The 144,179-nt window shown below is 42.2% G+C and overlaps 3 protein-coding genes across 3 annotated transcripts; 1 reads left to right on the forward strand and 2 right to left on the reverse strand.

The window, feature by feature from the left end:
- Positions 1 to 28,370: 28,370 nt before the first annotated feature.
- On the reverse strand, positions 28,371 to 40,729 carry UTP11 (UTP11 small subunit processome component). Its single transcript, XM_075850528.1, has 8 exons — positions 40,547 to 40,729; positions 40,379 to 40,440; positions 38,262 to 38,364; positions 37,067 to 37,180; positions 32,885 to 32,978; positions 30,628 to 30,758; positions 29,289 to 29,399; positions 28,371 to 28,536 (listed from the first exon to the last, which is right to left on the reverse strand). The coding sequence occupies exons 1-8, from the start codon at positions 40,607 to 40,609 to the stop codon at positions 28,453 to 28,455; spliced, it is 762 nt and encodes a 253-aa protein (XP_075706643.1). The 5' UTR covers positions 40,610 to 40,729; the 3' UTR covers positions 28,371 to 28,452.
- Positions 40,730 to 57,189: 16,460 nt separating this feature from the next.
- Positions 57,190 to 93,416, forward strand: MANEAL (mannosidase endo-alpha like). The gene is made up of 5 exons (XM_075850529.1): positions 57,190 to 57,583; positions 80,849 to 81,407; positions 81,544 to 81,653; positions 85,682 to 85,758; positions 91,548 to 93,416. The coding sequence occupies exons 2-5, from the start codon at positions 80,933 to 80,935 to the stop codon at positions 92,182 to 92,184; spliced, it is 1,299 nt and encodes a 432-aa protein (XP_075706644.1). The 5' UTR covers positions 57,190 to 57,583; positions 80,849 to 80,932; the 3' UTR covers positions 92,185 to 93,416.
- A 6,265-nt stretch (positions 93,417 to 99,681) lies between these two features.
- On the reverse strand, positions 99,682 to 116,224 carry YRDC (yrdC N6-threonylcarbamoyltransferase domain containing). The gene is made up of 6 exons (XM_075853241.1): positions 115,950 to 116,224; positions 114,033 to 114,228; positions 111,553 to 111,667; positions 110,861 to 110,980; positions 110,432 to 110,574; positions 99,682 to 100,296 (listed from the first exon to the last, which is right to left on the reverse strand). Exons 1-6 carry the CDS (start codon positions 116,086 to 116,088, stop codon positions 100,236 to 100,238), a joined length of 774 nt encoding a protein of 257 aa, XP_075709356.1. The 5' UTR covers positions 116,089 to 116,224; the 3' UTR covers positions 99,682 to 100,235.
- Between the last annotated feature and the right edge of the window lie 27,955 nt (positions 116,225 to 144,179).

A 144,179-nucleotide genomic window follows, 5' to 3' on the forward strand; every position in this document is an offset into this window, starting at 1 on the left:
AAATTTTCTTGAAAATGTGAGAAATCGCTGCTAAAGTTCTAAGCCTTGTGATGTCATAGAAAAATAAAAGGATGTTCAAAAAACGATGCCAATCTAAAGTAGACATATGGGTGATGTTAATTAGCAACAATTTTGTGGGGTATAGCTATCTGTCTTACAAGCAGATACATATAAATTTAGAAAAATGCTATTTTTTGCAATTTTTCGCTAAATTTTGGTGTTTTTCACAATTAAATACTTCATGTATCGAGCAAATTTTGGCAGTAACATAAAGTCCAATGTGTCACGAGAAAACAATCTCAGAATCGCTTGTTTAGGTAAAAGCATTCCGACGTTATTACCACATAAAGTGAAACATGTCAGATTTGAAAAAATTGGCTGTGTCCTGAAGGCCAAAACAGGCTGTGTCTTGAAGGGGTTAAGAGGGACTCTAAATAAACTCCCTGTCCAGAATGTTTACCTAGATTGCCATACTATGTATATAATTACATAAGCCTACATACCTACCTACCCACACGTTATATTAACCTCTTCACGCACTGCGCCGCAACTGTACGTTCTGCAGAGGGCTTGCTTCCCGCATCAGGATGAACAGTGGCGGAGTAGTTCCCGACGCACACTGTCTTAACGGACAGTGTCCGGGAACCGGGAGGTCAGCTGTGGCCGACAGCTGACACTCCAGTCTTGCCGGTCAGCGGACCATCGCCGCTGATTTCGGCAGTTAACCCCATAAATGCGGCGACTGATTGCGATCGCCGCATTTAGGTGGTTTGAAGCACATCGGCAGCCCCCACTAAGTGATTGTGGGGGCTGCTGATGCTTGTTGTGGCAATCGGAGGCCGGTCCTCCGAGGCTTACTGTCAGTGTGACTGTCACGTTACAATGACAGTTAGAACACATTACACTACATAGGTAGTGTGATGTACTCTAGCAGCAATCCCTAGTTGGAAAAGTAAAAAAAAGTTTAAAAAAAGTAATAAAAATGTTTTAAAAAAAGTATAAAAATAAAAGTTATATAAACAAAAAATGAATTTTTTTCTATAATAAGACTTTCATTATAGGAAAAAAATGAATACGTTAAAAAAAAGTACACATATCTGGTATCACCGCGTTCGTAAGGACCACAACTACAAAACTATAATGTTATTTTTCCTGCACGATGAACACCCCAAAAAAATCAATAAATAACGACACCAGAATCGCTATTTTTTGGTCACCACCCCTCGCAAAATAGACAATAAAAAGTTATCAAAAAGTCGCATGTACCTGAAAATGGTACCGATAAAAACTACAACCCGTCCCGCACAAAAGAAGCCCTTACACAGCTTTTTTGAGTCAAAAATAAAAAAAGTTATGGCTCTCAGAATATAGCGACACAGAAAATAAATTATTTTATAAAAAAGTGATTTTATTGCGCAAACGCTGCAAAACATAAAGAAACCTATATACATATGCTATCACCGTAATCGTATCGACCCACAAATAAAGTAAAATTGTAATTTATAGCGTATGGTGAACGCCGCAAAAAAAATAAACTAAAAAACATTGTCAGAACTGCTTGTTTTTGGTAACCCGGCTTGCAAAAAAATGGAATAAAAAGTGATTAAAAAATCGCATATACCCCAAAATGGTACAAATGAAAACTGCAGATTGTCCCGCAAAAAAAAATAAGCCCTCACACAGCTCCGGTGGAGAAAAAATAAAAAAGTTCTGGCTCTCAGAATATGGCGATGCAAAATGTGCAGAGTGCTGCAAAAGCGGATAAGATTTGGCACCATTTATCAGTGCGACACCGGCTACATATCTATGAATTATTATTTATTTACCGCATTATTATACCCTGATGTACTCCGCACAGATTACATATGCCCCCACATTATAAACTGAAATACCAGCAATACCCCAAACAAAACTACTACCAAGCAAAATCTGCGCTCCAAGAGCAAATGGCGTCCCTCCCTTCTGAGCCCTGCAGCGTGCCCAAACAGCAGTTTGTGCCCACATATATGACATCGCCACACCCGAGAGAACCCGCTTAAAGTTTTATGAGGTATTCGTCTTCAATGGCACAAATTGGGCATAACATATAGTGCACTAAAATGGCATACCAGTGGAAAATTGCAATATTCACTTTGAACCATCCGCTGTGCATTAACCCCTTTGCGCACTATGACTTAATTGCACGTCATGGTGCGGGGGTTGATGTATGGAGCAGGCTCAAGTGCTGAGCCCGATCCATACGCTGCAGGCGTCAGCTGTGTATTACAGCTGACACCCGGGACTAACGGACAGGAACAGCGATCATGCGGTTACAGAAGCCTGTAAAAATAACAATATACTGCAATATATTAGTATCGCAGTATATTGTACCAGCGATCCAATGATCGCTGGTTCAAGTCCCCTAAGGGGATTAATAAAATGTGTAGAAGAATTTTAAGTTTTTAGGAGAGAGAAGAAAAAAAATTAAAGTTAAAAAAAAAAACCTTTTCCCATTTTTCTTCTAAAGTAATGTAAAAAAATAAACATAATTGGTATCGCTACATCCGTAAAAGGACGAACTATTACAATATTCCATTATTTAACTCACACGGTGACCACCGTATAAAACTTAAATAATTTAAACCGCCAAAATCGCAGGTTTTTTTGTCACCTTAGCTCTCAAAAAAAAAATGTAATACAACATTTTGATCACTTTTTATGTGCCAAAAAACAGTACCAATAAAAACTACAGCTCGTCCCGCAAAAAATAAGACCTCCCACCGCTCAATCAACCAAAAAATAAAAAAGTTACGGTTCTCGGAATGTGGTAAAACAAAACAATTTTTATTTTAACAAATAGATTTTTCTTTGTAAAAGCAGTGTAAATATAAAAAAACTATATAATTTTGGTATCACCGTAATTGTATTGAGGCGCAGAATAAAGTAAAGTTTTCGTTTTTACCGCACGTCGAAAGCTGTAAAAACGAAACCCCCAAAAAATGGAATCACTTCCAATTTCAGCCCGCAAAGATTTTTTTTTCAGTTTCCCAGTACATTTTATGGTACTTTAAATAGTGTCAATAGAAACTACAACTCTTCCCGCAAGAAATAAGACCTCACACCGCTCCACTGACGGAAAAAGAAAAAAGTTATGGCTCTTGGAAGGCGGAGAGTGAAAAATTAAAATAAGAAAGCAAAAAATGGATCAGTCCTGAAAGGGTTAATTAATTTTGTAATGAAAAAATGTATGACCACATGTGGGGTATTTCCGTACTCGGGAAAAATTGCTTTACAAAAATTTGTTGTTTTTTTTTTCTCCTTTATCCCTTGTGAAAATGAGAAAATGCAACATTTTAGTGGAAAAAATTGTGATATTCATTTTCGCAGCTTAATTCTAATAAATTCTGCAAAAAACCTGTGGGATCTAAATGATAACTATACCCCTAGAAAAATTCCTTGAGGGGTGTAGTTTCCAAAATGGGGTCACTTTTGGGATGTTTCCACTGTTTTGGTCCCTCCAGGGCGTTGCAAATGCGACATGGCACCGAAAACCAATCCAGCAAAATCCGTGCTCCAAAATCCAAATGGCGCTCCTTGCCTTCTGAGCGCTGCCATGGGTCCAATCAGCGGTTTATTAACACATATGGGGTATTGCCGTAATCAGGAGAAAATGCTTTACAAATGTTGTGGTTCTTTTTTTCCTTTATTCCTTGTAAAAATTAAAAATGTGTATGTTTTTTCAGAAAAAAAGTTGATTTTCATTTTCACGGTCTAATTTCACTAAATTCTTTAAAAAAAATCTGTGTGGTCACAATGCTAACTAAACCCCTAGATAAATTCCTTGAGTGGTGTAGTTTCCAAAATGGGGTCACATTTGGGGTGTTTCCACTGTTTTGGTAACTCCTGGGCGTTGCAAACGCGACATTGCACCGAAAACCATTCCAGCAAAATCTGTGCTCCATAATCCAAATGGCGCTCCTTCTCTTCTGAGTCCTGCTGTGGGTCCAATCAGCAGTTTATTAACACATGTGGGATATTGCTGTAGTCGGGAGACATTGCTTTACAAATGTTGGGGTGCATTTTCTTCGTTATTCCTTGTAAATATTAAAGATTTTCATTTTTACAGACTAATTCCAATATATTTAGCGAAAAATCTGTATGGTCAAAGTGCTAACTATACCCTTAGATAAATTCCTTGAGAGGTGTCGTTTCCAAAATGGGGTGACTTTTGGGATGTTTCCACTATTTTGGCACCACAAGACCTCTTCAAACCTGACAAGGGGCCTAAAATACATTCTAAAAAAAAGGAGGTCCAAAATCCACTGGGTGCTCCTTTGCTTCGGAGGCCGGTGTTTCAGTCCATTAGCGCACTAGGACATGTGGGATATTTAAAAAAAACTGCAGAATCTGGGCCATAAATATTGAGTTGCATTTCTTTGGTAAAACCTTCAGTGTTACCCAAATTTTTTTTATTAGAAATGAATTTCGCCAAAATAAATAAAATTTGTAAATTTCACCTCTACTTTGCTTTAATTCCTGTGAAACGCCTAAAGGGTTAAAACACTTTGTGAATGCTGATTCGAATACCTTGAGGGGTGCAGTTTTCAAAATGGGGTGATTTATAGGGATTTTCTAATATATAAGGCCCTCAAAGCCACCTCAGAACTGAAATGGTCCCTGAAAAAATGGCCTTTTGAAATTTTCTTTAAAATATGAGACATTGCTGCTAAAGTTCTAAGCCTTGTAACGTCCTAGAAAATAAAAGGATGTTCAAAAAACGATGCAAACATAAAGTAGACATATGGGGGATGTTAATTAGTAACTATTGTGTGTGGTATTACTATCTGTTTTACAAGCAGATACGTTTAAATTTAGAAAAATGCAAATTTTTGCACATTTTCTCAAACTTTTGGTGTTTTTCAGAAATAAATACCAAATTTATCGACCAAATTTTTTAACTAACATAAAGTACAACATGTCACGAGAAAACAATTCCAGAATCGCTTGGATAGGTAAAAGCATTCCGGAGTTATTACTACATAAAGTAGCACATGTCAGCTTTGAAAAAATCGGCTGTGTCCTGAAGGCCAAAACAGGCTGGGTCCTGAAGGGGTTAAACTCACCTATTACTTATAGACCTATATGCGCATATTTAATATACTAAGTGTGCTCAGCCTATTTAGTTAGGCTGTGCACTGTGGGAAGGGTGGAGGACCAAGCGACATGCACAGTAAGCCGCGACAGATCTCCTGCTTAATCCACAGATACAGTGCCAGAACCAAGTTCAGTACACATATACAGCACCAGAACCAAGCTCAGTACATATATACAGCACCAGAACAAAGAAATGTACATGTATGGAGCACCAGAACCAAGCTCAGTACATATATACAGCACCTGAATTTGTGCTCGTGCTATCCCCCTAAATATAATAGCACCATACACTGTGCCCCTGAATATAATAGCACCATACACTGTGCCCCTGAATATAATAGTACTATACACTGTGGCCATTAATAAAATTGACAAACACTGTAAAGTAAAGCACCACACACACACACACATAGTGCCATTCACAATGCCTGCCGTACATAGTGTCCCGTATAGAGCCCTGTAGATCTTGTCCCTCATAGAGCCCTCTGTAGATAGTGCCCCCATACATACTGCCCCATGTAGATAGTGCCCTCATAGAGCCACGAGCCTCCTGTAGATAGTGCCCCTGTAGATAGTGAACTTAACACTGAAAAAAAAAAAAACATTACATGTTCAACTGTCTCCATTACCGCGCCGTCCTCCAGCGACGCAGGTCTGATCAGAGACCAGGCCTCATCCAGCGGAAAGACAGCCAAATGGAAAGACAAGGTGCTAATAGTTCCTGTGTCTCGCCAGGCAGCACTACACTAATCAGTTGTTTCTACGTCCTAGGGACGAGGATACAATTTAATGCAGGGGACCGGTACTGTGTAATTTTAACAACCAATTCGGGAGAATCGGGGCGTACCCACCACTGATATGGAGTTTTAAAAAAACTTATATTTACATTCTGCGGTGGTTAAAAACTCAGCCTGCATTCATTGTTTGCCGTGGATTTAACTATTTACAATGGCACTTGTGAACTTAGCCTTTAAATGGAGTGTGTAGTATAAAAACCTAAAACTTCTCTAGATTTTAAAGATGACCTGTCTTGTCCCCAAGAAAAATCAAGCTTTGTTTTATTTTGTTAAAATTCTGTCCATGGTCATGTGATGAACACACAGGAGCTGGGATCACTACAAGACACAGCTCTGATAGATGTACTGTAAATCTGATGAGCCGTGCACCTGTGTGACCATCACATGATCATGGACAGAATTTTATCCACTGGAAGTAAACATGAATGTTCCTACTGAATAACAACAAGCAGAGATCTTTATTACCCCCTTTAGGACGCAGCCTGTTTTGGCCTTGTGGCACAGCCAATTTTTTCAAATCTGACATGTGTCACTTTATGTGGTAATAACTCTGGAATGCTTTTACCTATCCAAGCGATTCTGAGATAGTTTTCTCGTGACATATTATACTTTATGATAGTGGAAAAATTTGGTCGATAAATTCAATATTTATTCATGAAAAACACCAGAATTTAGAGAAAATTTGCAAAAATTTGCATTTTTCTACATTTAAATGTATCTGCTTGTAAAACCGATAGTAATACCACACAAAATAGTCACTAGCTACCATTTCCCATATGTGTACTTTATATTTGCATCGTTTTTTTAACATCCTTTTATTTTTCTAGGACGTTACAAGGCTTAGAACTTTAGCAGCAATTTCTCACATTTTCAAGAAAATTACAAAAGGCGATTTTTACAGGGGCCAGTTCAGTTCTGAAGTGGTTTTGAGAGCCTTATATATTAGAATACCCCAATAAATTACCCCATTTTAAAAACTGCACCCCTCAAAGTATTCAAAACAGCATTCAGAAAGTATTTTAACCCTTTAGGCGTTTCACAGGAAATAAAGCAAAGTAGAGGGGAAATTTACAAATTTCTCCTTTTTTTGCCAAAATTCATTTGTAATAAAAAAAATTATGTAACACAGAAGGTTTTACCAGAGAAATACAACTAAATATTTATTGCCGAGGTCCTGCAGTTTGTAGGAATATCCCACATGTGGCCCTAGTGCGGTAATGGACTGAAACACCGGCCTCAGAAGCAAAGGAGCACCTAGTGGATTTTGGGGCCTGCTTATTTTTAGATTATATTTTAGGCACCATGTCGGGTTTGAAGAGGTCTTGTGGTGCCAAAACAGTGGAAACTCCCCAAAAAAGACCCCATTTTGGAAACTAGACCCCTCAAGGAATTTATCTAGGGGTATAGTTAGCACTTTGACCCCACAGGTATTTTGCTATATTTATTGGAGTTAGTCTGTGAAAATGAAAATCTACTTTTTTTCTGAAATAACATAGACATTTTTAATATTTACAAGGAATAAAGAAGAAAATTCACCCCAACATTTGTAAAGCATCTTCTCCCAATTACGGAAATACCCCATAAGTGGTAATAAACTGCGCTCAGAAGGGAGGGAAAGCCATTTAAATTTTGGAGCGCAGATTTTGCTGGATTGGTTTTTAGTGCCATGTCGCGATTGCAACCCCCTGGAGGGAGCAAAATAGTGGAAACCCCCCAAAAGTGACCCCATTTTGGAAACAACACCCCTCAAGGAATTTTTCTAGGGGTATAGTAAGCATTTATACCACATAGGTCTTTTGCAGAATTTAGTAGAATTAGGCCGTGAAAATTAATATAAACATTTTTGTCCACTAAAATGTTGCATTATTTCATTTTCACAAGGGATAAAGGAGAAAAAGTCGCCCCAAATTTGTAGCGCAATCTCTCCAGAGTATGACAATATCCCACATGTGGTAATAATTTAGTTTTTTAATAGAAATTAATTAACCTTTGCAGGACTGATCCTTTTTTGCTTTTCCATTTTAGTTTTTCACTCCCCGCCTTCCAGACGCCATAACTTTTTTATTTTTGCATGAATTGAGCGGTGTGAGGGCTTATTTTTGGCAGGACGAGCTGTAGTTTTTATTGGTACAATTTTTTGGTAGATGCAAATTTTTGATCACTTTTTATTACATTTTATTTAGAGCTTTGGTGGCCAAAAACAGTGATTTTGGCGTTTTAAATTCTTTATTTCTTACGGCGTTCATAATGCGCTATAAATGACAATTGTACTTTATTAGTCGGGTCGGTACGATTACGGCGATACCATATGTATATAGGTTTTTTTATGTTTTGCAGCGTTTGCACAATAAAATCACTTCTTTATAAAAATAATAAATTTTTTGTGTCACCATATTCTGCGAGCCATAACTTTTTTATTTTTCAGTCAAAAAAGCGGTGTAAGGGCTTGTTCTTTGTGGGACAGGTTGTAGTTTTTATTGGTACTATTTTCGGGTACATGCAACTTTTTGGTCACTTTTTATTCTATATTTTGGGAGGGGTGGTGACCAAAAAATAGTGATTCTGGCATTGTTTTTAGTTTGGTTTTTTTGCGGCGTTCACCATGCGGTAAAAATAGCATTATAGTGTTATAGATTGGGTCGTTACGAACGCGGTGATACCAAATATGTGTACTGTTTTTTAACGGTTTCATTTTTTCCCTATAATAAGAGACTTATTATAGGGAAAAAAAATCTTTTATTTTTACACTTTTGTAAAACATTTTTATTAACTTTTTTTTTATTTTTTCCTTACTTTTTACACTTTCTTTTTTTACCTGCAGCTCTGATCGCTGCTAGAATACATTACACTACCTAGGTAGTCACTCTGACCGTTAATCTACGAGGACCAGCAGAGGCTGATCCTCATAGGCTTGCATACATGGCAGACCCGGGGACCGTTGTCTGGCCCCCGGGTGCCATCACAAGCATCAGCAGCCCCCACAATTGCATGGGGGCTTCTGCTGTGCTACAAACCCTGTACATGCGGGGATCGCAATCGAGCCCCGCATGTAACGGGTTAATTGCCGAAATCAGCGGCAATGAGCCGCTGATCGGCAACTAGTGGAGTGTCAGCTGTCGGGGACAGCTGACCTCCCGGTTCCCGATGCACACTGTCGCCGACACTGTCACAGACACTGTCATCGACAGTGTAAATCACGAACGGCAGTGACGTCCTGTCACTCTGACAGGAAATTTATCAGGAGGCTGATCCTGATAGGCTTCCGTACATGGCAGACACGGAGGCCATTACTTGGCCTCCGATCGCCATGCTAGCCATCTGCAAACCTCACGATTTCATTACAATCAATCACCGCAATCAAGGGGTTAATTGCCGATATCAGCGGAAATAAGCCGCTGATCGGCGCACAGTGGAGTGTCAGCTGTCAGGGACAGCTGGCCTCCCGGTCCCCGGTGCACACTGTCGCCCACAGTGTGCACCGGGAACCACGCAGTAACTGTACGTCCCTGTGCCTTAAGGCACTGGCCGCATGGACGTACAGTTGCGTCCTCGTGCGCCTAGGGGTTAAGTTACAATGTTGCTCTTTCTGTATTTTGCAAAGGCTGTAAATTATTTGATTCAACAAAGGCCTCATGCACAAGACTGTAGTTTGGATCCATGTTGTACGGATTTTTTTAATACAGCACCCATAGAGATCTATAGGTGAATGACATACCAACATATGCCTCCCATTTCATAAGGAGGCATGTTGGGATACTGTATTGCAGAGGCCACCTCTGGAGGCACAGAGAGCTGATAAATGGATGTTTTTTAGAGGTAAATTCAGGTGTAAAATTATTGCTTATCAAGTCCTAAAACCATCTAAATAAATAAATTCCAGCGGCAGAAGTTCAGGCAATTGCCTTGAAAAATTCACCGGCACCAGCAGGTGTCATTGTTTGATCTTTATCTGTCCATGAACACAAGAGTTGAGGTACATACACATACTGTATATTGTCAGTAGTGCGGCACCACTGCTATAGATTATCCATGTTTGTTTTCCATTGTGATAGTTTGATGTGGTTAAAAAAAAAAACTACAGCAAGCCCTGAAAATTCAGCGGTTTTCAGCGACATTGTGTGAACGAGACTTTTAAAAATCCTTCTGAATTCATTGCCACATAAATTTCTGTGGAGACCAAAATTCCCAACAAAAACGTACATCTAAAGTACCTTTAGTCTGTTCAATCATTTTTATGATACATGACATTAGAGTATGGCACATATACTGTATGTTAATACCATGTACTTTTGGCCAATTACTATTTCAAGGGGTTTTATGATCCCCTAAAAAGAACTCAAATTTGTTCCAAACATCGCTTTTTGATCACTGGCTACAACAGTGTTGTCACTATTGAGAAATAGGTAAGTATATCAGAAAATTCTCTAGATAGATAGATAGATAGATAGATAGATAGATAGATAGATAGATAGATAGATAGATAGATAGATAGATAGATAGATAGATAGATAGATAGATAGATAGATAGATAGATAGATAGATAGATAGATAGATAGATAGATAGATAGATAGATAGATACACAAAAAATGTCAACCGCACAGTCCAGGTCTCATAAAAATGAGGGTGCAAGCCCGCCAGGGATACGGTCACAGTCTCCCAAGGTATATATTTTTCAAAAAACAGGCAGCACTCAAAAAGTTGTAGCAAAATTAGAAAAGGTGCTTTATTCCATCAATCCAATACAGCAACGTTTCAGCTCTTCAATAGAGCCTTTTTCAAGCTAGTGAATGCACACTCAAACAGCATATATATATATATATATAGGGGAAATACAATCAAGTGGGAAGTGCTTGCATCACATGGCAAAATCAAGTGGGAAGTGCTTGCATCACATGGCAATCCACCATGTGACCACACATGCAGTGAATAATGAATGAGCAATCATAAAAAGAGTTAACAACAACACATGCAATGTAACAGTACACTCCTGACATACTTTACTTCCCGGACATGTGCAATGTAACAGTACACTCCTGACATACTTTACTTCCCGGACATGTGCAATGTAACAGTACACTCCTGACATACTTTACTTCCCGGACATGCGCAATGTAACAGTACACTCCTGACATACTTTACTTCCCGGACATGTGCAATGTAATAGTACACTCCTGACATACTTTACTTCCCAGACATGCGCAATGTATGTCAGGAGTGTACTATTACATTGCGCATGTCCGGAAAGTAAAGTATGTCAGGAGTGTACTATTACATTGCGCATGTCCGGGAAGTAAAGCATGTCAGGAGTGTACTATTACATTGCCCATGTCCGGGAAGTAAAGTATGTCAGGAGTGTACTATTAACATTGCGCATGTCCGGGAAGTAAAGTATGTCAGGAGTGTACTATTACATTGCGCATGTCCGGGAAGTAAAGTATGTCAGGAGTGCACTATTACATTGCGCATGTCCGGGAAGTAAAGTATGTCAGGAGTGTACTATTACATTGCACATGTCCGGGAAGTAAAGTATGTCAGGAGTGTACTATTACATTGCGCATGTCCAAGAAGTAAAGTATGTCAGGAGTGTACTATTACATTGCGCATGTCCGGGAAGTAAAGTATGTCAGGAGTGTACTGTTACATTGCACATGTCCGGGAAGTAAAGTATGTCAGGAGTGTACTGTTACATTGCACATGTCCGGGAAGTAAAGTATGTCAGGAGTGTACTGTTACATTGCGCATGTCTGGGAAGTAAAGTATGTCAGGAGTGTACTGTTACATTGCGCATGTCTGGGAAGTAAAGTATGTAAGGAGTGTACTATTACATTGCGCATGTCCGGGAAGTAAAGCATGTCAGGAGTGTACTATTACATTGCCCATGTCCGGGAAGTAAAGTATTTCAGGAGTGTACTGTTACATTGCGCATGTCTGGGAAGTAAAGTATGTCAGGAGTGTACTATTACATTGCGCATGTCCGGAAAGTAAAGTATGTCAGGAGTGTACTATTACATTGCGCATGTCCGGGAAGTAAAGCATGTCAGGAGTGTACTATTACATTGCCCATGTCCGGGAAGTAAAGTATGTCAGGAGTGTACTATTAGGGCGGGTTCACACATGGCGGAATTTCACTTAAATTCCGCTGCGGACACTCCGCAGCGTTAATCCGCAGCGGAGCCGTTTCTCCATTGACTTTCACTTTAATTTAGCAGTGTTCGTTTACACGATGCGTACAATTCCGCTGCGGAGCATAGGCTGCGGAGCGGAATTTGGTGTCCGCAGCATGTTCTGTCTGTTGCGGAGCAGTGGCGGACTGGTTGCGGACTCATGGCGGAATTTCTCCATTGACTTCAATGGAGAGTCAAAATTCCGCAATGAAGTCCGCAGATCTTATGTGTGCTGCGGAGCGTATTGTTTTTACTACCATGACATTTCTTCATTCTGGCTGGACCTATGTATTTCTAGGTCTACAGCCAGACTGAGGAAGTCAATGGGGCTCCCGTAATGACGGGAGCGTTGCTAGGAGACGTCTGTAAATAGTCACTGTCCAGGGTGCTGAAAGAGTTACGCGATCGGCAGTAACTGTTTCTGCACCCGGGACAGTGACTACCGATCTCAATATACATGTATCTGTAAAAAAAAATATAAGTTCATACTTACCGAGAACTCCCTGCGTCTGTCTCCAGTCCGGCCTCCCAGGATGACGTTTCAGTGTAAGTGACGGCTGCAGCCAATTACAGGCCAAGCACAGGCTGCAGCGGTCACATGGACTGGAGCGTCATCCAGGGAGGTCGGGCTGGATGCCGAAAGAGGGACGCGTCACCAAGACAACGGGCGGTAAGTATGAATTTCTTTGACTTTCACTAGGGAAAGTGCTGTCCCTTCTCTCTATCCTGCACTGAATAGGGAGAATGGAAGCACTTTTCCTGCAGTCCGCAGCGGCCAGTCCGCATCAATTTTCTGCACATTTTGTGCAGATCCGCAGCCGTAATCCGCAACCCGGATTAGGTGCGGCATTGATGCGGACAGTTGCGGAGGAATTCCGCCATGTGTGGTCATGCCCTTACATTGCGCATGTCCGGGAAGTAAAGTATGTCAGGAGTGTACTATTACATTGCGCATGTCCGGGAAGTAAAGTATGTCAGGAGTGTACTGTTACATTGCCCATGTCCGGGAAGTAAAGTATGTCAGGAGTGTACTATTACATTGCGCATGTCCGGGAAGTAAAGCATGTCAGGAGTGTACTATTACATTGCCCATGTCCGGGAAGTAAAGTATGTCAGGAGTGTACTATTACATTGCGCATGTCCGGGAAGTAAAGTATGTCAGGAGTGTACTATTACATTGTGCATGTCCGCGCATGCGCAGTCGCACCGACTACGTCAGGATCGCCATTTTTATTGTGGGAAAAGACGATATCCATCCATATTGTTAGAATAGATATTAGGATGGAGAAGAGCCCCAAAGATACAGCAGGCAAAGGTGTGGCACAAGGTATATAGTGTGAACAGCACCTTAAATGCGAGAGTCCACTAATTAAACTAAATTAGTAGTGCCACTACCTCCAATGTTCAATACATATATATATATAATTATAACATGTAGGAAGACAACCTATTTTTTAAATTACGGATTTGCGCAACCTAGATTATATCTTTTTGGGAAAAGAATATATAGGAGCACCCACAGGAGAGCACTCAAGGCTCAACCATCATTTAAGGCGAAAAAGTCAATAAGTGCACGGGTATGGAAAACGCACACTAGCCACATTTGTATTGTGAATAGGTGCCTATAAAACCTCCCCACTCAATCCTGTATAGAGTATCTCATAAGCACTGATTATTCAGTCCCACACTATAAAGTAGTGTATTATTCCAGGGAGTGGCTGTCACTCTACATTTAGTATTGGACACAAATCGTCACAGACTAAATTATAAATAAATAAGGGACACTATGTCCTCCTGTTGAAAATGTATGGGCTCCACCCACACGACCCTGCGATAGACATAGTGCTGATAACGCTTGATACATACAATACTGACATATAAACAAGAGTATGATACAGTAGATAATCATTTTTATTGTCAATATAAAAACGTTTTCAAAACTGATAGCTAATTATTAGCCGATTACACTTCTGGTGTGTTCTTCCATTTCACAAAAAAGCATGATCTGTGAATAGATAGAAAGGTGAAATATTAAAATCAGACAAACACTATAAAATCAAGATACCTCCAAAGAGGCTGACATCAGTGCAGTTCAAAGGGACATAGAGGGAAGAGACAAGTTATATAGCATTACCCAAAGGGAAATCAATATTTAACCCAAGTGGTCTTAGGGTCTTTAATCTATGTATCCACTGTAATTCCCTCGTCTTCAATATTTTAATACGATTACCACCCCGTCTGAGCGGAGGGATGTGATCTATTATACAGAATTTGAGGTCTCGTTCATTGTGTCTCAATTCAGTAAAATGCTTTGATACCGGAAGATCCAGTCTCTTTTTACGTATTGTGTACCTGTGTTGATTTAAATGGGTTTTAACATCCAAAGATGTTTCCCCCACATATAACAGGTGACAAGGACATTGAAGTACGTAAATAACAAAGGTGGTATCACATGTAATGAAATGTCTGATCAGAAATTCTCGACCCGTATCTGGATGTTTAAAGGAATGACCCTTCAGCATAAGACAGACAGACAGATAGATAGATAGATAGATAGATAGATAGATAGATAGATAGATAGATAGATAGATAGATAGATAGATAGATAGATAGATAGATAGATAGATAGATAGATAGATACAGTGAAGGAAATAAGTATTTGATCCCTTGCTGATTTTGTAAGTTTGCCCACTGTCAAAGACATGAACAGTCTAGAATTTTTAGGCTAGGTTAATTTTACCAGTGAGAGATAGATTATAAATAAAAAAAAACAACAGAAAATCACATTGTCAAAATTATATATATTTATTTGCATTGTGCACAGAGAAATAAGTATTTGATCCCTTTGGCAAACAAGACTTAATACTCGGTGGCAAAACCCTTGTTGGCAAGCACAGCACTCAGACGTTTTTTGTAGTTGATGATGAGGTTTTCACACATGTTAGATGGAATTTTGGCCCACTCCTCTTTGCAGATCAACTGTAAATCATTAAGATTTCGAGGCTGTTGCTTGGCAACTCAGATCTTCAGCTCCCTCCATAAGTTTTCGATGGGATTAAGGTGTGGAGACTGGCTAGGCCACTCCATGACCTTAATGTGCTTCTTTTTGAGCCACTCCTTTGTTGCCTTGGCTGTATGTTTCGGGTCATTGTCGTGCTGGAAGACCCAGCCACGAGCCATTTTTAATGTCCTGGTGGAGGGAAGGAGGTTGTCACTCAGGATTTGACGGTACATGGCTCCATCCATTCTCCCATTGATGCGGTGAAGTAGTCTTGTGCCCTTAGCAGAGAAACACCGCCAAAACATAATGTTTCCACCTCCATGCTTGACAGTGGGGACGGTGTTCTTTGGGTCATAGGCAGCATTTCCCTTCCTCCAAACACGGCGAGTTGAGTTAATGCCAAAGAGCTCAATTTTAGTCTCATCTGACCACAGCATCTTCTCCCAATCACTCTCAGAATCATCCAGATGTTCATTTGCAAACCTCAGATGGGCCTGTACATGTGCCTTCTTGAGCAGGGGGACCTTGTGGGCACTGCAGGATTTTAATCCATTACGGCGTAATGTGTTACCAATGGTTTTCTTGGTGACTGTGGTCCCAGCTGCCTTGAGATCATTAACAAGTTCCCCCCGTGTAGTTTTCGGCTGAGCTCTCACCTTCCTCAGGATCAAGGATACCCCACGAGGTGAGATTTTGCATGGAGCCCCAGATCGATGTCGATTGACAGTCATTTTGTATGTCTTCCATTTTCTTACTATTGCACCAACAGTTGTCTCCTTCTCACCCAGCGTCTTACTTATGGTTTTGTAGCCCATTCCAGCCTTGTGCAGGTCTATGATCTTGTCCCTGACAACCTTAGAAAGCTCTTTGGTCTTGCCCATGTTGTAGAGGTTAGAGTCAGACTGATTAATTGAGTCTGTGGACAGGAGTCTTTTATACAGGTGACCATGTAAGACAGCTGTCTTTAATGCAGGCACCAAGTTGATTTGGAGCGTGTAACTGGTCTGGAGGAGGCTGAACTCTTAATGGTTGGTAGGGGATCAAATACTTATTTCTCTGTGCACAATGCAAATAAATATATATAATTTTGACAATGTGATTTTCTGTTTTTTTTTTTAAATATAATCTATCTCTCACTCATATAATTAACCTACCCTAAAAATTCTAGACTGTTCATGACTTTGACAGTGGGCAAACTTACAAAATCAGCAAGGGATCAAATATTTATTTCCTTCACGATTAGATAGATAGATAGATAGATAGATAGATAGATAGATAGATAGATAGATAGACAGACAGACAGACAGACAGACAGACAGACAGACAGACAGACAGACAGACAGACAGACAGACAGACAGATAGATAGATAGATAGATAGATAGATAGATAGATAGATAGATAGATAGATAGATAGATAGATAGATAGACAGGATAGAGTTTAATTTTTTTGTTGTCTTTCTGATTATGAATGAGATGAAGCTAAATAAATGTATGCACCAAGGTGTAAGCTTCTTTTTTTTTTTGCAGAAGTGCAATTATCAACTACAAATAATAACTGCAGGACATTTAAAGTGTTACCGATCAACCTGAAGGGACTTCTCTACAATTAATAGATACATGTTTATGTCAATTTCTTAACACTTAAAAAAAATAACGAAGTATGCGCCCTTCAATAAATATGGCTAAGACAGCAAAAATGCAAAAATATTGTAGCTATGTTGGTATAAGTTGCAGAATTTCAATTTTTTTTTTTTTTATTATTTGCACAGAATGAACTGTAAACTTTTGGGAAAGATAACAAAAGCAATGGTCAGGAATGAGGCTCTGCTTTAAAATGGTCAGATTAATGATCTTCTACTGCCACCTGGTGGAATATGTGAAGTAGTTCAATGAGATACATGTATAAACATATAAACTAAACAGGACACCGAGGATGGCCATAAAAGGAAAAGAAAAAAAGTCTAAAACAATTACCGACAGTTGGAAATGTGGAAATGGGAACGAACATACCAGTAACCAAGATAAACCATCAAAAAGCATTTAAAGGCGTTGTCCAGTCCCAAGAAATTGATGGCCTATCCTCAAGATAGGTCATCAACATCTCATCGGTTGGGGTCCAACTCCCGGCACCCCTCATATGAACGCTGCTTCCCCTTCATTTTCTTTATAAATTATTATTTTCCAGTACATTCAATACATAGTCATACAATAATATACATATCAAAATATCCAATCCCCCCCCCCGTAGCCCCACAGTGGAGACACAAAAACAAAAAAATCTTGATAGAAAAAAAATAACCCATATAGACTATATGTGTTAGGCCAGAAAAATCATTTTCTTTTCAGGCGATAAGGAAAATATCCACTTTTCCCATGTCTTTTTTTAGTGTTCCTTTTTCCTACAATCCATTTTCTCAAATATCAAGATATAATAGATATAGTTACTCCATTGAGATAGTGCGGGCACATCTCTAGGCAACCAATACCTTGCAATCAACTTTCTTGCGGCATATAGTATTTTCTGTATAGCTCCATCATCTATTAAGGGTATCTCTATGATATCTGAGACTCCTAAAATACATAAAGTACTTTCTGCAAAGATTTTACATCCAAATACCTGATAATCAATAACACTATCCCAGAATCGATATAGCTGCAGGCGTCTCCAAAGTAAATATACCCAATCCGCTTCACCCAATAGACACTTTAGACAACTATTATCTAAACTACAATTAATCTTGACAAGGAGTTTGGATTTCAAGTACAGTTTGTGTACAATAAAGATTTGGGATTGTAAGTAAGCCAAACTCAGAGCATATGTATGTTTCTAAGACATAGTTCCCATTTCTCATCTGATAGACCTCCCAGATGCTCACACTGTGAATCGCCGACACACATGTAGTGGCGGTTCATAGTATTACAGCCTTCTTCCATTCACTTTAGGACTGGACAGCCCCTTTAACCCCTTAAGGACGCATCCACTTTTGGACCTTATGACACAGCCTCAATTTTTAAATCTGACATGTGTCACTTTATGTGGTAATAACTCGGGAATGCTTTTACCTATCCAAGCGATTCTGAGATAGTTTTCTCGTGACATATTGTACTTTAAGTTAGTGAAAAAATTTGGTCGATATATTCAATATTTTTGTGTGACAAACACCAAAATTTAGAGAAAATTTGCAAAAAATTAGCATTTTCTAAATTCAAATGTATCTGCTTGTAAGACAGATAGTTATACCACACAAAATAGTTACTAGCTAACATCCCCCATATGTCTACTTTAGATTGGCATCGTTTTTTGAACATGCTTTTATTTTTTTACGACGTTACAAGGCTTATAAGTTTAGCAGCAATTTCTCACATTTTCAAGAAAATTTCAAAAGCCTATTTTTTAGGGAACAGTTCAGATCTGAAGTGACTTTGAGGGCCTTATATATTAGGAACCCCCACAAATCACCCCATTTTAAAAACTGCACCCCTTAAAGTACTCAAAACAGCATTTAGAAAGTTTCTTAACCCTTTATGCGTTTCACAGGAATTAAAGCAAAGTGGAAGGGAAATTTGCAAATTTCATTTTTTTTTGCAGAAATTCCATTTTAATCAATTTTTCCTGTAATACTGAAGGTTTTTACCAGAGAAACACAACTGAATATTTATTGCCCTGATTCTGAAGTTTTTAGAAATATCCCACATGTGGCCCTAGTGCGCTACGGGCCTGAAACAAAAGCCCCAGAAGCAAAGGAGCACCTAGAGGATTTTTGGGCCTTCCTTTTCTTAAATTATATTTCAGGCACCATGTCAGGTTAGAAGAGGTCATGTGGTGCCGAAACAAAGGAAACTCCCCAAAAGTGACTCCATTTGGGAAACTATACCCTTTGAGGAATTCATCTAGGGGTGTAGTGAGCATTTTGACCCCACAGGTGTTTCATAGATTTCATTAGAATTGGGCAGTGAAAATGAAAAATTACATTATTTTCCAATAAGATGTAGCTATACCTCAAAATTTTTATTTTTTTCAACAAATAAATGATGAAAAGCACCCCAACATTTGTAAAGCAACTTCTCCAGAGTACGGAAATACCCAACATGTGGTCATAAACTGCTGTTTGGGCAAGCGGCAGGACTCGGAAGGGAAGGCACGCCATTTAGCTTTTGGAGCGCTGATTTTGCTGGATTCATTTCTCTGCACCATGTCGCATTTGTAAAGCTCCTAAGGTACCAGAACAGTGGAAACCCCCCAAAAGTGACTCCATTTGGGAAACGACACCCCTTGAGGAATTCATGTAGGGGTGTAGTGAGCATTTTGACCCCACAGGTGTTTCATAGATTTCATTAGAATTTGGCAGTGAAAGTGAAAAATTACATTATTTTCCAATAAGATGTAGCTTTACCTCAAAATTTTTATTTTTTTCAACAAATAAATGATAAAAAGCACCCCAACATTTGTAAAGCAACTTCTCCAGAGTACGGAAATACCCAACATGTGGTCATAAACGGCTGTTTGGGGAAGCGGCAGGACTCAGAAGGGAAGGCACGCCATTTAGCTTTTGAAGTACAGATTTTGCTGGTTTGATTTCTCTGCACCATGTCGCATTTGTAAAGCCTCTGAGGTACCAGTACAGTGGAAACCCCCCAAAAGTGACTCCATTTGGGAAACTATACCCTTTGAGGAATTCATCTAGGGGTGTAGTGAGCATTTTGACCCACCAGGTGTTTCATAGATTTCATTAGAATTGGGCAGTAAACATGAAACATGTCATTTTTTTCCACTAAGACGTAGCTTTAGGTAAAAATGTTTCATTTTCTCATCAAATAAAGGAGAAAAATCACCATAACGGGCGTGTGTGAGGGCGCGTTTTTTGTGGAACGAGATGTAATTTTTATTGGTTCCATTTTGGGGGACATGCGATTTTTTTTATCACTATTTATTCCATTTTTTGGGAGATGAGGAAACCAAAAAACAGCCATTCCAGAACTTGTCTTTTTTTTTTCTTTTTTTTACAGTGTTCACCGTGCAGTATAAACAACATGTTAACTTTATTCTGCGGGGCGAGACGATTACAGCGACACCAAATTGATATCGTTTTTTTACGTTTCACTGCGTTCCCACAATAATACTCTTTTCTAAAAAAATCATGTTTTAGTGTCGCCATTTTCTGAGAGCCATAACTTTTTTATTTTTTCGTTGATATCGCTGCGGGACGGCTTGTTTTATGCGGGACTAACTGTAGTTTCTATTGGTACCATTTTGCGTTACTTGCAACTTTTTGATCACTTTTTATTACATTTTTTTTGAGACGACGACCAAAAAATAAAATGCTGTCATTGTTTTTTATTAAAAAAAATTACGGTGTTCACCGTGCGGTAAAAATAATGTGATATTTTTATAGATCAGGCCGTTCCGAACGCGCCAATACCTATTATGTATAGTTTTTTTTCATATTTTCATTTTTTTTCTAATAAAAGGAGTTTATCAGGGAAACAGGGCAAGTTTTGTTTTTATTATTTATTTATTATTTATTAACTTATATATTTATTTTTCTTTCACATTTTTTTTCAAATTTTTTACTTTTTCTTTTACACCGACCTGGGGACTTGAAGATCTGGTCTTCTGATCCCCGGTACGATGCACTTGCACTACTTATGTAGTGCAGTGCATCGTAACTGTCATTTTTCATTTGACAGTTAGCCGATTAGGTCCTGCCTAGTAACGGCTTCCTGGTTGCCATAGCAATAATCGCCACCCGCAATCCACCGCGGAGGGGCCCGGGGGTTACAGAGGGAACTCCCTCCCTCTGTAAACCACTTCAATGCGGCGGACGTCATTGACAGCCGCATTGAAGGGGTTAAATGGCTGCGATCGGCGGTAACAGCCATCGCAGCGGCATGTCAGCTGTGTATAACAGCTGACAGCCGCTGAAGATAAAGCGCGCACAGCTCCTGTGTTTGCTTTATCTGCAGGGCGTAACTGTACGCCCGAATGCGGGGAATCACTTGGTTTTCGGACGTACAGTTACGCCCAAATGCGGGAAGGGGTTAAAGAGGCTCTGTCACCAGATTTTGCAAGCCCTATCTGCTATTGCAGCAGATCGGCGCTGCTATGTAGATTACAGTAACGTTTTTATTTTTAAAAAACGAGCATTTTTGGCCAAGTTATGACCATTTTTGTATTTATGCAAATGAGGCTTGCAAAAGTACAACTGGGCGTGTTTACAGTAAAAGTACAACTGGGCGTGTATTATGTGCGTACATCGGGGCGTGTTTACTTCTTTTACTAGCTGGGCGTTCTGACGAGAAGTATCATCCACTTCTCTTCAGAACGCCCAGCTTCTGGCAGTGCAGACACAGCGTGTTCTCGAGAGATCACGCTGTGACGTCACTCACTTCCTGCCCCAGGTCCTGCATCGTGTCGGCCACATCGGCACCAGAGGCTACAGTTGATTCTGCAGCAGCATCAGCGTTTGCAGGTAAGTAGCTACATCGACTTACCTGCAAACGCTGATGCTGCTGCAGAATCAACTGTAGCCTCTGGTGCCGGTGTCCTCGCTCGTCCGACACGATGCAGGACCTGTGAGTGACGACACAGCGTGATCTCTCGAGAACACGGCTGTGTCTGCACTGCCAGAAGCTGGGCGTTGTGAAGAGAAGTGGATGATACTTCTCGTCAGAACGCCCAGCTAGTAAAATAAGTAAACACGCCCCGATGTACGCACATAATACACGCCCAGTTGTACTTTTACTTTAAAGACGCCCAGTTGGACTTTCGCAAGCCTCATTTGCATAAATACAAAAATGGTCATAACTTGGCCAAAAATGCTCGTTTTTTTAAAATAAAAACGTTACTGTAATCTACATTGCAGCGCCGATCTGCTGCAATAGCAGATAGGGGTTGCAAAATCTGGTGACAGAGCCTCTTTAAGGAGTGATTTTAGTGTCCATATTACGACAGCAACAACCATGTCTCCAACACTTTAGATTAAATGAACTTTGTTCACCACGTGGTTCTATGGTGATCCACGTTCAGTTCACTTGACCCATGGGAAGCGGAGATCTTTGGGCCATAGTACGGACACTAAAATGTGGCCACAGTAATAGCCGTTTGAATACATTCACTGATCAGTTGCATACATCCCTTAATGACCTCACTCATATATTTTATATATATATATATATATATATATATACACATACATATACATACATATTTTACATACATACACACCGCAGTTTTGTTTGTAGCTGGATCCCCTATAGTAAATAGCGTAGTCAACTATGCATTTCAATACAGTGAGGAAAAAGGTATGCAAAAACACTTCCCGAACGTATGTCAAGGGGACACTTTTGGCAAATGTTGGCCCAATTTTAGACTGTGGATATATTGAGTGAATATATAGGAATTATTCCCAATGTATAGGACAAACAAATGCCACAATGATGTGAACATAACCTAACTTGATTTTTTTGTTTTGTTATTTTTAGAAGAGAATTGTCCAGTTTCTGAACACCATGTTGACTGTAGAAATTGTTGTCTGCAGGCAGTAAAGCGGATAACATGTCCCGGTATTCATTGCTGTGGCACCACAAACGAAGATGTGGCCTGATCACAAATAAAAGCTATAGTTATATAGATCACTCCAAACTGTGAGCTGGATACTGGAGAGCTACAAGCAGGTATAATGCACAGGAGAGGCTGCAGACTGTCTATGCAGCAGCATTCATGTCAAAGGGACCCTGCAAACTCCAGCCCTCTCATGGAAGCGCTACTTGGGAGCCTGGTATCATCTACAAGAACCTAGAAGCAGCCTGGAGAAGACCGACCGCAGCAAAACACAGCGCTATGCAAATTTGCAGTTGTCACCAGTACATTCCTGGGTTGGTAGAGATAATAGATGGTCCGCAACCTACGACAGTGTTCAGTAAAAATGGGTATGCTAAAGAAATTTCTGTGACAAAATCAGTTTAATTCATCTTAGGCTTTATTCAGACGAACGTGAATTACGTCCGTGCAACGCGCGTGAATTGCACGCGCGTTGCACGGACCTATATTAGTCTATGGGGCAATGCAGACATGTCCGTGATTTTTACTCAGCGTGAGTCCGCTGAAAAAAAGTCACGACATGTCCGTTCTTTGGGCGTTTTTCGCTCATCACGCACCCATTGAAGTCAATGGATGCGTGAAAACCACGCATGTCGCACGGAAGCACTTCCGTGGGACAAGCGTGATTCACGCAACAGCTGTCAAAAGGATGAATGAAAACAGAAAAGCACCACGTGCTTTTCTGTTTACAAACATTCAAATGGAGTGTCATAATGATGGCGGCTGCGCGAAAACCACGCAGCCGCGCATCATATGCTGATGCCACACGGAGCTGTTAAGTGGCTTTTGCGCATGCAAAAACGCCACGCTCGTGTGAATGAGGCCTGAAAGAGGCTCTGTCACCACATTATAAGTGTTTTTTATTTAGAAAAACGATCAATTTTGACCAAGTTATGACCGATTTTAGATTTATGCTAATGACTTTCTTAATGCCCAACTGGGTGTTTTTTAGCTTCGTTGTAAAGAGAAGTGTATGACGCTGACCAATCAGCGTCATACACTTCTCTCCATTCATGTAATCAGCACATAGTGATCTCACGAGATCACGATTTGCTGTCACTTACACACACATTAACTTTACTGAAGTGTCTTGAGAGTGAATAGACATCGCTTCCAGCCAGGAATCGATGTCTATTCACACTCCCGACACTTAGTTAACGTTTGTCTGGGACTTAATGACCGCAAGCGCAATCTCGCGAGATCACGCTTGCTGTCATTAAGTCCCCCACAAACATTACCGATGTGACGGGATTGTGAATAGACATCGCGTCCTGGCTGGAAGCGATGTCTATTCACTCTCAAGACACTTCAGTAAAGTTAATGTGTGAGTAAGTGACAGCACAGCATGATCTCGCGAGATCACTGTCTGAGTACATGAATGGAGAGAAGTGTATGACGCTGATTGGTCACTGATTGGTCAGCGTCACACACTTCTCTTTACAACACCCACTTGGTCAAAAGCTAAAAAAAACACCCAGTTGGGCATTAAGAAAGTCATTAGCATAAATCTAAAATAGGTCATAACTTAGTCAAAATTGATCTTTTTTTTTCTAAACAAAAAAACACTGGTGAAATCTACATTACAGCGATCACATTATGTAGAAGATAGGGCACTTATAAAGTGGTGACAGAGCCTCTTTAATAGAACTTGCCGAAATCTATACACCTGCCGCAGAAACAACCCTTTAGATGAATAGAACAGATTTTCAGGCACATAAATTTCTGCAACAAAATCTGCTGCATGTGAATCCACCCAAAGGCCTAGTTCACACCGAGTTTTTTGGCACTGTTTATGACGCGGAAGCTGCGCCAAAAAACAGCCGAAATAGTCTCCCATAGATTTCAATGGGAGGCAGTTTTTTTTCCTGCGAGTGGGAAAAAATAAAAGAGACATGCTCTTTCTTCCCGCGGTTCCATCTCTGATCTCCAATTGAAATCAATGGGATGCAGAGAAAGTTTTTCACTGCATTTTTTTGCCCACAGCGCTCAATGGCCACGGCCAAAAAAACACAGCAAATAAGTTGCAGGCAGGGCAAAATCTGCATCAAAATTCCTTGAGGAATTGAGGCAGATTCTTCTGCCTGCAAAAAACCTGTGTGAACTAGGCTTAAGGCCTGGTTTACACAGTGCAAGCTTGCTGCATATTTTTATTTTATTTTTTCTAAGCCAAATCAAGAATTTGATCCAGAGGAGCAGACGTAAGCCTACCTTTATATATTTCTTCTGTTCCTGGCTTAAAGGGTTATTCCCAACAGTTGCTTATCTTAAAGAGAACCTTTCGCCTGCCGATACATGTGCAGCTGAGCTGTGTTCCCTCCCGCGAGAAGAGTGTGTGAGTGTGAGTGTGTGAGTGTGAGTGTGTGTGTGTTCGTTCGTCAGAGCAAAGACATCACACCCCGTTGCCCGTTAGATAGAAACGCCCCATTGAACGTTAAGGGGCTTATTTACATATCAGGCACCAAATATAACGGCACCGATACATAAATAACAGAGAAAGTTAGAAATATTATTTCAAGTGAGGCAGTGTTTGTGAAGCCCTGCCCATTAGGGTATGTGCACACAATAACTGCATTTACGTCTGAAATTACGGAGCTGTTTTCACTGTTTTCAGGAGAAACCAGTTCCTGAATTTCAGATGTAATTGCTCGTACTCGCGTTTTGCGGGGCGTCCATTCCGGACGTAATTTGGAGCTGTTCTTCATTGGCTTCAATGAAAAACAACTCCAATTACGTCCCAAGAAGTGTCCTGCACTTCTTTGACGAGGGTGTTATTTTACGCACCATCTCTTGACAGCGACGCGTAAAATTACACCTCGTCTGCACAGAACATCGTAAAGCCCATTGAAAGTAATGGGCAGATGTTTGCCGACGTATTGGAGCCGTGTTTTCAGGTGTAATTCGAGGCGTAAAACGCCTCCATTACGCCTGAAAATAGGTTGTGTGAACCCAGCCTTACATGCTGCACATGTATGCGCAGGTGAAAGGTTCTCCTTAAAGGAAATGTGTCGCTAGAAATGTTATTTTTTTTTTTTTTCAGTTAAACAATTAGTATAAGTGATTATACATTGTTTTAATTTTTCCACAAGTCAGGAAATATTATAAATTAGATTCTAATTTATAACATTTCCATGTGCTGGCCTCTAGAGGGAGCAGTTCCCAAAATTGCAGCATGGTCACTGTGGTAAAGCAACCTCATTGATTTATGCTGCAAATTTGGGGTGGACACTCTCTTTTAGTGTCCTCACACAATCCCCTCCCTTCTTCTGGCTCGTGCCAGGAGAAGGAATGGTTTGAATCTTCAAACCTCCTACACTGTGTGCCGCCATTTTCTGAGCGACTGCACAGTGGTAGGTTCTACAGCTCCACAAACAGTATAACAGTCGTACATCATACACGAACATAAATTACCTGCTCGTGCCGCCGAAGTTCTTGCCACCAACGCTCCTCTTCCTTGCGCCTTCATTGAACATATGGCCAGAAGCCGTCATCTTACTGTCCGGCAGTGGCTTCCGTTCCACATAAAAATGGTGCCGGATTTTGCTCTATGAACGAGCTTCGTTCTGGTCTGTGTGTGAACTGCGCATGCGCAGTTCACACAGAGACAGAACACATCTTTTGAAAATGGAACGGCTCCCGTTCGCATTCTCTATGGGGATGTATGTGCCGTATTCAATCACTGTATGTGTCGTTAATCGAGACATACAGAGATGAAAAAAAAAAAATGGCAGCCCCCATAGAGAAGTAAAAGTATGACTACATTAAAAAGTAGAAAGTGACAACACAAATACAGAAAAATTTTGTTTACATTATATTAAAAGCAATATAATAAAAAAAAATAAAAAAATCATGACACCTTCCCTTTAAATAGATTAATCTTGAAAATACCTTTCATTTTCTGTAGGGCAACATTTGAGATCTGATTGAGTCCACCCCATGCCTTGGGATTTGTTTAGGTGGTCGTTGCTATGGATCCAACCACCACCTCCGTTTAGCAGCCACTGCCACACCTGCAATTCCCCCACTGCCGGTCTCAGTAAAGCAGGCCGAATTGTCGAGAGCGCGCTGTAGTTGCTTATCTTTTCAATGTGGCTGCTCCTGGGCACGTGCAGTAGGCCTGGAGCTGTTCCACTTTGCACTCAGCACAAGGCGTCTGAGAAGTAATCAGTTCAGACATACAGCGCTTGGGAAGAGATGAGGAAGACCGCAACAAAACCAGTAAGGACTCACTGAGGGATGTTCAGTAGGGGGCTGTCACGACAAATCGCTGCTTGTACAAGTTGTTTGGAAACCGCATTGGGAGCGCGCACTTTCAGGAAGCAACGCTGAGAGATAACAGCGCCACTTGCTGGCGAAAAGAAAGAAGGGGAGGTGACACATCCACATTTGTTCTGATGCTGGGACAAGATACAGGAGGAAAGAGCAGGGATCCATATGAAATGTTGGCAGGGAAATTACTGCATGGGGCGCAAAATACTTATTTTTTTAATAGCTAAGGCCTCATGCACACGACCGTATTTTTTCCCACCCGTAAATACTGGCGTAAATACGGGTCCGGTGTCACACGTATTCCACCCGTTTTGCACCAGTATTTACGAACCCGTGCCCGTAAATATGGGTCCGGTGGCAAAATAGCACTGCACTAATCGGCAGCCCCTTCTCTCTATCAGTGCAGGATAGAGAGAAGGGACAGCCTTTTCTGTAATAAAAGTTAAAGAAATTCATACTTACCCAGCCGTTGTCTTGGTGACGCGTCCCTCTCTTCACATCCAGCCCGACATCCCTGGATGACGCGGCAGTCCATGTGACCGCTGCAGCCTGTGATTGACCTGTGATTGGCTGCAGCGGTCACATGGCCTGAAACGTCATCCAGGACGTCGGGCCGGATGTCGAGAGGGACGCGTCACCAAGGCAACGGGCGGGAGACCGGACTGGAGGAAGCAGGAAGTTGTCGGTAAGTATGAACGTCTTTTATTTTTATTTTTTACAGGTTTATACTGATCGGTAGTCACTGTCCAGGGTGCTGAAATATTTACTGCCGATCAGTTAACTCTTTCAGCTCCCTGGACAGTGACTATTTACTGACGTCGCTTAGCAACACTGCCGTAATGACGGGTGCACACATGTAGCCACCCGTCATTACGAGAGCTCCATAGACTTCTATGGACTGTCCGTGCCGTTATTACGGCCTGAAATAGGACATGTTCTATCTTTTTCAACGGCACGGGCACCTTCCCGTGAGAAACCGGGAAGGCACCCGTCGCCAATAGAAGTCTATGAGCCCGTTATTACGGGTCGTAATTACGACCCGTAATAACGGGAGTTTTGACGGTCGTGTGCATGAGGCCTAAACGATTTAGCATTAAAAAAATGTAACATAAAAGTTGGGAATAACCCTTTAAACAAAAACCTCAAACATTAGCAATTTAGATAGGTGAGAAAACTAGCAACATGGCCTACACTATATTTTTCTGGTAAGATCCTCACCCAGTTAGCAGTTAAGTATTTCAATGTTGCAGGTATATTTTAATACTTTTAGATGATAGATAAGTAAAAATATCACATATCAAAACAAATAAATGGTCAGGATTATATTCTTTTCTAAAAGCCAGTCACAATGGCGGCGCACACTGAACACAGCAAATGGAGCATATGAAGTCTACACTGATCCACAAATTTAATTTCTCTGAACTTTATTAAGAAAAAAAAAAAAGTATTGTTCAGCTAGTCAAGCTTCTCTTCTTTACCCCTGCTGTGGCTATCTTGTTCTTTGTTTTTTGAATTTATAAATAGCTGGGGAATCCACAGTTTCTTTCTTCACTTTCACTTTTTCTCTTTTATCCTAAATATGTATAGATGAAAAAAAATATAAAGAATTTTGAAACATTATCACAACGAACAAAACGATAGTTGTAAGGGCTTGCTCAGACAAGCCATTTCTGGGAGATATAAACTAATCCAGCACCCAAAACCATTGGACAAGCAAACCACTGGAGACCAGCATCTTGTATTGTATTGTAAGACATACAAGCTGCAGAAGCCAAACGGTGAAAAATTTCTAATCAAAACCAATAAATACATGCAATGTAATAATTCTATATAAATTCTGCAAAGGTGTCCACAGCCTTTAATGCTTGCAGTTTTGTAATGTGAGAAGGGGAATTTCTTAATACCAATTCACAGAGTGGTAGCGGACAATGCTTCTAAGGCTGGATTCACACGAGGTCATTACGTCCGTAATGGACGGAACGTATTTCAGCCGCAAGTCCCGGACCGAACACAGTGCAGGGAGCCGGGCTCCTAGCATCATAGTTATGTACGATGCTAGGAGTCCCTGCCTCGCTGCGGGACAACTGTCCTGTACTGTAATCATGATTACAGTACGGGACAGTAGTTCCACGGAGAGGCAGGGACTCCTAGCATCGTACATAACTATGATGCTAGGAGCCCGGCTCCCTGCAGTGTGTTCGGTCCGGGACTTGCGGCCCAAATACGTTCCGTCCATTACGGACGTAATGTGCTCGTGTGAATCCAGCCTTAGACTCTGTTGGTCACTTATTTTTTTTCTCTAGAATTTATAACTGGATTTCTCACCATAAGATCTTTGCGTGTCTGTATTTTCTGAGTGATGACAAACATTTTCTTTTCTCTTTCTATTCGTTGATTCAAAATATCATACTGCTGTCGCCTTTGTTTAGCCAGTTTCTGTAGATCGAAAAGAGCAGTGTTACTCATGCGACCACGTGGAGGATCATTTATCTTCCGGAAGTGGTTTGGTCTGCTTTGGTAAAAATACATCCTGGAAATATTTTAAGGCTATAGGAATAAAGCTCAAAAATATAATGGATATAGTGGATTTAAATATAGGCCTTTATTCCAAGATGTATAGAAAACTACTTCCGGTTTAACCCTTTCAGGACTAGACTCATTTTCGTTTTTTCCTCCCCGCCTTCAAGAGGTCATACCTCTTATTTTTTCGTTGACAACCATATGAGGGCTTCATTTTTACGGGACAAGTTGTATTTTCTAATGGTACGATTATATATTGTGTGTGATGTACTGGGAAGCTGGTAGTTCCTCCATTTTCTTAGGAGTACGGTGAAAATGACACGTTGTCTATTCTGTGGGTCAGTACGATCACAGTGATACCAAATTGATATAATTTTTGTTATGTTTTAGTACCTTTAAATGTGTAAAAGTTTGGAAAGCCATATTGTCACCTCCATAACTTTTTTATATTTGCGTACAGAGCTGTGTAAGGCGTCTTTTTGTATGTGAAAAGATGTAGTTTCTATTAATATTTTGGGAAACGTCAGGCATTTCAATCACTTTTTATTCAATTTCTTTGTGGGGTTGAAGTGGCAAAAAAACCTGATTTGGCCATTTTGACCTTTTTTGCTGCTAAGTCGTTCACTTTTTTTTTTTATATATAGCTTGGGCATTTGTGGACGTGGGGATACCTAATGTGTTTGTTTATTTAATTTTATATGTGATCTAGGGAAAAAAGGGCGATTTGAATATTTATTTTTTCCTTTTATTTAGGGCCCCCAGGGGGCTTGAACCCGCGATCAGTCGATCGCTTATGCCATAGACTGCAATATCACAGTATTGCAGTCTATGACAAAATCAGTGCATTGCTATTGAGACCTGCCGCAGGCAGGTCTCAATAGCAATCTTTCTATAGCAGGGCTGGGAGCGTTCAAAATGCTTTCAGATGATATAGGAGAACACCGGCTCCCGCAATCTCCCCGGTGACCGGCCCCAAAGTGGCAGGGGAAGTAAAAAACCCTCAGATGCCGGTGGTCATATCTGACACCGGCAACTGAGGGGTTAAATGCTTGCAATCAGAATTTTATCCGCTGGGTCCCTGCTGTGCAACAACAAAAATACCCAAGTAGATGAAATGGCACAAAATCTTAAGAAAAGGTCTTACTTTTAACACCTTCATGTTAGTGGGACCCTTAACTCTCTGCTTGTGTAAGGTTTCTAAGGTAGGTCTGTTATACACTCTGTCAACCAACTCTGGAGCCGTGTTCAATCGTTCCGCCAAATCAAAGTTGCGCACTAGACAAAAAAAAAAACAGCCGTTGTTTTAACCGCCGTATTCACATGGACGTATACTACGATCATCTGAATTCGGCATTAGAGAAGGAAGTGGGATAGCAGACAAGCCAGGAAATTTGTATTGTTGGATCTATGCCAGAATCAGCAAGACAACCAGTTATGTACAGGAGTTACACAAACTCAACAGCAGCAGAATAATAGGAAAGTATTTATGAAGAGGTTTTAGAAAGTACAAAAGGTGTAGCCTTTAACTGTCTTGCCCAGGCAAAAACAATTGTGTCCTCCTTTAACTTATACCAAGATTTGTGGTGCGAGATGTTAAAAAAAAAAAAAAAAAAAGTTTAACTCTAGAGGCCTCAGACAGATGTAACCAGTCCCCCATAGACTCCATGTTGAAAAGTGTGTATACGGTTTTTTTTTTACCGGATGGCTGTGACAGATGCCATCCGTCAAGCGTAGACTCGCACGTTAAAAAAAACATATAACGTATACTTTTCTTACTGGATGGTGTGAGATTATATTAGTATGACAAATTGCATAGCTTGACACAATTTCAGAAAAGTTAAGGGTGTACACATCTGTAGCTTCAGTGGTGGGTTTGCAGTAAGGACACATCATGACACCCATTTTGTGGTTCCATGCAGGAATAGCTCCTACTAACCATATAGCTATTAGGGTATGTTCACACGGCTTAGCAAAATACGTCTGAAAATACGGAGCGGTTTTCAGGCGAAAACAGCTCCTGATTTTCAGAAGTTTTTGTAACCACTCGCGTTTTTCGCGGCGTATTTTACGGACGTTATTGGAGCTGTTTTTCAATAGAGACAATGAAAAACTGCTCCAAAAACATCCCAAGAAGTGACATGCACTTCTTTTTCACGGGCGTCTTTTGACAGCGACGCGTAAAACAACACCTCGTGGGAACAGAACATCGTAAAACCCATTGAAAGCAATGGGCAGATGTTTGTAGGCGAAATGGAGCAGTTTTTTCAGGCGTAATTCAAGGCGTAAAACGCCCGAATTACTTCTGAAAACCGTGCGTGTGAACATACCCTTAAAGTGAGAAAAATTACGGCTATGTAATTTACAGCAATATGTATAGCAATTCCTGCATAATGGACAGAGCCAGTGATATCACACCAATTCAGATTTATTTACGTCCTGCTACTTGACCTGCATGAGATCCCAATGAGACATTGCGGTAAAGTGTAGAAAATGTTCGTATCCAAAGCTCATATATGAGCATTCCTATTGTGAGAAATTCTAGAACAGTAATTTATCCACCAAGTCTTCAAAATATAGACCAACACCATTAGTTTTACTAGGTATCACCATACAACTACAATCCACATTCATTTCAATTGCTGCCCAATAGTTCCGGGGGATCATTTAGATTGGTTAGAACCAAATAATTCAACCGAAACACATTAGCCGGCATCCAAATGATTGCCATACATAAGTAACCTGCAGTCTATTGCGCCTGTAATTATTAATATGCGCAGGCACATACCACTAGGGTGCCCTAAAAGGCCTTTACAAGATATAGCCTGGTACGTGACAAAGGTCCTTAGGACCATCTCCAAAGTTTTGCAGCCCTTGTCAAAGAGGATCTGTAACTAGTTTAGTAGTACCCAATCTCCCAGCTAATCTAATAGGCGTGGTCACAATTTGAAAGATGAGATTCTAAGCTTTCATATGACACCATCGCAGATCTAGCTGTGAAACAACCGGACGTATCACCAATTGAAAACACAGTCGTTAATGGAAGCTGTATAATATATAATCACGCGGTGTTGCTGGGCTAGGTAGAGGAGAACTGTATGACACCGATTGGACAGCGGCATAGAGAAAACATTACACCGCCCAATTAGCATATTTAGAAAAACGCGCAGAACTTTGCAAATAAATGTAGTTACCCGTATCACAGCGCCTATTTGATTATTTAGGAAATAGGGAATTAAACTAGTGACCGATCCTCTTGAACTAGAATTTTCTCCTATCTCGGCAGTTGTAGCTGTCCTCCCCCCCCCCCGACGGTGCCTGCCCAATAACCTTGATGTAACAGTATGTCAAGGTGCCGTAAGGGGCTAAATTAATAAGCTCATTGATAAAAATGGTTCGCTTACCGTCTTTCTTGGTTTCACAGAAGAAAGTATGTGTATTCTTAGGCTTATCTTCAGCATCCAGAAGATGGAGTTCGGACTTGAGGCGTTCAATTTTCTGTAAACGTAAATACAGGTTTTACAAAAATGTCTTTACCCAGAAGATCAAAAATGAAGACACGAGGAGAAGCTGTTCATCTGCACGTACTCGAGTTCTGATTGACCAGTAGAAGTAGCCTAGAGCTACACAAATGTTTCATGACTAGTGACGTGGCATTGGGACTGCTAAAGAGCCTTTAGGAATCATGTTGCGTTAACCACTTAAGCACTGTATCGCTAAAATTTGCGCCAAAGAACGGACCTTGAGAAGCAATTATAATAACTTTACATGGGAGAATCTGAATGGAACTTGCAGAAATGCATACACCTGCTAGAGAAACAACCCCATTCAGAAATTTACACTTGGGGTGTATAACCAGTTCAGGACCGGGCTATTTTGAGCCTTCAGGACCAGACACCGGTTAGCCATTTTTAGCACGCGTTAGGCTCTAACTTTTTTATTTGTTGGGCTAACGACGTGATTTTTGCGATGTTTTTTCCATAGACAAGGCAGGTTTTTTATCGTTTTTACATACATCCTTTTTGCTATTTTAGCATTTTTATTCTTAAAATTTGAAAATAGTAAAAAAATAAGCTTTTTTACTTTTCAGCCATTTATTTTTTTTTGGTAATAACATAGTTTTACCCTAAAATAGACCTTTTATTTGTGATCGTCATTGTCTACCAGAAATTTTTATATATTACATGTCTATATTAGGGTCAGCGCTAGCGTTATGACAATGATTGTGGGGGGGGGGGGGGGGGAACGTTTTTTTTTGGGGTGGGTATTTTATTTGTATTTATTACTACATTTTTTTGCACTTTACTTTACTTTTTTATTACTATGGTCTGTCCCCCAAAGGTCAAAAAAGACCTTTGGGGAACTTTATATATTTTTTTTCTTTCTTTTACACCATGTTTTTCCACTGTGACTGGAGATGCACAGCAGCCCCAGTTACAGGGGAAATCAGCCCTCTCATAGTGACGATTGTCACTAATAGGGCTGTGCTGGGTCTAGTAAGACTAAGCAGCAGTCTGTCAGTAACGGCACCCGGCGATCATGTGACCAGTCACATGATCACCGGGAGGAATAGAGACAGCGACGCGGCCACTGCCTCTATTCATATACACAGCGCGCATTGAGCGCTGTGTACAAGTGATCAGAGAAGACAGAAGCAGCGAAAGCTTCTTCTATCCTCTCCTCAGGGTCCCCGGCAGTCACTGACAGCCAGAGACCCGACATTCAGCTGCCCGATCGCGCGGGCAAAAAGTTAAAACCCGAGCCGTAAAAAGTCTATGGCTCGAGTTTTAAGGACCCTGACCGCTGGCCGTAAAAACACAGCCAGCGGTCGGGAACCAGCTAATATGTTACTCTGACCCATTTTTTTTTTAGTTCAGAAGAAGTATAAAAACAGATCCGTTAAAAATTCCATTGAAGTCAATAGGATTTTTAATTGCATCCGTCAGTGTCCGTACGAGAGTACAGGACTTTGACTCCATTAAAAAAAAAAAAAAAATGGATATCTAACGGATGAGTTCTTTTTATCATTGGTGTCAATGTAAAACGTATACAAATTGATTGTATTGGGTTTTCTTTATTTCATGAGATTTTTAACGGATGAATTTTTATCCTCATTCTGATCAAAAAATGAATCAAAGTAACGGATTATACAGCGCAAGTGTGAACTTAGCCTAACTGGAAACGATTTTACATCTGCTTCACAAATTTCTGCTTCAAAATTTGTTCCGTGTGACTCATTAGGGTCAATGTGCACGATGCATATTACGTGCGGTTTTGCCGTACGTATTTGCCTTCATCAAAACTGTAGCGTAATACAGTACCAGCATAGTCAATGAGATTCCAAGAAATCTCATGTACACCCTGCAGTATTTTTCCGCACATAAATTGACCTGCAGTGTGGATTTTAACATCTGCGATGTCAATTTATCTTGCGTTTCCGCTTCCGAAGTGTATCTGTAGTGCTGAGGAAAATCATACCAAATCCCGCAGCATGAAAACGGGCGGAGAAAAAAAACTCATCAAAACGTAAAAACCGTACTGAAAAACACACAGAAAAACGCAAAATTAGGTGCGGTTTTTACCTGCAAATTTCCTGCGTATTGATGCGGTTTTGGTGAGTATTTTCGGAAGCAAATTACACAACATATGCATGTAGCCTTAGGGTATGTTCACACAGCGTTTTATTGGCAAGCATAAAAAATCTGCATACAAATTTCCTTCAGGATAATTGAGACATTTTTGGTTTGTTTTTTTTGGTCTGGAACCTTAAGGGCTCATTCACACGAACGTGAATCTCGTCCGTGTGACGGCAGTTGAAACAGCTGCCGTCACACGGACCCATGCATTTCAATGTTGCCGTTCACATGACCGTTGTTTCAACAGAACGTGTGAACGCTCCATTGAAAGATAGGACATGCCCAATTTTCTTGCGTGTCATGCTTCCCTCCATAGATTGCAGTCTGCGGGGGATCCGTGACAACGCGTCCCGCACGAGTCCACCTCGGACGTGGAAAACTGCAGTTTTTCAGGTCCGAGGTGGGCTACGTTCGCGTGAATGTAGCCTTAAGGTATGTTCACACAGCATGTGTGTGGAGAAAAACAGAGAAAACCGCCTCTGAACCCAGGCGCTTTTGGAGCGGATTTGAATAGCATTTCTGATCTATTTTAAAGTGTATTTTCAAAAAGTTTTTTGTATAAATGGTTAACCAACTTGTAGAACCCTTTTCAAAACGGATGTGTTACTTTTTTACACGCTATTTTTTAATTCAGTAGTGTAAAAATATGCCTCATATGAAGTGCACAGTGTATTTCCGATTGAAATCAATTGGAAAGTGTTTGCAGGCGCATTTCAAGTGTATTGGAGCGTAATACAAGCATTTTACGTTCTAAAATATGCCTGAAAATACATACCCTTACTTATTTGTAAAATCTGTTCGCGGTTTATCAACAAAAAAATAAATTGTCAAAAACCGGCTCGAGACACCCGCCATTCTTTTCTGCTTACAATTTATTTCAATGCTGGTTCAAAAGCAGAATCCGCCCCAAGACAGGGCAGGTCACTTTGCTTTTTCTTTTTTTTTTTTTTTTCTCTCCTCAGGAAGCAGAAAAAAAAGTAAAAAAAAAAGCCTCTGATGGGAGGCAGATTTGGGCCGTTTTTTTAGGTCGATTCTAATACGGAAAACGTGTCAAAAACCTCAGTGTTAACCTACCCTAGAGGATTCATAAGAAGGGTTAAAGTTAATAGTTGGACCAAAAGGCATTAGAGTATAATGTGAAAGAAACACAAACGTTGTAGCTCGTTCTCGCAACCCGCCAAGCTGCGCAGTGATGGGCTCAGGAGCTGTGCCCAAAGCAGCACTTGAGTCGGCTAGTACACATCCTGCCCTAACAGTTGGGATCGGAGATAACACTCGATCCATTTAACCCATTAGATGACGCTATCAGCGCAAATGCAGGTGCCGCTGATGGGTTAGTATGGCAACCAGGTGCCTTACAAAGCCTAACAGGCAATAACGCGCAAACTTCAAAGGCCCAAATGGGATAGTATAAAGTTAAAGGCTATGTAACCTTAGAATGGGATATATATATATATATATATATATATATCTAGGTTTAATGCAACTTTTGAATTGTTTTTTAGTACCCTGGATACATAGAAGCTGTATTTTGCGTTCAAAACCGAATTCCATAAAATGACATTGTCTTTCGGATCTTTCAGATGCCGTTCGTCTGCAAATCATCAGGTTTGTAGGATGTAAAGATTTCTAATTCTTTCGGATCAGTTCTCTGAGAGATGAGACCGATATTAATCTGATCGATCACACAACAATTTAGATCGGTATTCGCTTGATTGGATAGAAATCGGTTTGTGTAAACGGCCAAACACCGCATCTCTTATTACACAAATCCATAGGGAGCAGAGTCACATACGGAAAGGATGTGCCACACAGCCGTGAGAACCTTACTATAACCCAATTGTGCAAAGTGCCCGTCATACCACAATTACTCTGCCAGTCATGTTTATTTAGTTAGTACGCAGTATATTGAAGTATATGCGGAGCACACACATAAACAGCTACACTTACCTTAGCCTCCGATACTCTCTTCATCTCCACATACTTGATGTCCTGTGTTCTCATTATTTTAAGCTGCTCCTCTGTAACCTCTTCTGGCTTCTGCTTTTCCAAATGGACCCCATCCTTCAGAAACAGTACAGAGAATTCAGAAGCATACTATACATTTCAGGATGAGCATGTCAGGCAATATGAAGCAAGAACTAGAAGTAAACAGCCTAAAAAACATCAAAGGATATTTCGCAGTGTGGCAATGCGTTCTAAGACAGTTCTACACATTCAATCTAACTGATCACCGTGGGTGGTGGGGGGTCCTGGTGCTGATACCCCAGGGGCCACATATTTATGTTGAAGCGGCCGCTGCAGGGGAATATGCCATTAGGGAACTTATGACCCCACCACTACATATTATATTAACATTCAGATTTATAAATTTTACATAATGTTATAATGTGTTAATTATCATAATCACACTAAAGCTAGGGGTCCACAGCAACAATGGGGGTCACCCACAAGTTGCAGTAAAAGGCCACAAATACCGCAACCTCAATGTTTTCCTATGATGGAAAAAGCCACAGGCAACTTGCAGCAACGCATGCATTTTGCCCATGTTGGAAGTCTTTGATTGAAGTGATTGTAACCCGGCTTTTCTCCCAAAAGAGAAACATTGAAGCTGTGGTAATCCTGCCATTTTTTTTACAGCGACCCACAAGCGGCACTGTAGAGTCCTAGACTGAAGCAATTGCCAATTTTACTGTCACAGGCACTTATTGCATCTCCGCTTGATATGCCATAAATATCTGATTAGAGGTCCCAGTGGATGGACCGCCAGCAATGACCCTGCTAACCGGAGTGCACGGTTCTCTATTCCCATCATGCTCACTATCCATTAGGGTGAATCGCAAATAGGGAAAAAGCTGAATACCCATCACTCAGACCCAAACTGATCAGACACTTATGACATATCCAACGGATATGTCATAAATGTTTGTATTGGGCATATGTCGTTACGTCACTATAGACCGCTTTATTGAGGCCTGGCAGGGACCCAAGATGAACAGTGTGTGTTGTAGAATTGAAAACTTTTTTTTCTCACTTCTTGCAGGTTTGGTGCATTTTGAGTAAACGTTATGACATTAGATACCCCTTCCTCTCCAACTCATCTCTCTAAAGCCAAATAGATAACGTTCAAGACAGTGGCAATTACCTGGAGTTTAGTTGAGGTCATTTTAAAGTAGAATTCATCAGGATTCTTTTCCAGGGCTTTCTTCCGCAAGGCATTGAGATACTTTCTTTTCTTCCCATAGTCACTGGAAGAAAAAAAATAAAAAATAATAATACAATGAACGATCACAAGATCAAAATTAACTTGGTTGGCGACATTCACCATAACAAGGGGTATACAGAACACACGTTGTTGAAAATAGCTGCTATAAAAGTGCCTAGAAACATGAAAGGGGTTTTACCCCCTCATAATGTAACGGTGTATTGCTAGGATATGCCATCACTTTTTGATCAGTGGGGATCTGACCTCTGTGACCCCCAACAATCCTGAGAATGAATGGGCCACAGAATGGTGGTCCCTTCACTGTTTTTCCATGCACAGCGGTGGTCTCGGCCACTTGATAGGGGCTGGCAGAGTCACAGTGCAGGGACAGACAATAATGGGACCATAACACTGTGGCCCCTGATTTTCAGGATTGGTGGGGCTCCCAGAGGTCGGACCACTACCAATCAGAAAGTGATGCATAGCTGGCAACTAAAGGGGTTGTCCACTACCAGACTAATGAACTGACAACCAATCCCCACACTGATTAGCTGCGGCACCGAATATCATTGCACATTATGCAATGTACTGGTACGGAAGTGGACAAAAACCCTTTAGTTACAGGAGAAATGCAAAAAAAATGAAACCAATAGAATGGCAGAAGTCACATGTTCAGGCCTCATGCACACGAAGGTAAAAACGCCCATAATTACGGGCCCATAGACTTCTATTGGCCACGTGTACCTCCCCGTTTGCTTACGGGAAGGTGCCCGTGCCGTTGAAAAATATAGAACATGTCCTATTTCAGGCGGTAATTACGGCACGGGCAGCCCATAGAAGTCTATGGGGCTCCCGTAATTACGGGCGACTACGTGTGTGCATCCGTAATTACGGGAGCGTTGCTAGGCTACGTCACGGGATAGTCACTTTCCAGGGTGCTGAAAGAGTTAAACGATCGGGAGTAACTCTTTCAGCACCCTGGACAGTGACTACCGATCACAATACACATCAATGTGTAAAAAAAAAAAAAAATAGAAGTTCATACTTACCCAGAACTCCCTGCTTCTTCCTCCAGTCCGGCCTCCTGGGATGACGTTTCAGCCCATGTGACCGCTGCAGCCAATCACAGGCTGCAGCGGTCACATGGACTGCCGCGTTATACAGGGAGGTCGGACTGGATGTCAAGAGAGATACGCGTCACCAAGGCAACGGCCGGGTAAGCATGAATTTATTTTACTTTTTTTGCGGAAAGGGCTGTCCCTTCTCTCTATCCTGCACTGATAGAGAGTAGGGCTGCCGATTACTGCAGTGTAATTTTGCAGCGAAAACATGCCCGTAAATACGGGTGGAATACGGGTGACACCGGACCCATATTTACGGGCACGGGTCCGTAAATACTGGTGCAATACGGGTCGAATACGTGTGACCAAGGACCCGTATTTACACCAGTATTTACTGGAGGAAAAAAAACACGTTCGTGTGCATGAGGCCTTAGGCCCTGTTCACATGGAGTTTTGACAAGTTTTTTGATGCGGAAACCACTCTGAAACGCGTCAAAAGCCACCCGAAAATGCCTCCCATTCATTTCAATGGGAGTTGGACGAGTTTTTTTTTTACCGCGAGCAAAAAAAAAAACACGTTGCGGTAAAAAGCAGCGACATGACCTATCTTGAGGCGGTTTCTGCCTCCAAAACCCCATTTCAATCAGTCAGAAGGGTAAAAAGACACCTCGACGAGTGTTTTGAAGAGTTTTTGTCAAACCACTGCAAAAAACGTCTGGAGCAGTTTTTGCAGGAGGAATTTTCCTCCGGCAAAAAAAACTCAGTGTGAACACAGTCTTACAAGGGGTTTAGTAAACCGCTCTGGACATGTGACTTCTGCTAAGCTCTATAACTAGTGGAAGGAAATACTAGGCTTATCCATATATAAACTTCTGTTAGAGGCAGTGCAATCCCCGTCCCTCTGACGGGCCACGGCAGATCTGCACCGTCCATGTTTTGTATAGACATCACATAAGACTCTGGGTACGGAACAATGGACGTCCACGCTATACTCACTCAGCACGTTGCTTGTAGTCTTTCTTCTTCTCCAGAAGCCCTAGATTCTTACGGAAGCCCGGCTACAGAAAGAGAGAGCCAACGTTATTACATTCTGATTACCACGTGTTATGAAACAAGCCAATGACCGCCAGCCCCGTCCTGGTCTCTCTCTGAGCGCTCCCTCACCTGTGACCTCTCCTTATGGTTCTTTTGCCGGGACTTTAACGCTTTCCTAAAAGCTGCGGACATCTTGGCGACAAGAGCTCCCACTAGTCCACAGCCAAGTAAAGAGCCACACTTCTGTCTGCACTTCCGGCGCGCAGTGTGTTCATTCACTACTTCTGGTCAACGCTGTGCGCTGCGTTCCACAGCTTCCTACAATGTACAGGGAAAGTGTAGCGGCAGTGAAGTGCTGACAGGTGGTGCTAGTATCTGGAGGCGAGTTCTTATATTCAGACGGTGCGGTCACATCGCGGTAATTAACCGCGATGTGACCGCACCTCCTGAGTATACCCACGCTTATGTGTCTGTATATAGACTAATCGCGGTTTTTGACGCAATTTGACGGCACCCTGTGAACTGTGTTTTCACATAATGTTCAATTTGCATTTTAGATGCGATTTTTGGAAAATCACAGCAAAAAATACAGCCTTAGGCTATGTTCACACGGGGTATTTTGCCGAGTTTTTTGACGCGGAAACCGCGTCGCAAAACTCGGCAGAAACGGCCCGAGAACGCCTCCCATTGATTTCAATGGGAGGCGTCGGTGTCTTTTTCCCGCGAGCAGTAAAACTGCCTCGCGGGAAAAAGAAGCGACATGCCCTATCTTCGGGCGCTTCTGCCTCTGACCTCCCATTGACTTCAATGGGAGGCAGGAGAAAGCGTATATCTCGCTGTTTTATGCCCGCGGCGCTCATTGCGGGTGAAAAACGGCGCGATAATCGCCGCGAAAATCGGCATGCAGGGAGAGGAATATCTGCCTCAAAGTTCCAAACGGAATTTTGAGGCAGATATTCCTCCCCCAAAATACTCCGTGTGAACATAGCCTTAGGTACCTGGCCCATGTAGTGACTTTGTAGCAGATTTGCCGTACAGATTTGCGGGCGGAAAATCCACAGCAGAAGACACATGGCTGACCATTTTTCAAATCTGCAGTATTCTCATTCTGTTCTGGGTGTTCACTGGGAATTTCACTCTTTTCAATGTAGTAGGGGTGAAGTACGCTGCAAACTCTGCAAATAACACGTGTACATACCTCCCAACTTTCAAGTATCACAAAGATGCAGCGCGCGTTGCGACAATGTCTTCTTTTAAGCCATGCATCTAATCCCATCCAATTCCCGCCCATACACACCCAATTTAGCCCACACAGTATCATGCTCCCATAGTGCCTCACACACAGAATAATACCAAATAGCTGCCCCCACACAGTATAATGCCCTCTAGCTGCCACCATACAGTATAATGCCCCCATAGCTGCCACCATACAGTATACTGCCCCATAGATGCACCCATACAGTATAAAGCCAACACAGATGCCCCCATACAGTATAATGCCAACACAGATTCTCCCATGCAGTATAATGCCCATACCAATGCCCCCATGCAGTATAATGCCCAACCAAATTCTCCCATACAGCATAAGGCCCCATACAGTATAATGCCCCCTTAGCTGCCCCTAGTGCCAGTGCCCTTGTAGATAGTGACACAGTGCCCATGTAGATAGTGCCTATGTACATCGTGACACAGTGTCCCCTGTAGATAGTGCCCTTATATAGTGCCACAGTGTCCAGGTAGATAGTGCCACACCCCCCTTGAAGATAGCGCCACCCCCATTGGGATTCCCTCTAGGAGCAGAATCCCCAGCCAGAGCATAGACCGGGGATTCCGCCCCTAGAGGGAATACCTGATGTCACTGTCCGTATATGGACAGTGACGTCAATGGCTACTGCTTGAGTAGAATTCTCGTTGCCGACTCTGGCGTGGGATTCCGCCCCAGGAGGAGCCACTGACGTCAATGTCCATATATGTACAGTGACCTCAGGGGTCTACTGTAGGAGCAGAATTCCTGGCCAGATCATCGGCAACAGGGATTCAGCTCAAGGAGTAGCCACTAACTCTGAAGCAGAGAACCATCAGCTCCCTGCTTCAGAATTAGTTCAGAGCGAAGGAGCAGACGGAGCTCCTCCACTCACCGAGCATTCCCCGGGCGCAGCGCTACTTTAAGCGCTGTGCTCAGGGAAGCCCTTGACGGTACTGTCCATATATGGACAGTGACATCAGTGGCTACTCCTTGAGGGGAATAGCCGTTGCCAACTCTGGCCAGGGATTCCTCTCCAGGAGGAGCCACTGACGTCAATGTCCATATATGGACAGTGATCTCAGGGGTTTTCTCTAGGAGCGGAATCCCGGCCAGATCATCGGCAACGGGGATTGCGCTCAAGGAGTAGCCACTAATTCTGAAGCAGGGTACCATCAGATCCCTGCTTCAGAATTAGTTCAGAGCAGAGGGAGCTCCTCCGCTCGCCAAATTCTGCTCGGGCACAGCGCTTTTAAGCGATGTGCTCGGGGAAGCCCTTGACGGTACTGTCCATACATGGACAGTGATGTCAGTGGCTACTCCTTGAGCGGAATCCTTGTTGCCGACTCTGGCCGAGGGATTCCGCTCCAGGAGTAGCCACTGACGTCACTGCCCATATATGGACAGTAACGTCAAGGGCTTCCCCGAGCACAGCGCTTAAAGTAGAGCTGTGTCCGAGGAGTCCTTGGCTAGCGGAGGAGCTCCCTCTGCTCCTCCGCTATGAATTAATTCTGAAGCAGAGAGCTGATGGTTCCCTGCTTCAGAATTAGTTGGAAAGCGGGATATACCCCCGACCGCCCAGGACACCGCCCAGAATCTGGGACTGTTCCGCTGAATCAAGGACAGTTGGGAGGTATGTGTGTAGATGAAAATGGTTGAATCCACACCCAGTTGCGCATGAGGGGCAGGTGAAACCGCACCCTCATGCAGTGGCTAATTTTGCCGGTAATGCCACAGTTTTACTGTTGAGCGTGAGGCCATTCGCCACCACATGTGGGTGTGGTTTTGTCCGCGTGCGGCTGCCGTTCCACGTTCTTAGAACTCTGCATTGCGCTTTTCTTTTGATATTCCTTCTGGAACTGTATGTATATATTGACAACAACGCGTTATCATTCCCCTTGTCAAATAAGTGTGTCCCTACATAGTCTGACACAGCACTGATTGAAAATTGTCAGAGTGTTTAGGGACAAAGCCCATTCTCAAGGGGAATGGCAACACCCAGTTGTCAATTTATTCATACCATTACATGAGGAATAACAGAGGAACAGCACAACACAGAGTTCTAAAAAAAGGTGCTCACGAATTGTTATTTTATGAGGAATACAAGTATTTTCTAAAACAGACATGTCAGGAGAATTATTACATAATAATGTGGGGACACTTTCTGACGGACTTAAATGGGGACACTTTCTAACACTTTATAAATTGGCATTCTCCCGCTTGCACAAGGGCATAGCTGTAGGCAGGGCCGGCCTTAGGATAGAAGGCGCCCCATGCAAAATAATCTTTTGGCGCCCCACCATCATCATAAAAAAAATGCCCGATAAAAAAGTATAACGCCCCCACACAGTATAATGCCCCTTTAGTGCCCCCCATAGAGTATAATAATAATATTTAATAATATAATATATTATAACCCCTTCAAGGACACAGTAATTTATCCTCTAATTTTGCCCACACAATATGGCCCCTAAGTGCCACACACAGTATATTGCCCCCTGTAGTGCCTCTACACAATATAATGTCCGATTAGTGGCCCCCAGACAGTATAATGCCCCCTCCCCGGGCTGCCACACACAGCCACCCCTCTTTGTAGATAGTGCCCCCTGTAGATTGTGCCATACAGCCTCCCTGTGGACAGTGCCATAATCCCCAACCTCCTCCATGTAGACAATGCTATACAGCCCCCCACCTCCCCCTTGTAGACAGTGCCCCCAAACCAAAAAAAAATTGTACGCACCTTGGCCCGTTCCCACGATGAACTGAGCTGCTCCACAACACCAACGACGGGATCCTTGCATAGGCTGGTGTGATCCTGCAGCCTAGTAAAGAGTTTCCCAACCTTTCGGACTCGAGGTACTCCTGGAAAAAAAATCAGCCCCCCACTCACAGTAAAATGACCATCAGCCCACCACTCACAGTATATTGACCATCCGCCCCCACTCACAGATTTCCCCTGTAGATAGTACCACACAGCCCGTTGTAGGTAGTTCCACAGAGCCCCCTGTAGGTAGTGCCGCACAGCCCCATGTAGGTAGTGCCACACAGCCCCCTTGTAGGCAGTGCCACACAGCTCCCTTGTAGGTTGCGCCAGACAACCCATTGTAAGTCAGCCCCCGTGTAGATAGCAACCCCCCCCCCCTTCCTGTAGATAGCGCCAGTGTAGCTCCCTGTGGCCGGGGATTCTGCTACTGGACGGAGCGCTTGATGTCTCTGCCCATATATGGACAGTGACATCAAGGGCAACTCCTGAAGTGGACGGGGATCCGCGTCAGTAGTTGCCCCTGATGTCACTGTCAATATATGGACAGAGACATCAAGAGCTCCATATATGGACAGAGACATCAAGAGCTCTGTCCAGGAGCGGAATCCCCGGCCACACGGGGATTCCCCTCCTTCAGTGAGATACAGTGGCGCTAGTAGATAGCAGAGCAGGGAGATATCTCCCTGCTCTGCTATAGTGTTCAATAGTATCTGCGTCCTAAGGACGCAGATGCTATTGAATGTGGCGTCGCTACTGCTGCCGGCCATGGGGGGGCCCGTCTCGATGGGCGGCACAGGCACCCTCTATCCCGGTGTCGCCGCTAGCAGCAACAACAAAAGGGTTCTACAGATCGCCACAAGACTGTCCACAAACACAAATAAGACTATTATTGTGGAGGTTATCAAATTCCTTCAAAGGGCAATCCTGGGCCCGTTTCACCCTGTGATTGTCGGTTGTCCGGATTCCGATATTTCCTCAAGTGAGGTCCCTGTTCGGGCGCCAAAAATGTCAGGTCCGAATTTCAGGGTAGCTTCCTTCTCCGAATAACCACCTTTGTAAATTGAAACCTGAATGCATGCATGCATGAAAGAAGTAGACCAGTCAGACAAGTTGGTAGACATCTCCACCTCACAGAAATATACACAGATTCCACATGTTTATCTGACAAGTGTCTCAAACCAATTTTTTCTTACTCTAATCTGGTTCGTTCTACCTGGGAAGGCCTCTCAAGGTCGGTTCTCTTTGTGGGAGGCGGGTATGATAAGGTTGGCACCGGTCTGCCAGGACGGTTCTCTTTGTGGGAGGTGGGTATGATAAGGTTGGCACCGGTCTGCCAAGACTGTTCTGTCGGCAAATCAAACAGCTCTAACAGAATTTAGCAGCAACAGCTGTAAAACCTGGGACATACCAATTAGATCTTACCACGTCGATCCTTGCAGTCTTGGGGCATATGTGAGGTCATACACCATCAATACAAGTGATATCAAGAATGCATTGGGCGCTACCGGTTTACCTTCCTTTATCCGTCCACATTCTGTCAGAATCTGGTTCTCACCCCTTCCGCTCCCAGTTGGACTCTTCCTGTGAAGAACAAGCTTTTCATAGCCTAATCAGTAATTGATCCTAATCAGATAATTAACTTGAAAAAAAACATTAACAATAACAGATTTATGTTAAACGTTCACACTGGTCAGTAACTAAAACTGATACCTACGAACTGATTCCTCTTCTCTTTATATATATTTATACATACACATATACACTGCACAGAATTCTCTGCTCTAAAATTTCCCTTTCACAACAACAACAAAAATAAACAAATAAAAATGTTTTCGAATGGGAATATTTCGCTTCTGTACATTTTATCGGACACATCCAATAGTCCAATGCTGAGGCTGGTCTAGAACTTTACATAAACTTAACCTCAGTATTTAATATTCCCACAACACTTCTTAAATCTAGTTATTAAACAAACTAACTGTTAAGGATCTGCCAGGCACAGCTTCTGTATCCACGCCCATAGGTAATCAGTCTGCACCTGCTTCTATGTCTGTGAGACTGACTCCATCTTCCACCACTCAGGATGGCAGGCTTAGGAGTGGGAGAGCCTATCACAGCCTGGCCAGACAGAGCTAGCTCCCGCCCTCTGTCTATTTATACCTGCCTTTCCTGTTCCTCCTTGCTTGTGATTCTTCTCTGTTGGATTCCTGGCCCTGCTGCAGCTCCTTGAACTACTTGTTACTGCTTCGTATTGACCCTGGCTTACTGACTACTCTTCTGCTCTGCGTTTGGTACCTCGTACACTCCTGGTTTGACTCGGCTTGTTCACTACTCTCCTGCTCTGCGTTTGGCACCTCGTACTCCCCTGGTTTTATTCGGCTCGTTTACTACTCTTGTTGCTCACGGTGTTGCCGTGGGCAACTGCCCCGTTTCCCTTTGTTCTGTGTTTCCTTGTCTGGTTGTCTGTCGTGCACTTACTGAGTGTAGGGACCGTCACCCAGCTGTACCCCGTCGCCTAGGGCGGGTCGTTGCAAGTAGGCAGGGACTGAGTGCGGGTAGATTAGGGCTCACTTGTCTGTTTCCCTATCCCTGTCATTACACTAACTTTGGGATAACATCTGGAGAACTGCTGACATCTTACCATTGTACAAACACCAGTTCAATACTTGGGATAATACTGTTCCCCTGTCACTACACACAATGTCTGCAGTGGGGAAGATACCGGCCGGGCTTCAGGCCCCCCTGAGAACAGGTCTACACACACGAGCACATTGTCATACACTTCTACCTCGGGTAGTTGTATGTTCTGCAGTCGCTGGGACGGGTAATCTGGCCGGGCTGCACTTTTTACAGGTACCTTTGCTGTTTTACCTATGTCATGCCGTGCGCACATCATGCCGGCTGCTACAAACTTAGCGCTGGCATTATTGTATCCAGGGACAAGCCAATTTACTGACACCTGGCTGCACATACCCTTGTTGTCAGTTCTGTCTTCTCTTGCTCTCTCAATTGGCTTACCCGATGATCCAATAAAGTTCTTACTACCAATGGGCCCATAATTGTGGGCGATGCCAAAAGCGTACCTAGAGTCAGTGTAAATGTCGGCCGTCTTACCTTCTGCCAGGTTACAGCCTCAGCGAGCACCTCCAGCTCCGCTCCTTGAGATGAACAAGAAGGTGAGAGTGGTTTCTGGGTCATTTACCTTGTGCCTCATATCCTGTCTTGTACATACTGTATATGATGAAGTATTTCTACATTACAAATGTACATTAAAAACCCACGTCACATATAGATAGAACATTTCAAGAACATTTCAAAGGGATGGCGTCTTCATTCTCTAAAATAAAACCAAATGTTATACACTTCTCCACACTCATCTGATAATCCAGAGCACTTTGAGAATCTCACTTTATCAGGTTCTGTAAATACTGGATTAATACAAAAACAAATAAAAAAATTCCTAAAAACTTGACATAAAATTAACAATGTTCAGATAATTTTCACCTCCTTCCTATATTGCTTGCGAACAGCGGTTTATAATTTTCACTTCCTTCCTTACTAAATCTGTGAAGACTCATCTGTGAGTGACTCCCACCTCTTGTGTAAATCTGCTGGAGGGGGATGGTCTCTTACACATTTCTGTTCTGGACGGATCTACACAGAAAACTTCAACATTTAGATTACTCTTATACACATTTAATCTAAATTACTCATTGAGGTCTCATACACATTTTGTAAATCTCCTGGAACCAAATTCATTAATTCAAAACAAACCAAAATTGTACCTGATCAGTCCCTCCCCCCCTTTGTGGACTCTGCGAAAGTAATGTAGCAGGGTTCAAAACTACATATCAACATAATAAGGTTGGGCACTCTGTGTGGGGGGGGGGGGGGGGGCACTCGTTTAACCCCCTGTAATGTTCAACAGCCTGAAACAAAAATGACTTTTTCCTGACGAAAATACATTTTATCTTTACAATGACATAACTCATGTGTGAAATCAAAAAGAAAACAATTGTAGTTAGTTATTCAATAAAACAGAAAATATTATATCTGATAACATTAATTACTGCAAACCAATAAACTGTATATAAAAATAGCGAACGGTGGGGGGCACATATATTTTCAAAACCCCGTGTCTCACAGTATCTATAGTTTAATACATCTAAATTAACATCAAAACACATTAAATCTGATCACAACATAACACATAAATATCGTAACTTTTATAAACAACAGCGCATGCGCAAAGATAAGAAATTTATTTAGCTTTGTAGACATTACTGATATACATATATCTAAAATCAGTGCAATATTGTAAATATTGTAATCCCTTTGTCTCATCAGCCCTGCAGACTGCACCCAGTCAGCCCCTCCTCCTCCTCCCAAACACGGCATACCACAGGGGGGAGGGGGGGTCACACACTCACTCCTCACAGCTTCTAGTCTCACGATCTTAACCATTTCAATGCCGGCAAAACAACATACGTATCTGCAATCATTTATCACACCATTGTATAGGAATTATCTACGTTAAAAACATCAAACACATAATCTGTAACAGTCCAATCTGTTGGCCACCATCTCTATATTATGATGACGTCTTGTTTCATCAGTGCACAGCCTCCTGCACACTGGAATGGAATCTAAAATAGAAAAAAAACACTGCAGCATGTGTTACCAATGACAAAATTAACAAGGCGATTATTTCATACTGATTTGGTTGGGCCGGGCATGGCCACATCAGGGGCGGGGGGGGCAGCCTCTCCCATTGGAAACACATTGCGCAGCTGTGAGGGGGGGGTTTCCGCCCACAATGAGAACACACTCGACATGAGGTACAGACGCCATTATAAGGTGGGGGCTGCTCCTCACAGAGCCATTATAAGGTGGGGGCTGTTCTTTTGTTTTCTAATACATATAACATAATATAATACCTTTCTTATTCCTAACTTCCTCTTCTGCAAATCCCTCTTTGCTGACAGCTATGGCGGTTCGCTGCCATGCTAAAGCACTTTCCATCAACTTATTACCTTCCAACTTCCCTTTGTTCTCCAGAATACCTTTTGCCCAATCTCCGGCTTGCAGCCTCCCTCCTCTATGGATTCCACACACATCCATCAATTTCTTCATTTTAGCCACATACCGCTTCCCTTCCCTTCGCTTCACCAAATCATACGAATAGGATCGTCCGGCTACGGGCGACCCTGGTGATTTGAATATGGACCGTAAACAATCCATTCTAACAGTCTATATTATACACGTAATTTATATAACAATCTTGGGTCTACAACTCTCTGACCTGGCCAATATATATATTACCCACGACTTATCACACAACTTATCACACAACTTTATCAGTTTATACATCCCGCGTATGAGTTGTCACACGACTTATCAGTTTTTTTTATCAGTTTATACACCCCGCGTATGCCTTATCACACGACTTATCAGTGTTCTTGTACAAGACAGGTTATATTTGCTATCTAGTCCCTAATTACCCAGAGGATGGTTAGGCGGGTGCGACTAATGTCTCACAGGTTTTCGACCTAACAGCGGAAAATATCACCTCTGTCGCCTGAGATAATCCAGGAAATCAACAAAAGGGTTATACAGATCGCCACAAGACTGTCCACAAACACAGATAAGACGAAGATTTATAAAATCAACTCGCTTACCGTGTTATTGTGGAGGTGATCAAATTCCTTCAAAGGGCAATCCTGGGTTCGTTTCACCCTGTGATTGTCGATTGTCCGGATTCCGATATTTCCTCAAGTGAGGTCCCTGTTTGGGCGCCAAAAATGTCAGGTCCGAATTTCAGGGTAGCTTCCTTCTCCCTGTTAAACCACACTGAATAACCACCTCTGTAAATTGAAACCTGAATGCATGCATGCATGAAAGAAGCAGACCAGTCAGACAAGTTGGTAGACATCTTTCCTTCAGTGAAACAGGAAGTGAACTGAACTTTATTTTAGAACAAACAACACAAAGAGACACATGTCTCCTCCCTAGAGATGTGGGACGTGCTTAAGCCCCATTGCCTTCTCAGCTGTAAGTTCTTCTGTGCATTCCTCTTTCATTCCAGGGGTGGTGTCTCCATAGGCGTGTCCGCCATGAACAAAGAACTTGTTATATATCAGTATATTACACAAAGAACTGAAATGTATATACATATGTGTGAAGATAATATTTTTGCAAACAATATACATGGTAATGATCCCTGACCGCAACGCCACTGAGAGAAGAAGCGCCTGGGCAGAAAGGCAGCTGCTGAGTCGCCGGGCCCAGGTGCTTCTAAAACACAAGAATGCACCCAGCGCAGCGCCCCCTTCCACCTGCTGGAGTGATGTGCAATGGCACAGGTCACACACCCCTAAGGCCGGCCCTGTCTGTAGGGGGTGCAGAGGTAGCAGTTGCACAAATTTTGTAAATGACATATGCTAGTTGGGAAGCCCCGATACAGATTTTGCATTAGGGCCCAGAGTTATGCCTCTGGATTGTACAGTACTATGCACAGGGACATTCTTTGTATAGGGAACTCTCTGGCTGACACTGTACATTGGGGCACTCTATGGCTGGCACTATATATAAGGCACTTGCTGGCTACTAATGTTTGTCGGGGCAAAATGTATGGAGATATTATTTAGTAACTATATGGTGGTAGTATTTGTTAAAAGGGTTGTTCCAAAATCAACAATTATCACCTATCCACAGAATCAGTGATAATTGTCTCATTGCTAGGGTCCCCACCGATTGGACCCCCATCAATCACGAGAACAGGGGTCCCGAACCGCCTGTTCCTTCTCACTACTCGAATGCAGTGAGGAGGATTTTGAATGGAGCGGCGGTCATCAATTTTAATTGCTTGACAACCACCTGCTGTATCTAAATGATAGGCGGTCCAGGTCCTTAAAGCCTGCACCATAGCATTTCTATGGCACAGGCTTTAGCTGGGTGCCCGAACGATCGAGCAGCTGAATGTCTCTGACTGCTGGGGACCCTGGGGAGAAGACAGAAGTGGTTTTAACCAATTCTGTCTTCTCTGTACTGACGTACACAGCACTTAATGGCTGTGCAGCCCCAGTTACAGTGGAAAAAAGAAAAATTTAAGGACCCCCAAAAGGTCTTTTCTGACCTTTGAGAGACAGACCATAATAATAATAAAGTAAAAGTTAGGCCATATTTACACGAGCGTTGCGCACCTCGGACGTGAAAAACTACAGTTTTTCACGGCCGAGGTGCATCCGTGCTCGGCGCTGCGGGACACGATGTCTCGCATGCCCCACAGATGAGAGTCTATGGAGGGATGCGTGATGCGTGAAAAGATAGGACATGTCCTATTTTACCACGGACCCTTCACACAGTCCGTTGAAACAACGGCTATGTTAACGGCCACATTCAATTACATAGGTCCGTGGGATGGCCGCTGTTTCAACGGCCGTCCCACGGACGTTTAACACGCTCGTGTAAATAAGGCCTTAATAAGAGCAAAAATAAATTAAATTAAAAAAAAACATTAAAAATGCACGCAAAAAAAGTCCCCCTGCCAATCATTTCTGTATCGTTAGCCCTAAACCAATTACCCTAATATAGACTAGTAATATATCCAAATTTACGGTAGACAATAAAGATCACAAATAAAAAGTTTATGTTTAGGGTAATACTTTTTACCAGAAAAATTAGCTAGAATGTAAAAAAGCATATTTTTTGTACTGTTTTTTTTTCAAACTATAAGCCTAAAAATAAAAAAAAGCAAAAAACCTGATTTGCTCATAAAAAAAAACAGAGCAAAAATCACGTTGCTAGCTTAACAAATAAAAAAGTTATAGCGTTCAACTAACTCATGCTAAAAATGGTCCTGAAGGCACAAAATAGCCTTCACTGAACCCGGTAAGGAACCGGATAACCCCTTTAAAAGCAGCCTACACTGGAACCTAATATTTTTTTCTTCAAAGTGTACCCCATTTGAGAGAAGTAAATATTGGGTAATGCACATTTTTACACACTTGAAATGTTAGATGATATACTAGTCCTTCTCAATGAATTAGAATATCACCAAAAAGTAAATTTATTTCAGTAATTCAATTCAAAAAGTGAAACCTGGCCCGGTACTATCTGCTCGATGCTATAATCGGCAGTACTGCACATGCGCAGTGTCCCTGCTCGTTATTCGGCGCATGCGTAGTACTGCCGATTAGAACGTCGAGCAGAAAGATCATACTGCACATGCGCCGAGTAAGGAGCAGGGACGCTGCGCATGCGTAGTAGTGCCGATTAGAACGTCGAGCAGAAAGATCATACTGCACATGCGCTGAGTGAAGAGAAGGGACGCACCCGCGTTGCAGATAGTACAGTACCAGGCATGAACGTGCCAATTACGCTGCCTGGCCCCTGTCAATCAATGTAAGAAGGGAGGGAGGGGGGGGGTTGAACCGGGGATCAAAGTAAGAGCATTTAGGTGCAATGGTAACACCCTCGTTGCACCTAAATGCTCATTAGCATAAACTTAAAGAGCCTCTGTCACCACATTATAAGTGGCCTATTTTCTACATAATGTGATCGGCGCTGTAATGTAGATTACAGCAGTGTTTTTTATTTAGAAAAACTATCAATTTTGACCAAGTTATGACCTATTTTAGATTTATGCTAATGTCTTTCTTAATGCCCAACTGGGCGTGTTTTTACTTTTGACCAAGTGGGCGCTGTACAGAGGAGTGTATGATGCTGACCAATCATTGACCAATCAGCGTCATCCACTTCTCTCCATTCGTTTATTCATCACATAGTGACACTGCGTTGTTCAACATGTGCTGTCACATACTCCCACATTAACGTTACTGAAGTGTCTTGAGAGTTAATACACATCATCTCCAGCCAGGACCCGATGTCCAGTGGCATAGCTATAGGGGTCGCAGCGGTTGCAATTGCGACCGGGCCCCGAAGCCAGGGGGGCCCCCCGCACCACAACAATAAAAAGTTACTATAGTAACTCGGGCCGCGGGCCCCTGTTACTATAGTAACAGACTGTACTTACCTTCCTGGTTCCGGATCGCAGCGGAGGTCCTGACGTCAAGCGCTGTGCGCAGCGCATGACGTCACAGCGCTATGTGCCGCGCACAACATCGAGAGGACAGAACTTCCGCCGCGGCTGAAGAGGAAGGTAAGATTAGTAGCCCTGACTGGCGGGGTCCATCTCCCGGGACCCGCCAATCAGCTGTTTTGAAGGGGCCGCAGCACTCGTACGAGAGCTGCTTCCCCTTCATTCCGGTCACGCTGTGAATCGGTGTCGGCAATTCACAGTGTGAGCGAGTAAGTGAAATTAAGGGGAAGCAGCTCCCGTACAAGTGCTGCGGCCCCTTCAAAACAGCTGATTGGCGGGTCCCGGGAGATGGACCCCGACACATCAGCTATTGATGGCCTATCCTGAGGATAGGCCATCAATGTTTAGGGACTGGACAACCCCTTTAAGCCTACGATGTTGCAGGCTTAGAGGGCCCATTAGACAGGATCACAGATTGTGTGATCCTGTCTGCAGGGCCCTGTATCTAAGCCAATCACATGGTAGGCTTAAATACAGGGCCCATGTGTGATCCTGTCTGATGGGCTATGTATCTAAGCCTACCACACTGTAGGTTTAGATACAGGACCCCAGCACACAGTAATCTTATACTGTATAAGATTACTGTCTGCTGGACCCTGTATCTAAGCCTACCTTGTGATTTGCTTAGATACAGGGTCCCACAGACAGTATCACACATGGTCCCTGTATCTAAGCCTAACACATGTGTTACTAATCTTTTTTTGTGTGTTTTCTTACAGGTTCGGTCGTTGGACTACGTCGGATTCCAGGACTACTTCGATGACAGCTTTTTTTTTTATTATCAATAAAATGGTTAATGAGGGTTGTGTGGGGGTTTTTTTTTATTTCAATAAAATATTTTTTCTATGTCTTTGTGTTTTTTTTAAACTATATTACTACCGCCTTAGGAATGGCTGCCTGCTGATTGACAGCATCCATTGCTAAGGCGGGGCATAGTGTTAACCGCTGCAGAGGCTAACACTAACCCCCTTTATTACCCCGGTACCCACCGTCACCAGGGGTGCTGGGAAGAGGCGGGTACCATCCAGTACTTGACCATCTGTAGTGATAGTCGGCCACTGGGGCGGCCTCATGCTGGTAGTATCAGGAGGGCAAAGGCCAAAAACAGTGGCCCTTCCCACCCTGGTGATGCTAGGCTGCTGCTGCTGCTTTATTGTATCTGGCTGGTTATGAAAAATGGTGGGGACCCCACGTCATTTAAAAAAAATAAAATAAAAAATAATTAGAAAGAACGATGTGGGGTCCCCCCCAATTTTCATAACCAGCCAGATACAACACAGCAGCAGCAGGCAGCATTACCGGCCGCCCCGGTGCCTGGCTGTCACTCCAGATGGTCGGGTACTGGTCCGTACCCGACTCTTCCCAGTAACCCTGGTGGCGGTGGGTACCGGGGTAATAATGGGGGTTAGTGTTGGCCTTTGCACCGGCTAATATTAAGCCCCGCCTTAGTAATTGTGGTTGTCAATCAGTCAGCGGCCATTACTAAGGCGGTGATAATAAAGTTTAAAAAAATACAAGCACATAGAAAAAATATTTTATTGAAATAAAAAAACACAACCCCCATTAACCATTTTATTGAGAATAAAAAAACGCCGTCATTGAAGTCCTCGTATCCGAAGTCCAACAACCGAACCTGTCAAAAAACACAAACACACAAAAATAATCAGTAACACATAAAGAAGCAAAATTATTATTCTTACCTTTCCTGGGTCCAGCGCAGGAGCCGCAATGTCAGCGAGCTGAGCCCTGTATCTAATCCTATCATGTGTGATACTGCCTTCTGAGCCACTGTATCTAATCCTATCATGTGTGATACTGTCTGCTGAGCCACTGTATCTAATCCTATCATGTGTGATACTGTCTGCTGAGCGACTGTATCTAATCCTATCTATAGTTGATAGGGTCGTAGTGCTATAGATATGCTATGCTGTCTCCTATACACAAATTTTTTTTTGGGTGGACACATATGTATTGGGGCTATTTCCCCTGACATTTTAAGTCCTTAGTGACGCCCCCGGCTGCTAGTGCTGCATTGTTGGGTCACTTAGGAGACCCAACGATGCAGCTGAAAGCTGCGGACCGTCAGCCATGAGAAGTTTGAAGTTTGCGGGGGGGGGGGGGCTCACCCAATAAGAACTTTTGCATCGGGGCCTATGAGCCTTTAGCTACGCACCTGCCGATGTCTATTCACAATCCTGACACTTCAGTAACGTTAATGTGTGTGTATGTGACTGCACATAGAGATCTAGTAAGGACACTATCTGCAATGTAAATGAATGGGGAGAAGTGCATGACACTGATTGGTCACTGATTGGTAAGTGTCATACACTTCTCTCCACAACGCCCAGTTGGTAAAAAGTAAAAACACGCCCAGTTGGTCATTGAGAAACTGATTTCATTTAGTTAATATAGGTCATAACTCCGTCAAAAATTATTGTTTTTCTAAATAACAAACACTGCTGTAATCTACATTATAGCGTCGATCACATTATGTACAAGATAGGCCACTTATATGGTGACAGCCTCTTTAATAAAACTTATTTCTCTACAAAGGAGGCAGTAAGCAGAAAATGAAAATAAACGCTAGAAACATGTTAGTCTCCTCTACAATACCATGTTACTAGTTTAACTCGGACATTCTGATGACATAAATGTGCAGTTCCATTGTAGCAAGGGAGTGCATAGCGTGGAGGCAGCCCATGTGGTGATTATGGTGCCCTGGCGAGAGGAAGCCCATTGGCTTTGTCCCCATTTTAATGGGCACCTGCACAGGAATTTGGTCTCCACAGGTACTGCAGCGTACGAAAACAAGGAAAGGGAAAATGTACTCATCATTATGCCTCATGCACACTACAGCGTGCGCCGGCCGGGTCCCGTCCTATCTTTCACGGATCGGAAAGTCACCCTCTAAAGTAAATGGGTCCGTGAAAACTATCGGGTGCCACTCGGATGCCGTGAAAACGTGAGGCACTCGGTCATGTGTAACTGCACTTGGAGTATGTTCACACAGCGCGCTCAAATTGCAGATTACTGCTGCGATTTTGCAAAAAAAACATAATTGTGATGTTGCGATAATCGCAATTTGACTGCACCATGTCAATATACACTACTGTGTCTGTTATGTGGATACTGTTATGGTGGTTTTGGCAGAATATTTGAGGACAGGACTTATATGCCATGGTGATTAACTTGTCAAGTATCCCTTTAGTAATATAGTGCGGTTTACATTTCCCCAATAGCACTACACAGATGTAGTCCTACAAATAATATGATGGCAGCAAAAGACAGCACCTGTATACACGGCAGCATGTCTAACTGACCATTGTGACAAAAACCCACAAGGCAAGTTCTACCCCAAGCTGAGAGCAAGCTGCCTTCTGTTCACACTGCGGGGGTGCTCGTATGGGCTGTTCCATTAACTGAATGTAGGGGTGTTTAGGAATGCACATCTTAAGGTCGGTCCATTCTCTCTCATACGACATTTTATTTCACAGGAGAAGCATTGTATATATTATACTGTAAATCCACACAATGTAGAATCATTGTAAATTATTCATAGTGTACCAGTGTATCAATGTGCACCTGTTGATCCCCCCCCCCCCCCGTGTTAGTAATAGTATACCCCTACCATTTTTCTTGTGAATGCATTGTGCTGGATAGACACAGTATGATAAAGTGAGGAGAATGTGTTAGGGCAGTGGGTGACTAGCAGTAGTGACGGCTTCTCTTCAGCCTCCCGTATGCCTCACATGCAGTGACGATGCGGTGTGGTCCCTGCAGCTCCTCCTCCTCCTCCTCCTCACACGCCGCATCATCCTGTCCACTACACTCCATGGCGACATGGTCCCTGCATGAGGAGGTCATTGACCGTAGGCTCAGGAAATAGCCTGCAGGTCTGAGGAGGCTTCAATACAACAGCCGGAGATACTGCACCACCATGACTGGCATCTTCTGGCTGACATGCAAGCTGCAACCCGCCTCATTGTAAGCCTAGGCTGGACACAATGGACACCGCCTGCATCCCGGCTAGTGTGGGTCTCCTCTTCACCACCCTCTAAGGTATGTATAGTGTGTGCGTATATATATAATGTAACGAATGATATTCTTTATTTTTATATCTATACATACCATCATCAATTTTACCAGGAAAGTCGTTCCTATTGTAACAATACAGCCACAACAGTAGTATTAACCCTTACCAGTTTTTTGGGTACCAGAGACATGCCATTTATTGACCATTATCGTCACTCTTGATGTTACCAGGGGAAAACATTGCTTACATCTATGATCCCAAATACAATTGATGGCGCTCTGTTATGAGCATTCGTGTCAAGCAATGCCAAAAGGGTTTGGGAAGTCTACAGAGCATTACACCCTCTTTGTATGAGAAGGAATTGGGATCCAAGATCCCTGCCAATGTTATTTTCTGTCATCTCTCCATGATCTGTTATTAGAGTGGAATTCCCCTTTAAGTACTGTACATTGTAATTGCTTCTCAGCGCTTTATAATTCTTATTTCTTGTAGATAATGCTATGTAATCAATAGTCATGCCTATGCTGGTTTTATATATATATATTAACGTTTTAGCTGCCGCAATAATTGACACCCTTTTAACATACACAAAACATGAAAAATAAAATAAAAAATCATATTATATCCTCATATTTCTGGACACCTGACATGTTGTAAAAATGCCACCCAGCACTTGATACTCATGGGCATCTTCCTTCTTTTGTGTTTCATGTTTGTGGCTATAAGTCAGAGCCTGAGACGCACAACACCTCCTGTCCATAGACATGCCCCTTATGTCTACCTGCATATATCACCACATTACTTCAGTCACGTCATGGAGTTGACAAATGTCTTGATTAGTCGCAGGGGGTAATTAGATGGTAATTAGAAAAGTGCTCATCTTCTCACCCTTGTAGTCGGGGCCAGAATGGCAACTTAAAAAAAATCAAAAAGCGGCCTTATACTGTAAGTGGGTCCAAATTGGCAGCAGATGGGGCCACACAAGTAGGCGGGGTCAGCAAATTTATCCACATAGTTGGTAGGTGGGGCCAGTGCAAAAATACAATGGTAGGCAGAGTCTCTGCTGTAATGGATCCCATTGACTTATAATGGGTCTATTACTGGATAGAATAGAGCAGCATGCTGTAATATGTCAAAGGAATTACATTGGAAACATGACAGAAAATAATTAATGGGGTATTCCCATTTTATAAACTAGTGGCATATCGACAGAATATGCTATGACTTTATGTTCTGTAGTAGTCTGACCTATGGGACCCCCACTGATCTTTGGATGCAGCGGCATACGCATATTTGCCGTACAGGGGCATACGCATATTTTCCCAACTTTGGAGACGTGACATCAGGGGGACTCCAGAAACTGGAAAGCAAAGTGTTGATTCTCCAAGTTAACAGCAAGTGGCAAAGGGATAGAATAGGAGAGACACTTGCTGCCACACGTGGCACTCACCTATGTCACGCTGAAGGCTTCTGATGTGTCCTGACTCCCCCTGGTGCTTCCAGATTGCGCTCAGCCTTTATTCCTCAGTCGGCCCTGTGCCCTGTTGTAGTGACAGTCTTCTGCCCCTCTCTCGGATGCTGGCTGCTGCTCTGCTCTACTTGCCATCCTGGCCATGTTTAGCCATCCTCTCATTGTGCTACAGCCTGCACCCGCTTGCCACGCACATGTTTCCTATTCTATGGAGGCCCCATATCCTCTCTTCTATTCGCCTGCACTGCTGGTGTTGAGAACCACCTCTGACCGGGATCTGGCGCGCCATTCACTGTAACCTTGCAGTGCCCATCCAACAGGGGTAAATTTGCAGGGGTGGATGTAGGGCTGGGCAATTAATCTAAATCGAAATTCAGCGCAATTAATCTACGTCATCTTGCAAATTTCTGTTTTATCAATTACTTTTTCCCGGTTTAAACTGTATCTGCATCTTCGGGACGCAGATACAGTTAAATCCAATGGTAGAGCAGGGGACCGTAAGGTCCTCTACCATTCACTATGTATCGTTGGATGCGAGGCAGTGACGTCATCGCGCCTGTCTGCGCCGTGCTGCACAGACCAGAGCAGCAGAGGGATCTCCTCCATTCGTCATTGGCACGGGGTTCGGTGAGTATGTATATTGTTATTTCTATCAGGCAGATGTGGGGGCATTATGCAGTGTGGGGGCAGCTATGGGGGCATTATACTGTGTGAGGGAAGCTATAGGAGCATTATACTGCGTGGAAATCAGTTATAGGGGCATTATACTATGTAGAGGCAGCTATGGGGGCATTATACTGTGTGGAGGGAAGTTATGGGGGCATTATACTTTGTGGAGGGCAACTATAGGGGCATTATACTGTGTGGAGGGCAACTTTAGGGTATAATATTGTGTGGAGGCAGTTATAGGGGCATTATACTGTGTGGGGAGCACTATGGGGGCAATATACTGTGTGGGGGCAGTGTCAGGGGGTATATTATATACAGAAAAAAAACTGTGTGGAAATCATGGCATGCTGGGGATTTTCAAACGCTCAGCCTGTCAATTCTGCTGCAAAATTTCTGTGCATTTTCACAGCGGATTTATGCCAATTGCAATGCTGCAAATTTCCCACAGATTTTCCGCAGCAGATTTGCAGTGAAATCCACTGTAGAAAAAGTCTACTTTGTATGCACATAGCCTAAAAGTACAACATGTACTTCATTTTCCGGGAACGGGTTATATTATATTTCCAACCTGGACCTAGGGGGTATCAGACTTTCTGTAGAGATTTTATGTATACAGAATATATATTTACTTGTTTTATTAATTCACTATGTATCATGGGAGATACCGAATACAGGATCCATCTGGAAATTTATAAGAAAAAGGTTCAATAGCAGTTGGTTCAACAGAAATTAAATTCTGTTAGCAAATAAATATTGATCCCTTTTTGCATGATAATGAAATTGACGCTTCCGAGAGTGAAGACGCTATTACATTTTCAGACCGTATTGTAATGTTCGGTAGGGTGTAATTATATTGTCTTAAGTAGCCTGATAGTGTTGCTACATATAGAAGGACGTTAAGGTACTATAATTATTGAGTGCCTGACTGTGTTACGTAATGGAGATGTATTATTTTTATGGAACACGACACACATGGGTATACTACTACACAATAAAGTAATATTGAAGTGGAAAAATTATAGATCTGCAAACAAATGTCTAAGGCCTCATGCACATGACCGTAGCCGTGTGCACGGCCGTGATTTTCGGGTCGGCTGGGGGCGGAGTGTCACCCGCGAGCCGCCCCCAAATCGCGGACCGTGCACATGGCCGCGCCCATTATTTGCTATGAGCCTGGACCGCAGAACACGGCCGTAATAAGACATGACCGTTCTTTCTGCGGTCCAGGCTCCTGGGCCATGCATGGACCTTGGAAACCACGGTCGTGTGCATGGCCCCATAGGAATGAATGGGGCCGCAATTCTCCCATGGATTTTCGGGGGAATTGCGCCGCAAAAGCACGTTCATGTGCATGGGGCCATATTGTCATAGAAAATATAATTGTTCTAATTCTAGAGCCTTGCAATGCTCTTTATGTGGTAACTGCAATGGCTGCCATTATTGGTTGTCACTATTTTCCCTGTAGCGGACTAAGGCCCTGTTCACACTGTGTTTTGCCGCAAAAAACGCGAAAACTGATGAAATTGACTCCCATTGATTTCAATGGGAGGTGGAGGCGTTTTTTTTCCTGCGAGCAAAAAAAAACGCTTGCGGGAAAAAGAAGCAACATGTCCTATCTTGAGGCTTTTTCCTCCTTAAAAACTCGATTGAAATCAACGAGAGACGGAAATAAACAAGTTGTTTTTTTTACGCTATTTTTGACGCGTTTTTTGTAAAAAAACACTCACGGTTTTTCCCTTTGTATGTTGAAGACATAGGTAAAGAAAACCGCCTTAAAAAACGGGGAAAAAATCGGGGGCAAAAAACGCATGTGGTGCAAAACCACTTCAATAAAACCGGAGCTGATTTTTCCAGGCAGAATTTTCTGCCTGCAAAACACTCTGTGTGAACATACCCTAAGAAAAGTATTAATAGTTAACATATCCCTCAAATCCCACTTTCTTTTTCATTTATTTTTATTGTTTTGTCATTACTTGCTATTTAGCTTTTATTTAATTTCCAAATAATGTTTTCCATCAAAATGTGTACTGTTTGTTTAAGTAGGAAATATGTGGTGGATAAACCTACACCTTTCCCATCTTTTTGTACATTAAGGCACATTTATACAAGCCAATGATCATACGTAATGAATCACTTCCCATGTAAACATGTCAGCGATTGCCCAACAAACAAGCAAACGCTCATTTGTCCACTGATGGCATCGTTTACGCTGCCTATAAAATCATAGTTATCAGCAGCACATCCCCTGTCAACGGGATGTCCTGCCGACGATTTCTGGGATCTTTAGCCGCCGACAGCTCACATGAATTCTATAAGCAATCTATTCATTTTTACTATAGTTGAGGTTAAGGCCTTATTCACACTATTTATTTTTTTTATCGTCATGTGCTGTATGTTTTAACAATGGACAGCACACTGAGCCATGCAATAAAATAGGGTTATTCACACATGCGTTTCTTGTTGTTTTTTTCCGAGGAGCACGTGTCCGTGGCGACAAATTCACAGCATGTCCTATTCTGGTCCATGTTTGCAGAACAGATGTGCCCATTTAAGTCTATGGGTTGCTAAAGGAATGCAGAAAAAAATATTAAACCAGGAAGTGCTTGCGGAGGAGCAATACGGACAAGAGAAACGGAGGACACAAGGAAACCACACGAACGCAACACAGATTCATATGCATGAAAACTGCCTATTTTTGTGAATGCTAATTGGACACACTGGTGTGAATAAGGCCTAAAACGTTAAACATATCTCTCCTGATATGTTTACTTTAGTAAATACTCGTATTCCACATAAAATAACAATTTTTGAGCATCTTGTCTTAGAACTTTACATTGTCCTTTTTTTCTGTTATTCCTCCTGGAAATATTTAAACATTTGACAACTGGGTGTTAGGCCCCCTGCATAGAAAATCCATAGTGGATTACAGTACCAGCCATGTGGATGAGATTTGTGTGTAGGTACCCTTACCGTTTCCTCTGGTAAAGAGTGTGTCCATACACAGTCTGATAGAAAAGATGCCCCGGAATTGTTATGTTCACATCGGCGTCCGCTGCAGATTCCAGGACAGCAGTTCTGCGTACTATAACTTATACAGCTTGCAGTATAACCTAAACAGCAAGGGTTAACTGTTTCCAGATAGTGGTGAGCTTCATGTAGTTCAAGGACTCATTCACGCCAATTTATTTCCAGATTTGGAAGCTTAGTTAGTGGAGATATCCTCACGTGATATTTTTATTTCTAAATACTTATTATATCACATGACTCACAGGGTTTTGGTTCAAGTTCTCCCTCTAGAGGTCAATATAGGCAGAAAAAATATGCAGTATCTGGATTCCATACATATTTGTATTTGCAATAATAGGAAAAAAATATGGCTGACAATTGAGATGAAAATAAAGACAATGCAGTGCTCAGTCATCATACCGACCCAATCAATATATAGCTGACAATTGGGTTTAATACTAAGGCTGGGTTCACACGACCTATTTTCAGGCGTAAACGAGGCGTATTATGCCTAGTTTTACGCCTGAAAATATGGCTACAATACGTCGGCAAACATCTGCCCATTCATTTGAATGGGTTTGCCGACGTACTGTGCAGACAACCTGTCATTTACGCGTCGTCGTTTGACAGCTGTCAAACGACGACGCGTAAAATGACTGCCTCGGCAAAGAAGTGCAGGGCACTTCTTTGCAACGTAATTTGAGCCATTCTTCATTGAACTCAATGAAGAGCAGCTCAAGATTTACGAGCGTCACAGACGCCTCTCATAATACGAATTGGCAGATGTTTGCCGACGTATTGGAGCCGTATTTTCAGGCGTAAATCGAGGCATAATACGCCTCGTTTACGCCTGAAAATAGGTCGTGTGAACCCAGCCTAAAAACGAAGACATTTATACTAAACTCTTTATAGAAGAGATCCCACATTGGTACTATGAAATCCTCTCATGATGTGGAATGTGGGAAATCATACGACTTTGCTAAACGGGACCCAAAGTCTAGGAGCTCCCATGAGGAAATTGCCCAAGATACAGTGATGAGACATGCCTGCAAATTCAATACATAGACCCTCTACTTAGGAACAGTGGAAGAAATCTACAGTCAGCACATCCTTATAATAGATGCACTCATAGAACTTTGCAGCAGAGAATTTGATCGCTTCTGCTTTGCCCGGCTTGCTCTGCTAATAGGGGCTTAAATCATCCATATAAATATGTTCCTGATCTATTGATTTTGCATTTGAAAGCAGTCCTGCAACACAAAGCATTGACTTGATTCCCTGCCCGCTGCACTGCAGTGAATGCTGATGAGATGTGACAATAACTGGAGGCCATTTCTAGGACTTGAAAGTGGATTCCATTATATGTGTTATGTATGGATCATTCCTAATCCTAGTACAGCAGAACAGCCTTTAAATTCTCCTTTTATTAAGCAGTTCAGGACCGGGCTATTTTGCGCCTTCAGGACCAGACACCGTTTAGCCATTTTTAGCACGTGTTAGTTAAATGGCTATAACTTTTTTATTTGTTGGGCTAACGATGTGATTTTTGCAATGTTTTTTTTCCGTAGATAATGCAGGTTTCTTTTTTATCGTTTTTATACACATCCTTTTTGCTATTTTAGAATTTTTATTCTTAAAGTTTGAAAATAATAGTAAAAAAATAAGCTTTTTTACTTTTCAGCTATTTTTTTTTTTTTGGTAATAACATAGTTTTACCCTAAAATAGACCTTTTTATTTGTGATCGTCATTGTCTACCATAAATTTTAATATATCACATGTCTATATTAGGGTAATTGGGTCAGCGCTAGCGTTACAACAATGATTGGCGGGGGGGGGAAACGTTTTTTTTGGGGTGGGTATTTTATGTGTATTGTTATTAAAAAATTTTTGCACTTTACTTTACTTTTATTATTTTATTACTATGGTCTGTCCCTCAAAGGTCAGAAAAGACCTTTGGGGAACTTTATATATATTTTTTCTTTCTTTTACACCATGTTTTTCCACTGTAACTGGAGCTGCACAGCAGCCCCAGTAAGGGTATGTTCACACGGCAGTGTCCGTAACGGCTGAAATTACGGGGCTGTTTTCAGGAGAAAACAGCTCCGTAATTTCAGCCGTCATGGCATATTGAGGTGCTTTTCGCTGCGTCAATTACGGACGTAAATGGAGCTGGTTTTCCATGGAGTCAATGGAAAACTGCTCCATTTACGTCTGAAGAAGTGACAGGCACTTCTTTGACGCGGGCGTCTATTTACGCGCCGTCTTTTGACAGCGACGCGTAAATTTACGTCTCGTGGGAACAGACCAACGTCAAACCCATTGCTTTCAATGGGCAGATGTTTGTCAACGCTTTCAAACCGTATTTTCGGACGTAATTCCAGGCTTAAAACACCCGAATTACGTCCGTAAATAAGCCATGTGAACATACCCTTACAGGGGAAATCAGCCCTCTCATAGTTACGATTGTCACTAATAGGGCTGTGCTGGGTCTAGTAAGACCCAGCAGCAGTCTGTCAGTAATGGCACCCGGCGATCATGTGACCAGTCACATGATCACCGGGAGGAATAGAGACAGCGCCGCTGCTGCTGCCTCTATTCCTATACACAGCGTTCATTGAGCGCTGTGTACAAGTGATCAGAGAAGACAGAAGCAGCGAAAGCTGCTTCTATCCTCTCCTCAGGGTCCCCGGCAGTCACTGACAGCCAGAGACCCGACATTCAGCCGCCCGATCGCTCGGGTAGCAAGTTAAAACCCGAGCCGTAAAAAGTCTATGGCTCGGGTTTTAAGGACCCTGACCACCGGCCGTAAAAATACAGCCAGCGGTCGGGAACCAGTTAAATGTGACCTGCCAGGAGTCTTTCTGTATTTTTCTAAGTCATTTAGTCCTGTACACAAAACAAAAGAAAAAGAGAGGAGCTTATTGCTAACTAGCAGGCAGGCAAGAAGTTCAGCTGCAGAAATATGTAGGTATGTAGCTGTCGGGGGTGAAATGTAAGGGCTTGTCCACACGTAACTCATTTGGTGCAGAAAATTTCCGCAGCATTTACGTATCAACTAGCAGACAATTCACACCATTTCATGCGATTTTTTTACTGTGGAAAATAGTTCAGATTTTTGCTGAGGTTTTGTGGTGAGGTTTTTTTCAATGGTTGTGTGATGGTGATATTTATTTTTTCTGTGGTGTCATTTCCACCTCCTGTAAGAAATTCTGCAGTGTTTCCGCAGCAAATTATGCAGCACATCAGAAAAACGCAGGAAATCAGTCCACTTTCCGCAGCAATAGTTGATATGCTGCGTTACTAAAATTACGCACCGCAGGTGAATTTATGGACTGAATTTTTCCGCAGCTTGTAGATGACATTTGTTCAATCACACCCACTTTCAGATGCTACTGTATTCTGCTGCGTATTTTCCGTCCACAATTCCGGACGGAAAATACACAGCAATTCCGTTACATGTGGACAAGTCCTAACAGTAAGGTTGAGTTGACACGGGGCGGATATGCTGCGTAAAAGCGCACCATGCTGTGGTGCAGTTTTTCGCCCGGAATGTCCGCTGCGAAAAACTGCAGCACTTAGAGCTCATTCAGACAAACGTGAATAACGTCTGTGTGCTGCACAGGGAAATCACGCTCAGCACACGGACCCATTGATTTCAATGGGGCCATTCACACATGCAGGAGTTTTCACGCAGCGTGTGTCCGTTGCGTAAAACTCACTGCATGTCCTATATTGGTGCGTTTTTCACACACCTATAGCCCATTGACGTCAGGGACTTCTGAAGCGGAATCCCGGCGCTGTGGCCGGTGATTCCGATCCAGGAGAAGTCAGGGACTTCTGGAGCTGTCCCCTACAGGAAGGTAGGGGGGGTGCCATCTATGGGGAGTGGCTATGTACAGGGGGGCTGTGTGGCACAACCTACAGGGAGGTCTGTGTGGCATTACCTACAGGGGGGGCTGTGTGGCATTACCTACAGGGGGCTGCGGCATTATTTACAGAGGTCAATGTGTGTGGCATTATCTACAGAAGGCAGTGTCTGGCATTGTCTACAGAGGGCAGGGTGTGGCATTATCTACAGAGGGAAGTGTGTGGCAGAAAATGTACAAATGAAATTGATCCGTTTTTAAAACAGACATGGAGAAAAACGAATGCAAAATGGAAACTTGGCCCGGAACAGATGCAAAACGGCCAAGAAAAATTGACCAAAACGGCAGTTTTTATCGGCCGACACTAGGACCCTGTCGTGTGAATAGAGCCTTATGCCTCATGCACACGACTGTTGTGTCACTCGGGCCGTTTTTGACGGCATCCGAGTGGCACCCAATAGTCTTTACGGACCCATTCACTTTAGCGGGTGAATCGGGTCCGTGAAAAATGGTCCGAGTCTCCGATCCGAGGAAAGATAGAACATGTCCTATCTTTCCTTGGATCGCTGACAGGAGTCGGACGTCAAACACGGTCGTGTGCATGAGGCGTTATAGGTTTTTAGCTTCTTCTCTGGATGTGTCAGCAGTATAAGCTCCTACCTACCCGGAAGAGAGCAATATGCTCATGCTCAATATATATTAGTCTATCCCAGAACACATGGTCAGTAAAAGCATGTTTTTTACATTGTATATAGGATACAAGACCCAGTATACAAAGCAAATATAATAAACCTAGGAGAATTCTGAGGTGTAACCTTTAGGGTATGTTCACACGTAGCAGAAATCCTGTGGATTTTCTGCGCGGACTTGTTGGTGGAAAATCAGCAGTATATAATAGGAAGGGTATGTGCACACGATAACGGCAAATACGTCTGAAATTACGGAGCTGTTTTCAGGAGAAAACAGCTCCTGAATTTCAGACGTAATTGCTCGTACTCGCGTTTTTCGCGGCGTCCATTACGGACGTAATTGGAGCTGTTTTTCAATGGAGTCAATGAAAAACGGCTCCAATTACGTCTCAAGAAGTGACATGCACTTTTTGCATAAATGACAGGTTGTCTGCACAGTACGTCGGCAAACCCATTCAGATGAATGGGCAGATGTTTGCCGACGTATTGTATACCTATTTTCAGACGTAAAACGAGGCATAAAACGCCTCGTTTACGTCTGAAAATAGGTCGTGTGAACCCAGCCTTACTGTATTCCGCTGCGTATTTTCTGTCCACAATTCCGGACGAAAAAAATACGCAGCAATTCTGTTACGTGTGGACAAGCCTTTACGCTGTTGATTTAAAGGGAACCTGTCACCAGCCTTTTACCTATTAAACCAGCAATACTTAATGGTAGTGGGTGAATTTTTTTTTTTTTATGTAACCTATAATTATCTTGTAGACTCTGTACCTTTTGGTATTCCGTTTTTTAGTGTTCCCGTGCCGTATGCTAATGAGCATAAAAGTCACATCTTCGTTCGAAAATAATCATATCTTCATTCCTCAAGCCCTTCTGAGTTAACCCCGCCTTCTTACTTTTGATTGATAGCTCATCGCCTCCCCCCCAGCACACATGAAATCCTGCACTTGCGCATCGATGTCCTGTTCTGGTGCGTGCGTACAATAAAACACCATAGCGGCGCATGTGCAGTAACTAGATTTGAGGCCCAGACGAAACAGGGAAGGGTGTTGGACCATACATGACGGGCACAAGCGAGCTATCTCAGACGATATTTCAGCATTCAGGGCGGGCCAGTTTTCGGCGGTGGGCGGACATAAGACGAGGAACGTACGAGACTGCCAGATTACTACCATAAAAGGCGCAGATTTTTTGCAGACCATTATTTATGGTCAGAGGAGTTTAGGAGACGGGTTAACACCAATGAACTTCTGACAGCAGCGGCCAGCGATTGGAGTTCAATAGGTGAAATGCTGGTGACAGGTTCCCTTTAACTCTTTTCAAGGAGAGGGTTGAAATCTGCAACAAAAGCCGCAGCAAATTCTGTGGCAAAAAACTAAACTTACTGGACAAAAGTAAGTGGACATCTAACCATCACACTTATATGAGCTTTTTGGGCATCCCATTCTAAAACCATGGCCATTAACATGGAATATAACAGCCTCCACTCTTCTCGGAATACTTTACCCCAGATTTTGGAGTGTGTATGTGAGAATTTGTGCCCATTCAGCCAAAAGATTATTTGTAAAGTCAGGCACTGATGTTGGACGACAGGGCCTGGGCTTGCAATCTGCATTCCAATTTATCCCAAAGGTGCTCAATGGGGCTGATGACAGGGCTCTGTGCAGGCCACTCGAGTTCCCCCACGCCAACCAGACTTACACAACCGTGCCTTTATGGACCTCACTTTGTACAAAGGGGCACAGTCATGCTGGAACAGGAAAGGGCCTTTCCCAATCTGTCGCCACAAAGTTGGAAGCATACAATTGTCTTAAATGTCTTTGCATGCGATAGCAATAACATTACCCTTCACTGGAACTAACGGGCCAAACCCTGAAAACAGTCCTATACCATTATCCCTTCTCCACAAAATGTTACAGTAGGCCTATGCATTCCTGTAGGTAGCGTTCTCCTGCCATCTGCCAAACCCAGATTCATCCATCAGCTGTGATAGTGAAACATGATTTATCACTCCAGAGAACGCTGCTCTAGAGTCCAGTGGCGGCGTTCTTTACACCACTCCAGTCGACACTTGGCATGATGATCTTAGGCTTGTGTGCAGCTGTTTGACCATGGAATCCCATTTCATGAAGCTCCCGGTGCACAGTTCTTGTATTAATGTCACTTCCAGAGGCAGTTTGGAACACTGTAGTGAGTGATACAACAAAGGTTGGATGATTTTACTGCGCCATACGCTTCATACCTCTGCAGCCCCCACTCTGTAAATTTGCATGATCTACCGCTTAGTGGTTGAGCGGTTACTCCTAGACGCTTCCACTTCATAATAATAGCACTCATAGTTGACCAGGGCAGATCAGAAACTTCACTAATTGACTTGTGGCAAAGGTGGCATCATATGACCGTTCCATTTGTAAAGTCATTGAACTCTTCAGCATGAGACTTACTACTAGCAATATTGGTCTTGGGAGATTACATAGCTGTGTGCTTAATTTTATGCACCTCTTTGCAATGGGTGCGGCTTATACACCTGAACTTCATATGTAGGAGGCGTGTCTACATACTTTTGGCCACATATTGTATAAAAAGAATGTTCGATTCATGTATCTATTTTAGGATCTTCATACTTCTTTTTGTGTTGGTTGTAAATATATATAGTTTTATCTTACGAGGGGTCAAGATGTAACATTTACAGTAGGAAAGGAAATTCCAGAAAAAAGGGCAATTCACACTAGTGCTATTCAAGGCAGGTGCTCCCTATGACAGGATAAGGATACGGTTGGTAATTACTGAGCTGGCCCTTTTTTTATTTTTATTATGATTACTATTATCTTACTTGGCTTACCACTTTTGCTATGAAGAACACATTCATACGATGCTCATGGAAAGATCTTTCTGCCACTAAAAGTTAAAGGGGTTGTCCCGCTATTAAATATCATATTCATTGTATAGATCATTAAAAAAACAACAACAATCTAGTGAAGAGTTTATAAGTAAATGTACTTGTATTGTATGGCCCACCTGGTGTTTAGCAATATGCATGTCCGCCAACTGAGGTAAGTGCCGGTGGACACACATGCTCAGTCACTCCCTACAGCCAGGTCTCTGCATAGCGATCCTCTGCTCACTGCAGCCAATAGAAATGGCTCTCTGCCCTGGACATAACCGTTCTGTAATATACTGTACAGTACATCCTACAATTTGTGAAACCAGAATATCTGCTGTCAACCATGAGATACAGAGATTGGTCACACATTCGATATAAATATAATTCTGAGTTGCTATGGGGACAAGCTCTGCATGTGTTTCAGGGGCTTTGGAAAGAAAATACTTTAGTGTAAAAAATCCGTCAGTATGATGTTGGCAGTCATCCGTTTTGCAATTATCTGGCAAAAGTAGTAAGACATGGATTACGTTTGCATTGCAGCAGAATTCGAAGATGAGTCAGGTTTGTTTAAAGGCCAATGTAAAGCAGCGTTTTCATGCACACAGTTGCTGTGATCGTGGTGACTTCTCATATCCGTGTACATTAAAGGGGTTTTCCGGCACGACGGAACATCATTAAACATCATTTTGAGACAAAAGATAACTTTAAAATGTCCATCCCCCCTCCTCTTTATCGCTCTGTCGGCAGTTTTGACTTTAAAACTGCTGACAGATTCCCTTAAAACAAATACAATAATAGCCTGTGGGTGATGGATTTGTTAAAACGATGCCTAACAGTGGCATCTGTCAGCCATAAACTATAATGGTATCTGTGTAACGGATACATCTTGAAAAGGGTCATGAAAGTTCATAATGTCTCCAATAAACGGATACCATTATAGTCTATGGTGAGGGATGTCACTGTCAGACAATGTCCAGTCTCCATTTAACGTGCTTTTCCCGCCACATACGTCAAACTAAGACTTTAAAATGCAGTAAGTAAACGAGCAATCATTGAATGAATCCACTCTTTAGCTATAGTTCCTGAGGTTAGATGTGAAATAAGCTGTTTTTATGTTCTCTCAGAGAACCCCTTAACGCATTATCACATAACTGTACGTGATAAGGGTTAAGGGGAAGTATAGAGCGAGCTCACAGGCTGAGCTCGCTCCATACACAGCAGGTGACGGCTGTGTTATACGGCTGACACCTCACTGCAACAGGCGGAATCAAAGTTCACTTTGATTCCGCCCGTTTAACACCTTAAACACCACGGTCAATCGTGTTAGAATTAGGGGGGCGCCCCCTCAAACAAGCCATTGCGCCCCCTTGCGGCACGATCGGCCGGTAACAACGGTTGTATGGCCGCCTGGGGGCCTTAGAAAGGCCCCAGGTCCGCCATCTTTATACTCCTTTGAAGCTCTGCCTCCGGCAGGGCTTCAAATGTGACTGGCAGAATCACGATATACTGCAATACATTAGTATTGCAGTATATCTTACAAGTGATCCAACGATCGCTGCTTCAAGTCCCCTAGGGGCACTAATAAAAAAGTTCTCCCTCCCAGAATATGACAACACAAATGTTTTTTTTAAATTTAGCAAATAGGTTTTTTTTTTTTAAAAGTGGTAAAACATAAAACAAAACATGTAAATTTGGTATCGCCGTAATCGTATCAACCTGTAGAATAAGGTGAATATGTCGTTTTTACCGCCTGATGGACGCCGTAAAAACAAAACCCCCCCAAAAATTATGTAATTGCTGTTTTTTGCCCATTTCACCCCACAAATAATTTTTTTTTCAGCTTCCCAGTACATTATGTGGTACAATAAATGGTGCCATGAAAAACTACAACTTGTTCCGCAAAACACAAGCCCTCATATAGCTATATAAACGGAAAGATTAATTAAATTATAGCTTTTGGAAGGTGGGGAGGAAAAAACAAAAGTGAAAATCTGAAAAATGGCCGAGGAGGGAAGGGGTGGTAAAACATATTTCCCGCTACATGTCTGCAGTTTGAATTCCCCCATCTTTTTATAGCTGTTTTCTCAGGTTGTGCTTTCTATTGATAAGAATAGAAACCCAAAGAGGAAGAGTTTCTATTCCGGGCTCCATGGGGGCTGTCATGTGGGTATTCCTACCTCAGTGTAGTGTTGCTTTCCACTTGTGTCCTATTTCATGTACAGAAGGCAAAGAATTGACATGTGTGGCTATAGGAGTAACATACACAGTATTAGCAGACATTGGGACTGGGAAAGGGAAGAGTGTATGTATACTTCTATGCGGTGGGATTATTAGTGTTTCGTCTGTGCACCCCTGTTGCTTTATACTATAAAGGGTACAGTGTAGTCCCTTTAAATGTTATTAATAATATATGTATACTTACTGTATGAGAAGGGGGAGGGTTGAGTGCTATCTGATCAGCTTTTCAGCGTTCCACTGCGGTTCCCACATTGTGTCTTTCTTTGTGACTGCTCAGTGTCTCTCTTGTTGCTTAAAGATTCAGTGGAATTTAATATCCTAAAGAGAACTTTAGCCTTTTCAGATGAAATACAAGCCATTCAACAGATGTCCTTTAAGAGTAAGTACGAATGACGAGATATAGATACGGGGGATATTTATCAACCTCTCTACGTCAGTTTTTTGGCATAGAAAAGTCGCAAAAGGGCCCAAAAGTTGCAATTTGATGTAGATTTCACTCTGTGGGGCGCAGCGAGGTAAAAGTTTGCATTCATCCCCCTGATCAAACTCCCCCACCCAACTTTTATCGGACAATTTTATATATATATATATATATATATATATATATAGTTCATGCAAACTACTGACGCCCGGCAGCATCTGGACGTTGTATGTGACGCAGCACTAATGATGTTGAGTGCTGTGTCACCTATAAGGACCTAGCGTTGTTTGGCATTAGGACCTTGTATGAGCCGCAGCATGTAAAGGAAACACGGAAGGGAGAAGAGTTGCGGTGAGGTTAGTATATATTTTTTTCTTTTGTGTCCGATTGGGGGTGGTAATGTATGGCGTACGGCCGCAGTCGTGCCACAATAAGGCTGGGTTCACACGACCTATTTTCAGGTGTAATGGAGGCGTTTCACGCCTCAAAAGACGCCTGAAAACACGGCTCCAATACGTCGGCAAACATCTGCCCATTCATTTCAATGGGTTTGCCGATGTACAGGGTGGGCCATTTATACGGATACACCTAAATAAAATGGGAATGGTTAGTGATATTAACTTCCTGTTTGTGGCACATTAGTATATGGGAGGGGGGAAACTTTTCAAGCTGGGTGTTGACCATGGCGGCCATTTTGAAGTCGGCCATTTTGTATCCAACTTTAGTTTTTTCAATGGGAAGAGGGTCATGTGACACATCAAACTTATCGAGAATTTCACAAGAAAAACAATGGTGTGCTTGGTTTTAACGTTATTTTATTCTTTCATGAGTTATTTATGTCATTATGGGTGTCAGGTCCGAGCATTCCTAGATGAACAGTTTCCTGGAAAGTGTATTGGTCGTCGTGGGCCAGTTGATTGGCCCCCTAGGTCTCCAAATCTGACCCCCTTAGACTTTTATCTTTGGGGTCATCTGAAGGCAATTGTCTATGCTGTGAAGATACGAGATGTGCAGCAACTGAAACTACGGATACTGGAAGCCTGTGCTAGTATTTCTTCTGCGGTGTTGCTATCAGTGTGTGAAGAGTGGGAGAAGAGGGTTGCATTGACAATACAACACAATGGGCAGCACTTTGAACACATTTTATAAGTGGTCAGAAACTTGTAAATAACTCATGAAAGAATAAAGTAATGTTAAAACCAAGCACACCATTGTTTTTCTTGTGAAATTCTCGATAAGTTTGATGTGTCACATGACCCTCTTCCCATTGAAAAAACTAAAGTTGGATACAAAATGGCCGACTTCAAAATGGCCGCCATGGTCAACACCCAGCTTGAAAAGTTTCCCCCCTCCCATATACTAATGTGCCACAAACAGGAAGTTAATATCACCAACCATTCCCATTTTATTTAGGTGTATCCATATAAATGGCCCACCCTGTACTGTGCCGACGACCTGTCATTTACATGTCAATAACAGCCTCGTCAAAGAAGTGCAGGACACTTCTTGGGACGTAATTTGAGCCGTTTTTCATTGAATCCAATGAAGAACAGCTCCAAATTACGTCCGTAATGGACGTCCCGCAAATCGCGAGTACGAGCAATTACGTCTGAAATTCAGGAGCTGTTTTCTCCTGAAAACAGCTCCGTAATTTCAGACGTAAATGCAGTTATCGTGTGCACATACCCTTATGGTTCACAGCCAGCGGAAAGATGCGACAGATTTATTAAGAAGCATGTGTCTCTTAATAAATGTGTTGCATCTTACTCCATGGGAGCAGATGGCTAAGACTCACGTATGAAATGCCAGTCTTAGTAAATCCGCCCCACAGTGTTTTATAGGAGCGCATAAAATACTATAGAAGGCTTATTATTCTGACATCAAAATAACAGATTTATTAAACTATATTACAATATGGACTACTCTGATTTTGTTTTAACCCCTTAGGCGTAATTCACACGAACGTGTCCGTTTTGTGTGCGTAAAAAACGCAGCATTTTTCCTGCATTGCAGTTCCGTGTGGCATCCGTGTACGGTGCACGTCTGTGTTTTTTACGCGCGTATGACATCCGTATCTAATGCGTTTTTTACGTCAGCAAAAACAACTGGAGGAGGTGTTTTTCTTTTTCTCATCATTTCTTTAGCAACTGTTGTGTGAATCACGGACAGCACGCGGATGTGCGTCCGTGTGCTGTCTGTGATTTTCACGCACCCATTGACTTCAATGGGTGCGTGATACTCAAAAAACGTACAAATATAGGACATGCAGTGAGTTTCACGCAGCGGACACACGATTCATGAAAAACACTGAATATCTGAATGGCCCCATTGAATTGCATAGGTCCGTGTGACGTGCGTTTTTTAACGTGTGTAACACTGACGTGAAATACGCTCGTGTGAATAATGCCTTACCGCAGGCAATTTTCATTTTCGTTTTTCCCTCACTGCTTTCCAAAAGCCATAGCTTTTTTATTTTTCTGTCGACATAGCGATAGGAGGGCTTGTTTTTTGCAGCACCATTTAATGTACCATATAATTTAGTGGAAAACATTAAAAAAAATATTTGTGGGTTAAATGGGCAAAAAAACAGCGATTCTGCCGTTGTCTTTTGGGTTTCGTTTTTACGGCATCCATCGTGCAGTAAAAACATAGTTACATAGTTAAATTTGTGTTTTGTCGACACATCCTGAGATCCATAACTTTTATTATTCCGTCGATTAAGCGGTATGAGGGCCTATTTTTTGCGGGAAGAGCTGTAGTTTTTATTGGTATTTAGCGGTGCATGCGACCCGTTAAGCAATTTTTATTCAATTTTTTGGGGAGCGAAGGTGACCATATACAACAATTCCGTCACCGTGTTTAAATAACGTTATATTGTAATATTTCTGACTTTTACGGACACGGCAATACCAGTTATGTTAATTTTAATTTTTTTAACAATACTTTAGGGAAAAAATTGGAAAAGGTTTTTTTTTTTTTACTTTTAATATATATTTTTTGGGATCGCTGGCACTGACTTGAACCAGTGATCGCTCGCACTATATACTATAATATTAATGTATTGCAGTATATCGTGATTTTGCCAAGCTCCTAGTAAGGCCTGTCAGATCTGGGGGCCTTCATTAGGCCCCCAAGCTGCCATGTTAACTAACGGCATCCTGCGATCACTTTGCGGGGGGAGGTGCAGCAATCGCGGAAGGAGATGTCGGAAGGAGCCGCCACCACTTTCTAACCGCTTAGATACCGCGGTCGCTATTGACCGCGCCACCTGAGGGTTTAAACGGACGGAATTAAAGTTATCTTTGATTCTGCCCGTTGCAGTGAGTTGTCCGCTGTAACATACAGCCGCTCGGTATTGAGCGGGCTCAGCCGGTGAGCCCGCTCCGTACAACCCCTTGACACCTGTCACGTACAGTTAAGTGATAATGCGTTATGGGGTTAATTGTATGTTTGGTCTTCTATTGGGACAGTTGATACATTACAGCAATGATTCACAATATGTTTGCCATGGGGAAACCCTTGAAAAAGTTGACTACCTTCTGTAAAAGTGACCATTCTTAGCTGTCTTGTGCTAAACTGCTGACCAGGTTCTGTGGAAAGAAATGGCCCTCACTTAAGGGTATGTTCACACGGCCTATTTACGGACGTAAATCGGGCGTTTTTGCCCCGAATTACGCCCGAAAATAGCGCCTCAATAGCGCTGACAAACATCTGCCCATTGAAAGCAATGGGCAGACGTTTGTCTGTTCACACGAGGCGTATATTTACGCGCCGCTGTCAAATGACGGCGCGTAAATAGACGCCCGCGTAGAAGAAGTGACCTGTCACTTCTTTTGCCGTAATTGGAGCTGCTATTCATTGACTCCAATGAATAGCAGCGCTAATTACGGCCGTAATTGACGCGGCGTTCAAGCGCCTGCACATGCCGGTACGGCTGAACTTACGGGGATGTTTTCAGGCTGAAACATCCCCGTAATTTCAGCCGTTACGGACCCCCGCCGTGTGAAAATACCCTAACACATATTTCATCAGTATTTTGCATCCATGCTTAGAAAATGTACAGTACATAGATCATTATATAACATACAAGTTTGTGTTATAGTGTATGCAGCGTTATCAACATGTGAAAATGTACATAAAACACTACGGGTGTATTAAGATGTTGCGGTGCAGTTAAAACCGTATTAAAAGAACAGATGCAAAAAATAATGCGTTTTTACCTGTGTACAAGGCATGCGTTCTGTATGAATCCGAAAGAAAAAACATTTGTGTGCCTCCAAATGAAAAACTGAATAATTCCTCATGATGCTTTACCAATTAGCATTATACCAAGCAACATGATCATTAGAAAATATTCTTCTTCCAATTATTGGCTTTTACTGATTCAGCTATTCAGAGAAGTATGTTGTAAAAAAAAAAATTACAATTGTCTTCCAAAAGGTATTTTCTGGACTTTTCGGGGGGGGGGGGGGGAATAATAACAATAATGATAATAAAAAATATATAATAACCATAAGGCTATGATCACATGTTCAGCACGGATTCCGCAACTAAATCCACATCAAATCCGGTAAAATTCCATATACAAAGGAAGTGTATCTCTTGTTTTTTTTTGTCAATGCTGCGTAAATACATCATCTGTAAAACAAGATGCAAAAATTACTTTAATAGTATATGAGTTTTTTTTTTTGTAGGACTCATGTTTTTCAATGCCACCTGTTTGGGAAACATACAATTTATTGATTAACTTTTATAAATTTTGGGGGGAATGGGAAAAAAAAGCTGCATAAATCATGTTAACCTTATTTTGTATTGATACCGTATGTTTTTTTTACAGTGAACTAGTTTTAAAAAATAAAATATTTTTTTAATGAAATTTTTTTTCGGGGGGAGGGATACAATACTATCTCTTGCATCTGGGAAATTCTCTCTAAGCAATTACCTAATATATACCAAAGCATAGTCTTAACCTATTTTTTTTAAGAATTGCAAGAAATGGAGCAATGTGCATTAAATGGGGCATCATAGCTCATTTATCTAAATGTGTGGTGAATAATACTGCTTTCACCCTAAAACAAGCCCTGGCGATTCACACTGGCTGATCGTCTGGGTGGGTGTCCAATTAAGACAACCCCCTCTAATGCACATTGCTCCATTTCTATATGGGAAGTGGCTCTCTGCTCTGGCTAATACAAAGAGGTCCCAAGAGGATCACCCCCTCTATGATGCCATATGCCTTAACACAGGGGTCAGGAACCTTTTTGGCTAAGAGAGCCGTAAACGCCACATATTTTGAAATATAATTCCGCGAGAGCCGTACAATATGTTTAAAGGGCCATTGACAGATCTTTGCCCTGATAGTGGTCCTTTAAATCAGTTTCTTATGCCCACAAGAGATTAATTTAAAGCCCCCAAGAGTGTAATATGGGTGGCAGATGTTTTTTAAGGCCATATTTATTTATTTTTTTTGGGGGGGGGCTATATAATGGATTATGTGGGATTATTTTCAGGGGTGAAGTGGGAAGGGGGGGTTGGTGGGACACACTGTATTACACAGCCCCTTTATTGATGCAGCTCACTGCTGCTGACCATGAGGCTGTGTAACAATTTCCATGTTATAATGTTCACATTCAAAGCAGCAGCACAGCCAGGGGTTTCTGGAACGTCCAAGGGAGACACAAGGGAGGAGGCAGATGCCGCTTCACTAGGGGACGCTACGGCTGCTATAGCGGTATTTACGCCACCGCATAGGTTTGTACGGCGTAAAACTACAGCTCCCAGCATGGCCGAAACAATGATAAGGATATGCTGGGAGATGCGGTTTCACAAAAAAAAACATACCACCATCATCTCGCTGCAGATCATACAGTGACTACATTACTGATTAGAGGCAGAATAAACATTTACATTAAGTGACTCACCGGTGACGTCTCAGATTCTAGTTCTTTTCTTCTCCCTCCGGTTCAGACATCTATGATGGATTTCTCCCGGCCATGACCCACTTCTGCAGTTTTCCGTTTAGATGTCTTCAGCTTCTCACTTTTAAAACATTTCTGCACCTGTAAACAAAGTTACAATTCTCAACACATCTAAATATAACTGTCTCACACACACACACACACACACACACACACACACACACACCGTGCCCCCTGTAGATAGTGCCCCCTGTAGATAGTGCCCCCTGTAGATAGTGACCTACATAGAAGCCCCTGTAGATAGTGCCCACATATGGACTCCAGAGCTGCAAGGCAATAGTGCTAACCACTGAGCCACCGTGCTGCCCTACATATAGCTTCCCCTATAGTTAGTGCTCCACGTATAGCCCACCTCTGTAGATATTGTCCCACATATAGCCCACCCCTGTAGACTGTGCACTACATATAGCCTCCCTGTTGCTAGTGCCCCACAGGTAACCCACCCCTGTATATAGTGTCCCACACATAGCCCACCCCTATAGAAAGTACCCTAAAAAATAGCTCCCCTATAGATAGTGCTCTACATATAGCCCACCCCTGTATAGTGTCTCACATATACTGCCCCACATATAGACCCCCCTGTAGATAGTGGCCCACACCCCCACATATAGACCCCCCTGTAGCTACTGCCCCACATATAGACCCCCCTGTAGCTACTGCCCCACATATAGACCCCCCTATATATAATAGCCCACATAAAGACGACCCCCCCCCTGTAGATAGACCCCCCCCCCACTATAGATAATGCCATTCACATTTTTCTGAGGAAAAAAATATATAAAGTTGACATACTCACATTCTCCGGTTCCCACGCTGTTCACTGGCGATGCAGACATGCTCTCTTCTGAGCATGTCTGCAGGAGCTGAATGAGCGTCCTTCAATGACGCTGATTGGCGGGGCAGAATGACTTGCCCCGCCAATCAGCACCTTCCAAGCATGGAAGCGGCGCGATGATGTCATCGCGCCGCTAGCCAATCAGTGTCATTGTAAGGCACTGGATGGTCAGGCACGGAACATGCCCGGCCATTCAGCGCTAATACATGTATTTGGCTGCCGCTAGCACCGGGGCCCCCTCCGGTGCTAGCGACACCTACAGGCATGAGAGTGCCTGTGTAAGGCTCGGCGGCGCGGGCCCCACAGTAGCGGTGCTACCCCTGTAGCAGCCATAACGGCTGCTAGCGGCGCCACCGGGCATTTGGGAGGGCGTGTCGGCTGGCGGCACGGGCCCCCTCAAGCCCCGGGCCCCGTAGCAGCCGCTACTGCTGCTACCGCGGTAGTTACGCCACTGGGTAGGAGCCCTGTCTGCGAGCCAGATACGGCCATCAAAAGAGCCATATCTGGCTCGCGAGCCATAGGTTCCCGACCCCTGCCTTAACATGTCACAGACATGCTCACCAAAATAAACTGTCTATACACAACAGAAATCAAAAAATCATTAAAGGGGCTGTCTCAAGAAGACAACTTCTTTTCAAAAAGTAGCCAGCGTGGTGATCAGCTGTTACCTCTTGGGGAATGTAGCCTTACATGCTGACTGCCCGTCTATGTAATGCATAAGAGCAGGTGCTGCTCCAGGTGGGGGACCCCCCTCTATGATGTCCATATGCCTTGATGGGACAACTCCTGTAAAAGGTCTAATAATAAAAAATGACAGATTGTCTGTTGTATTGGAAAACAACAGACACATTTGGACTACAATGGAGTACAATATTGAAACCACATATACCAGAGTATAACAAAGGAACTTTTGTCCATCTAAAAGACAAATAACAAAAGAGTCTTACTTCACTTATGTTTGTCATAAATTAAAGGGTTAGGAAGCCAACCCCTGTCCATATGTTCTTTAAGGGCATATGTATGTCATAGATGGGGATTATCCGCTCAGGACCGCGTCTATGAGCCAGAACAGAGTGCTGCAATTGAATGGCCGGTATGTAATGCTTCATCTGTCCTGCAGGGTAAATGTATAGCCAGAGTCATTGCAATATTAATTATAGACAATTTCTTTGCCATTTGGCTGGGCAAGTGTGATAAAAATTACTTTCATATATATTATTATTTTTTTACAGATTTGTCTCCATGGGTAATATTGACCGGATATTGAAAGAAGGACATTCTGCTTTTTTTTATTGATCAGAATATTGTTATCTAAGATGGCAAGGCTTCGAAGAAAAGCATGCATTGCTCTTTTCCTTTTCACTCTATTTATTTTTGGAACTATGATGGGCTTGCGAACTTTGAAGCCCACGGATGGCTTTTCTGACTTGGCTCCTGGCCTAGAACTTATGCCCTTTGGAGAACAATCAGAGAAACGGTCTGTTTCCAGTGACGTTATTTCCCAACCACAAGGTACTGCAAATGCAGCAGATCAAACAAAAGTGTACAATGACATACATGTTTTCTACTACATGTGGTATGGAAATCCTAAGTTTGATAAGAACTTTATCCACTGGGATCATGTGATGGTACCTCATTGGGACCCAAAAATCTCAGCAAGTTACCCTAAAGGTAGACATAGTCCACCTGAGGACATTGGATCTAGCTTTTATCCTGAGTTAGGACCCTACAGTTCTAAAGACCCAGAGGTCCTCGAAGAACATATGAGACAACTGAGAGCAGCTGCAATAGGTAAGCTGAGAAATTATATTCATTTTAATATAACATATCAGTAAAAATAGGCAGCTGAAGTTAGCGTGCTGTCTAAAGGTTTCTCATGTGTGTAACCAATTAAGCTGAACTGCCTGCATAATTGTTTCTGTTAAAGGAGTATTAGTGCTGTCGTGGTACCCCGCTGGTACAGCAGATGAGAATGGGGAAGCAGTGGAAAACCTGGTACCTCTGGTCCTGGATGCTGCCCACAGATCTGAAATAAAGGTAACAATATGCTGTGTTCTTTAACCCGTTGGTGACCGCCCATAGGTGTTTTTACGGTGGCCACTAACGAGGTTTATTCTGATTCAGTAGCCTTTTTACGGCACTGCATCAAAATAAATAAACGCTGCTGGGAGCAGTTAAATCTCCCTGCTCTCAGCAGACCTTTTTGAACGGGTGGGATCAAAATCAGTATCGATCCCGGACGTTTAACCCCTCAGATGCGGCACCTGAGTGGTTTTAGAGGGAGGGGGCTCCCTCTCTCACCCCACCGGCACACCCGCGATGCGATCGCAAGGTATCGGTGGTTTCTATGGCAGCCGGGGGCCTAACAAAGGCCCCCAGGTCTGCCTCTAGTTAATGCCTGTTAGGCCATGTCATAGGCATGGCCTAACAGAAGCCTGTCAGTTTTACACTGACCGGCAGTAATACACTGCAATACAGAAGTATTGCAGTGTATTATAAAAGCGATCAAATAATTGCATAGTGAAGTCCCCTAGTGGGACTAAAAAAAAAGATTAATAAATAAATAAAAATCCCAAGTAAAAAAAAAAATGGAAAAACCCTCTTTCCCCTTGCTGTATTATGAAAAAAAAAAAGTAAAAAGTAACACATATAAAGCTATTACATTATTTAACCCGCACGGTGAACGCCGTAAAAAATAAAATAAACAATGCCAGAATTGCTGTTTTCTGTTCATACTGGCCTCATAAAGTCGCATGTACTCCAAAATGATACCAATGAAAACTACAAGACGTCTCGCAAAAAAAAAGCCCTCATACAGTTGCATCGGTGGAAAAATAAAAAAGTTATGGCTCCTAAAATATGGGGATACAAAAACAAATAATTTAAAAAGTGTTTTTACTGTGTAAAAGTAGTAAAACATAAGAAAACCATATAAATTTCATATCGTCGCAAACATAACGACTTGCTGAATAAAGTTATTATGTTATTTATACCACACGGTAAACGGTGTAAATTTAGGATGCAAAAAAGAGTGGCGAAATTGATGGGTCTTTTTCTATTCCCACCCCCCCCCCAAAAAAAAAGTTCATAAAAGATAATCAATAAATTATAAGAACCCCAAAATGGTGTTATTAAAAAATACAACCTAAAAAAAAAAGCTCTGTCGACAGAAAAATATAGCTCTTTGAATGCGACGATGGAAAAACGTAAAAAATAGCTTGGTCATTAACCCCTTCACTACTGCCATACGGCTATATACATTCCAACTGCTGATGCCCCATACAGTTACCACATTTATAAAAATGTACAGCCTTGAACGGGGTTTAATGAGTTCAGTGCTTCTTCAGTGTGAGCAGCGCTGCACTCATGTCTGCCGGGGCTTTAAGAGTCCCGGACTACACCCCCCACTGTAGATAGCACCACACTCAACCCCCTGTAGGTAGCGAAAAAAAGGCTGCAGATAGCGCTACCTAAGCTCCGTCTAGGAGCGGAATCCCCGGCCAGCTCTCTGACCGTGGATTCCCCTCCTAGAGGAAGCCCCTGACGTCTCTCCATCCCCGCTGTAAATAGTACCCCCCTGTAGATAGCAACCCCCCCTGTAGATAGCGCCACCTAAACTCCCACTTGGAGCGGAATCCTCAGATCGCTCTGTCCCGGGGATTCCGCTACTGGAGAAGCCCCTGGCATTACTATCCATATAAGGACAGTGACATCAGGGGCTACTCCTGGAGCGGAATCCCCGGCCACAGCGCTGCCGACGCTGAGGCAGGGGATTCCGCTTTTAGAGTTAGCCCCTAAAGTCACTGTACATATATGGACAGAGACATCAGGGTCTACCTCTAGGAGTGGAATCCCCGGCCAGATGGATTCCACTCCTACAGGGAGCTACAGTGGTGCTATTTACGGGAAGGGTGTGCCAATTACAGGGGGGGGGGGTGCTGATACATACACGGGGAGTGGCACTATCTACAGGGGAAGTGGCGCTATCTGCAGGGTGTGGCACTATCTACAGGGGGGGTAGCGCTATCTACAGGGGGGATGGTGCAATCTGCAGGGGGTTGCGCTATCTGAAGGGGGGATGGTTTTGTCTAGAGGGACTAGCGCTATCTGCAGGGTGTGGCACTATCTACAGAGGGAGTGGTGCTGTATATAGGGGGTGTGGCACTATTTACATGGGCACTGTGGCATTATATAGGCACTACCTACAGGGGACATTGGTGCTATCTACTTGGGCACTGTGTGTGGCACTATTTGGGCATTATCTAAAGTGGGAATTGTGGCACTTTGTGGGCACTGGCACTATCTACACTGGGCAATGTGGCACTATTTCCAATGGTATTGCGTCACTATCTACATGGGCACTGTTGTGTTTTCAGGTGGCTGCGACAAAAAAACCCTAACAAATAAAATTCATAAATTTTTTTAGCTTCCATGAAAAATGGATAGCAAATGTCGGTCAAAAACGGTCAGACGGTCGGGCAATGGATTCGAATTTTGAGACACATTGATGCAAAACAGCATATATATATATATATATATATATATATATATATATATATATATATATATACATACACACACACACACACATATAATATAGAGAAATATATATATAAAAAATTACAAAAAAGTGTTTTTTTCACATTTTTAGTGATTTTGTCTGCTCATAATAAAAATTAAAAACATGGAATCAATTAAACTAATCTAGAAAATGAAAGCCTCATAAGTCTTGTAAAAATAGTTGTGACAATCAAAGCGGTTGCAAAGATATTATCTTTTAAAACGTGCATATCAGAAATTGAATATTTGACCTGAACACAGGGGTATCAATGACCCTTGGTCATGACAGAGTTAAGGCCTTAAATAGGCTGGTCACTAAAGGGTTAAAAAAAAGTTTCTACAATGACTGTAAAAACAATGCTGCCCTTTCTGTAAGTGTTATTTAGATGAAGTGAACAGAGCCTTGCATAAGAAGCTGTTTCATTTTTTTATATTTATTTAGCTTTTTTGTGAATTTTTTTTTACAATTTTTTTAGCTTTTTCAATGCATTTGAAACTCTCATCTGCATTTCTATAATTAATTGTTAAAGGGGTTATATACGAGAGTTTAAAAAATGAAACACCCTACAGGAAATGCTTTAAGATAATAATAATAAAAAACAATACTCGCCTGTTAAATCCCCTGCCACTCCAGTGCCAATGCTCCGGTGGTCCTTGCCAGTCTTGGTGTATTTTCCTGGAGCGATGATAGTCCGTACATCCATGTGACAATCACTGGTCTCAGCAGTGATGATAGCATGTGCGGCATGTCACCGCTAAGGCCAGTGATTGTTTGCAGTTGTCACGTGGATGTGCGGCACCACATCGCTCCAGGTTTCCACTGCGTATCCCGTGTGGAAGTGCAGATTACCTTTTATACAAGCTCAGTGTTCATACTGTACAAAAGGGAAGTGATCTGTACTTCAGCAGCAGCTTTATTTCGCTATTTGAATCATTGCACGTAATCACCGAATGATTTGCAGCGATGTCGTTTGGCGTCACTGCTATAAAGCACCTGCAGAGACAACCGAGGAACCTGAGGAGAAGATAGAAGTGCTTTATACCGCTTCTATCTTTTCCTGCCCAAAAAAAAATTATAGTGTCTATGTCTTTTATGACCTCTTGGGAACATATTTTGTAACAAATATACACAAATATAATTAAAAAAAATATATAAAATAAAATGCAGATACGTTTTTATGTTTCCAAAATAAGAAAAACACACCCAAGACTATCGTAACGACCAAGACAAAATATTGGACCTGTTTTAATACCTTATTTTTGTGTCAATTTGGAAATATAAAGTGAAAAAGTATGTATTTTTTTTTACTTTTTGTACACTTCCTAAGAAAACTAAAAAGGAAAAAAAATTCCCGCACTAAAAAAAATGTAAAAATAGCCCTGTGTCATGAAAGAAACCGCGCGCAAATTATTTTGGTAGCCCAACAAAGGGGTTAATAAATATATTAGCAGTATTGTCTTTATACCGTTAAAATGAAAGTTGTTATATTGTCTTTGTATTACAGGTGGCATTTCATATCCAGCCATACAAAGGACGTGATGACCACACACTTCATGAAAACATTAAATACATCATTGACAAGTACGTTTTTTATTACCCTTATTTGTTGGTATCTTGGAAACATGTTGACAGTATATTCAATTCCTGAAGGTGTAATGGGTATTTCCACTGGTTGAGCACTGATTTCAAAGAACACAACTGCACGGAGGAGAAAAAGTTGTTTACACACAAACCGTGCCTTGCAAAAGTATTCACACCTCTTGGTGTATTTCCTGTCTTACTGCATTACATCTTTGAATTAAAATGGATTTTTGAAGGATTTGTACTATTTGATTTACACAACATGACTACCACTTTGAAGGTGTTTATATTTTTTTTACTGTAACACAAACAATAATTAAGACAAAAAAACTGTTAAGGATCTGCCAGGCGCAGCTTCTGTATCCACGCCCATAGGTAATCAGTCTGCACCTGCTTCTATGTCTGTGAGACTGTCTCCATCTTCCACCACTCAGGATGGCAGGCTTAGGAGTGGGAGAGCCTATCACAGCCTGGCCAGACGGAGCTAGCTCCCGCCCTCTGTCTATTTATACCTGCCTTTCCTGTTCCTCCTTTGCTTGTGATTCTTCTCGTTTGGTTTCCTGGCCCTGCTGCAGCTTCTTGTACTATTGTCCCTGCTTCATATGACCCTGGCTTACTGACTACTCTCCTGGTCTGCGTTTGGTACCTCGTACACTCCTGGTTTGACTCGGCTTGTTCACTACTCTCCTGCTCTGCGTTTGGTACCTCGTATTCTCCTGGTTTGACTCGGCTTGTTCACTACTCTCCTGCTCTGCGTTTGGCACCTTGTATTCTCCTGGTTTGACTCGGCTCGTTTACTTCTTTTGTTGCTCACGGTGTTGCCGTGGGCAACTGCCCTGTTTCCCTTTGTTCTGTGTTTCCCTGTCTGTTTGTCTGTCGTGCACTTACTGAGTGTAGGGACCGTCGCCCAGTTGTACCCGGTCGCCTAGGGCGGGTCGTTGCAAGTAGGCAGGGACTGAGTGGCGGGTAGATTAGGGCTCACTTGTCTGTTTCCCTATCCCTGTCATTACAAAAACAGAACTTTAATGTGCATAAGTGTTTAACCCTGAAAGTCAATACTTTGTGGAGACACATTTTGCTGAAATTACAGATGTAAGTCCCCATGCACACGAACGTGTTTTTGCAGCCGCAATTCCCCCGAAAATCCACGGGAGAATTGCGGCCCCATTCATTCCTATGGGGCCATGCACACGACCGTGGTTTTCACGGTCCATGCATGGCCCGGGAGCCTGGACCGCAGAAAGAACGGCCATGCCTTATTACGGCATAGCAAATAGTGGCCACAGCCATGTGCACAGCCCGCGACTTGCGGGCGGATCGCGGCTGTCACTCCGTGGCCGGCCGACCCGGAAATCATGGCCATGCACAAGGCTACGGTTGTGTGCATGAGGCCTAAGTCTCTCAGGTTATGTCTCCTAGCTTATCACTTCTTGACACTGGGATTTTTGTCTATTCTTCCAGGCAAAACTGCTCCGACTCCTTCAAGTTAGATGTGTTGTGTTGGTGTTCAGCAGTCTTCAAGTCATTCCACAGATTCTCAATTGGATTGAGGTCTAGGCTTTGACCAGATCATTCCAAGACTGTTTACCCTTCAACCCCTCCAGTGTAGCTTTAGCAGTATTTTTAGGGTCATTGTTCTGCTGGAAGGTGAACCTCAAATCTCTGGCAGACTGAAAATGGTTTTCCTTTGAGTATTGCCCTGCATTTATTGCCATCCATCTTTTCTTCAATCCTGAACAGTTTTTCAAGTCCTTGATGATGAAAAGCATCTCCACACAATGATGCTGCCACCACCATGCTTCACTGTGGAAATAGTGTTCTTGGGGTGATGGGAAGTGTTGGGTATGCGCCACACATATCGTTTCCTAAGAATGCCAAGAACTCAAAACGTATTTCCTTTAAGCAATGGCTTTTTTTCTGGCCACTCTTCCATAAAGCCCTTCTCTGTGGAATGTAGGGCTTATAGCGGTCATATAGACAGATATTTCCATCTCCACTGTGGATCTTTGGAGCTTCCTCAATGTTATCGTTGGTGTCTTTGTAGAAATATCTGATTAATGCCCTCCTTGCCCGGTCTGTGAGATATGGTGGGTGGCCCTCTCTTGTCAGGTTTGTAGTTGTGCCATATTTTTTTAATTTTGTTAAAATTGATTTAATTGTGCTCCTTTGGATGTTTAACCAGTTCAGGACCGGGCTATTTTGAGCCTTCACGACCAGACACCGTTTAGCCATTTTTAGCACGTGTTAGTTAAATGGCTATAACTTTTTTATTTGTTGGGCTAACGACGTGATTTTTGCGACGTTTTTCCCATAGACAATGCAGATTTCTTTTTTTATCGTTTTTCTACACACCTTTTTTGCTATTTTAGAATTTTATTCATAAAGTTTGAAAATAATAGTAAAAAAAATAAGCTTTTTTACGTTTCAGCTATTTTTTATGGTAAAAACATAGGTTTACCCTAAAATAGACCTTTTATTTGTAATCGTCATTGTTTACCGTAAATTTTTATATATTACATGTCTATATTAGGGTAATTGGGTCAGCGCTAGCGTTACAACAATGATTGGCAGGGGGGGGGACGTTTTTTTTTGTGGTGGGTATTTTATGTGTATTTATTATTACATTTTTTTTGCACTTGACTTTACTATTTTTTTTATTACTATGGTCTGTCCCCCAAAGGTCAAAAAAGACCTTTGGGGAACTTTATATATATTTTTTCTTTCTTTTACACCATCTTTTCCACTGTAATAGAGCTGCACTGCAGCCCCAGTTACAGGGGAAATCAGCCCTCTCATAGTGACGACTGTCACTAATAGGGCTGTGCTGGGTCTTGTAAGACCCAGCAGCAGTCTGTCAGTAACGGCACCCGGCGATCATGTGACCAGTCACATGATCACCGGGAGGAATAGAGACAGCGCCGCTGCTGCTGTCTCTATTCCTATACACAGCGTTCATTGAGCGCTGTGTAAAAGAGATCGGAGAAGACAGAAGCAGCGAAAGCTGCTTCTATCCTCTCCTCAGGGTCCCCGGTAGTCACTGACAGCCGGAGACCCGACATTCAGCTGCCCGATAGCGCGGGCAGCAAGTTAAAACCCGAGCCGTAAAAAGTCTATGGCTCGGGTTTTAAGGACCCTGACCGCTGGCCGTAAAAATACAGCCAGCGGTCGGGAACCAGTTAAAGAGGCTCTGTCACCACATTATAAGTGACCTATCTCCTACATAAGGAGATCTGCGCTATAATGTAGGTGACAGCAGTGCTTTTTATTTTTTTAAAAAACGATGTATTTTTACCACTTTATTAGTGATTTTAGATTTATGCTAATGAGTTGCTTAATGCCCAAGAGGGCGCATTTTTACTTTAGACCAAGGGGGCGTTATACAGAGGAGTGTATGACGCTGACCAATCAGCGTCATGCACTCCTCTCCATTCATTTACACAGCGCATAGGGATCCTGCTAGATCCTTATGTCCTGTCTTATACTAAGGGTATGTGCACACACACTAATTACGTCCGTAATTGACGGACGTATTTCGGCCGCAAGTAGTGGACCGAACACACTGCAGGGAGCCGGGCTCCTAGCATCATACTTATGTACGATGCTAGGAGTCCCTGCCTCTCCGTGGAACTGCTGTCCCGTACTGAAAACATGATTACAGTACGGGATAGTTGTCCTGCAGAGAGGCAGGGACTCCTAGCGTCGTACATAACTATGATGCTAGGAGCCCGGCTCCCTGCACTGAGTTCGGTCCGGTACTTGCGGCCGAAATACGTCCGTCCATTACGGACGTAAATAGTGTGTGTGCACATACCCTAACACATTAACAATACTGAAGTGTTTAGACAGTGAATAGACATTCCACGGGATGTCTATTCACAATCTCAGCACTTCGTTATTGTTTCTATGGTAGTTACAGCAGAGGAAGCGTGATCTCGTTGTAATACGCCCACTTGGGCATTAAGCAACTCATTAGCATAAATCTAAAATCGCTAATAAAGTGGTAAAAATAGATCATTTTTTTAAATAAAAAGCATTACTGTCACCTACATTATAGCGCCCATCTCCTTATGTAGGAGACAGGGCACTTATAATGTGGTGACAGAGCCTCCTTAAAGCTTAGGGTATTTTTTTTATAACACAACCCCGATTTATACTTTGGCACACTTTGTCTCTGACCTGTTTGGAGAGCTCCTCGGTCTTCATGTTGCTTAGTGGTGTTGCAGACGCTCAGGCCATTAAGTGACATCATGTGACACTTTGATTGCACACAGGTGGGTACTTATTTAACTAATTATATTGACCATATCTTATTTAGGGGTTTCATAGCAAAGGAGGCAATTATATAGGCACTCACAACGTTTCTGTTTTTAGGGGGGGGGGGGGTTAAAACCCAGTATTTTACATTCCACTGTAACAATTTGGACTATTTTTCAGGTCCATTACATAACATCTAATTTAAAATAAATTTTAATTCCGGGTTGTAATGCAACAAAACAGGAAAACCACCTAGGGGGTGAATACTTTTGAAAGACACTGTATGTCTATATGGATGACAAATACGTAGATCCCATTTATCTATCTCATGTTGATTGTTGAACATATGTAAATAGGTTTTGAGTCCTACATACAGTGGTGAACACAGAAGAGAAGGGCTTCATACCAATTGTTAAATTGGGGCCCCCATCATGGTGCAGGATTTGCCACTCAGGATAGAAGGGTCTGGTGCTTATTTTACACCCCCCCCCCTCCCCCTTTACATTGCTCTTGGACCAACTCTTCATTCCCTTGTTTGTTAATAATGCAGTTTCTCCAGAAGGGGCAGTCCTGCTTAGGTTCTTGCCATCTAACATCATAGGGACTGAGACCCATCAGAGCTAGGCCCCCTCTCTCTTACCAGCTGCATGGTCTCCTTCTATGGTACGTTTGCCCATGCCTATTTGTGCTCTGTTAAGCAATATTTAGTAAAAAGTATAAAACTTTAATTTCCATTAGTGTTTAGTCCAAATGCTAGCAGGAGGTCAGAAATAATTGAAAATACTGACTATTGGACATACCCAACTAAAATAACTGCTGTTGTTATCCTGCTTCACATACAGACTGAGCAATAAAGATAAGCAAATTACCCAAAATCCAGTTTGTGGGTGACTCTACCGAATCGGACTTGAATTTCAATTTAGTCTGAAAAAAATTGAGACGAATCGTAAGTACCCCGATTGCCCTGTCTGACTCGCTGATGTTTTCTAGGGCTGTATTCAAGTTGTATACAGTCCTAGAAGATATCACACTGTCAGCCAGCAGGATCAGGGCACTTGCGTTTCAAACCCTAAAATAAAAAAATACCATATTTACCCTCCCTTGGTCTTCAATAGCAACGCGTCTCTGCTGGTCTCCTGAGATGACGTTGTTTTGTCCCATGTGACCGCTGCAGAGCTACATCATCTCAGGAGGCCGGCAGGGATGTGTCGCTATGAGAGACCAGGGGAGGTGGTAAGTGTGGTATTTTTTTTTTTCTTATTAATCTCCTCTTCTCCCCTATTTCTTTTCTCTAATCTGTGAAATGGCAGTCGCTATTTTGTCGATTCGTTATTTATGAACCCAAAAAAGTTTTTGTATTTCGGCAAGTTTTCAACTTTTGAAAATTCAGATCAAATTTTTTTTAATGTTGAAACGTTTCGCTCATTTCTACCGAACAACTGTACCATCACAAGTAGCATAATGCATGTTTACAATACTGTTGTCTGTCCCACCGTATGTCTTATTTATTATGTAATATTCCTCTGTCTTTTTAGCTTTGGATCCCATGCAGCTTTTTACAGATACAAAACAAGTACCGGTAAAAGCCTTCCTTTCTTCTACATTTATGACTCTTATCTAACGCCACCTGAATCTTGGGCAAACCTGCTGACAGTGACGGGCTCACATTCTATCCGTAACACCCCTTATGATGCAGTCTTTATTGGCCTGTTGGTAGAGGAAGGACACAAGCATGATATCCTGACAGCTGGTTATGATGGCATTTACACATACTTTGCCTCCAATGGTTTCTCCTTTGGCTCCTCACATCAGAACTGGAAAACTATTAAAAGCTTTTGTGATACCAACAATCTCATGTTTGTACCAAGTGTTGGTCCTGGTTACATAGACACGAGCATCAGACCATGGAACAATCACAACACCAGGAATAGAGTAAATGGAAAGTATTATGAAACGGCTCTTCAAGCTGCCCTCACTGTCCGACCAGAAATCGTTTCTATCACATCTTTTAATGAGTGGCACGAGGGCACCCAGATTGAGAAAGCTGTTCCAAAGAAAACTGCCACTCGCCTCTATTTAGACTATTTGCCACACCAGCCTGATCTCTACCTTGTTCTTACAAGAAAATGGGCAGAACATTTCAACAAGGAGAAAGAACAATGGCTTATGTGAGCTGAAGCAACAAACTTTTTTACCTAGAAGAAGTTAAAACAATATTTAGAATCTTCTCTAGATAAATCAGTGCGAATCTCAAGATGTACCAGCGTTGTGCCATTCACCATACTCTGATGGAGCATGTATTTACGGCTGATATTTGCTGGAAAACTAGTTGGCAGCTTGGAAATCCGATTGAAAGCAAAGTTGTCTAAAAAAAATTGAGGAGTTATATTGCAGAAGTAATGCAAAAATATAGACATTTGTTTTGGTCTATCTACGAGAGAAGTTTATATCAACTAAACTTGTGAGGAAAACATAAGGCCCTACATGACTATGTTGTCTTAACTTGGCAGTAAGCATACAATTTACAGCATTACACAGTGCCCATTGCAATTAATGGGCTGCCCGTGTAATCCACGGATGTAGCAAGTCCTCCAAAGTGTGAAGCTTTCCTTGTAGCCGTTTTACTATCTGGCTAATTGATGGGGGTTCTATCCATATTAGGACATTTGAAAATGGGTGTTCTAAATCAGCAAACCCTATTAATAAACTCCAGAAATCCTGGCTATTATTACAATTGCATTATATTATTGGCAAAGCAAGGTAACGGATTACATTTACTTAAAATTCATATAGTTTAATAACTTTTTTCTCAACCCTTATTATTAGCCCAATCCTTCCATTATTTAACGAATGTCATGAATTATATTTTTTGTAGAGAAAACATATCTTTCACCATTTAGTAATATCACAAGGATCTCATACCATCAACCTCCTGACCACATCCACTATTAATTTTTTTTTTTTGCATTATTTCCTATGATGCAAAATTTGGAGTATCTTGTGTTGAAACCGTCTACATTCAGCGTACGGGAAGGTGTTGCGAATACACTTTTGGATCTTTTACTAAAACTAGTTTTTTTGTTTGTCAAATGATTTTATTGTAGGCTGATGACACAAAAATAAATTATGTTTCAAAGTAAAAAATGCATCTTCTCCAAATTTTTGGGGAACTTAACATGTCATTTAACTGGGGTCTAGCGATGACAAAATTTAAGGGTCTCGAGTCTGCTGCAATTTATACCATACCGGGCATTATAAATCCTAGAGGAAAATGGTTAGGAGGAAACCCCCAGCTCACCATAGATGAAGACTTGCATGAAAAGATCCCGCACGGATCCTCGTGTCGGCACACGATATATGAATAGCAAAGAGAGGGTTGGATCCAGCGTACTTTGAAGTTAAAATGGAACCTGGTTCCAAGTTTAATTAGTCCAGTTAAAACAGGATCAAAAATAGAAAAATAATAAGGTCCTGGGATATAAGGAGAGGTATTGTAGGTATGAAGAGCCTACGCGTTTCAGACGCTTCCTGCGTCCTTAGTCATGGCTGAAGTGAAGCGTCTGAAACGCGTAGGCTCTTCATACCTACAATACCTCTCCTTATATCCCAGGACCTTATTATTTTTCTATTTTTGATCCTGTTTTAACTGGACTAATTAAACTTGGAACCAGGTTCCATTTTAACTTCAAAGTACGCTGGATCCAACCCTCTCTTTGCTATTATAAATCCTAGTCTCATTGGAAACAATTTAAAGGGGTACTATAGAAATGGATGACAACAATAAACAGAAGAACTTGCCCACAGTGATTTTCTGCCTGCTCTGTAAACAAACATCAAACAAAAATTGACAATTCAGCATTCCTGGTGTCCTATTCCAGATAGAACAGTGGAGAGGGTTCCTGCTGCAGCCATTTGCCTTAGAGCAAGACAGAGGTATTATCTAAGTTTTGTGAGAAAGAGTTTGGGGGTGGTTAATCTCCTGGCACACTTATAGAATTCTTCATATACTTCTCACAGCTTTGATTGCAATATGAGACAGAATAGGATCAATGAACAGGAGTAAAAGATGGAAAAAGAGTTGCTGGGATTTTGTTATTTTTAGTATATTTTTAACAGTTAGTGTTCCTTTTAAGGCTTACCTAATGTTTCAGGTGACTTTTTAGAATAAGCTATCATACATGTGTACATCAGGAATAACACGATTTCTGGCCATTACATGACCTATATTCTGCATTATTTAGTAGTTTTCCCTTCTGCAGGCTCTAGCTTTAATTCTCAGTTGTCTCTGAGCTAGCATGCCTAATTTCACAGCACAGAGTAGAGGAGAAACCTGTTCGCCTATCTCTATCACATATATAGAAGCAGCTGCAGTACGGAGGAGATTATACAGCAGTACAGACCAGTGTAGCTGAGAATCTAGTACTGGGAGGAGATAGAAATCTTCCCAGCAGCCACTGTCTTTCCCACGCTTCCCCTCCTCCCATCCCCACAGACTTGTATTCAGCATGTCTGTTGCTGACCCCTCCCCTCTCCGACTTGTATAAACAGGCAGTGAAGTGACACACCCCCACCTTCTGCAGCTGGTCCAACCAGGGGCATACTTTGCTTGCCAACAGGGGGTGGACAGCAGATAACAGGAAGGGAGACACCTAGTGGCAGTAACTTTACACAGAATTTGCATGGATAAAACAACTAAATGTTAACAGTAAGTAAACGACAAAGTTGATCTATTATTAAATCGCTGTAGGTTTTGGAAACTGGACAATCACATTGGAAAGCTGCACAACTTGCAGGGCTTGCTGTGTTTCTTAAAATGATGTGGTGTATTTATATGACAAAATGAATTTACAATACAATTTCATTTCAATTTGAAGTTAAATAGATAAGTAATGGATGAATATACTAGGTCTTATGTATCAAAACTATCTGTTTTCACTGCATTGCAGAAATGAAACATGGTCTCAGAAGGGTTGATACGTGCAACAAGAATAAATAGGGTCCATTGTTTATTAGGTGCCTACGTCTATACAATGCCTGATTGAATAAAGTGTAGTATTCAAGAAAATATTACCCGTTTATGAGATGGCATATTGGTACGTAAGGAAAGTTATTTGCATCTCTGTATCTGTAGCTTTATGTATTTACATTTCATTATTGTTCACTTTTTATTTTATTTTTTAAATGTATCCTTTGAAAGGTGCAGGGTAATAATTTGGGGTAACACAAGGGGCTGGAAACCATCAAAAAAAGGCTAAAAATGCCAGGGATATGGTATGCTGCAGATTTATATGCTTCCAGGCCCAAAAACTGCACAACTCTGCATTTTCCCTGCGGAACAGTGCCACAGAGAGTCTCAGAGTAACTACTCATTTTTATATCTTTTTATTCATTCCAAAAACTGCACAAGTCACTACCACAGAGTGTGACTCCAGTTATTAAATAATAAACCTCCATTCACAAACGCTGAGCATCTGGCCGTAAAAGAACCCCAACTGCTTTGTGCGAACAATGGCTTATATTATTTTTAAGTCATTACTCCCACTTGTTATTTACCCAGGATTCAACCTCTTAAACCACCACTTATTATGAAAATGAACGGACCAGGTGCAGATGTTAACCCTAAATTCGGTGGCATATAATTTACATAGGCAGCACAAAATTATTTTATTTTATGTATAATTATTTTATATTAGACATTCATTCAATTTATAAAAATTAAAAAAATGTGATCAACTTTAAAGGGGTTTTCCCATCCCAGAAAGTGATAGCATATTGTTAGGATATGCCATCACATTCTGATGGTAAGGGTCCGACCTTTGGGACCGGAGAATGATGGGGCTGCAACTTTAACAGTGCTGCGGCCCCTTCCAATTTTTTCACAAGTGAATGGGGCAGTGCTGCAATTCCCTGCACAGCGGGTGGCCAGAAGCACTGCTGTGGGGAGAGGAAACTGAAGGGGCCCCCTTCATTCTCAGAATTGTTGGGGGTCCTAGCAGTAAGACCCCCATGCAATTAGAAATGTGATGGCATATACTAGCTATGTGCATTCACTTTCTGTGATGAGAAAACCCCTTCAACAGTAGTCAAATGGTTTATATTTCTCCATTAATGCTTGCACAGCCATGTTTATCTGAAAGAGGGAGGAGAAGATTACGTAGGCACACAGGTTAGAGCACGAGAATCGGAAAGTCATTGTGTTTCACAGCAAATGCCCACTAAGCTCCGAATCTGCAGCTTTACATGAAGCCATGTAAGAGAAAGCAGCAATACCGAGATCAACCAGCAACATATTGCAATATGAATCTCTCAAGCTACACAGATATATTCTTTCCATAACAAAGGTGCACATGCCCTTTAATTAGAGTAGGTGGTACGTGTCAAAGTAACCGGTCCCAAGGTTTCCCAGCTGAACATTGCCTAGAGTGTCACACTGCCACTACCAGCTCGCCCTCTTCCCATAGTGCATCCTGGTGACGTCTTCTCCAAGTAATCAACGCACACACACCGAGCCATCCACATGATGTTAAAGAAAACGTGGTTCATCAGACCAGGCCAACTTCTTTCATGCTGTAGTTCCGATGCTCACTTGACCACTGTAGGTACTTTCGATGGTGGACAGGTGTCAGCAAGGGCACTCTGATCTGCGGTTACACAGCCCCAAACCAGGCAAGCTGCGTTTTCATTAAGCGTTAGCCATAATCTTCAACATTAAAAGTAAAAAATGCTGGAAATAGATCACTCTGTGTGTAATGATTCTATATAATATGAGTTTCACTTTTTGAATTGAATTACTGAAATAAACTAACTTGTTAATGATATTCTAATTCATTGAGAAGGACCTGTATATCCCACCCTGGACAGGTGCCATTGTAATGAGATAGTCAGGGGTTTCAATGTTATGGGTGAATCGTGTATATTATACATATAATTTCTGGGAGTTGGTAGCAAATGTGACAGGCATAGTATAGGGGGCATTGTGGATAAAACTATGGAAGCAATAACATTCTATATGGCATTTAGATGGTGCTAAACGGAAACTCTGGCTGCCCGTTTAGAAACATTGGCTGAGATTATTTTGGGGGTGCTGACTCTTCATAAAGTGGTCCTGCAGCAGCTGAAATGTGTATTATAAGGAATACTTCACCCCATACTGCCTGTGGCCTGGTGATTTTAATATGGTCGCTGAGCTCATCGAAAATTTCTAAAATTCAAATACTTTTTATACTATAAGCGCTATTTATACAGGCAAAGATTTCAACAATACATTTTAAATGACATTATCAATTACCTGAGTGAACAGGAGTGAACACAACCTCTGCAAGGAACTGTATGATATCATTTCCACAGTGCACCAATATGGTTTATTGCGGAATTTATTACAGTCTCAAAAAATGAAAGTCGACAAATGTTTTGGTTAGCTAGCTTACGATGTTGTCGTACATTTGTTGCGAGTTCATCACTCAGGTGAGTCAGAGCTTATGCCTGGACCAGGTTGTTGGATTTCTAGTTAAAAGAAGTTGTTGATGGAGTTGATCTATTTATATGTTTATTTCTTGTATTTTCTTTTAAACATTATATAGCCATATGAGGGCTTGTTTTTTTATGGGACGGGTTGTAGACTTTATCGGCACCATATAATGTAGTGGGAAACTGGGAAAAAGTATTTGTGGGGTGAAATAGGAAGAAAAAACAGCGATTCCTCAATCTTTGTTTCGCTTTTACAGCATTCACCGTGCGGTAAAAACGGCATGTTAACTTTATTCTGTGGGTCAATACGATTACGGCAATAGAAAAATTTAAAATAGTTTTTATAATGTTTTACTACTTTTACAAGGAAAAAACTGATGGTTATAAATAAAATTTGAGTTTTGTCGCCATATTCTGAAAGCATTTTTTTTTTTGAGCAGCATAAGGGCTTATTTTTTGCGGGCGAGCTATAGTTTCTATTGGTACCATTTTGGGGTACATGAGACTTTGATAATTTTTTTTTAATCCATTTTTTGTGGGAGAGGAAGTGACCAAAAAATAGCGATTCTGGCGGTTTAAATTTTTTATGGCGTTCACCGTGTGGGCTAAATAATAATATATTGTAATAGGTCAGACATTTACGGACGCGGTAATTCCAGTTATGTTAATTTATTTTTACATTGTACTTATGGGAAAAGTTTTTTATTTTAAATTTGAATATTTTTATTTCGTTATATGTCAGAATGGTGGAATCCGACTCCCAACACTCCCGCCGATCAGCTGACTGAAGCAACGAACGCTCCAGGACTGCAATCCCAGGCACAGCCACTACGGATGTGTACGGCGCTGTGCCTGGTAAGCGATGAAGAGGCCTCGCCGATCATCAGCTCGTCCCCATTTAGTCGGCTGATCGGTGGGATTGCCAAGAGTCGGGCCCCTACCGATGAACTATTGATGGCATATCCTAGGGATTGGCCACCAATATAAAATGCCCGAATGTTGTTCCCAAAAGAAGCCCGACCTGCACTCGTTTACTGTGAATTGATAAATCGGTATACTTTTGGTTATATCTTGTAATACCAGTACAGTTGTGCTGGAAATATGGATACTGTATACGTTTATACATATAGTGTATGTTTTCTCTAATATATATTCGGGTTAGTGCTTCTTATTTGTACTTTTGTTTATTATTGTTAATCTCATTTGTTTATTTTTGTATATTGAAAATGTGTAAATTCACATCTCATAATAAAATATGTCAGGTCACGTGTTTATTTTGTTCATATATTACAATAAATTTTTTGTTATCTGGATGCTATGGCCGAGCTTGCGAGCAGCTACTTAGCCATGTCATGAAGCTTCTGGCGCATATTCCAGGCCTGGGACCGGTCATTCTGACTGTTTTGTTACGTTTTTTCCCAGGACACGTTTGTTTTTCTATTCTCCTACCACTTTTGTACAAAAGTAATTAATTGGCCAGTGTTTATGGGATGGGTATAGCACGTACTATCCCCCCAATGGATTTATCGAGAAATAGATTTTATAGAGAGCACAAATTTATTAATTTTTTTAAATCTTGTTTTTTGCATCACCATATTCTAAGAACCTTAACTATGTTTCCATCAACAGGATATGCCATAAGTGTCCGATAGACGCAAGTCCCAGGTATGGTCCTAACGCCCAAGTTACAGAAACAGCCTAGCTCACTGTACTATGCTGTTCCCCTAAATTCCATTTACTTCCCGTTCGGAACATAGGTGTTGGTTCCACAGCAGGGAAAGGCATCTATCAGGAATTTATTGCATATGCCAAAAAGTCTGAACATTACAAAACCCCTTTAAAGGGAAAAAAAGTTTGTTTTTTTAACTCTATTTTAATTTTTTAAATTTGCTGCACAATGTTTTGATCGCTTATAAAATACACTGCAGTACTTCTGTACTGCAGTGTATTATGCCAGTCAGTTTTAATAGGCTACTGTACATAGCAGAACAGGTGGTCATAGCAACCCAGCCATAGTAAACCGCTGAGACCCACGGGTAATAGCACAAGCGATGGCTTCTAAGCCTGCACTAATCTCCATGCCGTACATGCGTGTTTGATGGAAGTTTATCCCAAATGCATTCATAGTTTGTTGTTTTTTTAAGTAAAGAATAAAAAAAATTGTGACCATCCCACATTGAAAAGAGATTTTATTTTACTTTGAGAAATCTAAATTCAATTTAAAAATTCTTAAAAAAAAGAAAAAAGACCACGGGTCTAATGACCCAAACGAACAGCATCTTAGCTTCATATAATACTTTTAGTTGGTCATTTACAGGCATAATGAGTGAAAAGATGTGCCCGTATTACACTTGTCTGAAACCGCCCTAAGTAAGAATTTAACTCTGGTCCTTTAATAAAAAAAAAAAAAAAACAAAAAAAAAAAAAAACACCTGTAATAAACAATGAACTGGCTACTTTCTTATAATTGGACATTACAGTAACAAAATAAGTCATCAATGTAACAGTATCTTTTTAAATAAATAATTTTCCTAAGATCTTCAATAATTCCTTCTCATAGATATTCCATGTTCAAACAGAGTCCAATGATTAAAAGGTCCCACGGATTAGAAAGTCTACTGCCGCAGTTTTCAGGCATTTGCACTTCACCAGTGCTTGCAGACCATGACATCAAACGCGTGCTGGTTTGTCGTCATCACATGGATCATCTCTTAGTCTACAATTTGCAGGAGATAATCAGCCAAGTAGAAAGGATGTCAGGACACAGATGACAAGCCGTATTTGTTCTTCAAGATTTCCAATGTGGGAATAAGAGCACTGCAATAAACACAATTATAGAAGGTGATTTAATATTATGTATGAATTAAAAAACAGCCCCTTACAGTATTCAGTATGTAACTGCCTTGTACCACAAGAAATAAAGCGCATTCATTACTTCTGTACTGGTCTACCTGCCTCCATATAGATACCAATAGTAGATTAACCCATTCCCCCTGCAAGCATTCTGGGCCTTAAAGAGGCTCTGTCACCAGATTCTCAAACCCCTATTGCATGTGATCGGCGCTGCAATGTAGATAACCGTAACGTTTTTTTTTGTTTGTTTTTTTTTTAAAACGTTCGTTTTTGGCCAAGTTATGAGCTATTATATATATATATATATATATATATATATGCAAATGAGCTTTGAAATGGACAACTGGGCGTGTTTTTTTCCGTATGTCCAACTGGGCGTGTATTGTGTTTTTAACTGGGCGTGTTTACGTGTATGACGCTGACCAATCAGTGACCAGTCAGCGTCATACACTCCTCTCCATTCATTTACACAGCACATAGTGTTCTTACTAGAACGATGTGCAGCCACATACACAAGTGTCCTGATAATGAATACACATGACTTCCAGCCTGGACGTCATGTGTACTCAGAATCCTGACACTTCTGAACCTTTTCTGTGAGATTCCAGCAAGCCACTGGTAATCTCACGAGATTACGAGGTAAATGAGATTTTGTTTCCCTTGCTGGAAATCTCACAGAAAGGATTCTGAGTACACATGACGTCCAGGCTGGAAGTCATGTGTATTCATTATCAGGACACTTGTGTATGTGGCTGCACATCGTTCTAGTAAGAACACTATGTGCTGTGTAAATGAATGGAGAGGAGTGTATGACGCTGACTGGTCACTGATTGGTCAGCGTCATACACGTAAACACGCCCAGTTTAAAACACAATACACGCCCAGTTGGACATACGGAAAAAAAACACGCCCAGTTGTCCATTTCAAAGCTCATTTGCATATATATATATATATATATATATATATATATATATATATATATACACACACATACATATAAAATAGCTCATAACGTGGCCAAAAATGTTTAAAAAAAAACAACAAAAAAAAAAACTTTACGGTTATCTACATTGCAGCGCCGATCACATGCAATAGGAGATAGGGATTTGAGAATCTGGTGACAGAGCCTCTTTAACCCCTTAGTGACCAGCCCATTTTAGGCCCTAATGACCAAGCTATTTTATTCGTTTTTCTATAGTCGCATTCAAAGAGCTATAACTTTTTTATTTTTTTGTCTACATAGCTGTATGAGGACTTGTTTTTTGTGGGATTAGTTGTGCTTTTTAATAGCACCATTTTTGGGTACATATAATTTTTATATGAACTTTTATTAACCTTTTGGGGGGGGGGGGGGATTATAAAAAAAAACTGAAATTCCGCCATTGTTCTATGCGTTTTAAAATGGACGCCGTTCACTATGCGACGTAAATAACAGGTTACCTTTATTCTATGGGTCGGTACGATTACGGCGATACCACATATGTAGAGGTTTTTTTATGTTTTACGACTTTTGCACAATAAAAACACTTTTGAACTAAAATTATTTGCTTTTGCATCGTCGCTTTCCAAGAGCCGTAATTTTTTTATTTTTCCATCAATGTAGTGATTTTTTGGGCTTGTTTTCTGCGGGACAAGACGTAGTTTTGAATGGTACTGTTTTGGGGTGCATGGGACTTATTGATTCATTTTTATTATGACTTTTTTGGGGGGCAATGGAAAAAAATTGCACTTTCGCCATGGTTTTTTGCGTTTTTTTATTACGGTGTTCACTTTACGGTTTAAATTACATATTAACTTTATTAATGGAGTCATTACGGTCGCGGCGATACCACATATGTGTACTTTTTTTTTTTTACACTTTTACTAAATAAAACCACTTTATGGGAAAAAATTGTTTTATTTTTTTACTGTACTTTTTATTAATAATCTTTATTTCACTTTGATGACTTATTTTATTAGTCCCACTAGGGGACTTTACTGTGCGATATTCCGATCGCTGCTATAATGCTTTGGTATACTTCGTATACCAGAGCATTATTGCCGGTCAGTGTAAATCTGACAGGCAATCTGTTAGGACGTGCCTCCGGCACGTCCTAACAGGCATATGTCCAGGGCAGACATGGGGGCTTTTATCAAGCCCCCGGCTGCCATGACACCCCATCGGAGACCCGCGATTGCATTCGCGGGCCGCCGATGGGTGACAGAGGGAGCGCACTCCCTCTGTAAACAAAGTTAAATGCCGCGGTCGCTATTGACGGCGGCATTTAACGGGTTAAACGGCCGCGATCTAAGTAAACTTCGATCGCGGGCGTTGGAGCAGGAGCTCAGCTGTCAGACAGCAGAGCCCCGGCACCAGCCTGCACGGGAGACCCGTGCAGGACTTAGACTAGGCTGACGTGAAAAGGCGTCAGCCTAGCCTAAAGCCCATTAGTGACCGACGTAAAAAGGCATATTAGTGGTCACTAAGGGGTTAATGACCAAAGAAAAATTAGCAGTTTCACGGTTATTTCATTGATAACTTCGTAGGAATCATATGTATCCCTATAATGTTGGTATGTTTTTTTTTCCAGCAGAACAGGGCTTTATTTTGTGGTATATACTATAGGTTCTTTGAAGGTTTTTTTTCAAAATCTTACAAAAATGCAAAAAAAAACACAACACTTTTCTTCAATTTGTTGTGTAAAAGTTTTCAAATAAATAAATGTTTTAACTTTTTCATTCCTCTAGATTTATTTTTGAATTTGTTCTGATTGCATGGATACCAAATATGTTGATGTAGGTTATCTTACTGGTCACTTGGTAAGGCCTCAAACTACAAAGGTGTCCTCCAAAGGTGTCCAATTTGGCCTAAGGATAAGGGTATGTTCACACGGCCTATTTTCAGACGTAATGGAGGTTTTACGCCTCGAATTACGCCGGAAAAGACGGCTCCATTGCGTCTGCAAACATCTGCTCATTACTTGCAATGGGTTTTACGATGTTCTGTTCAGACGAGGTGTAATTTTACGTGTCGCTGTCAAAAGACGGCGCGTAAAAATACGCCCGTGTCAAAGAACTGCAGGACACTACTTGGGGCGTTGGTAAAAAGTAAAAAAAAGTTAATAAAAATGTTTTATAAAAGTGTAAAAATAAAAGTTTTCCTATAAGTAGTCATTTATTTATAGGAAAAAAATGAATGTTAAAAAACGTACACATATTTGGTATCACCACGTTCGTAACAACCCAAACTATGCAACTATAGTATTTTTTCCGCACTATAAAATAAAACGGAAAACTGTGTCAGCATCGCTATTTTTTGGTCACCACCCCTCCCAAGATAAATAAAAAGTGACCAATAAAAACTACAACCCGTCCCGCAAAAAACAAGACCTCCCACAGCTTTTTTGACTAAAAAATAAAAAAGTTACGGCTCGGAATATGGTGTCTCAGAAAATACATTTTATAGAAACTTAATTTTATTGTGCAAACGCTGCAAAACTTAAAGAAAACTATATACATAAGGTATCGCCGTAATCGTACCGACTTGCAGAATAAAGTAAAATTTAATTTATTGCGCACGGTGAACGCCGTAATAAATAAAGAATTTAAAAACGCCAAAATCGCTGTTTTTTTGGTCACCTTAGCTCTAAAAAAGATGTAATAAAAAGTGATCAGGAAGATGTATGTACCATAAAATGGTACCAATAAAAGCTACAGCTCGTCCCACCAAAAATAAGCCCTCATAGCGCTCAAATCAACCAAAAAATAAAAAAGTTCTGGATGTCAGAATGTGAGCATACAAAAATGTTTTTATTTTTTTAACAAATAGTCTTTTCTTTGTAAAAATAGTAAAATATAAAAAAAACTATATACATTTGGTATCAGTGTAATCGTAAATCGTATTGAGACGCAGAATAAAACTAAAGTTGTCTTTTTACCGCACCATGAAAGACTTAAAAACAAGACCCCAAAAACAATGGAGGAATCAGTTTTTCCAATTTCAGCCCGCAAATTATTTTTTTTCAGTTTCCCAGTACATTTTATGGTACTTTAAATGGTGTTAATAAAAACGACAACTCTTCCCGCAAAAATAAGCCCTCACACCGCTCTATTGACGGAAAAATAAAAAAAAATTATGGGTCTTGGAAGGCGGTGAGTGAACAACGAAAAATGAAAAGGCAAAAAAGGATCAGTCCTGAAAGGGTTAATTTCCAATAAAAAAACATTTATGACCACATATGGGGTATTGCCGTACTCAGGAGAAATTGCTTTACAAATGTTGGCGTGCTTTTGCTCTTTTATTCCTTGTGAAAATTAAAAAAATTAAACATTTTAGTGGACAAAAATGTGGATATTCATTTTCACGGCCTAATTCCGCTAAATTCTACAAAAAAACCTGTGGGGTCAAAATGCTCACTATACCCCTAGAAAAATTCCTTGAGGGTGTTATTTTCCAAAATAGGGTCACCACTATTTTGGTCCCTCCAGGGCGTTGCAAACCCGACATGGTACGGAAAACCTTTTGCTCCTTTATTCCTTGTAAAAATTAAAAAAATTCTATGTTTCCACAGAAAAGGTGATTTTCATCTTCACAGCCTAATTCCACTAAATTCTGCACAAAAAAACTGTGGGGTCAAAATGCTAACTATATCCCTAGAAAAATGCCTTGAGGGGTGTAGTTTCCAAAATGGGGTAATTATTTGGGGGGGGTTGACTGTTTAGGTACCACAAGACCTCTTCAAACCTGACAAGGTGCCTAAAATATATTCCTAAAAACAGGAGGCCCCAAATCCACTAGTTGCTCCTTTGCTTCTGGGGCCGGTGCTTCAGTCCATTAGGACACAAGGGCCACATGTGGGATATTTCTAAAAACTGCAGAACCTGGGCAATAAATATGGAGTTGCGTTTCTCTGGTAAAACTCATTTACACAGCACATAAGGATCTAACAGGATCCCTATGCGCTGTGTAAATGAGTGGAGAGGAGTGCATGATGCTGATTGGTCAGCGTCATACACTCCCCTGTACAACACCCACTTGGTCTAAAGTAAAAATACGCGCAGTTGGGCATTAAGCAACTCATTAGCATAAATCTAAAAACGCTAAGTGGTAAAAATAGATTGTTTTTTTTAATAAAAAGCACTGCTGTCACCTACATTATAGCGCCGATCTTATGTAGGAGATAGGGCACTTTAAAGAGGCTCTGTCACCACATTATAAGTGTCCCTACTATTAAATGCAGTTTTTCACTCATCTCATTCAGGGGCACGAATCAAGTTGTAAGCACCCCATTAATCTAACTTGGTGAAGTCCTTGGCCCCTTGTAAATGGTCAGAGCTCAGAAATTATTGACAGAGGGTACCCATTTACTTCAAGGTACAATATTTTTCCAGAACAAAGAAGAGGTGTGCTCCAGCAGGGGAATATTACGTGCAAGCAAACCTTCGTTCTAGGTTCTCTTTAATGTATTGCGACATAGCTTCCATCTCAGGGACTGAACAAAGGGCATCCGAAAAGAGATAGAATTGGCAAAGGCACAATTGTATGATCTATGTTGTGGAAGAGTCTCTACTTGTCGTTTACAGAATACAGCTGCTTAACGAGCATAGGGTTTTGGTAATCCGTCCAGGACAGGTTCCATAATTTGACGCCTAGGCAGATGAATGACAGGCAGAGGAATGACAGGCAGACAGACATTGCAGACGACAGGTGTCACCCCATCATATAAACTGATCAGACATCCAGTCAATGACATTAGACACAAAAGTCTCACAGGACACATAAGTATCTCGGTGGGAATTAAAGGTCTCAACAACCTACATAGGTTGCTAGAGATAAGGACTCCAACAATGATATATATAAACTAGAGAAAAAAAAGGAGTCCATTACTATCACTTCCAACAAAAATAGAAAATGTCTTTATTGTAGACAAAAATAGAGAATCTAAAAAACAGGTCCACATCTGGATCAACGTTTACATGCACATTGTCAAAAACATGTACAAAGAGTATATATAGCATAAGAAATCACATGATTATTATATCCAAATTAGAGATGTATCCACTTAAGTAGGTACATGTCAGAAGAGAAGGAAAGTAGAAAACTCAAAATAGGAGTTTAAATGTAGTCAGAGTGACAGGTACGGTGGGTATGTGTAAAACCCAACAGGACCTTGGTAGTACACTTACCCATGCTAAGTGGCGTAGTTACGTGACCCAGAAGGTGAGGTAGCGCCCCAAATCTTTTTTTTATTATTTTGCTGTATGTGTCTTTAGGTTTTATTTTAATAAAAGGGCAGCTCCAGAACTTTGTTTTGAAACAAACTTTATAGTGATAATTATGATTGGCTATCATGGTGATCACATGGCCAGAAACAGACACTAATGTACCAGTTGTCACTGGGGAAGACGTGGTAATCAGGGTCGTACTGATAAATCCATGCATGGGAATGCTATGCTGCTTCGAAGCATGACTATAGGTTTACGTGACAGCTGCACTAGGTATGTGCTGCGGTCAGATTTCTTCTAGCAGTGCCGCATGCCGCAGGACTTCTGGAAGCGAGGCACTTGAAGAGTTGGACGCTGGTATAAAAATTATCCAGGTAGAGGTGGTAACCCTGGTCCAGCAGTGGGTGCACCAAATCCCACACAATTTTTGTAATACCTCCCAGTAAGGGGGCATTATGGGGGCTGAATACTGGTGTCCTTCCCTTCATATAGCCTAAATTTGTACATATACCCTGATGCACTCTCACACAGGTTATACATCTTCACGCCACACCTTGCCCTCTTAGGCTGGGTTCACACAACCTATTTTCAGGCGTAAACGAGGCTTTTAACGCCTCGAATTACGCCTGAAAACAAGGCTCAAATACGTTGGCAAACATCTGCCCATTCATTTCAATGGGTTTGCCGACGTACTGTGCCGACTACCTGTAATTTTACTCGTCGCTGTCAAAAGACGGTGCGTAAAATAACAGCGTAGTTAAAGAAGTGCAGGACACTTCTTTGGACGTAATTTGAGCAGTTTTTCATTGACTTCAATGAAGAACAGCTCCAAATTACGGCCGTAATGGACGCCTCGCAAAACGCAAGTACGAGCAATTACGTCTGAAATGCAGGAGCGGTTTTCTCCTGAAAACAGCTCCGTAATTTCATCCGTAATTTCATCCGTAATTGTCATTATCGTGTGCACATACCCTTACTCGGCAGGTACTGGCGGTATTGAAGCCTCCCTTTAAAATGTACCAAGGACTCATCAATAGAAATACACTTCTCGGGGGTGTATGCTTGGGAAAACCGGGCACTGAAGTGGTCTAATAGGGGTCTCCGTTTATACAAACGGTCAAAACTGGGGTCATCTCGAGGTGGGCACTTCTCATCAGTATAATGTAAGAAGCGAAGTATTGCCTCATTTATTTATTTAGGTTCCAGTTCAGTGGCTTTGAGGGACATATATATATATATATATATATATATATTAGAAACCCCTATCAAATACACCATTTTAGAAACTAGACCCCTCAAAGTATTCACAACAGCATTTAGAAAGTTTATGAACCCTTTAGGTGTTTCACAGGAATTTAGAGCAAAGTAGAGGTGAAATTTACATATTTCTTTTTTTTTTTTGTCAGAAAATCCTTTTTATTCCATTTTTTTTTCTGTAAAAACAGGTTTTTCCAGAGAAACGCAACTCAATATTTATTGCCCAGATTCTGCAGTTTTGAGAAATATCCCACATGTGGCCCTAGTGCGGTAATGGACTGAAGCACCGGCTTCCGAATCAAAGGAGCACCTAGTGGATTTTGAGCCCTCCTTTTTTTTCTTAGGCACCATGTCCGGTTTGAAGAGGTCTTGTGGTGCCAACACAGTGGAAACCCCCCAAAAGTGACCCCATTATTTAAACTACACCCCTCAGGGAATTAATCTTGGGTTTATTTTTAAACTAGACCCCTTGAGGAATTAATTTCAGTTTTCATTGGGCGCATGCGACTTTTTGATCACTTTTTATTCTATTTTTAAGTGGCGTGGTGACTAAAAAACAGCAATTCTGTTTTTTCTCTCTTTTTTACAGCGTTCACCGTGCGCTATAAATGACATATTCACTTTATTCTGCGGGGCGATACGATTACGGCGATACCAGATGTTTATAGTTTTTTTCATGTCTTATGCACAACAAAATAAGTTTTGTAAAAAATATTTTTTTTTTGTGTTAAGCCATAACTTTTATTTTTCCATCAAAAAAGCCGTGCGAGGACTTGTTTTTTGCGTAAAACTGTAGTTTCGATCAGAACCATTTTTAGGTACATACATGGTATGTTTTATTGTTAATTTTGTAAGTCAGGCCGTTACGGATGCGGCGATACCAATTATGTATAGTTTGTTTATTTTTATTAATAATAAAGGACTGATAAGGTAAAAAGGGGGATTTTTACTTTTAAAACTTTTATTTTCACACATCTTTTTTTTAACTTTATTACTTTGTCCCACTAGGGGACTTGAGGGCAGGAGGCCCTGATCGCAATTCTAATACACTGCACTACATGCGTAGTGCAGCGTATTAGAGCGGTCAGCTACTCACTGACAGCAAGCAGTGGGTCCTGACTTTGTCAGGACCCACAAGGCTTCCGTAGATGGCATAGCCGGACGCCATTATTAGGCGTCCGGTTGCCATAGCAACCATCACTGCCCGCTATCATGTAGCGGGCCGTCGAAGGTGGTTTAACCCCTAAAAAGCCGCGATCACTATTGAACGCGGCTTTTAAGGGGTTAATCAGCGGGGACACAGCGATCGGTCCCCGCTGTAGGAGCTGCGGCAACTGCTGTACGGGAGAGCGGCTGTCACAGCTCCTGTATGTGTCGGGAAGACGGCCGAAATGGCCGTTACTCCCGTGACGTACTATTAGGTCATGGAGCGTGAACGATACAGCTACCATGACCTAATAGTACGTCCAGGAGCGGGAAGGGGTTAAACAAAATGCTAAAACAAGACAGTTTTGAAAGTTTAATACGGCATCCACTGTATGTAAATTACCAGAGAAAAGCCTTCTGGACATGCTCAGATGACGCCAAGGCCGATACATCCAGACTCATCTCAGTACTCTTACTCTGGTCATTTACATTCAGCGGACAGTGTACCATAACTTATTTTTTTTTAAACAAAATGCTAAGGCGGACAGTTTTGTGAGTGGCATGTTTAGGACGCTAAACCCAAGCAGTATAATCTAGTGATAGCTTCACTCTAAAGGGGTTTTCCTATTAAGCACATTTATCACCTATCCACAGGATCGGTGATAAACGTATGTCCTGAACCCAGTTCCTCCTCACTGCATGATCGAAGGATGATTTTGAATGGAGCGGCAGTCACACATATGCGCTGCCGCTCTATTCAATGTCCATGGGGCCAACAGAGACAGGTGTTAGGAAAGAAGTGTGCTTATAATAAAAATACCTCTTTGGGGATTTTTATTTTTTTATTTAAGCTTCGAATATTGCCCTGATGTACATCACCAATATAGAATGTTCAAAAAAAAAGGGGAAAGATTAGAGGAAAGAAGGGCAAGAAGCAGGAGACTGGAAGAGAGAGTGGCGTTTCTCTAGCGGTTTTCACTATTTAATGTTTCATGTTGCCAGTTCTCTACAATAAATTAAGTTACTGGCAACAAAAGAAAGTGTACTGAAAAGTATATATCACCAGTAACTGACCAACAGACCTGTTGCTCATACATAAGAGCAACTGCACAACATTGTGTAATGCAGCTATTTGCCTAAAAGCATGTCAGTGAAGCTATACAGGACACAACCCAGTGACGGTCTTTACTATAAAAACATATGTGCGCATCTTTCCCCCTCTACTCCCATTTGACCATTGATATTGTGGCATATGTTAAATGGGATTTGTAAACACAATAGGGTGTTCTTACTGAGGGAGCGTTCACCCCATCCCTGCTAGGTAAACTATACCTTTCTAATCCGGTCCATACAACTTATCCAGAGATCCTTTGATCTCACGCTTCTAGCCCTTCTTTACCCCTTTCTTCCCCTTTTTTGGAAAAACCCCTGTAAAATGTGTATATTCAGAAAACCCAAGACAGCAAGAATAGATAATCCTTTGAGAACTTACCATCCAGGTCTGATAATTGTAAACTTCCCAGTAACAGAAAGATCAACTACAGTTGATCCTAATCTACATTCTGGACTTGACAAATCTCCAATAGGTCCTCCATCCACTACTAGGGATAACACTGGCCACAGGTCTTTAAACTCCTACAACCAATAAAGAAACTTACTCATATGCCTTCCAAATATATAACTCATTATATTCATATCTAAAATCAAAACCAAGCAAAAGATGCTTATTTACATAAAAGGATCGACATTTTACAACTACGGTATATGTAGGAAGGAGATTAAAACCATTTTCTGTATCTTACTTGCCAATTTCTGCATTAATTACATTACAAACAAATCTGTAGTAGATCACAATGTGTCACGTAAAATTACAAACATTTATGTTTAAAGAACTACTTGAAAACAGATCATATGATAATACCTCAACTGATAATGTGCTTGGCTGGGTGCTGATGTTCGCACTAGTTAGTGCCAATGGCTCGGAGCAAATCTGTGCCAGCTGTCTGATAAATGCGTGATCTGGTATACGAACACCCACCAACTGGAATGACATGACTAAAGTTCAGTACAAATAAGGAAGAAAAAAAACAAACAAAAGACATAAAACGACAACTTTAATAGGTTAGAGAAATTGGGGTTGGTACATTTAGAAGAAAGCGCCTTATAAAAATAAAGTCAAGGACAACACAGCGGGTTTAGTTACCCTTCTACAAACAGGTCTATAAACATACTAATGGGGCATCCACTAAATCTAAAGAACGAAGGACTGAGTCTATTTTGACCTTCAGGATTTTCTCTTTGATTTTGCGTCGCCACATTCCAGGAGCCATTTGTTTTTCCGTCTAAAAGCTACCATTGCGTTTTTGTTCTTTCCTTACCAATATTATACAGGTGTATTTTTATTTTTTTCATTTTTATACTTAATTTGATTTTATTAACTTTACTAAACTTTAATTTATTTTAGGTTCCACCAGGGGACTTCACAATGCGATCATTTGATCGCTTCTATAATGCTATGGAACAAGAACTTTCATAGAATCACAATGTCGTCCCCCCCCCCCACCACTTACATGAATACTACTGGCAATTACATAAAAAGAAGTTCATGCTTACTGAAGTGTAAGGGTTCAGCTCCTTATTAAGTTCATCTGATCGCTCCATCACCAAAGTAACTGGCCCAGGTAATAAATCCCGAAGTAACTGGTCAGGGACATTAACCTGGCAATATCTGCAATCAACAGAATCACATCAGACTTTTTTTTTTAGAAGTATTTTAAATGTCCAAATCGCTTTTTAGTAACGAACCACAGAGAGCAAAAGGTTAACAATAGTGTTACATAGTGCCAGATTGCAGACTGTTGCTAAGGATCAACTAAAAATATCTGGGTGAGAAAACTAGGTAGAGCGAAGCTTTGTTCAGTAAACACGGTTTATCTAAGGAAAATGCTTCAAACATACCAAAACAGATGTGCATAAAATTTTACACAAAAACATTAGAGGCATTTAGTACCGCTGTACACACATTGCTGATGAGTATTGAACGGCAGCTTGTACAAGTGTACTTTGGGTCCAGTAACCAAGATCTGATAAGACCTTACACATGAGAAGGTGCAATAAGATCCAAATATCCCGGGTTGCGTTAGACCCTCTTTTTACTATGCGTATCTCTCCTAAACACATATAGCAATAGAACAAGAAAATTGGCACTAGTGTGTACTAGGAAGGAATGGGCTTTTAAGCCATTCATACATTACATTAACCAGTTGCCGACCAGCGACAACGATGTACGTCACAGTTTGGTGCGAGTTCCCACTCCGCAACGTACATTTTAGTCATGGTGATCTCGCATGTGTGGTCAGGGCAGGAGACGGGGTGTATCAAAAAGCCCTGTTCCTGCAATGGGAGATCACTCCGATCCCTGCAATTTAACACCTTAGTGCACGTTCACATGGCTTATTTTGTGGCAGGGAAATCAGCCTCTGAAAACCAAGTACATTTTTTTAATCGTTTTTGGCATGGTCAATGGGATATGTTCAAAATCTGCTCAAAAAAGCCTCAAGAAGTGACAAGCACTTTTTTTAGGCGGATTTTTATAAATTTTTTCAAACAGTGTGTAAAATTATGGTTTGCGTGAATTATACAGCTTTGTACCATTGAAAACAATGGAAGGCTGTTTGCAGGCATCTTCAAAGTGTATTTTGAAGCGTAATATGAGGGTTTTACTCTCTGAAGTACACAGGCCATGGCAGCTGGGGTGCCTAACATAGGGCCCCAATCCTGCCATGGCTATATGCCTATTAGGCCGTGCCTAGCGCAGATGAAAGTATTGTCATCTTACTACCAAGCTTTATCTGTGCTTGCACAGGTCCTGGATGACAGGCACAGTGTGTTGCAATGGAGGAGGCTGATGGACATGTCTCATCACATGCTCCTTCATCTGCAGCCATTTTCATGACGGGAGTGGCCTGCGGTCAGTACAGAGGACTATGCTAAAAAGGGGACGCAGTTTCAGAGTGCCAAATGGCGCAGAACCTCTAATAATATATACTAGTAAGTTGCATATATTCAGGATTCTAACACATTTGAAAAATTTATATGTAAAAGCAGCCCACTCCTTTAAAAGAAAGAGCCAAGTAAGCAGCACATGGCTTGCACACAGCTACTTCTCCATGTAATCGATATGGTGGCCGCAGTGGCCAACAAGTGAGGTCACCAGACCTCTTATCCCATTAGTCAAGGGTTCCAGATGTAGGACCCGCAACAGTTCGTTGCTTTTATGGCATATCCCACTGATATGCCATAAATGCCCAAAGCAAATCAGCCAGATATTTATGATGCCTGTCTGAGGGCAGCATAAAGTAGTGACCGATGTTGATTTCAGCGTGATGTCACTTATTAATGTGTTGTAGTATTTAGTAGTCATACTTGCAGTATGAGGCCAGTGCTGCAAGCTTGAGTCCAAGTATATTCATGCTGCCCCCTTCTCCACAACCTCCAGCCGTTGACTAACAAGTTACTCCCTATTACTGTGCAACCAGCAGCTGGAGTCAATGCTATTCCATACAGTTGAAAAAAAAAGTATACCTACGTATACTCCCTATGCCTGATGCTCTATCCGGTAACTCCGCAATTGAAAGCCCCTGATATCACTATCCATATATGGACAGTGATGTCCGGAGCATCCCCAGGGCCGAGAGCTACCTGAAGCTCTTCCCGGGGAAGCTCCCCGAGAAATACCTTTAACCTATACCTCTGAAGGATGCCATACAGTGCCATCTATCACACATACGCCCCATGTTAAAAAAAAAAATAAAAAAAAAAAAAAAAAACACATACACCGCGAGGTAAACGGGTCTTTTTTTTGCGGAATCCCTCAGGATGGAATAGTGTAGTCTACTATGTAATTTCATCATCCAAAAAAAATAAAAAAACAAGGGCTAATGGAGCCCTATGGACATGTTTAGTGTGTACATCAGGAGCTAAAATGCGAAGTGAATCAGAACGAAGTTATGTAGATTAATATGTCGTAATCCAAAAAACGGAAATTTTACATGAACGAACTATATAGAAAGCTGTAGTGCTTTATTACTGACTTATACATATCCTCAATGGCCCCAACACAGATAGCCAGTGGATTGGTCCCGTTGCGTCCTTTCACATTATAAATATTCCTAATGGACTGCGAGCTCTGTGCCAGGCAGGCAATTCCATATATGGTGTCAGTGGGCACACCAATCACTCCGTCTTGTTGTAGGACACCAGCAGAAGTATTTAGGATTTCTTTCCAACCTGTGGAGGGGGCGGAATGACATTACAGATAACTGACAAAAGGAATAATAACACATAGGATCGCAATGATAGATTTATTCTGAGCTTTTCAAATACCCCTGACCTAGGAAGCTGCTGCTTTGCTCCTGTTTGTGTCAAATAGTTTTCAAGACCATAAAAACAGATACAATTTTACTCATTTCACAAGATATGAAAACTCCATTTTAACTAATTAAACAAATATTCTGCGAAAAACTCAATCTGAGCTTTGTTTGAGCAGGTCCACTACCAGGGCAGATCTGCCTATTTGTATCCTAGCATCTCTTTCAGCGGTGCCCGGAACAGGCCTATGAGTAGCGTGTGAAAGACTGGGTCCCTCTCGCCCCGTATAACTTACAATGATTAGAGGGGGCTGGGATCCTTACTTGGGATGTAATACTTCAGAGGTATTACTGTGGGCAGTTGTTTTGCGGGCACAAGGGGGAGCTATGCAATATTAGGCAGGTGGGTTTAATGTTATGGCTGACAATAGCCGAGCACTAGACATGGTTATACTTCCTAATAAAGACTGTTAAATCCAGTCTGAAATCAAAAATAAGGCTTCTTTCACACTACCGTTATTATCAGTTTACCTCTCGGCCGTCAGAGGAAGAGAGAGGATCAATACATTAAACATACAGCAACGGTTTTGTTAGGATTACCATTAATTTCAATGGTAATTATTTTGTTTGTTGCTTTCCGTTTGTCTCCATTCGCTAGATTTCCATTTTTTTGAATGGAAACAAAAGTTCTGCAGACCGCACTTTTGTTTCCGTTCAAAGAAACAGAAACCTAGCGAACGGAGACAAACGGAAAACAACTAATACAAAAGAATTACCATTGAAATGAATGGTAATTCAAATGAAACCGTTGCTTTCCGTTTAATGTATCGATCACCTCTTCCTCTGATGGAAGAGAGGTAAACTGATAACGGTAGTGTGAACATAGGCTGATCTTGTGGCCTGCAGCTGGGGGAGTAGTTTGCTACATCCCATCCATTAGGCCTCAGGCACACGACCGTGCATTTGCATCCGCATCTTTTGAGGATAAATTGCAGACCCATTCGTTTCTATGGCCCCATGTACACTTCCGTGGTTTCCATGGATCCGCGCTGGGTCCACAAAAAGTCATAAGCCATTTTACAGTCGGTATTTGCAGTTTCACTAAGCTCATTAAGGCCCCATGCACACGGCCGTGCCCGTAATCACGAGCCGCAAAAGCGGGCACGGCCGGCTGCCCGCATTTTCAGCCCGTGCTCCCATACAACGTATGGGAGAACAGACCGTAAAAAGCAAAAGGTAGAACACATCCTATCTTGTGCGGTACACTTATACAGCCCCAACACCTTCCCGTAAATAAACGGGAAGATATCCGTGGACAATAGAAGTGAACGTTTCGGTAATTAGTCATGTGCATGGGGCCTTATTATTTTTGTGGGTCCTGATAGTTTTTTTTAGCGGTCAGCAAAACCACTACGATTGCGCGCATGAAGCCTTACTGTGGATCCTGTCTATACAACACATATAAACCAAACTTTACACAGAATATGTATTGAGAACTGTGGTCTCCTCCCAGTATAAGCCTGTCAGCTGCTATAGAATAGGTCAATGGCACCTGTACAGTCATTCAGTACACAAGCAGTACAGCATTCAGTCATCAGGCTCCATCACCGCAGGTCTCCTACAAAGCATTACCCTCCTCACCCTTGACATCTTTGTCCGGGCCGTTCCTACAACCATTAGATCCGCCGGGAAGCTTCATCACTTTACCAACCATGTCTCTAAATGAAGGCTGACAGGCCATCGCAGTAACTACTCCTTGTAGCCGGCCAACCAGCTTCATCTGACAGACTTTCCCCAACAACCACGTGTGAGGAGACACTTCCGGGGTCAGCACTCTGCATCGTCCCGTGGTGATGACGTCACCTGTTCCTACGCGTTACGAGCCACACAGCGCTTGAGTTCCAGTTGAGGGTATGTGCACACACACTAATTACGTCCGTAATTGACGGACGTATTTCGGCCGCAAGTCCCGGATCGAACACAGTGCAGGGAGCCGGGCTCCTAGCATCATAGTTATGTACGATGCTAGGAGTCCCTGCCTCGCTGCAGGACCACTGTCACGTACTGAAAACATGATTACAGTACGGGACAGTAGTTCCACGGAGAGGCAGGGACTCCTAGCATCGTACATAACTATGATGCTAGGAGCCCGGCTCCCTGCACTGTGTTCGGTCCGGGACTTGCGGCCGAAATACGTCCGTCAATTACGAACGTAATTAGTGTGTGTGCACATACCCTTAACAGGAAATGCTGCACAGCAAAAGTGAATTACAGGTCACCTGTTCTGATTGATATATATATCTCCAGGGTTTTTTTTTTATCACGTTTTCTGCCAGAAAAAATGTACAAATCATATGAGTTATTTGATTACTCTGTCTTTAGAATATACAGCGAAATGATCTAATGCACAAGTACAATGCAGGCGTGAAGTGCCTATAATAACCAATCAGTAAGCAACTTTCATTTTTCTAGAACGATTAGAACATGAAAGCAGTGATGTGATTGGTTGTTATGCGCCATCACTATTTACCAGCTTTGGTTTTTATAAATCTGGCCCATCTTCCCGCCGCAGCTATTTTTCGGATTTTCACTTTTATTTTTTCTTTCCCACCTTTCAAAAGCTGTAACTTTTTTATTTATCCATCAATGTTGCTGTATTTTTCCACCAATGTTGCCGTATGAGGGCTTGTTTTTTGCGGGGTGAGGCCTCATTTACACGACCGTAAAAACACCCGTTATTGCGGGTCGTAATTACGACCCGCAATAACGGGCCCATAGACTTCTGTTAGTCACGGGTACCTTCCCGTTTTCTCACGGGAAGGTGCCTGTGCCGTTAAAAAAATAGAACATGTTCTATTTTTTCATTTTACGGGCCGTGCTGCTATGATTTATAATGGGAGCACGGCTCGCAAAAGCGGCTGGCTGCCCGTGGCCGGCCGTGCTCGTAATTACGAGTCGTAATTACGAGCACGGTCGTGTGCATGAGGCCTTAGTTGTAGATTTTTCACAGCATCATTTATTGTACCATAGAATGTAGTGGGGAACTGGAAAAAATATATTTTTGGGGTGGAATAGGAAAAAAAACTGTGATTCCTCAACCTTTCGGGTGGTTTTGTTTATTATGGCGTTCACCGTGCAGTAAAAACACCATGTTAACTTTATTCTTCGGGTAAATACAATTACAACGATACCAAATTTCTATAGTTTTTTTTATGTTTTATAAGGAAAAAACTGATTGTTAAAAATAAAATGTATAGTTTTGTCGCCATATTCTGAGAGCCATAACTTTTTTATTTTTCCGTCGATTTAACGGTATGAGGGCTTACTTTTTGCCGGGCGAGCTGTAGTTTATATTGGTACCAATTTAGGGTACATGAGACTTTTTGATCATGTTTTATTTCCTTTTTTGTGGAAGATGAAGTGACCACAAAACAGCAATTCTGACAGTTTTAATTTTTTTTTACGGCGTTCACCGTGGGGACTAAATAATGATATATTGTAACAGTTCAGACATTTACAGACGCGTCGATACCAGTTAAGTTATTTTTTTATTTTTTTTTACATTGTGCTTTTGTGAAAATGGTAAAAGGGGTTGTTTTTTTTTAACTTACATTTTTTTATTTATTTAATAAAAAACCGTTATTTTACTGTTTTTTACATGTGCCCCTAGGGAACTTGAACCATTGATCGTTGAATCGCTTGCATGATATACTGTAATACTAATGTATTGCAGTATATCGAGATTCTGACAGTCCGGCAGGGCTTCATATGAGTACAAAGATGGCGGACCTGGGGGCTTTCATCAGGCCCCCAGGCTGCCATGCCAACCAATGGCACCCCACGGTCTCGCTGCGGGGTGGCCGTTGGAACATTACAGGGGGTCGACCCCTTGTTTTTAGTCATTTAAATGCCGCGGTCACTATTGACCGCGGCATTTAACGGGTTAAATGAGCGGAATCTCGTTACCCGGAAGTAATTATGGAGATAGGCCATCAATATCTGATCTGCTTCCCCTTCATTCCTTATTTGCTCATATTGTGAATAGCCCACACTTTAGCGTCAGTTAGTTATGGACGTTCAGTTTTTGAGTTTTTTTTACTAAAGTTCGTGCAGAGAAAAAAAATTGTTATTGGAGAATTTTTTTACTTTGTTTCGTTTTTCCCCGGTGTTCTATTACAGTTGTCCAAATTTACTGTAGTAAAATATTCTATATTGCAGTATATAGCGTTAGGGAGAACTTGTTAGTGTTGTCACCATTAGCAGCAGGACTTCTGCTAATCAATGATTTCTGTATGTCTTTGTTTGGACGTTGCTAGGCAATGCCTTTGGTCTGAGTCTGGATTTGGTCATCATTTAGCTTTGTCTGGTTAGTTAGGCTATATTCACACGAAGGTGGAAAAAAATGTCCATTAAAAACTGATCAACGGTCAGTTTTTCATGGCCATTTTGCATCAGTGTGTCCCTAAATTTTCATCTATGTCTAGTCCATCTGTCCGTTTTTAATGGCCATTTGAGATCCGTTTTGCATCAGTTTTTCATGGCCGTTAAAAAAAACTCATTCATTTTATTGGTCAGGCTTTTTTGTCCCAGCCCCCTGAAAACACCCAAAGGAAGGTCACATGTTCACCTAGACACTATTTACAGCCTCCCTGTATATGATGCCACACACCTCCCTGTATATGATGCCACGCACCTCCCTGTATATGATGCCACGCACCTCCCTGTATAGAATGCCACACACCTCCCTGTATATAATGCCACACAGCCTCCCTGTAGATGATGCCACGCACCTCCCTGTATATGATGCCACGCACCTCCCTGTATATGATGCCACGCACCTCCCTGTATAGAATGCCACACACCTCCCTGTATATAATGCCACACACCTCCCTGTATATGATGCCACACACCTGTATATGATGCCCCACACCTCCCTGTATATGATGCCAAACACGTCCCTGTATATGATGCCACACAGACCCCCTGTATATGATGCCACACATCTCCCTGTATATGATGCCACAGACCCCCTGTATATGATCCCACACACCTCCTTGTATATGCCACACAGCCCCAATGTATATGATGCCACACAGCCCGACATGAATACCCTACATACTCACCGATGCAGCGCTGTCTTCTTCAGGTGAGGTCTCTCGTCTTCACCGGATCTGCGGCGCCGCGATGACACTCACCGATGTAGCTCGTCTTTACGCGTGGTCTCTCGACTTCACGGAATCTGCGAAGGCGGCGCAATGACGTAATCGCGTTGCCTTCGCAGAGCCCGTGAAGACGAGATGCCACACCTGAAGAGGTCAGCGCTGCATCAGTGAGTGTCATCGAGACGCCGATTGCCAGCAGGGGAACTAGTAATTCCCTTGCCAATCTCCATGTCACAGATCCATTTTTAACAGTTGTTACATGTATTGACAGCCGTTAAAAGCTGATCCATCGACTTCTATGGGGGCCATCAGGCCGTGAAAACGGCCAAAAATAGGACATGTCCTATATTTTGACAGCCATTATTCACGGGCCGTTAAAAAAAACGGCCGTGGGAATACACCCATAGAACAGGTTTGCAAGTGTGCATAAAGCTATTATTCCGCCATCCCTAAACAATGCTCACAAGCAGAAACTGTTGCAGTGGGCTCAGAAATACATGAAGTCTAATTTTCAAACCGTGTTGTTTACTGATGAGTGCCGTGCAACCCTGGATGGTCCAGATGGATGGAGTAGTGGATGGTTGGTGAATGGCCACCATGTCCCAACAAGGCTGCGACGTCAGCAAGGAGGTGGCGGAGTCATGTTTTGGGCTGGAATCATGGGGAGAGAGCTGGTAGGCCCCTTTAGGGTCCCTGACGGTGTGAAAATGACCTCTGCAAAATATGTAAATATGTACGTAGAGTTTATGACTGACCACTTTCTTCCGTGGTACAAAAAGAAGAACCGTGCCTTCCGTAGCAAAATTATCTTCATGCATGACAATGCACCATCTCATGCTGCAAAGAATACCTCTGTGTCATTGGCTGCTATGGGCATAAAAGGAGAGAAACTCATGGTGTGGCACCGATGTTCCCCTGACCTCAACCCTATTGAGAACCTTTGGAGCATCCTCAAGCAAAATATCTATGAGGGTGGGAGGCACTTCAAAACAGAAGCTCTGGAGGCTATTCTGACATCTTGCAAAGATATTCAAGCAGAAACTGTCCAAATACTCACAAATTCAATGGATGCAAGAATTGTGAAGGTGATATCAAAGAAGTGGCCCTATGTTAACATGTAACTTGGCCTGTTACTTTTTTTTGATTGAAAGAGCTTTTGATTTCTGTAAATATAACCTCCTGATGCGGCAAATTCAACAAATTACCATTTTCGTTCTCTTTACAACCTTTAAAATGTTTTGATCTCTGTTGTGCATAATAATTTGAAACAGTGCATTTTGAGTTTTTTACTTCTAAAAAAAACGTGTTATCATTAGGAGATTTGTTCAATAAAATTCGAATTATACTCCAACGGTTGATGGCTTGAAGATTATACTGACTGTCATTTGCATTGACTATTTAGGAAAATCAGCGAAAAATAACATTTGCATAATAATTTGGAATGCGGTGTATATACTTCAGGCCTGGATTACTCAGGTGCTGGTTATACTTTTTCTGGCACGTGGTGAACGGTTTCCATATTCTAATTAATGACTTTGTTCTTATCTATGTGTTTGTTTGTACTGTGGGGAATGTTAGGCTGGGTTCACACCTTTTTTTGCAGGCAGAAAATCTTTTGCGGGATTTTTCGCCCGCGGCCATCGAGCCGCAGGCAAAAAGCTCTGCGAAGTACACCTTCTCTGCCTCCCATTGATGTCATTGAGAGATCAGAGACGTAAACGCCCGAAGATAGGGCATGTCCCATCTTTTTCCCGCGCGCCGTTTTTTTTGCTTGTGGGAAAAAACCGCCTCCGCCTCAATGGGAGCCATTTTTCGCCCGTTTTTTGGGCGCAGTTTCCGACGTGGTTTCCGCGTCAAAAAACGTGTCAAAAAACAGTGTGAACAGACCCTTAGGCTATAGTCACACGATAGTGAAAAAAATGGCCACTAAAAATTGATCAACTGTCAGTTTTTAATGGCCGTTTGACATCCATTTTGCATCCGTTTTTCATGGCCGTTAAAAAACTGATGAATTTCATTTGTCAGGCTTTTCTTGTCCCAACAAAATGGCACATAGCCCCCCTGTAGATAATGCCATACACACCTCTCCGGAGAAAGCACCACACCCCCCCTCCCTGTAGTAATCCTCCGGGTATTCAGGACAGTCCAGAGAAATTCGCTACAGTTGACAACAATTCCCCCTGTGCTAGTGCCACACTACCCTTGTAGTGAGCGCAACAATACCCGACATATAATTCTGCCTGAATGCCCTACACACTCACCGAGTGGAGTGCTTGATGTCTCTGTCCATATATGGACAGTGACATTAGGGGCAACTCCTGAAGCGGAATCCCTGTCCACAGCATTGCCGAATGCTCCAGGAGAAGCCAGTGATGTCACTGTCCATAAATAGACACAGACGACAGGGGCTTCTCCTGGAATGGAATCCCCGGTCACAGAGTTGGCAACGCTGTGGACAAGGATTCCGCTTCAGGAGTTGCCCCTGATGTCAATGTTCACATATAGACAGAGACATCAAGCGATGCGCACCAGGAGCAGATTCCATGGCTACACAGGTATTCCGCTCCTTCAGGGAGCTACAGTGGAGTGGCGCTATCTACAGGAAGGGGGGGGTGCTATCTACAAGGGGGCTGTGGGCTGTGTGGCACTACCCACAAGGGGCGGTGTGGCACTACCCACAAGGGGGATGTGTGGCACTACCTACAAGGGGCTGTGTGGCACTACCTACAAGGGGCTGTGTGGCACTACCTACAAGGGGCTGTGTGGCACTATCTACAGGGGCTGTGTGGAACTATCTACAAGGGGGCTGTGTGGCACTACCTACAAGGGGGCTGTGTGGCACTACCTAACTGGGTGCTGTGTGGCACTACCTACCAGGGTGCTGTGTGGCACTACCTACAAGGGGCTGTGTGGCACTACCTACAAGGGGCTGTGTGGCACTACCTACAAGGGGCTGTGTGACACTACCTACAAGGGGCTGTGTGCCACTACCTACAAGGGGACTGTGTGGCACTACCTACAAGGGGGCTGTGTGGCACTACCTACAAGGGGGCTGTGTGGCACTACCTACAAGGGGGCTGTGGCACTATCTACAGGGGGCTATGTGGCACTACCTACAAGGGGGCTGTGTGGCACTATCTACAGGGGTAATTTGTGAATGGTGGGCTGATGGTCATTTTACTGTAAGTGGGGGGCTGATGGTAATTTTACGGAGAGTGATGGGCTGATGGTTATTTTACTGTGAGTGGCAGGCTGATGGTTATTTTACTGTGAGTGGGGGGGCTGATGGTCATTTTACTGTGAGTGGGGGGCTGATGGTCATTTTACTGTGAGTGGGGAGCTGATGGTCATTTTACTGCTGATAGTCTTCAAGTGGTTTCCACCTCTGAGCTCCAATTGAAATAATAGGAGGCAGAAAATACCTGCGGTGCTCATTTGGTGCTTTTTTTGCTGGCATCTTTTGCATTAGCATCAACGGCTTAAAAAAATGCAAAAAGAAAAGGTCAAACAACGATGTCAATTCAAAATCTGCTTCAAAATTCCTGAAGGAATTTTGAGTCAGATTTTTTTTGCCTTCCAAAAAACGCTGCATGAACATACCCTAAGAGTGTAGTGTTTGTTTTTAGACGTTTTCTGTCATTCTCGAAACAATTTTTGGTAGGGGTGCCCTGAGGAAATTTTATTTTTCCAGTGGTGCCTTGAGTCCGAAAAGGGTGGAAAACTCAATACTAGGCTACAGGATCACATCAGCCTGCACTAGGATCCCGTCGTGGAGCAGCTCAGTTCGTCCTGGGAACGGGGCCTAGGTGAGTAAAATTTTTGTTTTTGTTTGGCGGCACTGTCTACAAGGTGGAGGTGAGGGCCTGTATGGCACAATCTACAAGGAAGCGGTGGGGGATTATGACACTGTCTACAGGGAGTCTGTATGGCACAATCTACAGGGGGGGCTGTGTGTGGCAGCCATGGGAGGGGGGCGTTATACAAGGGGGGGCCACTAAGCGGACATTATACTGTGTAGGGGTACTACAAGGGTCAATATACTGTGTGTAGCACTTAGGGGGCATAATAATGTGTGGGCACAATTAGAGGACAAAATACTGTATCCTTGAAGGGGTTATAATATATTATATTATTAAATATTATTATACTATATGGGGGAATTAAAGGGGCATTAATACTGTGTGGGGCATTATAATTTTTTCATGGGGCATTTTTTTTATGATGGGGTGGGGCGCCGAAAGATAATTTCGCACGGGGCGCCATCTATCCTAAGGCCGGCCCTGCTCACAGGTTTAGAGTATACAAAGGAAAGGACACAAGGATTGAACCTCCTTAATGCCGCGCCCCCTTTCCTGGGAGTTACTGCAAAAATAGTGCGGGAATTGTTGCACCCACTGCTGGACCAGGGTTACCACCTCTATATGGATTATTTATATACCAGCATCCCACTCTTTAAGTGCCTCTCTACCAGAAATACTGCAGCATGCGACACCATGCTCAGGAAACAGAGTCCTCTCTAAAACACTGATTGGGCAAAGACACATGAAAGGGCGACAGCAGGGCACTAAGCAGTGAGAACATGTTGTTGGTCAAGTATAAGCACAGGAAGGATGTCCTTATATTAACCACAATTCACGATAATGGAAGCACCCCTATACGAGGTACCACTACAGTGACCCCCGAACCATACTGCATACTAGACTGTAATAGGTACATGGGAGGGGTTGATCTCTCTGATCAAGTAATGAAGCCTTACAGTGGCATGAAAACAAAGGTGTGGTACAAAAAGTTGGCCGTGCACATACTGCAGATGGTACTGTATTTCGCTTATGTGCTATCATGATGTGCAGGACAGACGGGAACATTTTTTTCATTTTCAAGAGGTGGTTATCAAGGCCCTAATCTTGGGAACCAGGTAGCGAGGGCCCAGCATTGTACCAGGGTAACACTTTCACAGCAAAGCCCCCTCCACTGGTGAGAGCCAACAAAAAAAGGTTAAGAAAAAGTGGCACTTATTAGTGTAGAATAAAAATGCCAAACATCGAGTCACCTATAAATTATAGATGAAACCCCCAATAAGTGACCCCATTTTGTAAACTACATCCTTCAAGGCATTTATCATGGGGTGTAATAAGCATTTTGACCCACCTGGTGTTTAGCAGAAATTAATGCGCAGTGGATGTAGGATAGTTTGTTTATGGTATCTCCATACCAACTATTGGCACGACCAGCATTTTTCGCAAATGCACTTCTTTTTTTCATCCTTTTTTATCCTAGACGAACCAGGGCTTTTGGTTTTATAGGATATGTATTCCAGTAAGTTTTATATAAGATTTTTAGATTGTTATGTTATATTATATGTGAACTCTGACCCTCACTTCCTGACCCGTCGTTTTGGCAGGTCACAAGCATGTACAGTACTTAAGGCCTCATGTTTGTCTATTACTATACATCTCTACTGAACTGAGGAAGGGGTTTTGACCCCAAAACGCGTTTAATCTCTTGACATTTAATGTTTTTTCATTAAATTTAAGTATGCTAAAAAGACTGGTGGTCTAGAGTCCTCTCTGCTGGTTCAAGAGGTAGCACAGTAAGGCTTCATTCACATATGCGTCAAGGCTCTATTCTGACATTCCGTCAGAGCTTTCCATCAGAATTGAGCCCTGACTGACACTAAAACGTAGACTATGGGTTTCTGTTTCCATCACCATTGATTTCAATGTTGACGGATCCAGTGCCAATGGTTTCAGTTTGTGTCAGTTGTGCAAGGGTTCCGTCGTTTAGATGGAATCAATACCATAGTCAACTGCGCTATTGATTCCGTACTAACAAACATTTCCACCGATGGATTCAATGGTGGAAAAGTGGCAGTTTTGGGACGGATAGACTGGAAGTTTGCCAGTGCTCACCTCCTGTTCCTGAAGTAGGGATTCTAATGCCCGGACCGCTTCCAATTCCTCCTGGGCTGTAAACAAATTATACGGAGGGCTGTAAACAAGTTATCAAGTTATAAGTTATACTCATATGTATGTAGTCACTATAGTGCATATACAGGCTTCCCAGCTTTTTCAAGGGGTACTCTTGCTTTATGCTACACATATATATTATTATTTTTTATTTATATTTTTTTATTTTTGAGCATTTTAGACCTATATTTTTTGGCTCATATGCGCATCTTAAAGGAACAGTGTCATCACAATTTTTTTTTTAATATGTTAACCCCTTCCCGCTCCTTGACGTACTATTACGTCATGGCAGCTGTATTGTTTGCGCTCCATGACGTAATAGTACGTCACGGGAGTAACGGCCGTTTCGGCCGTCCTCCCGACACATACAGGAGCTGTGACAGCTGCTGTCTTGTTCAGCAGCTGTCACAGCTCCTACAGCGGGGACCGATCGCTGTGTCCCCGCTGATTAACCCCTTAAAAGCCGCGTTCTATAGAGATCGCGGCTTTTTAGGGGTTAAGCTGCCATCGCCGGCCTGCTACGCGATAGCGGCCGGCGATGGTGACTATGGCAACCGGACACCAAACAATGGCGTCCGGCTATGCCATAGACGGAAGCCTAGTGGGTCCTGACAACGTCAGGACCCACTATGCTTGCTGTCAGTGAGTAGCTGACAGTTCTAATACACTGCACTACGCATGTAGTGCAGTGTATTAGAATAGCGATCAGGGTCTCCTGCCCTCATGTCCCCTAGTGGGACAAAGTAATACAGTAAAAAAAAAGTTAAAAAAAGATGTGTAAAAATAAGAAAATAAAAGTTTTAAAAGTAATAAAAGTAAAAATCCCCCCTTTTCCCTTATCAGTCCTTTATTATTAATAAAAATATATAAACAAACAAATAAACTATACATAATTGGTATCGCCGCGTCCGTAACGGCCTGAACTACAAAATTATTCCATTATTTATCCCGCATGATAAACGCCGTAAAATAAAATAATAATAAACCGTACCACAATCACAATTCTTTGGTCACTTCACCTCCCAAAAAATGCAATAAAAAGAGATCAAAAAGTCGCATGTACCTAAAAATGGTACTGATCGAAACTACAGTTCGTTACGCAAAAAATAAGTCCTCGCACGGCTTTATTGATTGAAAAATAAAAAAGTTCTGGCTCTTAGAATATGGTAACACAAAAAGTGAATGATTGTTTACAAAACGTATTTTATTGTGCAAACGCCATAAGACATAAAAAAAAACTATAAACATCTGGTATCGCCGTAATCGTATCGCCACGCGGAAAAAAGTGAATATGTCATTTATAGCGCACGGTGAACGCTGTAAAAAAAAAAGAATAAAAAAACAATAGTAGAATTGCTGTTTTTTAGTCACCACGCCACCTAAAAATAGAATAAAAACTGATCAAAAAGCCGCATGCACCCCAAGAAAACTACAATGGATTCCTCAAGGGGTCTAGTTTCCAAATTGGGGTCACTTTTGGGGGGTTCCCAATGTTTTGGCACCACAAGACCTCTTCAAACCGGACATGGTGCCTAATAAAAAGGAGGTCTCATAATCCACTAGGTGCTCCATTGCTTCTGAGGCCGGCGCTTCAGTCCATTACCACACTAGGGCCACATGTGGGATATTTCTCTAAACTGCAGAATCTGGGCAATACGTATTAATTTGCGTTTCACTGATAAATCCTTTTGTGTTATAAAAAAAATGGTATAAAGAGGATTTTCTGACAAAAAAAAAATGTAAATTTCACCTCTACTGTGCTCTAAATTTTTGAGAAACACCTAAAGGGTTCATAAACTTTCTAAATGCTGTTGTGAATACTTTGAGGGGTCTAGTTTCTAAAATGGGGTATTTCATAGGGGTTTCTAATATATGGGCCCCTCAAAGCAACTTCAGAACTGAACTGGAACCTAAAAAAATAAATAAATGAGGCAATACTTCGCTTCTTACATTATACTGATAATGAGCCGTGCCCACCCCTAGATGACCCCAGTTTTGACCGTTTGTATAAACGGAGACCCCTATTAGACCGTTTCAGTGCCCGGTTTTCCCCAGCATACACCCCGAGAAGTGTATTTCTATTGATGAGTCCCTGGTACATTTTAAAGGGAGGGTTCAATTCCGCGAGTACCTGCCGGGTAGGAGGGCAAGGTATGGCGTGAAGATGTCTAAGCTGTGCGAGAGTGCATCAGCGTATACCTACAGGTTTAGGATATATGAAGGCCACCCACAAACCAGACTGCATCCTGGACTACAATAGGTACATGGGAGGGATGGACTCGGAGTTATTGCACCATAGGTCCCATATCTTATGGAATTTGTCTGGCCGATCTCTATGCTTGAAAATGATACGTTCATACGATATATTAGAATTAACCATCTGTTTCCATACTGCAACCTTAGGGGGTCGGCGATCCATCCATCTCACAGATATGCCTTTACGGGCCAAAAATAAGGTCTCCTGCAAAAAGATTCTAGTATGATAGGACCATAGATCTTCATCCAGTATTCCGAATAGACACAATTCTAGAGTCCCCGCAACAGGAAATGGCAGCATTAAGTTGAGGAGTCCGATGATCTCTGACCAGTAAGAACGGATGTGTGGGCACATCCATACCATATGCCAGAAGTCAGCTGGAGCATGAGAACATTTCGGGCAAGCAGGTTCCGATATGTATTTCATTTTAAATAAACGCTGAGGTGTCAGATACGTCTGGTGGATATAATACAACTGAATGAGCTTGTTATTGGCAGCGGGTGATACATGCAAGTGTGATTGCAGTAGGTCTCAAATAGTGTCCTCCGTCAGAGAAGGAATTAGCTGAGACCACTTGGAAACAATCGGCAGCGGAGCCGCATTAGCCTTCTGTTCAAGCAGATGAGCGTAAATAGTAGAGATCAGACCTCTGGGGCCCTGTGACCGGACCACTCCAATGAGCGGATAGGAGGAGATGGGCTGACGCTGTCCCGGAAACTGCGCAGCAAGGAGGTGACGCAATTGCAGATATCTGAAGAAGTGTTGTCGAGGAAGCTGAAACTTTTCTTGCATTTGTTCAAAGGACAGAAATACATTATTTTCATATACGTCTCCAAGCACTGCAACACCCACATCCTTCCAGTATGCGGCATCCGGGTACTTAACTAGGGAGTCCAGCACCATATTATGCCACAGAGGAGTTTCCGCGGGGATGTCCGAAGAACCCGAAATAGTCATAGCCGCTTTCCACACTCCCCTTGCCACTCGACAGACAGGCAGTAAAGAAGACCCTGGCACTCCCTGATGAAACAACACCGGCCACAGTAATTTATGCACAGAATAGTCCAGTAACATGCCCTCAAGGCCCGGAGGGCGATTGGCTTGAGTCCAGGCGCCAAGGTATTTGAGTTGGCCAGCCAGATAGTATAGGTAAATGTCCGGGAGTGCAATACCAGCCATCACTTTTGGTCTCTGCAGCTTCTGTAAGGCCAGTTTTGACCTAGACCTTCCCCATATAAAGGAAATGATGAGAGATTCCAGTTGCCGGAAGAAGGACTTTGGTATAGGAGTGAAGATATGTTGTAATATATAAAGGCTCTTTAATAGTATCACCATTTTAATCAGATTAATTCTCCCCATGACCGACAATGGAAGGGCCGCCCATGTCTTAAACTTCTCTCTGGCAACGGACAATAGAGGATACACATTGAGTTGTAGGGAAAGTGCCGCCTTTCTGGTAATAAGTATACCAAAGTATTTAAATTGGTCAACTATAGCAAGACCTTCTCTCGTGGAGCCCACAGGCTGCGAATCCCCAGACTGTAGAAACAAAATGGTCGATTTGGACCAATTAATGCGAAGTCCAGAGTGATCTCCAAAGGTGTTAATAAGATGCATCATTCTCGGGAGGGAAGACCGTATCTGCGAAACAAATAGCATAATGTCATCTGCATACAGACCCCCTTTACTTCCGAGTCCGATCTGATGAGTATTGCCAGTGGTTCCATTGCCATTGCAAAGAGCAGGGGTGACAGGGGGCAGCCCTGCCTTGTTCCCCTGCCGAGATCAAAGGAGGCGGATGCGAGGACATTCAGTGCTATGTTAGCCCTGGGATGTTTATAAATGATCTGTATCCATGTCACAAATGCAGGGCCGAATCCAAAGCTGGACAGAACACTAGCTAGGTAGGTCCACTCCACAGAGTCGAAAGCTTTAGCAGCATCCAAGGAGGCCAAGGCCCAGTCATTTTTATTACGTTCGCCTATCTGCGCCACCGTCTGGACTCTCCTCAAGTTATCAGACGTACTCCTCCCAGGAATGAACCCGGATTGATCCGGGTGAATAATATCAGAAATAACAAAGTTCAGTCTGAGTGCCAGTACTTTTGTCAGTAATTTGTAATCTGTGTTGAGTAGAGAAATGGGCCTGTAGGATCCACAATCCAATGGTGTTTTATCCGGTTTCAGGAGTACAATTATAGTCGCGTCGTAACACGAGGCCGGCAGGAACCCTTCTTTAAAAGAAGCATTCAATACGTCCAGTAACTGTGGTAGAAGTTGGTCCTGGTATTTAGTGTATACTTCCAGGGGGATTCCATCAGGGCCAGAGGTTTTGCCCTTTGCCATAGTGGTCAAAGCTTCTGATAGTTCAGGCAGTGTAATAGGGGCATCCATAAATTCTTTCTGTGACTCCGTTAGCTGCGGAATATCCAGTCCCACCAAATAATCTCTGATATTCTGTGGAGACACCTGTATTTTAGACTCGTAGAGTCCTTTGTAGAATTCAGAGAAACGTGACAGAATTTGCTCATTGTCGTGTACCACTTCCCCTGTCGCGGAGTGAATACGCAATATGGCCGGCGAGGCTGAATTACTATGGACAAGATGTGCCAGCAGACTACTGGATTGATTGCCTAGCTCAAAGTATTTCTGGTTGGAGAAGAATATGCGACGTTTCGTTTTTTCTTGGAGGTGATGGACATAATCCCTGCCTCTCTGTAGCCACGTCTGCTGGTTTAACGGAGAGGGGTCCTCTATAAATGTTGCTTCCAATGTCTGACATTCAGCAGCCAGCAGCTGTTCCATTCTAGAGGTCTGTCTTTTGTGGTAGGAGATCGAGGACTGCAAACACCCTCGCAGGTATGCTTTCAGCGCGTCCAATAGGGCCGAGTGGTTGTCAAAGGGAAGATTCTCTGCAAAAAACACCGTCAATTGATCCGGAATGCGGTCCTGATCCCCAAACACTTTGAGCTAGAATGGATGAACTTTCCTAGGCCCTCTATACAGGTGTTGGGGTCGTAGGTTGAGCTTTACTATTATAGGCGAGTGATCCGACATTGCTCTGGGCAAATGAGAGATAAGCTCTAGCATACTGTAGGTTTTGGCGTTACTGCACACATAATCAATCCTGGACAGTGAATTTCTCCCAGGTGTGAAGCATGTATATTCGCGGCCATTGGGATGGCATTGCCTCCATATATCCAGCCAACCCATCTCCCCCAAGAATCCAGCCAGCGGAGAAGACCTGGGCAGATGTCCGGGCACAAGTCCAGGATAAAATTTGTCTGTGGTAGGATCTAGAAGAAGGTTGAAGTCTCCCATACAAATCACCCCAGCCGCAGGGAATTGGGTTGCAAATCTAGCCGCCTCATATAGCACATTCATGGAGGCCGGAGGAGGAAGATAAAGTCCAATCAGTACGAACTGTTGACCTTCAATCCAAGCGTGTATGAAGACTGACCTGCCCTCCTTGTCCGTCTGTACCACATCCGGTTCCCATCTGAGCGATCTATGTATTAAAATGGAAACCCCTCTGGAATATGTACTGTGTGTAGAATGGGCCGACCACTGAAGCCATGTTCTTTTTAAGCAATTGGCAGTAGATTGTATAAGATGTTTCTCTTGAAGGCATATTATCTGCGGACCTTGCTGCCGGATAAATGAAAAAGTCAGATTCCTCTTATGGGAGTCTCCCAGACCCCTCACATTCACAGAAAGAATAGATAATGTCATAATACTCCAATAGTTAAGAATAAACCAGTAAGAGAGAAATAAGAAATACCGTCAGTTGAGATAAGCAGAGAAACAGTTACGGTTATCAACAATAACAAATATAGAACAACCAATGCTACGCACTGAGTGTTACGCGTTTTTGTATCACCGAAGTGATAGTTAAGGCAAAACGGGGGATCACCTATATATCAGATGACTAATACAGGTGAGCAAGAACAAAGGAAAAGAAAAAGGCACAAGGAAAATAAAGGAACCGGCGTTATGATTCCCCATTTCGCGGATAATTGACCGCTAACTACAAACTTTACAAACTATTCCTCTAGAAAAGGAAGGCCAGCTTCCACCCGCCCGTTTTTCAAATTACCAATTTAAATTTAAAGTGAGAGGTCAAATGAACAGTAAATGATACCCTTTATAGTCGCCTGTATCACAGTGCCAATTACATCAATGTAACAATGAACAGTAGTATTACTAAATGTTCCGCAACTCTTCTCTCAGAACTTACGTATGAAAAATTACATGTAAAATATAAGGCAAAACTAGCATGAGGACACCATTTCAGGATAAGACAAGTTAATACTCATCTGGGCATCCATAACGAAATCCTGTGCAGGAAGGCAGATAGAACAAAGTGTTCACGGCGAACAGTTCCATATAGTGCTGCAATATTCAATTCTATCTTCGAGGAGAGCGACCCAGGGAAGCCAGCCATTCATCCGCTTCCAACGGAGTGTTGAAGAAAACCGTCTTGTCTTGATGCATAACTCTCAATCGTGCTGGAAACGCCATTGAATAAGAAATTTGGAGATCTCGCAACCGCTTCTTGACTTGTACAAAGGAAGCCCTCGTTTTCTGTAATGCAGCGGAAAAATCCGGAAAAAGCAGGATAGTAGTATTCTGGAATCGGATTTCTCCATGCGTACGGGCAGCTTGCAGGATGGCGTCCCGATCTCGACTGCTGAGAAAGCATGCTAGCAGGGGTCTCGGTGGGGCGCCAGGCGGTGGCGGTCCGCCCGGTACACGGTGCGCCCTTTCAATAGTGTAAGACGGCGACAATACAGCATTCGGTAGAATTTCTTTAAACCAGGCTTCGATAAAGGAGCAGGGGTCTCTGCCTTCACAGCGCTCTGGAAGCCCTAGGATTCGTATATTATTGCGGCGCAGACGATTTTCCAGGTCGTCTGCCCGTTGTAGCCATTGAGTAGCCACTCTGTCTAGCTGTGCCAGCTTCCCTGTCTGTGGTGTCACTTTATCTTCTAGCCCAGATATGCGATCCTCCGTCTCCCTCACCCGATCCCTTAAAGAGGCTCTGTCACCAGATTTTGCAACCCCTATCTGCTATTGCAGCAGATAGGCGCTGCAATGTAGATTACAGTAACGTTTTTATTTTTAAATAACGAGCATTTTTGGCCAAGTTATGACCATTTTTGTAGTTATGCAAATGAGGCTTGCAAAAGTCCAAGTGGGTGTGTTTAAAAGTAAAAGTCCAAGTGGGCGTGTATTATGTGCGTACATCGGGGCGTTTTTAATACTTTTACTAGCTGGGCGCTCTGAAGAGAAGTAACATCCTCTTCTCTTCAGAACGCCCAGCTTCTGACAGTGCAGATCTGTGACGTCACTCACAGGTCCTGCATCGTGACAGCCACATCGGCACCAGAGGCTACAGTTGATTCTGCAGCAGCATCAGCGTTTGCAGGTAAGTCGATCTTACCTGCAAACGCTGATGCTGCTGCAGAATCAACTGTAGCCTCTGGTGCCGATGTGGCTGTCACGATGCAGGACCTGTGAGTGACGTCACAGATCTGCACTGTCAGAAGCTGGGCGTTCTGAAGAGAAGAGGATGTTACTTCTCTTCAGAGCGCCCAGCTAGTAAAAGTATTAAAAACGCCCCGATGTACGCACATAATACACGCCCACTTGGACTTTCACTTTTAAACACACCCACTTGGACTTTTGCAAGCCTCATTTGCATAACTACAAAAATGGTCATAACTTGGCCAAAAATGCTCGTTTTTTAAAAATAAAAACGTTACTGTAATCTACATTGCAGCGCCTATCTGCTGCAATAGCAGATAGTGGTTGCAAAATCTGGTGACAGAGCCTCTTTAAGTTCTGCAGGTCCTGCCTGAGGAGGCCCACATCAGACTTCACTTCTGCGATCTTTCCTGTCAGGGAGGAGGTGGAGAGCTGTATGGCATCCAGGAGTCTAGTCGATACCTGTGCCAGCGTGAGCTCTGGCTCAGGAGCAGGCGGGACCTCTTGTTGTGCTCTCTCTGGTGGGGGAGGCGGCAAGGAAGAAGAAGCGTCGGCGCCATCTTGAGGAGCAGCGCGGGCAAACTCCTTCAGCTTCTCTGCAGCCATGGATTGCCGTGTGCGATTCATTTTACCCTCTCTACGTCGGCGGGGTCGTCTACTGGCTCTGTGTGAAGTTGTAGCGGAATGTCAGCAGGATTAAGGCAAGGAAATCGGGGCCGAGAGCGGAGCTCCTAAATCATGCGACCGGTCCTGTCGGCAGTTGGCCATGCCCCCAAGGCTTCTAACTTTAGCAGCAAATTTTCACATTTTCAAGAAAATTTTTAAAGGCTATTTTTTCAGGGACCAGTTCAGTTCTGAAGTGGTTTTGAGGCCCTTATATATTAGAAAGTCCCCATAAGTCACCCCATTTTAAAAACTAGACTTCTAAGATTCAAAACAGCATTCATAAAGTTTCTTAACCCTTTAGGCGTTTTACAGGAATTATAGCAAAGTAGAGGTGAAGTTTACCATATACATTTTTTTTGCCAAAATTCATTGGTAATACATTTTTTTATTTAATACAGAAAGTTTTACCAGAGAAATGCAACTCAATATTTATTGCCCAGATTCTGCAGTTTTGAGAAATATCCCCTAGTGGTAATGGACTCCTTTTTTTTTTTTAGAATATATTTTAGGCACCATGTCCGGTTTGAAGAGGTCTTGTGGTGCCAAAAGAGTGGAAACTCCCCAAAAGTGACCCCATTTTGGAAACTACACCCCTCAAGCAATTTATTTAGGGTTATAGTTAGCATTTTGACACCACAGTTTTTTTTTACTAAACTTATTGGAATTAGTCTGTAAAAATGAAAATCTACTTATTTCTGAAAAAAACATTGACATTTTAACAAGGAATAAATGAGAAACAGCACCCGAACATTTGTAAAGCATCTTATCCCGATTACGGCAATGCAGCATATGTGGTAATAAACTGCTGTTTGGACCCACGGCAGGGCTCACAAGGGAAGGAGCACCATTTGGATTTTGGAGAGCAGATTTTGCTGGAATAGTTTTCAGTGCCATGTCGTGTTTGCAATGCCCTGGAGGGACCAAAACAGTGAAAACCCCACAAAAGTGGGCCCATTTTGGGAACGACACCCTCAAGGAATATTTCTAGGGGTATAGTTAGCATTTTGACCCCACACATTTTTTTGCAGAATTTATTGGAATTATGCCATGAAATTGAAAAATCAAATTTTTTTTTCTAATAAAATGTACTTTTAGCTCATATTTTTTCATTTTCAAAATAGCTAAAGGAGAAAAAGCACCCCAACATTTGTAAAGCAAACTCTTCTGAGTACAGCAATACCTCATATGTGGTAACAAACTGCTGTTTGGATACACATGTGACTTTTGGAACTCAAGTTTTGCTGGAATGGTTTGTGGCGCCATGTCACATTTGCAAAGCCCCTGAGGGGCCAAAACAGTGCAAACCCCCACAAAAGTGACCCCATTTGTGAAACTACACCCCTCATGGAATTTAGCGGTATAGTGAGCATTCTGACCCCACTGTTTTTTTTGCTGAATTTATTGGAATTAGGCAGTGAAAATGAAAATCTACATTCTTTCCACTAAAATTTTGAATTTTTTTCATTTTCACAAGGAATAAAGGAGAAAAAACAGCCAACAACTCCAGACTATGGCAATACCCCATATATGTTAATAAACTGCTGGTTGGACACACGGCAGGGGTCAGAATGGCAGGAGTGCTACTTGGCATGCAGATTTTGCTTGATTGTTTTTTGGGCGCCATGTCGCATTTGCAGAGCCCCTGAGGTACCAGTACAGTAGAAACCCCTAAGAAGTGACTCCATTTTTGAAACTATGCCCCTCAGGGTAATCATCTAGGGGTGTGGTGAGCATTTTGACCCCACACGTGTTCCATGGATTGTATAAGGGTATGTGCACACGATAACTACAATTATGTCTGAAATTACGGAGCTGTTTTCAGGAGAAAACAGCACCTGAATTTCAGACGTAATTGCATCTACTCGCGTTTTGCGGGGCGTCTTTTACGGACGTAATTTGGAGCTGTTCTTCATTGGAGTCAATGAAAAACGGCTCCAATTACGTCCCAAGAAGTGTCCTGCACTTCTTTTGACGAGGCTGTATTTTTACGCGCCGTCTTTTGACAGTGACGCTTAAAATAACAGGTTGTCGGCACAGCACATCGTAAAGCCCACTGAAAGTAATGGGCAGATGTTTGCCGACGTATTGAGCCATTTTTTCAGACATAATTCGAGGCATAAAACGCCTCCATTACGTCTGAAAATAGGTCGTGTGAACCCAGCCTTAGAATTAGACAGTGAAAATAATTTTTTTTTCCCAAAAATATGGAGATTTGCGCGCATTTTTTTATTTTCACAAGGGGTGATAGGAGAAAACAAACCACACAATTTGACCCAATTTCTCCCGAGTACGGCAATACCCCATGTGTGGCCCTAAACTGCTGTTTGGGCACATAGCAGAGCTCAAAATGGAAGGAGCACCATTTGGCTTTTAGAGTGCAGATTTTGCTTGACTGGCGTACAGGCGCCATGTCGCATTTGCAGAGCTTCCTTAGGTACCAGAGTAGAGTGTAAAACCCTGAGAAGTGACCCCAGTTTTTTTAAACTACACCCATCAAGGCATTTATTATTTGCCTGGACATATGACAGGGCTTAGGAGTGAAAGAGCAAATGCGCATGTGAGGCCTAATTTGGTGATTTTTCGCAGCATTGGCCCACAATTGAAGGGCTCTCGGGTCAAGTAGTAAAGGAAACCCGAAGTAGTGACCCCCATTTTGGAAACTGGACCCCTCAAGGCATTTTTTAAGGGGTGTAGTGAGCATTTTGACCCCATAGGTTTTTTTTTTATTAGAAATGAACGCTCAGTGGATGGTTCAAAGTGGAAATTGCAATTTTCCACTGATATGCCATTTTAGTGCCCAGTTCGTGCCACTGTTAGGAAAGTTTTAAATTTATGATTACTTTATCTAATGAAGACTAAAAATGTGTATCTGTAAAAAACCTTGACTAACAAAATGTCTAATATGTTTTATTGTTAAGATAACTGATATTATATATGAGGTGGGGGTAGCTAAATTCCTAAAAAGGGAGATTAGAATTTCCAGACAGAGGTTTAACTTCTAATTAGTTTAAGTAGATGTCAATTGTGATATATGAAGCAAAATGTAACAAGGACTAGTCTAGACATGTTATTCTCAGAATATGTATAAAAACTCTGTCATTCAGGATAGAGGCAGACATTTTGCCATACTGTCTCCTTATCGATAAGAATAAAAGACGCACATCTCTATTCAGATGACTCCTTGAATCTCTTTGATAAAAATATAAATTCTTCTATCAGCCACTGAAGACAAATACCTCAAACTGTTAAGCGGGTTCTCCCGGGTATGGTGATGCCATATATGTGGACGTAAACTGCTGTTTGGGCGCAATGCAGGGCTCAGAAGCGAGGGAGTGGCATTTTGCTTTTGGAGCGCAGATTTTGCTTTGTAGTAGTTCTGTTTGGGGTTTTGTTGGTATTTCAGTTCGAAATGTGGGGGTATATGTAAACTGTGAGGAGTACATCAGGGCATAATAAGAGGGTATAATCATGCGGTAAATAAATAATAATCCACAGATGTCTCGCCAGTGTCGCACTGATAAAAAATCTTATCCGCTTTTGGAACACTGCACATTTTGTACTGCCATATTGTAAAGGATTTGCCAGACACAGCTTCTGTGTCGAAGCCCGTGGGCAATCAGTCTGCACCTGCTCCTATGTCTGTGAGACTGACTCCATCTTCCACCACTCAGGATGGCAGGCTTAGGAGTGGGAGAGCCTATCACAGCCTGGCCAGACGGAGCTAGCTCCCGCCCACTGTCTATTTATACCTGCCTTTCCTGTTCCTCCTTTGCCTGTTATTCTTCTATGCTTGTTTCCTGGCTTGCTGCTGCTGCTTGTACTACTCATCATCTGCTTGTTATTGACCTTGGCTTTCTGACCACTCTCCTGCTCAGCGTTTTGTACCTCGTTCTCTCCTGGTTTGACTCGGCTCGTTCACTACTCTTGTTGCTCATGGTGTCTCCGTGGGCAGCTGCCCCGTTTTCCCTAGCTTCTGTGTACCCTTGTCTGTTTGTCTGTCTTGCACTTACTGAGCGTAGGGACCGTCGCCCAGTTGTACCCCATCGCTTAGGACGGGTCGTTGCAAGTAGGCAGGGACTGAGTAGCGGGTAGATTAGGGCTCACCTGTCTGTCTCCCTACCCTGTCATTACACATATTCTGAGAGCCAGAACTTTGTTATTTTTTTCACCACCGGAGCCGTGTGAGGGCTTATTTGTTGCAGGACAATCTGTAGATTTTATTGGTACCATTTTCAGGTACATGCGATTTTTTTGATCACTTTTTATTTCATTTTTTGGCAAGCAAGGTGACCAAGAACCAGCAATTCTGATAACGTTTTTCATGCTTTTTTTTACCGTGTTCACTATGCGCTATAAATTTCAATTTTGCTTTATTTTGCGGATCGATACAATTATGGCAATACCAAATGTATATAGTTTTTTTATGCTTTGCAGCGTCTGCACAATAAAACCACCTTTGTTTCAAATAATTTATTTTTTGTATTGCCATATTCTGAGAGCCATAACTTTTTTATTTTTCAGTCCAAAAAAGCTGTGGGAGGGCTTGTTTTTTGTTTTAATGGTCTAATTTTGGGATACATGCAACTTTTAGATCCCTTTTTTATTCTGTTATGGGAAAGGTAGTGACAAAAAACAGCGACTCTGGAATTGTTTTTTATTTTTTTACAGTGTTTACCGTGCAGGTAAAATAGCATGATATTTTTATAGTTCGGGTGGTTACAGACGCGGTGATTCCACATAGGTGTACTTTTTTTTCCTATAATAGACTTATTATGGGAAAAAAGGCTGTTATTTTTTTAACGTGAAACGACATTTTTTTTACAACGTTTTTATTAACTTTTTTTGTCCCACTAGGGAACTTGAAGGCATGAAGCCCTGATCGCTATTCTAAAACACTGCACTACCTACATAGTGCAGTGTATTAGAGCTGACCACTATTCACTGAAGCAAGCCTAATAGGCTTCTGTACTAGGAGGCCATTGTTAGGCCTCCAGTTGCTATAGCAACCATCAACACACACGCGGGTGTCAATGGTTGCCATTAGCAACCATAGGGTGCGATCTAACCACCTAGATGCAGCGATCGCTTTTGATCGCTGCATCTAAGAGGTTAATCAGCCGGATCGGAGCCTAGTCCCGGTCCTCGCCGTTACAGCGAGGTGTCAGCTGTAATATACAGCCGACACTCAGCAGTGATGGCGCTGGTTCAGCTTCTGAGCCAGCTCCATCACATGCACATTCTCAAGGAGCAGTGATTGGTCAGCCTGCTGTGACGGACCAATCACAGCGATCGCCAGCAGGGGACCGCTGTGATTGGTCCCCTGCCGTCTTACTGTGCCGATCAACTGTCATAAACAGATGATGGCAAAGTTCTGTCACCCTCTCCTTTGACAGGGTGATAGTTGTTAGTCAGGACGCACCGGTACGTCCTGGTGCCTTAAAGCACTGCAATACAGGACGTACCGGTGCGTTCTGGTGTGGCAAGAAGTTAAACTCATTTATGTAATCTATACATTTTGTATATACACATTTTATATACATATATACATTCTTATTATCCGTGTTTTATGCACATTATTAGTATTATATTCTTAATTTAAATATTTTGTTTCATGAAATTTGCGTCTATTTATTTAATCTGTATTTGTTTTTTAGGTGCAGGTATTTATTCACTTTATTTATTTTTTCACTTATCACTTTTGCACGTGTGTTCACTTTTAATTTATTTATTTTTGCACTTTGATTATTAACCCCTTCCCCCTGCTTGCATTCTGGGCCCTAATGACCAAGCAATTTTTATCGTTTTTCCATCGTGACATTTGAAGAGCTATAACTTTTTTATTTTTGCGTCGACATAGCTGTATAAGGTCTTGTTTTTTGCAGGACAAGTTGTATTTTCTAATAGCACCATTTTGGAGTAGATGCAACTTTTTGATCACTTTTTATCAAATTTTTTCTCAAAGTCAGGATTCACAGAAAACAGCAATTTTCCCATTGTTTTTTTTTTTTTTTTTACGGCGTTCACCGTACGGGTTAAATAATGTAATAGCTTTATAGTCGGGGTCGTTACGGACGCGGCGGTACCAAACATGTCTAACTTTTTTGCTTTCTTTTGTTTTTTTTTAATAGTAAAGCATTTTGTAAGGGGAAAAAGTGGGTTTTACATTTTTTTTAATTAACTTTATTAAACATTTTTTTTTTTCATTTTTTTCTGGTCCCACTAGGGGACTTTAATATGCGATCCTCCGATCGCATTCATAATAAACTGCAATACTTTTGTATTGCAGTGTATTACTGCCAGTCCGTTTAAAACGGACAGGCATCTGCTAGGCCATGCTTCTGGCATGACCTAGCAGGCATTCACTACAGGCAGACCTGAGGGCCTTTATTAGGCCCCCGGCTGCCATCAGAGACACAGACACTCGGCGATCTTATCGCCGGGTGTCAGTGGGATGAGAGGGAGCTCCCTCCCCCTCTCCAAAACCACTCAGTTGCGGCTATTGAGCACCGCATTTGAGGCGTTAAATGTGTGACATCGATACTAATATCGATCTCACCTGTTCGAGCAGTGATGCCCCCAGCCGTCAGCTACATCTGGCAGCTCAGAGCAGGGAGATTTAACGTCTCCCTGCTGTTTATTTAGGCCTTAAGAGGCTCTGTTACCAGATTCTCAAATCCCTATCTCCTATTGCATGTGATCGGCGCTGCAATGTAGATAACAGTAAAGTTTTTTTTGTTTTTTTTAAACGTTCATTTTTGGCCAAGTTATGAGCTATTTTATATATATATATATATATATATATATATATATGCAAATGAGCTTTGAAATGGACAACTGGGCGTTTTTTTTTTTCGTTATGTCCAACTGGGCGTGTATTGTGTTAACTGGGCGTGTTTGTGTATGACGCTGACCAATCCGTGACCAGTCAGCATCATACACTCATCTCCATTGATTTACAAGCAGCACAGCGTTCTTACTAGAACGATGTGCAGCCAGATACACAAGTGTCCTGATAATGAATACACATGAAATCCAGCCTGGACGTCATGTGTACTCAGAATCCTGACACTTCTGACTCTTTTCTTTGAGATTGCAGAGGTAAACGAGATTTCGTTTCTCTTGCTGGAAATCTCAGAGAAAAGAGTCAGAAGTGTCAGGATTCTCAATACACATGACGTCCAGGCTGGATGGTCATGTGTATTCATTATCAGGACACTTGATTAACGTTAATCTAGTCTCCTGATAATGAATACACATGACCATCCAGCCTGGACGTGATGTGTATTGAGAATCCTGACACTTCTGACTCGCAATAGAAACAAAATCTCGTTTACCTCGTAATCTCGTGAGATTACGAGTGGCTTGCTGTAATCTCAAAGAAAAGAGTCAGAAGTGTCAGGATTCTGAGAACACGACGTCCAGGCTGGATTTCATGTGTATTCATTATCATTATCATGTGTTTTTTTGTAACTGGGATAATGGGCAGCAAGATTGGAGGTTTTCTTCAGTGCACAGTTTGCCATATGTATGCACGACTGGAGCTGGAGTTCCAGGGTGAATACCTCTGTGGCAGATGTGAGCATGTTGGTCACCTGGAAGCTCGCATTAGAGATCTGGAGGAGCAAAATGCAACACTGAGGGCGATAGACAATCTTGAGCGAAGCATGCTGCTCACGGAGCATGCAGTTAGTGGGTTAGAACTGGTGGGTGAAGACATGGGTGAGCAGGATCAGGCAAGTAGCTCGGTTAATGTAGTAAGGGGCAGTAGAAAGGGGTCAAAGAAAAGGAAGGCCGATCCAGTTTCTGACATTCCAGGCAAAATAGCCAAGTTGGGTGATGATGCGAGGGTGTCAGAAATGGCAGCCCTAGTGGATACTGATCTCCCTAACAGCCGGGAGAATAGCCCAGCTAGTAGTCGGCGGGATGGTGATGCAGGTAAGCCAAGGCAATTGATAGTCGTAGGGGATTCTATAATCAAGAAGACGGATAGAATAATTTGTCGCCAAGACCACCTCAACCGAATGGTTTGCTGTCTCCCTGGTGCCAGGGTTCGGCATGTGGTGGAACGGGTAAACAAATTGCTGGGAGGGGCTGGTGATGATGCAGCTGTCGTGGTCCATGTCGGTACCAACGACAGAATAAATGGTAGGTGGAGGAGCCTTAAGAATAATTTTAAAGAACTAGGCTACAAGCTGAAGGGAAGGACCTCCAAGGTTATATTCTCAGGAATACTGCCTGTGCCATGCGCATCACAGGAAAAACAGCGGGAGCTCAGGGAGTTAAATGCATGGCTTAAGTCTTGGTGTAGAGGAGAAGGATTTGGGTTCCTAGAGCACTGGGCTGACTTTTCATTGGGGTACAAACTGTATTCTGCAGATGATTTGCACCTAAATGGAAGGGGGTCCGCTGTGCTGGGGGAGAGAATTCTAGCTGGGGTGGTGGAGTATTTAAACTATGGCTGAGGAGGGAGGTCAATGTAGAAAAAAAAGGGGTAGCCAGGTTAGAGAGGGGTCAGACTATATTGGTGGGGGGAGAAACAGAATGTGGGGAGAGGACTAGACAACAGGATAAGGAGATTCTTTTGTTACAGAACAGCAGTGTAAATAAAAATGCCCAAATAATGTCAAATCACATTTCTGATAATAAAAGTGAAAAACTGAAAGGCAAGTTAAAGTGTATGTTCACAAATGCCAGATGTCTAGCAAGCAAAATGGGGGAGCTGGAGGCCTTGGTACTGGAAGAAAATATAGATATAGTTGGTGTTGCTGAAACATGGCTGGACTCTTCACATGACTGGGCTGTAAATCTACAGGGTTTTACACTGTTTCGGAAAGACAGGACAAATAGGAAAGGTGGTGGTGTATGTCTGTATGTGAGAAATGATATGAAGGCAAGTGTGAAAGAGACAATAGTGGGTGAAGATTGTGAGGAGGTTGAAACCTTGTGGGTGGAATTACAAAGGGAGGTAAACACTGAAAAAATTACTTTTGGTGTAATCTATAGACCACCCAATATAACTGAGGAGATAGAAGGTCTGCTATATAAACAGATGGAGCGGGCTGCACAGGTGGGTACTGTAGTGATAATGGGAGATTTTAATTTCCGGGATATTAATTGGTGTCATGGTTCGGCTTCAACTGCAAAGGGGAGACATTTCCTCAACCTGTTGCAGGAAAATTTTATGGGCCAGTTTGTGGAAGACCCAACTAGAGGTGAAGCTCTGTTGGATCTGGTCATTTCTAATAATGCAGAGCTTGTTGGGAACGTCAATGTTCGTGAAAACCTCGGTAACAGTGATCACAATATAGTTACATTTTACCTATACTGTAAAAAACAAACACAGGCTGGAAGGGCAAAAATATTTAATTTTAAGATAAACTGGGAAGAACTAATGTCAAATAATGGGGCAAATGATAAATGGGAGATTTTCAAATCTACTTTGGGTTTTTATAGTGCAAAATTTATTCCTATAGGTAACAAGTATAAACGACTCAAATTAAACCCCACATGGCTTACACCTTCTGTGAAAGGGGCAATACATGACAAAAAAAGGGCATTTAAAAAATACAAATCTGAGGGTACATCTGCAGCCTTTGTAAAATATAAAGAGCTTAATAAAATCTGTAAAAATGTAATAAAATTAGCAAAAATACAAAATGAAAGGCAGGTGGCCAAGGATAGTAAAACAAATCCCCAAAAATTCTTCAAGTATATTAATGCTAAAAAGCCAAGGTCTGAACATGTAGGACCCCTAGATAGTGGTAATGGGGAGTTGGTCACAGGGGATCAAGAGAAGGCAGAGTTACTAAATGGGTTCTTTAGCTCTGTATATACAACAGAAGAAGGAGCAGCTGATGTAGCCGCTGCCAGTGCTGTTAATATATCAGTTGATATAATGAATTGGATGAATGTAGATATGGTCCAAGCTAAATTAAATAAAATAAATGTGCACAAGGCCCCGGGACCAGATGGGATACACCCTAGAATTCTTAAAGAGCTTAGTTCAGTTATTTCTGTCCCCCTTTTCATAATATTCAGAGATTCTCTAGTGACCGGTATAGTGCCAAGGGACTGGCGCAGGGCAAATGTGGTGCCTATTTTCAAAAAGGGCTCTAGGTCTTCCACGAGTAATTATAGACCAGTAAGCTTAACATCCATCGTGGGGAAAATGTTTGAGGGGCTATTGAGGGACTATATACAGGATTATGTGACAATAAATAGCATTATAAGTGACTGCCAGCACGGTTTTACTAAGGACAGAAGTTGTCAAACTAACCTAATCTGTTTTTATGAAGAGGTGAGCAGAAGCCTAGACAGAGGGGCCGCTGTGGATT

Source organism: Rhinoderma darwinii, chromosome 2 (assembly GCF_050947455.1).
Source record: "Rhinoderma darwinii isolate aRhiDar2 chromosome 2, aRhiDar2.hap1, whole genome shotgun sequence".
Lineage (NCBI taxonomy): Eukaryota > Metazoa > Chordata > Amphibia > Anura > Rhinodermatidae > Rhinoderma > Rhinoderma darwinii.

What these genes read in the sequence shown, in the direction of transcription:
- MANEAL (XM_075850529.1), top strand. Translation starts at nt 80,933, where the DNA reads ATGGCAAGGCTTCGAAGAAAAGCATGCATTGCTCTTTTCCTTTTCACT. An exon ending in CCCACAGATCTGAAATAAAG is followed by an intron (nt 81,654 to 85,681) that starts GTAACAATATGC and finishes TTTGTATTACAG; the next exon opens with GTGGCATTTCATATCCAGCC. An exon ending in ATTAAATACATCATTGACAA is followed by an intron (nt 85,759 to 91,547) that starts GTACGTTTTTTA and finishes CTGTCTTTTTAG; the next exon opens with CTTTGGATCCCATGCAGCTT.
- YRDC (XM_075853241.1), bottom strand. Translation starts at nt 116,088, where the DNA reads ATGAAGCTGGTTGGCCGGCTACAAGGAGTAGTTACTGCGATGGCCTGT. An exon ending in CCCGGACAAAGATGTCAAGG is followed by an intron (nt 114,229 to 115,949) that starts GTGAGGAGGGTA and finishes CCCCCTCCACAG; the next exon opens with GTTGGAAAGAAATCCTAAAT. An exon ending in AGCTGAACCCTTACACTTCA is followed by an intron (nt 110,981 to 111,552) that starts GTAAGCATGAAC and finishes ATGTCATTCCAG; the next exon opens with TTGGTGGGTGTTCGTATACC.
- UTP11 (XM_075850528.1), bottom strand. Translation starts at nt 40,609, where the DNA reads ATGTCCGCAGCTTTTAGGAAAGCGTTAAAGTCCCGGCAAAAGAACCAT. An exon ending in ACCATAAGGAGAGGTCACAG is followed by an intron (nt 40,441 to 40,546) that starts GTGAGGGAGCGC and finishes CTCTTTCTGTAG; the next exon opens with CCGGGCTTCCGTAAGAATCT. An exon ending in AGAGAGTATCGGAGGCTAAG is followed by an intron (nt 32,979 to 37,066) that starts GTAAGTGTAGCT and finishes TTACGTTTACAG; the next exon opens with AAAATTGAACGCCTCAAGTC.